The sequence below is a fragment of the Coregonus lavaretus genome (assembly GCF_964263955.1).
Source record: "Coregonus lavaretus genome assembly, chromosome: 29".
NCBI lineage: Eukaryota > Metazoa > Chordata > Actinopteri > Salmoniformes > Salmonidae > Coregonus > Coregonus lavaretus.
In genome coordinates, this window is record NC_140016.1 from 22,310,696 (window position 1) to 22,432,591 (window position 121,896).

The 121,896-nt window shown below is 43.7% G+C and overlaps 2 protein-coding genes and 1 pseudogene across 4 annotated transcripts in view; 2 read left to right on the forward strand and 1 right to left on the reverse strand.

Moving 5' to 3' along the window:
* Positions 1-18,693, forward strand: part of LOC311105075 (disks large homolog 3-like) — a 138,075-nt gene extending 119,382 nt beyond the window's left edge. For both annotated transcript variants that reach the window (XM_084147069.1, XM_084147070.1), the window contains exons 13-24: positions 1,214-1,316; positions 7,173-7,287; positions 9,279-9,455; positions 9,555-9,630; positions 10,564-10,663; positions 12,078-12,119; positions 12,445-12,495; positions 12,627-12,728; positions 12,842-13,014; positions 14,971-15,080; positions 15,191-15,282; positions 15,421-18,693. In XM_084147069.1, coding sequence (XP_084003195.1) covers positions 1,214-1,316; positions 7,173-7,287; positions 9,279-9,455; positions 9,555-9,630; positions 10,564-10,663; positions 12,078-12,119; positions 12,445-12,495; positions 12,627-12,728; positions 12,842-13,014; positions 14,971-15,080; positions 15,191-15,282; positions 15,421-15,527 — 1,248 coding nt within the window. In that variant the 3' untranslated portion in view covers positions 15,528-18,693. The remainder of the gene's footprint in view (positions 1-1,213; positions 1,317-7,172; positions 7,288-9,278; positions 9,456-9,554; positions 9,631-10,563; positions 10,664-12,077; positions 12,120-12,444; positions 12,496-12,626; positions 12,729-12,841; positions 13,015-14,970; positions 15,081-15,190; positions 15,283-15,420) is intronic.
* A 386-nt stretch (positions 18,694-19,079) lies between these two features.
* Positions 19,080-28,301, reverse strand: LOC311104612 (testis-expressed protein 11-like; annotated as a pseudogene). The gene is made up of 7 exons: positions 28,224-28,301; positions 26,768-26,870; positions 26,547-26,672; positions 26,349-26,434; positions 23,777-23,942; positions 19,377-19,527; positions 19,080-19,148 (listed from the first exon to the last, which is right to left on the reverse strand). The product of its transcript is annotated as a testis-expressed protein 11-like (transcript).
* A 5,997-nt stretch (positions 28,302-34,298) lies between these two features.
* Positions 34,299-117,940, forward strand: LOC311105218 (vascular endothelial growth factor receptor kdr-like). Its single transcript, XM_084147287.1, has 30 exons — positions 34,299-34,849; positions 54,890-54,977; positions 56,477-56,679; positions 58,869-58,996; positions 60,253-60,412; positions 60,497-60,633; positions 60,724-60,907; positions 61,385-61,511; positions 61,709-61,878; positions 63,418-63,574; positions 69,062-69,176; positions 75,268-75,376; positions 76,615-76,902; positions 77,174-77,320; positions 77,848-77,976; positions 78,927-79,033; positions 83,431-83,557; positions 84,103-84,207; positions 90,076-90,189; positions 90,351-90,439; positions 90,636-90,789; positions 91,927-92,024; positions 92,609-92,731; positions 93,248-93,359; positions 98,771-98,870; positions 104,497-104,602; positions 106,811-106,932; positions 108,377-108,455; positions 112,714-112,814; positions 115,600-117,940. Exons 1-30 carry the CDS (start codon positions 34,789-34,791, stop codon positions 115,766-115,768), a joined length of 3,909 nt encoding a protein of 1,302 aa, XP_084003413.1. The 5' UTR covers positions 34,299-34,788; the 3' UTR covers positions 115,769-117,940.
* The last annotated feature ends 3,956 nt before the right edge of the window (positions 117,941-121,896 follow it).

The following is a 121,896-nucleotide window of genomic DNA, read 5'->3' on the forward strand; positions in this document are numbered from 1 at the left end:
TCTAGTCACGAAACTGTTCATCATGCCAAGGTCATACCTCCACTGATTGAAAACTAATCATCCAGCTGGTGATCCAAGAGAGGGTAAATAGTCTGAGGCTCTCCTCTACAGTGCTATGAAAAAGTACCAAACCATCACACCACCACCACCATGCTTGACCTTTGGTATGATGTTCTTAATGTGGAATTCAGTGTTTGGTTTTCGCCAGGCATAATGGGACCCATTTCGTCCAAAAAGTTGACTCAAGTTTGCCAAAAAGCACCTGGATGATCATCAAGACACTTGGAAGAACATTCTATGGACAGATTATTCAAAATTATAACTTTTTGGACGACATGGTTCCAGTAATGCCTGGCGAAAACCAACTCTGCATTCCACAGTAAGAACATCATACCAAAGGTCAAGCATGGTGGTGGTGGTGTGATGGTTTGGGGATGCTTTGCTGCCTCAGGACCTGGACGACTTGCCTTAATAGGAACCATGAATTCTTCTCTGTATCAGAGAATTCTACAGGAGAATGTCAGACCATCCGTCTGTGAGCTGAAGCTGAAGCGCAGCTGGGTCATGCAGCAAGACAATGATCCAAAACACACGATCAAGTCTACATGAAAATGGCTAAAAAGCAACAAATTGGAAGTTTTGGAATGGCCTAGTCAAAGTCCAGACCTAATCCCAATTGAGATGTTGTGGCAGGACTTGAAACGAGCAGTTCATGCTTGAAAACCCACACGTCACTGAGTTAAAGCAGTTCTGCATGGAAGAGTGGGCCAAAATTCCTCCACAGCGACGTGAGAGACTGATCAACAACTACAGGAAGCATTTGGTTGGAGTCATTGCAGCTAAAGGTGGCACAGCCAGTTATTGAGTGTAAGGGGGCAATTACTTTTTCACACAGGGGAATTGGGTGTTGCATAACTTTGTTTATGAAATAAATATGTAATTGTTGTGTTATTTGTCCACTTATGTTCCCTTTATCTAATATTAGGTTTTGGTTGAAGATCTGATAACATTCAGTATCACAAATATGCAAAAGTAGAGAAAATTAGAAAGGGGGCAAATACTTTTTCATAGCACTGTACATCCTTATGTCAGAGCCAGGTAGTCTCATTCCTTTGTAGGCTCAATATCTCTGTGAGGAACAGTGTTGGTTGGTCCATTGACATGTCAATCAAGGCTCCATGGTTGAGGTTCTGCCCTCTGCTCTGTGTCTCAGGTGAACGGGGTGAACCTGCGGAACGCCACCCACGAGCAGGCAGCTGCAGCGCTGAAGAGGGCCGGCCAGACCGTCACCATCATCGCCCAGTACCGACCAGAAGGTAGGAGTTTCTCTGCTCTTTCTCCCTCTCTCAACCCACACCTACCTACCCCACATACTTTACATTTTAGTCGCTGTCATCCAAAGCAACTTATGGTCTGTTTGTGTGCAGTAAGGGAGCTGCTGAGCAACTGCACAAACAGCTCATTCTTAGCTTCTACTTTCAAAGTTATTTTGATCTTTATGTTGTGGAACAGATGTGCTGAATAATCATCTCAGTCTTACCGAGGACTGAGCTAAATGAGGGGCATACATGTGATCTAGTTAAGCAAACCTGCTCCTACAGTATTTGTAGTTCTTACTTTGAAGTGTAGACCTACTAATGTAAATATTTACAATACAGTAAAACCAATCTTTCAGAAGCATGTGACATGTAAATGTCCCAAATGTTTAAACTACTGCAGTGGTGTAGGCAGCCCTTGAAAAAGAAAAGGAGAGCCTCTCTCACACTAGGAGCTCAGATGCAATAATTGTATAATAACGTTTCCACATACCAGCTGTCTTCATCAGGGTACAGGCAGCCCTTACCTGGTCTGGCGTAGTTATCTTGAAGATAATCTGGTTTGCAAATGAGGACAGTAGGCTACAGAGCGTTGTGTGATTGGCTCACTGTGCCTGGATTCATGTTCAGGGGCACCGTTTACATTAATACATTCGCTGTACAGCCAGACTGAAGTGTAGAGGCAACTGCAAGGCGGGCAACCGAAGGGCCCTATTTCGGCTGTCACTGTACTAGGGAAGGAAAACGGAAACAAAGCAAACTGGAGAGAGGGCAGGCAGAGGGGCGCGAACATAATTACAGAGCGTGCGCGAGGATATACTAGGGAGACGAAAGGAAAAGGTGGAGGAACTTTTTAACTTCTTCAGCTATACACAAATGTGCATGGGGGATGGGCATGGATTCCCAGTCGGCTGGATGTTAGGATCATCAGATACCACGGGCTGCGAAGTAACACAGCATTGCACTGAACAGAGGTGAGGAAATAAGCAGGAGCAATTATTGTCTCGTGCGCTCCCATTTTCAGGAAAGAGGGTGGAGAGAATACAGTGGAATCAAGAACATTCACTGTAACATTTGTGTCTTTACTTTGTCTGTCGGCATGCAAGCTTTTGGGGTCGGCTAACGAGAGTAACTTGCCATTATAGGGTTATCTGTTGTTGCCCAACCAAGTTACGGGGCAAAGCCGTTGGTTAGTTTATGTTTGCGCCCTTTGGTCAACTCTATTCTTAGGTAAACCCGATGCTAGGATCCGTTTGGAATTAGCTATAATCTAGATGGTATTTGTAGCTAACTAGTTAGCTAGCTACAGTAGCTAGTTATGTGCCCATAGATCGCCAGCTTCCACCAAATGCAGTTAGTTAACGTAGCTAGCTAATTTACCTAACGACGTTAGCTGGGTAGTTAGTCAAATTAATTGAGGAAGTCTAGTTATCTAGCTTGTTAAGGTTAGTATTCAACCTAAATAACATGTCAGAGGTTATCTAAATGTGTATTAGCTAGGTAGTTATAAATGTTGCATTATAGTGAACGAGTTAATAAGTTACTGTCCAAATAGATTGTCAGCACATAGTTAGTGATCTAACGTTACTCTTGTCAGTGTTCTTATTGATTTAGCGATATGAAAGGCCTCATTAGATAACACACAGGTGTACGCTGAGAGGTGTGGTCAGAGTGGAAGGTTTTGACTAGATGTGATGCAGCTAATGTTAGAAGTGACTTTTCGTAACAGGTTAGGAGAATTAGGTTAGGGTTAGCTAAAACGCAAAAATTCTCCCGACGCAACTTTAACATGCAACTTTTGACCTCACTTTGACATCAGCTTCATCTTGGAGCAGGTGCGTGGACGTTTTCTGTCATTTCAGGAAGTGACCTCATCAGGAAACAAAAATGTTCAACCACCTGATTGATATGTCGGGGTGAGGCATGACCATTTACATGTCTCATCCGGTCACGTTGACATAATGTTTACTAAGTTTTCTGCCTAAAGCAATGAACGAGTCAGTAGGATTTGATATTGCCATTTTAGCAGTTCTGATGTCATAGAACAACTCATATTCAGGTAACAAAGATGAACACATAGCCTACTAACAAAAGCCTAAAGGGCAGATCATAGGTAAATATGACATTCTTTAGAAGTAGAATCTAGTATGCATGCACATGCTGTAACAACAATTGAAAGGATATTATGAGCTTTAGGTCTCAGCTCTCCTCTCAGCTTGGACTATGACAGGAATGTAGGAGTCTAAGTTGTAGCTTGTTCTCCCCCATATTCCAGATACCTCCAATAACACATAAAACATAAACCAGGCCAACTAGGCTGATGTGCCTACAAGCACAAGAACAGCAAAGTGCGTCTTTACAGTAGATCATTATTATGATGCCCCCTCTACCATAGTAACTGTTGCCAGTCTGTTAAATATTTGATCTACAGGCGTCAAAAGATATCTTGAAATAACTTTGCATTTGCCATAGTGAACTCTTGTTTTGTAAAATGCCTCAAGTCAATACAATAGTGCCTTTTGTAGTATTGTGCCTCTCTACTGTTGTGTCCTTCAGGACAATGAAGGACACTCAGAGCAGTGTCTGTTAAAGTCTAGCGCTGGCAATACTTAACCAGACCTAGACGGATGAGTCAAGCGTGCTCTAAGATCTGTGGCCAATAACTCAGCTGGCATCCTGAGCTCAGACATGACATGTCCTTAGCCTGGGTCTGTTCAGAGGAGGGACCCGGCCCGCTTTAGAGGACAGTCACTCAGTTAGTCAGGAGTAAGTGGAGTGTGAATGCGGCTTCATGCTGGGCCCACTGCCTGGACTCCTCTCTCAGGGGCAGGAGCCTGGCTGTCCACTCCACAGACCTCTGATGGAAGGCCAGCGATGAAGAATACATTAACTGAACTCACAGCAGAGCGTAGTGACTGCACCCTTTCATACTTACTGGACTGCCACCAAATGTCTCTCTGACTCTCAATCGTAACATTGAGTTCAATGAGTGGAATGGAGGGGTGCGTAGTGCGTAGTGTACTCTCATGCTACCCCCCTCCCTATGTCACTGGGGTAGAATTACAGTAGACCTTATCCCTGCCCCGGCGAGGGGTTTCACAGCAACAGGAGTAGGCTAAATGTCAACCCCAACAACTCATTTTACGGATGAGTGTAGCCCAAGTTTACATGTTCCCGTTACAGCACTGGGGAAAGTAGTCACAACCTAGATGAACCCTGAGAACATAGCAACATAGCACTGTACACTCATATTACAAACACATGCCCAGGCTGTTGCATAACTGGATCAAGAGCGAAGTAGGCAGCCCCCCCGACAAAGAAATAAAAGACAGTACAGCTAATAAGGACAAGCAGTAGGAGATGGCGAGATGCAGAAATGACCCAGTTTCTGTTCTTGTCTCCCTGTACTTCTTCCTCGGGGATCATTCCAAAATGTACTCTCCTATCATACTTATTCCGATAAGAGTTTGTACTTTTTGGTAGTGTAGATATGAAGATTGTCGTTCCTATGTTTTGACTTGGTTATGGACTCTGCTCCGTATCAGGTTGTGGTGCTTCAATCCCCTCTGAAAGCCAGGCTGACTGCAGACTACAGCTGTATCCTCTGTTGTTACATGTGTTCCCTGTGGAGCCTGGCAGCTGGAGGGGGGCTGCAGGGTGGTCCTACCCCTCAACGTCTTTCTCTCTGGTGGTTAGGACTGAAGGGACGACTGACAATGGATACAGTGCTGCTTACAGACCTTTAGGAGTGAGGGCCCCACCCACTCCACTCTCTTCTCCATTGCTCTGCGGAGCGTTGACTAACGATGTGGTATTGTGTTGATATTCTTGGAAATAGGACACTAATGTTTGGCTCTCTCTTAGTCTTTTTTCTTGTCCCTCCCTCTAATATACCTGCTTCCGGCAGTGTTCCTTTCTCTCCCCTCCCTTGTCTGAGAGCCAAGTGGACTAGTCTGCCTGGCTGCTTCCTCATAGGCTGCTCTGTGGCTCCTGATAGTGCCCGGGAGTTGCCCCTGGTTACAGGCAGGTGGTGTCGGGTTACCTCACCTTGCTGTGCCATCCTCCTGTATCGTTAACCCCAGCCAGCCAGAGAGAGGGAGCAGGGTGGAGACTACACAGCAGGCCTCGGGAGTGGTTTCTGTTTGCTTTGAATCCTCTCTACTTCAGGTTTCGGCTTGGGGGGTGGAGTTGAGGCCGGGGACCTACTGCCAGAGAGAATTACCTTGTTTTCACATCTGACAGGGTTTATTTACGGAGAAACTGGAGTAGCCTAAGTCATCGTTGGAGGAAAGGTTGTTTATTTCCGAGGTTAGGCTACCTTTAGAACATTGCAGTACACAATATCTGGACATTGATCTCTGATCATTCTCATGTTGGAAAGTGTTTCCAACCAGCTGACTGATTTCTAAGGTGGGTGAAACCCTTACGGGGATGGGAGTCGGTTTCATTGCACAACAATCTTTTGTTTTAAGCAACTCTGTTTTAAAAGTATAACCTTTTGAAGTTGACACGTACTGAATGTCACTTAGTTTGTCGACAGTGGTGACTTCAGAGGCAATGGTTTGTGGTAGGGTATCACTCAATGGAATGAATGGCACCTTGTCCAGTGTGTTACTAGCAATGTGGAACCTCTGACACAATACTGTTGGAATCAATGTTTTGCCTCCACGTATATTTGCTTTATCTTGCCTTATCTCATGTTTTGGGGACTGCAGATACAAACGTTGGTTGCGGCACTCCACAAACACCATTGTGCTTCTGACGTTTACACTGTTCTCATCACGAGTACTTGTTTTTCTATCAGCGTCTGTTGGTTTTGATCTTGTTGCCTAGTGTGTACACTTCCTATGGGTTGGTTGGTTGGCTTGTTACAGCAGCCTGGACACACACGAACTCCATTGCCCTGCTAGTCTAACGAGTGCATGTTTAATGAGGAGGCTCAGGTGGATTCATATATCAGGAAGCAGGGGATTTATACGCCATGACAAATGGTCATCCATTCAAACGGGTTGGACTGGCTTTCAAACGTGTTGGAGTGGCTAGCTTCTTTAAAAAAAATCATGTTTGAGTTCCTTGTTGAACTTACTTAATTAATCTGCATAATTAATGACCTGACAGGAGATATTAGTGGATGTGTGAGGGAGATACATGATGAAGCTCCATCTGGTGTTGAGGTAATTAATCAGGCTGAAAAGAGCCGCTACTGAACCTGGACTCCACCACTCACACTCTGCTCACCCGAGCGCTGAGCCACACACACACACGCACACACACACACACACACACACTGGCCAGGAGACGCTAGTAGAGGATTGGGGTCACTTCACATTGATGCAGGCTATGTGTTGTTGACCTCAGAACTGGAAGGTGGAGCAATGGTATTTTTAGGTGCTGTGTGTGAGAATGAAATGGGGAGAAACACGGAAATGTGTGTGTGTGTGTTAGGGTTTCAAAACTAACGGTAATTTACAAAAGTTACTGGAATGTTTGGTAATTTTGGTGATGATCAGGTAATCTATGGTAATTTTGTTAATTTATATTTGAATAACTTAAATATTCATATGAAGTATTCACTTCTATATCTGTGTTCATGAGTTTCTAGTGGATAGACCATATGGTTCAAGAGAAATTAGCCAAATCAATGAAAAGAAACATCAATGTTACAGAATTACTTTGAAAGTTACCAGTAATTTACCCTCCCTTTGCAAACCTAATGTGTGTCATTGCGGATATGGACACAGTTTGTCTGTCCCTGCAAGTGCATCAACCGTACATCCGATTGTGTGTGAGAATTAAAGGGGGAGAAACATTGTATGTGACATTGTGACTTGACACCGTTTGTGTGTGTCCCTGCAGAGTACAGCCGGTTTGAGTCGAAGATCCACGACCTGAGGGAACAGATGATGAACAGCAGCATGAGCTCTGGGTCGGGCTCCCTGCGCACCAGTGAGAAACGCTCCCTCTACGTCAGGTACCAGAATACACACACAAACCTCCCTGTGCACCAGTGAGAAACACTCCCTCTACGTCAGGTACCAGAATACACACACAAACCTCCCTGTGCACCAGTGAGAAACACTCCCTCTGTCAGGTACCAGAACACACACACAAACCTCCCTGTGCACCAGTGAGAAACACTCCCTCTGTCAGGTACCAGAACACACACACAAACCTCCCTGCGCACCAGCGAGAAACGCTCCCTCTACATCAGGTACCAGAACACACACACAAACCTCCCTGCGCACCAGCGAGAAACGCTCCCTCTACGTCAGGTACCAGAACACACACACAAACAGTACACACAGCTCCCAAACTCATCACATTTAGCTCACCACTCACAAATACTAAGATTTTTCATCATCACAAAGTAGGTCATTAAACTATCGGATGCCAAATATCTGATTAATTTGATGAGCAAGCTTTTCTGTTGGATGCCACACATGAACTATTTTACATATAGCGCATCCTACGAATGGCGAAAGTTCTGCTGGTATCATAATGTTATCACATTGTGGGCATGAAGCCAAACTGTATGGAACCCCAGCCAGTCAGTCAGGAAGAGTAACAGGTGGCAGGCCTCTCGCTCTCTCTGCTATAATGAGAGCAGCTGCCTGATTCAGGACAGGAAGGGCTCTGGGGGGGGTCATGGTGAAAATGATGAATCTATGATTTAACACTCAGAGAGAGAGACGGAGAGAGCGAGCGAGAGATAGCAAGGAACCATATTTCAAGTTAAGTGCTGTGTAGCAGCTTCACGTGAGCCCAATATTTAGGCTACAACCCCTGCAATAATATGAACCGTTTCAGATCCTATTTGATGGAGATTCTTGACAGAGAAGGAAGCATCTTACTATGAACATAAGCTAGATCAAAATACTTGAAGTGTAATCAGTTCAATGTTCTAAAGCAAAAACGGTCAATGAAAAAAGTAAGATTCTACTGCTCTGTCATTTAACCATTCGTGTTATCTCCCAGCAAGACTCTAGCTCATTGGACCACCTGTAGACTGTGTAAACCAGGATGACTAATGCTCTGTAAGACTCTCCTGTCAACCAGGGAGAGCCATCCTTTCCTTTCATCTGTGTGGGTGACTAAGCATACAGTTATGGAGGAAAAGGCTGTGTCTGTTTTAGCCCACTGCAGCAGCCTCTGGAATGTGAGGAGGCCTCTCCAGTGCTCACACACACTCCAACTACACACACACACACACATACCCAGGGTGTGTCTGAATGCCTGTGTGAGGGGAGGCAGTCATGCAACCTGGCAGTGAGACTCAATACCATTACCTGCAGGGAGCTAGTAGCAGGGCAGTCTGAATACTTCTTCAGACCAGGCAACCAGTAGGGAGAACACACTGGTAAGATCAATTCCACACTGGACCACGTAGTGTCCTGCAGATCCAGGTCAGATTGGTGGCAGCAGTGGAACCTCTAGAGCAGGAATTCCTCCCTGTAAAATAGCAGTGGTTGACCTGTCTGACAGGGAACAGACAGACCCACAGCAGCCTAGCTGTCTTCAATGGAAACTGTGGCAACAAAGAAGCCAGTGTCTGTTTTGCAATAACATTGTCAAATTTCATCGTTTACATTTTAGCAATTTAGCAGATGCTCTTATCCAGAGCGACTTACAGTTAGTGAGTGCATACATTTTTTTATTTATTTTTTCATACTGGCCCCCCGTGGGAAACGAACACACAACCCTGGCGTTGCAAGCGCCATGCTCTACCAACTGAGCTACACGGGGCTACATGAGAAGTAGTGGGTTTTAAACTTCACAACCTGTTACTAGTGTGGTGCAGTAATATGTTGTTGAGTGATTGACACTAACACCTCTCTGTCTCTCTCGCTGTCTCTCTGTGTCTGTCTCTCTCTCTGTGTCTGTCTGTCTCTGTCTGTCTGTGTCTCGTCTGTCTGTCTGTGTCTGTCTGTCTCTCTGTGTGTGTGTGTGTGTGTGTGTGTGTAGAGCTCTGTTTGACTACGACCGGACCAGAGACAGCTGTCTGCCCAGCCAGGGCCTGAGCTTCTCCTATGGGGACATCCTGCATGTCATCAACGCCTCCGATGACGAGTGGTGGCAGGCACGCCTGGTCACGCCCCACGGGGAGAGCGAGCAAATCGGGGTCATTCCAAGCAAGAAGAGGTAACCTCATCACCCCCTTTTACTACCCAAAATGTGCAGCTGTCGTGTGACTTTCAAAAGTGCCTCAGTAAGAGATCTGAAATGTCTTTTTCTATGCAGGGTGGAGAAAAAAGAGCGAGCGAGGTTAAAAACAGTCAAGTTCCACGCCAGGACGGGCATGATCGAGTCCAACAGGGTGAGTCTGGAGGGCTGTGCTCTCTGGTTCTCCTGCCTGGCAGTGGGCACCCAGGGAGCTGACCCACTTCCCCCTCCCTGAGGCAGGCAGTGTGGGAACAGGAGCATGTAGCAGGGACCTAGCTACTCACTGGAGCTAGTGGCGGAAACTAAAGACTCAGAATACATTACATTGCAGACAGGCTACCAAACCGACTCATGCTTAATAATTAAGCAATAAGGCTGAGGGAGTTTGTAGTATATGGCCAGTATACCATGGCTAAGGGCTGTTCTTAAGCACGACACAACGTGGAGTGCCTGGATACAGCCCTTAGCCGTGGTATATTGGTCATATATCACAAACCCCCAAGGTGCCTTATTGCTGTTATAAACTAGTTACCAACGTAATAAGAACCATAAAAAGAAACGTTTCGTCATACCCGTGGTATACCACGGCTCTCAGCCAATCAGCATTCAGGGCTCGAACCACCCAGTTTATAATGCTTAATAAGAACTGTCCTATCTAAGTGCATTAGTGTTTTTTTTATGTGATATAAAATCTGTGTACATCAGGCAATGTATGAAACCCCTGGTTCACAAATCTAGGCTCTCGTTGGTCAATTATTGATTGGCTAAGTGTTATCACATGATGTTCATGTAATATTTTGACCCAATCATTCACACTGTAATGATATAAGAAAGTAATTTCAGCTTCTATATACCGTTTCTATGATCAAAATGGAAGTAGCATATTTTCTTTGCATAAGTGTTCCATTCATTTCACCCTGGTTATCTGCCTTCATTTATTGTTAAATTTTTTATAGATTTTTGTCTGTTTTATTTCATTTTGCATGTGTGTTTGGTGTCCTCGTTGAACAAAAACATTCTGTTCTGTTTGTTGTTTCATTACCCCTCCTATCGCCCCTGTCCCCTCATCATGCACATCTCCAAGCAGTCAATCAAAGTAAAGCGCAAAAAAAGCTTCAACCTCTCACACAAGTTCCCGTTTTACAAGAGCAAGGAGAATATTGTGCAGGAGTTGGTGGAGTCTGAACGTGAGTACCCAACGTGTGTGATACGAGGGGGTTTTACTTTTCACGCTTTCCTTTCATGCTTCATCTCTCCACTCACCTCTGGGAGCAGACCGTGGCTGTCTGTCTGTGGGCAGTGCGGTCTTTCCCCTCTTATTCAATCACCCAGAGAAGACCCACACAGAACCAGGCCTGGGGTTCAGGTGTCGTCCTCTCTCTGGTGTCCGTCTGTCTGTCCTCTAGTGGAGACTCCAGGTGTGTTCTGCTGGCTGCCAGGGAAGGTGTGTGTCTGGCTGCACTAAAACAGTAACCGTGTACTGCTGCTAGAGGCCCTGTTAGATCCCCACTATTCACTGCTGCCCAGTCAATCCTCGACCCACAGATCTAGAATCACATTAACTGGACGGCAGAACTAAAAAGCATTACAATCCCATTCTTAATGGGATTGACTGTGTGTAATTGAAAAACACGTTGGATTTCACTTGGAATAGAGTGGTGTTCCGGGTTTAGGGCGCACAGTGCCTTGTGTTGGTCCCCCCCATCTTTGCCTGCCTCCAGGCGAGCAGCATAGCACACCTCCCTTTCTCTCTCTCGGCCCGTTCCAGCGCTCACTAACCTCTTCTTCTTCTGTCTGCCTCTTCTCTCTGTGTTTCTGCTCTCACCTGTCGGGACACTCAGGACTTCCCAGGGTTAAGCGATGACTTTTATGGATCAAAGAGTTTGAGTAAGTGTGTGGTTGGACTGTCGCGCTGCAGCTGCTGTTCCCTGAGCTCCGAGCTAAACGCCTGTTCAACCCGACTGGCAATGGCTGCAACACACACGCACACGTGCTCACTCTTGTTTACCGATACACACACACACTTACAAACACACACCCCTAGGGTAAGAGTGCAAGCGTTAGACCTCGTCTGACTTGTAGGGATTTTACTATAAAAGTTTAGCAGGGCATTGTCAGAGAGTGATTACTTGGAGGAACCTCGTATCTCCCTTCCCTTCACTGACTGGACAGGGTTTGCTTTTCCTATTCTGTTTTTCCCTGTTAGCCAGCCGCGCTGACTGCCCAGTGCCCATGCATCCTTGTTAACAGGCTAACTTCAACTGTGTTTTCTTTGGCTTGTCCCTGACATTGTATCTGCCGTCACAGATACAGACCCATCCATAGGAAACATAGGCAAGGGACCGCAGGGTCAGTGAAAGGAAACACTTAATTTCCTATTGCTGCCACCTCCAAACACTTCCCCCTATAGAGAGTGGCGTCGCTGGCACTCTGCCTGTTTTTCTTTGGGGTTAAGCAGTGGGACAACGGGGGTTTGTTTTTTCTTCTTGATGCTCTGAGACTGGTGGTGAACATCATTTTTTTCACCAAAATGAATGTGGCTTTACTACTACTTACCAGCTTTAAACTTTCCCCAACATAAACATGTTCCTCTCCTTGCAGAATGCCTGACGTCAAACACCAGCGACAGTGAAAGCAGCTCAAGTAAGCAACCGTCTTTTTTTGTAAGAAAATAAAAATGAATGCCTCGTTTCTAAAATAACCCACCTAAATGAAAAGCACGCCGCACGTCATTACGCCTGTATCCAGAATGTCTTTGAATCCTCGGTGCTGTAGTTCCACTGAGGTAGTATCAGGTCCTTTAGTAGCAAAACCGTCTCTTATATGCTGTTATGGAAAAGGTGACTGCATGAAAAGAGTACTTTAAACATTCCACTACTATCAACCACATCTGGTAATCCATTGTCATGGGATTATAATAAAGACTACTCTCTTAACTCATACCGTTTTCTTTCTTTCTGCTATTCAGAGGGCCAGGAAGACACAATTCTCTCATACGAGCCAGTGATTCGACAGGAGAGTGAGTATAATATACGTATATAAATGATTTGTTCTCCATTTAGAAGAGGGTTGGAGACCATTTAATGCTTGCTGTGTCTTTATTCCAGTGTTTGCAGACATTAGTTCTGACCTGAATCCTCTCGTTTGCAGTTCATTACACGAGGCCTGTGATCATCTTGGGCCCAATGAAAGACCGAGTTAACGATGACCTGATTTCAGAGTTCTCTCACAAGTTTGGCTCCTGTGTTCCCCGTGAGTAGACCACTCAGCAACATGCATCACATTATCACAGCAACTTATGGAAACACTGTGTTTTAGCGACTACTCTCTAACCATCATTTGAACGTGTCCCTCTCTCTGTGCAGACACGACACGTCCTCAGCGGGAGAATGAGATGGACGGACAGGACTACCACTTTGTGGGCTCGCGGGAGCAGATGGAGAAGGACATTCAGGATAATAAGTTCATTGAGGCAGGCCAGTTCAACGAGAACCTCTATGGGACCAGCATCTTGTCTGTCAGAGCAGTGGCTGAGAGGGTAAGGGGCTCACACATACACAACATAAATGTACAGCATACAGAGATGCAAACTCCTCACTTTTCTGCGATATTCGCCGGTTTGTTCTCAAATAGGTAATCCACGTGAATCGTGTAGATCCGTAAAAAAACTAAACGTAAAGCGTGCAGACGCAGTGGATCACCCGTTGAGCTATAAAAGAGGCGCAAACAGATCTTGACTTCTTCTCCCTGTGATCACTAAATAAACAACTTTTTCCCCCCCCTTACTAGCTTTGACTTTGCTGATAGCTACTTTGAGGAAAAATGTACTTGCTATGCCTGTGATAAGTGGTTGTTCCGCCTAGCTATCTTATTTCTTTTTGTACTTTTTTATTCATTTTTTACGCCTTTTTCTCCCCAAATGGTAGTTACAGTCTTGTCCCATCGCTGCAACTCCTATACGGACTTGAGAGAGGCGAAGGTCGAGAGCCATGCGTCCACCGAAACACAACCCTGCCAAGCCTCACTGCTTCTTGACACACTGCTTGCTTAACCCGGAAGCCAGCCGCAATAATGTGTCAGAGGAAACACAGTACAACTGGCGACCGAAGTCAGCTTGCAGGCGCCCGGCCTGCCACAAGGAGTCGCTAGAGCGTCCCGGCTGGCCAAACCCTCCCCTAACCCAGACGACGCTGGGCCAATTGTGCGCCGCCTCATGGGTCTCCCAGTCGCGGCCGGCTACAACACAGCCCGGGATCGAACCCGTGTCTGTAGTGACGCCACTTGGGAGGCCCCGCCTAGCTATCTTAAGATGAATGCACTAACTTTAAGTCGCTCTGGATAAGAGCGTCTGCTAAATGACTAAAATGTAAATGTATGTTTCACATATTGAAGTTAATGACTGAGCACAGAATGCATCTTTACTAATCCTACAAATAGAATATCAAACAAAGTTCAGAGCGTGATGTCATATCAAAATGAATCTCGGTTACCCAGAAGTAAAATTATCTTGCGAACGTTTGGCATTTAATTGGTCTACGAGAGATTATATCAGAATGAGTGCTTCATCCAATATCACCTGTGACGGCTGTGAGCAGCCAGCCACATCCCCTAAAGAGCCATTAGCCTACTCAGCTGCTTCTCTCAGTCCGTTCCTTCTGCGCATCTCCATCGGGTTTAAAATGTTATTTAGCCGTGATGGTGAGCTGGGGTGTGCAGACTGATGAGGCTTCTGTTGTTACATTTGTTTAGGTATTGCAGCGCGAGCGACGTGGATACGTATCTTTAATTTCACCTGTAAGAGCAAGCAGGCCAGTCTGCTAGGCTTTGCTGTCAGGCAGCCATAGAGGAAAAACAGAGCACGGTGACAGTCATGCTTGCGCCTTTACATCACTGGAAACCGTGAGTTTCTAGGCCAAACCACTCAAAAGTTATGCTCCATATTAATGAAGCTACCTTCTCCTCTTTCTACTGCGAATTGGTGCCAGTTTATATAATGAACCATGTCGCAGGCCGTTTTTCAACTCCTGACGAGCTGCAAGTTTTTGGTTTGATAACAAACAACCTTGTTTAGTTAAGTTACCTGGCTAGCTAGCTAACAACATGGTACCATGGCTATGCACAAATATGGATGGCACAGGACAAACAGAAAAGTGATAGCCTACTCAAAGAGATGCTTCAACGGTAGGATGCATATGCCTAATCAATGTAATTCTAAGCTAAATCTGGAATCACAATACTACTTGGTATGGTGATACTTGGCCTGGTATCACATCTTTAGTAAAATGTTGGTATTGTGATAACCCCACTCTGAAAATGGGGATATTCTTGCAGCGTACAGATTTTCTGTTTGTTTTTGTGCTAAAAAATTGTCACCTTTTTGGGTCCTCACAAGTTTGCATCCAGGGTTAATTTCTGATTCATTCTTAATGGATGTAGCCTGATAAAGTATGTGGTATTTTCATACTTAACTGCTCTTTCTTTCCTCTTCCTGCAGGGAAAACACTGTATCCTGGACGTGTCTGGAAATGCTATAAAGCGACTGCAACAAGCACAACTTTATTCGATTGCAATTTTCATCAAACCAAAATCCATTGAAGCTCTTATGTAAGTGTGTGTTCTTGGAACTGATAAACTGTTAACTGCGTTGCACTTTAATGTTAACTCCATACAACAATCACTTCCTGTACTACAACCAATCATGTGTTGTGTTGCAGGGACATGAATAAGAGACAGACTTACGAGCAAGCTAATAAAGTCTTTGATAAGGCAATTAAGCTTGAACAAGAGTTTGGAGAATTTTTCACAGGTAATGCCACTATTTATTTCATTTTTTCACGGATGCTAAATATTTTAGATAAGCTTGAATTGTATTGTAGTATGAGTAGGAATCTTAATGCATCGATGCACTCATGATATTTGTCTCTATCTCTCTATCTATCTGCAGCCATTGTACAGGGTGACTCGCTAGAGGAGATCTACAACAAAATCAAGATGATCATTGAGGAACAGTCGGGCCCCTACATCTGGATACCGTCTTCAGAGAAGCTCTGAGCTCCCAGCTTTACCCCCCTGTCGGCGCAGTGCCCCCCCACCCCTCCCGACACCCTGCCCATCCCCGGAATAGCTCCTCCCTCCCCCTTTTTTGCAGATATGTTTCATATCAAGTTTTAGTGTCATCATTATGTTAATCTCAAATGAAAAGAAGTCTTATCACCATTACTGTGACTGTGCACAACCCTGCATGTGTTTCTCAGCAAATCCATTCAAGACTGGAAATGCCATTCCAAGTGAGTTTGTCATTTAAAACAAAACAAGGGAAAAGAAAAATGAATCGTTCTTTGTGAAATGGGACTGACAGTTGAAGATCAGAATGTTTTACAGACGACGCCGGAGTGAGGAGGAGTTTGGGATTCAGGAGAAGTTGCAGGGGAACGGAGACAAATCATACAAGTTGGAACACTTTGTAAATGTTCATCAAATCACATTTTAAAAAAGACACGCAAGATGAGAAGCAAAGACCACTTAGGTTGTTTTTTTCTACAAGGACTGGATAATATCAAGCCCAGCTGATGGTACTGTTGGAGTTAGCTCTCTTCTTTGTAATTACTGAAGAAGTTGGTGGAGAAGCCTACAGACTGGTGATCGATCACAAACCAGCTTGCTGTTTGATCAGCTGCCAGTTGTTGGTGCTGCAGCAGCTGATACAGACCTCTTGGGAGGCAGAACAAATGGAGGAAATTAGTTATGAATCTCTACATTTATATAATGAAATCACAAGGTCAATTATCAAATCCTACTGCGATTTTACTACATATTAAAAACTACACGTTTTACACTTCACTAGAATTGTCTACTTGGAGGGCTGTTAGATTTCATTTCTTTTGGGTTTTTCCGTGGGATTTTTTGCTTGTGGTTTTTAGCTGCTTTGTGTAAAGGATGGGGGTAGAGAAGTGTAACGGGGCTCTCTGCAAAACACCAAACTGCCTTATATCAAATACAAATTGTTATATTACTACCTGTACTTTGTGATGGAAGCTACAAATAATTGACAAGGAAAAAAGAGGGAACTTTTATTTTTAATTTTCACATTTTCTGCGTTGCCCTCCTGACTTCCAGGAGGCCTAACTTGTGAGTGCAATAGACCGAACGCAGTCTCACCTCTGTGGATTCCTATCTTCCCCCTGTATTTTTTTTTTACCCCTTTCCTGTTGTAATTTAAGAATTTATTGGAATCTAATTTGGGCAGCCATAGCTCCCTCACCCATGTTGAGCAGCAGACCACCCTATTACACTCTCTACCTTCCAAGATGAGTGTCTCTTCTGATTGAATGGTCACATGGTACTGTCCTCTATATGCCATCATGAAGGTGGCCTTAAAAACGGGTAGAACAAGACAATAATTGTATTGGATGTCCTAACAATTAAAGAGTCAATTTAACCTGCTTTTGGATTGTCCCCTTTCCCCCCCACCCAAAAGAACACTAAAGAGGGGTTTAATTAAAACCTATATGCTCTGTGTATCTATAAAGTTTTTAAATCCTTTTTGAATTAGTTCTGGGCATGTGTTGAACCACTGTTATAATAATAATATGCCATTTAGCAGATACTTTTATCCAAAGCGACTTACAGTCATGATCCTAATGGTATGTCTGGGGTGAGCTAGATCAGCTCAGGAATCTAACACATAGATATAATTTCCCCTGTGACTGAAATGCCATGTTTGAAAGGAGACCTGGAGAGTTCAAAGCTGTTAAATGTGAATGAAAGAGTAATTGAATGAACGGTCTGAGCGATTTTAAAGGCATTTGCATTGAACTATTTAATATGCAGATATAATATGTCTATCTTATGATGCGGTGAAGCTTTGTGAAGACCACTTCTGTGGTAAACCCTTGCCTGAGTTGGCTGTATGGATTCAACAGGATTAAAATGACCCGCCACCATCTCCCTTTGCGGATCTTGTCTTGGCACTGTGTTTGTGTACATGTGAGGGGACGTGTCTGACTTGTTGAAGAATAAGGAATGCTGTGGCCCCCTACCTTGTGAACATTTGATTTTCCACCTTTTTTTGGAAGAGGGGAAAGGGTTTTCCTCCGATGCCTGAGAGCCGGACCATCTTCTGTATGCCCACAGGAAGTTGTCACCTAGCCCTCTGGGTCCCCTGCTTCCCCCTAAAGCACCTGTACCTGAAGGCATTTTCTGAACAGGTGTGCCCACCTGCCAGGCACCACTGCTAAACCAGCTGTCATTACCTGTGTCAAAACCAGAGTTCAGGGAATAACCGAAGGGAACAGAGCCATTTATAAACTGCATACAGACTGTTTCAAAGGGTGTGGTAGCTGTCAAATGTAAATATGCCCCCAGCAGATCTCCCTCACCTGTGCTTCATGCATGTGTGAAACAAACTGGGGAAAACACGTTTTATAGATCACAAATGTCAGGTAAGTAAATTGAGCTATTCTGAGATATAATTTCCATACAAATGTGCCGTAATGTTGGTATTTCTCTAGACAAATCTTCAGCTGCCTATTGGGTTTTCTTTTCTTGTCAGTTGGGAATTTAATTCCCTCAAGTAGGGCCTGTCTACATGTTATTTCTTGTGGAAAATGGTGTCTGGGTGTATAGATTAAAACAATTATGTGAACAATTATGAAGATGAGACACCGGCAGCAACCTACAAGGTGATATTCCAGAAACCAGGAGGAGCATTGATCAATATCTCATTTAGAAGTTTTAGAACTGGTCCTCAGCTGTGTTTCAACTAAACACCAGACTGTTAACGTCTGGTATTTATACCTCTCGGTCAGCCATGTCAATAAAGCCCAAAGAACTTGATTTACATTTTATTATTTCCATTGAGGTTGCGGTATAACAAGATTGAACCTGAATGCCTCTGTGTTTGTATAATTGATGAGGGTCTTTGTTCCAGTGACAGGGACATGAGCTCTGGGGGGTCGGTCGGGTTATGGTTTGTCCTTTTGGGTGATGAGTTGTTTGTGACAGCACACCTGTGCAGTAAGTGCTTGCGAACCCTTTGATTGTACAGTAGTTTCCTTCCTGTCACACCGCAGGTGTTCGAGCCTATCAGGACGCTGGGCCAAACGGTCTTCCCTGTCCTAGTCATGAGGGAACACAGTTCTGCAACCTATTTTGTTTGGGATTTTGGACTGGACAAGAGTTTATTTGTTTGAAAATAATAAAATATGTGACTCGGTTACGATTTTGATGTGTTTTATTCGAGTCTACTTGTATTGGCAGTTTCTAAGACGATTATTTATATAAGACAATAAATACAATTTTACATGTAAATTTCATATCAATGTAATATATGCGGGAGGCATAAAATAATTAAAGTACATTCATGTACAGAAGTAGCAAAACATTAACTAGAAATGGTTATCTGAACTCTCCATAGGGAAAGTGAGGGAAATACTGGGGGAGGGCAGGATGCAACTGACATCCTGGACGAGCTGACTAAACTGTAGACCAGTCATACAAGAACCTGTGAGACATCATACAGTAAACCAGCATCCCAGCAACCACATGACTCATATCAGGCACTTGACAGTAAAAGAGCTCTGCAAAGCTCAACCAGCTCTATCACTACTCCATGATGAGGTTCTTCTTGGCTTTGTCCAGCCTGTCCAGGATCTCAGTGTACAGATCTATCATCTGTGGACAGACAAACAATACTGGATATTAGAAATCTAAGAAACAAATGGCTAGGTCTATATCTCTTTTTCGGTTACAGGTATACAGACAAACTTTTATTTAAGACATATAATCAGTATTCCCTGGGCCGAGGCCTCTCATTTGACTCCGGATGACTCAGCCCTGTCACGTTCCACTGCTGTCCCCTCTCCCCCTCCCTCCCTCCTTGCCCCAGTCAGTCAGTAGTACCAGTGTCTGGTAGCTCTCCTGCAGGGCGGAGGAAGCTCATGCCCAGGCCACACCACCTCCCAGGGTACTGGGCCAGGCTGTACAGCAGGATGCCTGTGTTCCAGGCTTGGGTCAGCAGCCACATGATCTCCATCTCAGAGAAGTCCTCAGGCTGGAGGGGAGGCACAGAAGAGACAACGAACACATTCATGCTGCCGCAGTCCACCTGTCTAGGAGCACCTGTGATGATAACTCACCTGGCCTCAGAGTCCAGGTATGCCTATGAATGGGCTTTTAATGTCTATAGTCAGTCTGGGAATGACACCTAGCATCAGAAAATATTGGATTTTATACATGACAACACGTGGTAAAGAGTTGTTGAGGAAGACTCAAATGTGATTGATGTATATTGATTTAAAGGACAAGTTTACCCAAAGGCCAGAAACTCCCAAGTGATTCCATACATTTAAACTAGTTCAGTGTAGTTTCCCCTCTCTCTCTCCCTGTAGTGCTGTGCTGAAACACCGGGGGGGAAACGGGTCACGTGAATCGTTGCTCTGCTCCGATGACAATTAATTAATTATTCTGAAATCCGCGAAGTGTGGACAAATTTGTTGTTTTATTGAAAGCATATGCCCGAATTAACTATTTTTGTCAAAAGTACTACCTGTTTTGAGAAATTAAATGTGTACTAAGAAACGTCACGGCATGCCCTTATATGGAGCTCGACGTCACAGATTCAAGTTCTTTGGGGGGGAGAAGTAGCTGGTGCGAATGTTGATAGGGTTAGGTATATCGCAGGTAAAGTTAGTTACGCAAAGTGGATAAAGAGATGTCAGCAAGAGCAAGCTGGTGTTTGGTCCCTGGCTGCACTTTATACAGGAAATCAAGGGAAAAAGGCACAAAATGTCAGTGTTGTCCGATAAAATATATGGAGAGATGCAGATGGTTAGTAGCCATTCGAAATGGTAAATACGATGTAAATACTCCTGCAGCCAACCTTGCTTCATTGCGTGTATGTAGCAAGCACTTCAGCGACTATGCAGATGAACGAGATATGCTGTCTGAAATTATGGGGACAGAAAACCGAAGCATACTGAAAAATACAGATGTTGCTACTGTATTTCCATGGACTGGATCTGGCGCAGTGCCAAAATATAAAGGCGCGAAGAGAAGAAGAGCGGAGGTATGTAGCCTGATTCTTGAAGTTAGAGGTGTTCTTATCATTTTTATTTAACTAGGCAAGTCAGTTAAGAACAAATTCTTATTTACAATGACGGCCTACACCGGACGACGCTGGCCGGTTGTGATACAGCCTGGAATCGAACCAGGAGGTCTGTAGTGACGCCTGAAGCACTGAGATGCAGTGCCTTAGACCACTGCGCCATTCGGGAGCCCAAGTAAACATAGGTGCGCTATAGGTGCGCTACAGGTTAGCGTATGTGCCCTATGTACAGTGCCTTGCAAAAGTATTCATCCCCCTTGGCGTTTTTCCTATTTTGTTGCATTACAACCTGTAATTTAAATGGATTTTGTTTGGATTTCATGTAATGGACATATACAAAATATTCCAAATTGGTGAGGTGGAATAAAAAATAAAAAAAACTTTTTCAAAAAATTCTAAAAAATAAATAACGGAAAAGTGATGCGTGCATATGTATTCACCCCCTTTGCTATGAAGCCCCTAAATAAGATCTGGTGCAACCAATTAACTTCAGAAGTCACATAATTAGTTAAATAAAGTTCACATTTTAGTCATTTAGCAGACGCTCTTATCCAGAGCAACTTACAGTTAGTGAGTGCATACATTTTTCATACTGGCCCCCCGTGGGAAACGAACCCACAACCCTGGCGTTGTAAGCACCATGCTCTACCAACTGAGCTACATGGGGGGCTATCACCTAAGTGTCACATGATCTGTCACATGATCTCAGTATATATACACCTGTTCTGAAAGGCCCCAGAGTCTGTAACACCACTAAGCAAGGGGCACCACCAAGCAAGCGGCACCATGAAGACCAAGGAGCTCTCCAAACAGGTCAGGGACAAAGTTGTGGAGAAGTACAGATCAGGGTTGGGTTATAAAAAAAGATCAGAAACTTTGACCATCCCAAGGAGCACCATTAAATCCATTATAAAAAAAATGGAAAGAATATGGCACCACAAACCTGCCAAGAGAGGGCCGCCCACCAAAACTCACAGACCAGGCAAGGAGGGCATTAATCAGAGAGGCAACAAAGAGACCAAAGATAACCCTGAAGGAGCTGTAAAGCTCCACAGCGGAGAATGGAGTATCTGTCCATAGGACCACTTTAAGCGTACACTCCACAGAGCTGGGCTTTACGGAAGAGTGGCCAGAAAAAAGCCATTGCTTAAACAAAAAAATAAGCAATCACGTTTGGTGTTCGCCAAATGACATGTGGGACTCCCCAAACGTGGAAGAAGGTACTCTGGTCAGATGAGACTAAAATGGAGCTTTTTGGCCATCAAGGAAACGCTATGTCTGGCGCAAACCCAACACCTCTCATCACCCCGAGAACACCATCCCCACAGTGAAGCATGGTGGTGGCAGCATCATGCTGTGGGGATGTTTTCATCGGCAGGGACTGGGAAACTGGTCAGAATTGAAGGAATGATGGATGGCGCTAAATACAGGGAAATTCTTGAGGGAAACCTGTTTCAGTCTTCCAGAGATTTGAGACTGGGACGGAGGTTCACCTTCCTGTAGGACAATGACCCTAAGCATACTTCTAAAGCAACACTCAAGTGGTTTAAGGGGAAACATTTAAATGTCTTGGAATGGCCTAGTCAAAGCCCAGACCTCAATTCAATTGAGATTCTGTGGTATGACTTAAAGATTGCTGTACACCAGCGGATCCCATCCAACTTGAAGGAGCAGTTTTGCCTTGAAGAATGGGCAAAAATCCCAGTGGCTAGATGTGCCAAGCTTATAGAGACATACCCCAAGAGACTTGCAGCTGTAATTGCTGCAAAAGGTGGCTCTACAAGGTATTGACTTTGGGGGGGGGGTGAATAGTTATGCACGCTCAAGTTATGTTTTTTTGTCTTATTTTGCATCTTCCAAGTGGTAGGCATGTTGTGTAAATCAAATGATACAAACCCCCCAAAAATCAATTTTAATTCCAGATTGTAAGGCAACAAAATAGGAAAAATGGCAAGGGGGGTGAATAATTTCGCAAGCCACTGTATTTATGACGAGGGGAAAAAACAGTGTGATAAATAAACATAGGCTACCAGAAATTAAGAACACCTTCCTAATATTGAGTTGTAGGTGGAAATGTACACATTTTCTGACTCAAAGCTAAAAAATAGCTAATTCGGCTGTACGATAAAATAAAAAAACAAATTTGTCCACACTTCGCATCCAGCAACGTCACGAGTCACGTGACCCGTTTTTGCAACTGTTTCAGTACAGCACTACAGGGAGAGAGAGGGGGAGAGGGCAAACTCCACTGAACTAGTTGAAATGTATGGAATCACTTGGGAGTTTCTGGATTTTGGGTAAACTTGTCCTTTATGGCACTTGTCCATCCATTGTTTTAATGTATCGATTTCAAGGTGGTGTAATGGAAAATCTGCATGGCAGCGCTTCGAGTTGCAACTGCATATGAAAATGTGCCTGTGCACATAAAGCTTGGTAATGCTTCAATAACATTCAATAACGCTCTTAAAGTGATGGCTTGTACAGCACATTACCATTCCAATTGGCAGGAAGGGGATGGTGAATGGAAGCATCTGCTAATTGAAGTGGTGCTGAAAGCCCATTGATAAAAACAAACAGAAGATACTTTCAGGGCAGCAGCAGTGGGCGGAGGGGGGTGAAGGGATGAGGGGGGGGGTAATGACAGTGCGGGGTGGGGGGGGGCGTGATTGGTGCTGACTCACTGCGGCTGTGATGATGGACAGGCCATCCTCATATTAGCCCCATATCCTCCTCCAGCACGCGGGCCTCCACCTTCGACACGCCGCTCGGCAGCTACAGCTGCATCAGGCCGTGCATACGCTGGCTGAGAGGGGAGAGGGGAAGAGAGAGAGAGAGAGCAACCTACGCTCGGACACACTGGAGCTCTCTGTCACAGCTAATATCTGACTGGATCATATACCAGTATCTGTTAGACCCTTTTAGTGGACCAATCGTAAATTGTGAGGCGTTTAATTGTTTTGGGTGTTGGGATGGCAGATGAGATGGACCTGCAACCGGCCAGGTCTGCTTGTGGTCATTTCCTGTACAGAGGCAGAGCAATCCTCAAGGCCTTCTTACACAGCAGAGGGAAGTAGGCAGGAGGCTCCATGACAGAAGAAACTCATCACAACAAACAACACCTCGATGAAGAGAACAAGTTATGTAAGGAGAGGGTCAGCTACGGTGTGTCCTCTTCACCTGCCATGGTTTCCAACACCTTGGTCTCAATGTTATCCAGCTCCAGCACTGACTCCAGCACTGTCTCCATCTTGGGGTCGTTGAGCTTGGCACGAGTCTCAAACTCATACAACAGCAGCAAGATGTCTGTTGGGTCCTTGGACAAGTCCCCTGGAGTGCATGTCGGATGATCTCCGATTATTCTCCTTGCACAAGGTAATCCAACATCATGGCAGAACTGCGCATAGCATGGAATGGAAGAGGAGGGATAATTAGAGGCTTTAAGAGTCTTCCAGACCTCCCAGCAGATCTGAATGTGCTCCAGGGCTTGTGTCAGCTGCTCGGTCTAAACATGAAGACACAGTGACATTGTCATTCAGTATTCATCATCGCCTCCTGGTGGCCGCTACCCATAGCAGCAGGATTTAAAATAACCACCTACGCCAGCACTGAAAACACAGTTAGTCACCTCTCCTCTCCGCTGGCATGGTAAATTTCCATCCATGCGGATGGAGGGAGCTAAATGTGGACAACAGGCAGAGAGAGAGGGAGAGTGGGTGGCACACACACCTGGTCAGAGTGTGGAGACTTCCTACAGAGCTCCAGAGGCAGCAGCAGCTATCAACAGGCACGTCTTCTTGCCCATCAACTCAGCCCGGTCAGGGGGACAGAACAGGGACAGCTAGGGTTACCACACACACACACACATACATACATACATACACATATATATATATATATTAAGAGAACCATAAAGATTAAGGACCACAACACAGAGAGAACGCATTAAAATGGAGTGTGCCTGCATGATAGTCTGTGTCTGTGTGTTTGGGGGTGTGAGGATATAATGACTGACCAAGTTGTTTTGTGCTAAAGCTGCAGGGCTCCAGGGAAGCTGCAGGGCTCCAGGGAAGCTTCAGGGCTCCAGGGAAGCTGCAGGGCTCCATGTTTCTTTATCCACGGCAACACTAATTCCCTGTGGGTTATATTGATCTACAGATGCACAGATACAGACCTATTCTCCCAGCGATGCTAATAAGAGGACTTGTCTGGTAAGAGAACACAAAGAAATCCCTCATCCTGTCAGGGCTGCTCTCACACTGCAGCGCAGAGTTCCAAGCTAAGACACACATGGACACACACAAGCACGTGGGCGCAAACACACACACAGGAATAAAATAGACAAAATGCACAGTGCACTATGCTTTCATGGTGCCACTGTAACTCGTAAAATAGCAAGATGATCCAGATAAATGTACAACAGTGAGATAGATAACAGTACATCTCCAGATAGTATGTAAGTACCAATCTTCCTGAACCAGTTGGCCTCCCTCTGTTTGCTGCTGCTCCACAGCCATGCTAGTGAACCAGTTGGCCTCCTCTGTGCGCTGCTACTCCACAGCCATGCTAGGCCCAGGGCTGAGCTGTGATACTTTCTGAATTTCTGTGCTGGTGACAACAAACACTGGTTGTGGTGAAAACAAAGCAACGCACAGCAGATAAAAATAGAATTGGTGCTAAAGCATTACCTCAGGCTACTCATATATTAAGAGAAAATGTAGGTGGCAGAGCAAACATTGTACAATTTCTCCATCAGGGCCTTCACGGTTTTTTCGACATGGCATCTTGTAGTCTGGTTCTAGATATGCCATTAGGGTATTGAAGCCGACATCCTCTACCATTGACAATGGCTGCATATCAACTGGAATCATTTCTGTAATCAGCACTGTGATTTTCTCACTCCGTCCCTTATCGCACTGATGCCAGCAACGATTTGGGTCTCGCGGTGCCTCCCTTTCAGCATTGTACCTGTACTGCCACTGTAGCTCAATTCCACCTTGCAAAGTTCGCATTTCATCACCTTCTTCTCATTTAACTTCTCAAAGTATTGCCCTACAAAACGTAGCTGCTGTCGCTTCCCTGTCTCACTCTCAGCCATTTTCCCAACTGTTAACGAAGAGCGTGGCGCTTTATATCTTTGGAAAATAATTTGGAAGTTGCATGTCTCCTATTCACAGCATTTTGCCTTTATGATGATGATCGGGAACTGTTCGTGGTAGTTAGATTTTTGGCACTGATTTTCATAATTTTTTGGGGGGGGATTTTGGGTTAGGGATTTTTTCTAAACGTTAACGATCCCAAATTCGTTTAAACGTCACACTCCTGGTAGAAATGAAGCATTTAAACAACATTGTATAATGCATAATGTTTAACAATATCTCATCAATCTCTCCTTGTCTCCACACTGGCTTTTTCTATTGTTGATAGCACCAGTGGAACCAAATGCCTATAAAATACAAAGATGATGAGGACTGGGGACCTAGTTCCTTTCACCTACTAACACTGTACTGAGAGGCACATATTTCACAGGAGAAATTAGAAGATGTAGGTCAGTAGATCTGGGAGACAGTGAAACCTTACACAGCACCATTTGTCATGCTTTCTAATGCATTTATGGTGGGAGACTGGTGACACAAATGGTCATAATCAACTGTCATTGTAGGTTATGTCATGTTTATGATAACATAATGTATGTATTACGATGGACCATTCACATAAAGTGTTCCGATCTTGCTGGACAAGTTCGCTGATGTTGTGTGTTAGTATCTGACCTGAAAGCAGTGACAACCTGAGCTTCATCTTTTGAGTGTTCACACAAACTCTCCAGAGCCTTCATGGCTGTGTCCTGTTGTTCATGATGATGATGGGTATGTTCTCCTTCAAGAATTGTCATCATCATCATTATCATCACCATAATCACCAACATAATCACCATACTTCCCAGAGGTAGGTCAGTAATGGGGACCCACCTCCAGAGCGATCTGGGCAGCCAGACTGATGGAGGTTGGAGTCAGCGTTCTCAGCCACCAGCAGTCTGTCCTCACTGGTCACAGGTCCTTGGGTCAGAGCCCCGATGGCCTTCACTGCCCCTGCAGCTGATAGAAACAAGGTTTCAGACTGAGCAGTACAGAGGGCCTGGATACATGTAGTCAATCCCAAAACTCACCACACTCATGTAATATGCTGTTACCTTCCTCCACATTGTTCTCCAGAACAGCAATCTTGTAAACGCTGAACTGAGTGAAGATGCTGGTTGGATCAAATCTCTCTGCCTCCTTTATTGCTTCTTTGGCCTGACACACACACACACACACACTCAGTAATGCACAAAGTACACACACAAAGATTACTATTAATTACACCATGGCATTGTTGAATGCTTGTTTCTGATTGGCTTGAAGGGCATTCTAGAACGAGCATTATTTCGCTATAATGCATAGTATATTTGCACGGTAGAATTCAATGGCTATAGTTCATTTTTACATGTTCTATGTTTGAGCTGCTTTTGAAAGCAAAAGTCGAATTTAAAACATTATTGGCATTGTTGAATTCGATTCTCATAATGGCAAGCTAGGACTGATGGTTTGGTTAGCTAAACTAGCAAGTCTGTTTGTTTGGTTACCACGGAAACTACTGTAGCTATCTAGTAAACTTGCTAGCTACTTCAGTGGATGTTGAACAGCAAGATTAAATGGTAATGCATTATACAGTACTGTAAACGGAGGACTTGGAGTCCTTAAATTGATGTAAAACTCCCACTCAAGCCACTCAAGGGCAGAAAGAGAGAGAAGCAGGGTAATGTCCTACTCACCAGCTCTTATGTGATCATCCTGAGCCCCACATCTGAATAGAATTGTGATCTTCAGCTAGAGCCCAGAGGGATTCACACTTTCCTGTCAAATTGCAAAGTATTAATAGAAAGCCAAATAATCTTGCTTAATATTAAAAAGTATTAACGGGTGGGGGGTTGAGTGCCTTCTGAAACTGCTGACAGTCCTGCTTTAGATAGTCAGTGGCAAGGAGCCTCAGGACCTTGGCCTAAAGGAGAGGGTTCAGCAACTTACTGTAATTAAGTGCCTGTGGGAATATAAACTATCATAAGCTACCAGTACATCAGTAAATTAAAGCTATATGTCAACATATTTTTTCCCCCTCCTATAGCTGGGTACTACATATTGTCTGCCTCACAGAACTCGAAGCAGGTCCTTCTCCACATCTCCTTTCGATGTGTTGATGTCTGTCCCTCCATCGCTTCGGGATGTTAGTTGGCTGTACAATGTCTCCAAACTCTGGTCAAACAATATTACGGAATATATTATGTGAATTCAGTGCTATGACAGAGTGTTATGACAGAAATTCGAGAAGGTTATCAGCTCTATAATCTACTGTAGTCATCATAGGGTATAGTTTGACATAAGCTTACTTTGACAGCAAGACTTATGAAGTTATCAGCTAGCTGGGGCTTTTTACAGTCTAGCCAGGTTCTTCCTGTTTTGCTGGCCATCTGTAAAGAAAGAAGAATTCAGAGTTTTAGTATAATTACAGTAACAGAGACGTAGGCCTTACAGTACAGTGGTTTATTTCATGTGAGACGATACACTGACAGGATGTTTGCGCATAGCGCCATCTATTGGAAATTGGGCTACTTTGAAAACGATGTCGCGGGCGAAAATGTATTGGTTGCGGGTTTTTGGGCTACTTCTACGTTGCACCGCGCCCGCCATGGCATTTCTAAAAAATATATATATATTTCACTGTGACCTGCTGCTGCTGACAATCAGGCAGTGAGGCAGGCTGTTACTGAGTGAGTGAGTGGTGGGGAGCGCCGGAGGTGTGTGTGTGTGTGTGTGTTGAGAAAGCACTGCAGCATACAGCTTAGTCCACTATTGGACTGAGTCACGTGAGTGAGAGGAGACAGCAGCACGCGGACGTCATGACAATTTTTTGCCAGTTGTAGGTATGCTATTTAACATGTCATTATGCGCGAGTGGAAATTTTAAATTAGAAGTTATGGAACTCCCTAGCGTGCTTCTGTTATGGGGAAAAAGTCCTCAATGAAACTGACATTAAATGTGGAGAATGATACATTTGCATCTGTTGGCCATCAAGTAGTCTATAAATTTATATACCAGTGTAGGCTACTGTAGGCTACAATTTGATACAATAAATATGTTGAAATGACTATATCACTGGAGTCATTGCAAATCAATTTGTGCCACTTGTGTATCCGACCTGGAGCTGGCAAACAGATTTAATAGATAGCCTATTACTTCAGTGTATTGTTGTTGTAGCCTTGTGTTATTATGCAATTATTAATGGCCATGTTTAGTTAATTAAATTGGAAGTTATCAAAGCTCTATCACAATTATGATCAGTTGTTAGAACGCATTTGTATTTGTATTTATAATGGATGTCCATCCCAATGCCTTGGCAGCAGCTACTCTTCCTGGGGTCCAGCAAAATGAAGGCAGTTATACAATACAAATAAGTAAATACAATACATTCACAGATTTCATAACACACAGTGTGCCCTCAGGCCCCTACTCCACCACTACCACATATCTACAATACAAAATCCATGTGTACGTGTGTGTATAGTGCGTATTTTATTGTGTGTGTATGCATGTGTTTGTTCCTATGTTTGTGTTGCTTCACAGTCCCCGCTGTTCCATAAGGTGTATTCTTATCTGTTTTTTAATATCTAATTTTACTGCTTGCTTCAGTTACTTGATGTGGAATAGAGTTCCATGTAGTCATGGCTCTATGTAGTCCTGTGCGCCTCCCATAGTCTGTTCTGGGCTTGGGGTCTGTGAAGAGACCTCTGGTGGCTTGTCTTGTGGGGTATGCATGGGTGTCCGAGCTGTGCGCCAGTAGTTCAAACAGACAGCTCGGTGCATTCAACATGTCAATACCTCTCATAGATACAAGTAGTGATGAAGTCAATCTCTCCTCTACTTTGAGCCAGGAGAGATTGACATGCATATTATTAATGTTAGCTCTCTGTGTACATCCAAGGGCCAGCCGTCTCTTTGTTAAGTGTTGCAGTCATTTCAGTCACTGTAGTAGCTGACGTGTATAGTGAAGAGTCATCCGCATACATAGACACACTGGCTTTACTCAAAGCCAGTGGCATGTCGTTAGTAAAGATTGAAAAAAGTAAGGGGCCTAGACAGCTGCCCTGGGGAATTCCTGATTCTACCTGGATTATGTTGAAGAGGCTTCCATTAAAGAACACCCTCTGTGTTCTGTTAGACAGGTAGCTCTTTAGCCACAATATAGGAGGGGGTGTAAAGCCATAACACATACGTTTTTCCAGCAGCAGACTATGATCGATAATGTCAAAAGCCGCACTGAAGTCTAACAAATGGGCCATTTATAACTGTTTGTAGTCTTAACATCTGGCACATAATAACAGCACAATTGCCAGAAAATAGCCTAACATTTTTCATCACTCAAATCCGACAGGAGAGTTTATCTATAGTTATGCACATGCTCAAAAGGGATTAAATGTACAATTATAAACGGGTTCAGCCCTGAATGCTGATTGGCTGAAAGCTGTGGTATATCAGACCATATACCATGGGTATGACAAAACATTATTTTTATGTTGGTAACCAGTTCATAATAGCAACAAGGCACCCTGGGGGTTTGTGGTATATGGCCAATATATCACGGCTAACAGCTGTATCCAGGCACTCCGCGTTGTGTCTTGCTTAAGAACAGCCCTTAGCTATGGTATATTAGCCATATACCATACCCCCTCGTGCCTTATTGGCTTAATCATAGCAGTCAAACGAGTGAAGTCGACATCCATTGATGGAATATGATCTGGCGGTTTTTAATAAGGGTGAATTATCTTTCCTTTTGCGACATATTCAAATTTGTTTATTAAGTCGTGTCATAGTTCACAATAATTATTATTTAGATGAAATCCGAATTTTGCTTCTAACATAGTTACAAGTTACATTGATATCCCTTATTAATTGGCTCGATAACATGGAAAAAATACTCTCTCTTGCTGTGCAAAGAAATACAAAAATTGGGCTAGTTTTCAGGCCTTTTGGGTAGGTTTTGAGTAGTCATTGATTTATTCATTTTAGCTAGACCTGGCAACCCTGCACATGAGTACAGCAGTCTGATGCCACATGAAGCACTGACGACAGACCGACAAGTAGGGAGGTACACGTCACAGAAGGAAAAAGTCAGTGATGATGACATTGGCATGAATCATGTATTTCACAGCAAAAGTAAAGGTAGCTTTAAATGCTAATTTGCCTGTGCTGGCTACCCAGCTAGATAGGATACAAAGAGTTCGGAGTCAAATGTCGAAAAAAGTAGCTATGAACTCACATTTCACATTTGAAACAGACAGGACAAGGTTTCAGTTGAAGGAAAATGTAAGAAGGCGTTAAAAAGACAAATAATGTAACTAAGTAGCTAACGTAACTATTATCTCGCTAGCCAGCTAGCTAATTTTAACTGCTATCTAGCGCTCCAGTCAGATGTCACATTGACAGCCGTAATCTTGGCGACGAGCGAGCTACTCTCGTTAGGCGATGAAGAATTGCACAGGGATGTGAAGAGCAGCCAAAATGAAGGTGAGCAACCTGCCAGATTGAAATATAGCTTGTCGTTATGGTTGAAGCATCAAATTGTCAGGTAGGCCTAATTCACTTTTTTATAGAAATAGTGTTTATTTTTGGCCAAATTATTTTGTAAATGAAATTGAATGTAAACGTTTTAGAGCTGAAAAAGAAAGTTGACTGTTCTTTCCCACTTCTAATGAAAACTTTTGGTGCGATTCTATTTTACATCCACAAGATGGTGTCTGATACTAGAGCACTGAATAGCCTACAGCAGGCATTAATGTTGCCTATCTATACTCTGATCCAATATACAGTCTGTTGAGCTAGGCCAGGGAATGGCTTTTTGATGGGGGTGGGGGCTACAAAAATTAAGAACTCATGAGGGTCCGCAGTGGCTCGCGGGTCTGCTTACCCACATTAATTCCTAAGCAACATGTTGTTGACTAACAAAATCAATGGGGGCCACCCGGTCGGTAATGATTACTACAAGTTTAGATAACAGACCGCTAGACTAATTTACCAATCTAAAAAATGTTAGCTGACATGGGCTAATTGAGTCAGTGACTGACATAACAAGAATAACTGCTGATGCACAACCAAATTTCGAAATTGCACCTTGTGTATTCTACTATTCTAACTCTCAACAGTAAGTTGAGACCCCAACTGAGTTCCCAACTGAGTTTTCTTTAAAAAAAAAAAAAAAAATGGGGGTGGGGGTGGCCTACAAAAGGGGGGCCGCAGCGACCAGTTGCCTATCCCTGAGCCCTGCTATCCACCATAGCCTTTGTAGGCTAATAAAGATGTAATGAGGATAATAAACTATTAATAAAAACAAATAAAAAAACTTTTTATCAAATGATGTTCATATAAAAGTCTGCAGTGTACTGCATATGTCAAGAGATTTTCCAGCTTCCTTTGCCATAGTATGAGAAAGAGCCCTTTTGAATGAAGGGTATCATTTACATCCTATTTCCATCATGGTCATTTGGTCACCGGCGGTCACGGCCTCACTGTTGAAAGTCTTTGTTGCTGCTTGCGCTCCTTTTACTAAGCCTTTATTGTTGGAACAGAGGAACGACCGCAAGCTGCGTGTGTAATAATAATAAATAATAATAGTAGAGCTGGCCCTCTTATTGTGTTTCCTACAGCAGATCCTAAAATAAAACGTCTTAAAACCCCACTCCTTTCAGCTCCCTGCTTCCAGCAATTGTTCCTGCCTGAGTCTTATCTAGCTGCCCTCCCTTTCCAAGGGGAATGTGCCCTGCTCTCTGAAGACTCCATCATATTAGTGAACACACTGCATAGCAGCTAGAGCCTCACTCTGGGTGGAACATGGTAACCATATGACCGGTCACACACGTTCTCATGTGCTCAGGAACAAAAGGTTTGAAGAAGAAAATAACATTGTTTCATCGTATTATGAAGTCAGTGAGATGTCCCTATTTACTCTTCACTGAATTGATTTCTCAGCCCATAATCATGGCCTCTTTAGAGGATTATGTAGCCCATAATCATGGCCCCTTTAGAGGATTATGTAGCCCATAATAATGGCCTCTTTAGAGGATTATGTAGCCCATAATAATGGCTTCATTAGAGGATTATGTATCCGATAATAATGGCCTCTTTAGAGGATTATGTAGCCCATAATAATGGCCTCTTTAGAGGATTATGTAGCCCATAATAATGGCCTCTTTAGAGGATTATGTAGCCCATAATCATAGCCTCTTTAGAGGATTATGTAGCCCATAATCATGGCCTCTTTAGAGGATTATGTAGCCCATAATCTTGTGGTAATTGATGTAAAATCGAAAAAGTTGACATAAAACATACCTCAGGCCAGGGTATTCATCTTATCAATTCTTGATGTATGATTGACTTCATGTGCATCAGCAAAAGTGATTGATCCTGCATTTCTGGACATATTATTTACCTTCAATAATTCCTACTATCTAGAGAGAGAGTTAAGTCATCATGATGTGTGATGTGCAGAATCACACACACTTGCAGAGAAAATGGCATTACTCCCACTACAAGTCGAGCTTTATCAATTCTTTCCCATGTTCTCATGTACCATATCACAATTTTTCCCACTGCAGGGGAAGGAAGAATGTTGTTCTTCACAGATCACGGGGTAAGTAGTGGGTCTCACCTATCAGTTGTCCAGCGGCCATGAGGGAACACAGCCCAGTTTGGATCTGCGATACTGCACTGCTGCTCAACTCCTCAGAAGGGTAGGTCATGCAGGTCTTGAGTTGTGATGGGCGGAAAGGTGAGGCAGGATGTTCTTATTTACAGTACCTGCCACAGAGAGCTGCCAGAGCCATTTGTTGCAGTGATTGAGGAAAACAGTCTGCTACACATCCACACACCATGGGGTGCTGCTTGGGAACAGAGGTCTCCTGCCATGCACAAAGGGTTACCGGTATTTACATTTGATATAAAAAGCTGCATATCCTGTTTCCAACATTAAAAATAAATCCAGCAAATATTTATTGTAAACATTCAGACAGATACCTTCTATCAGATATGACAATGGTTGTTTACTTTTCCCCTTTTGAAAAAACCCACCTCTGACATGCTGCTGGGTACCCGAGACAAGATAATCTCTACTTTTAACACTAGGATTACTATTTTCAATTGATCAAGGTCAAGGGCAGGCACAAAACCAAAGTAGCCGGCTTTACATTCACTTTATTCAACGTTGTGACTTGTTTTGGGAAATAAAGGGCTGTGTAAGTTGGCGAATTGTGAAACAGTGAATTCAAGAATTTAAATTCAATATAATGATGTTGCACTAAATGGGTCTGTTTTTTATGTCTGACTGGTTCATTTAAGTTCTTTCTCTTCCTGTCAGTGAATTATTTCAAAGGTTTTTAACATCATTCAAAACCAATAAACCAATAAAACTGTTTGTGTAGGATAGAAGGTGAGGCCAATACTGTCGTCAATCAATATAAATATAGGCTATTCACATGTCATATTCAGTGAAATGAAAATGTAGAAAGTGATTCTAGAACGGCACGCTGTCACTGCAGTTTGTCTTTAAACAAGTGACGTTGCGTTCTTCCTTCCTCTGTTTTTCACTATAAAGACTCACGGCGTGGACTGCAAGCAGTGCTGAGTATAGGGGCGGGATATTAATTATCTCGGACAGTTGCGCATTAATTAGTATACACTACCGTTGTTCATGGGATAGATGGTTGATTTAGCTTTGTTTAGTTTAAAATCTGAGGCTTTTGTTTTATTCTACAAAATATTTTAAGAATCACGCACTTGGTGGCAATGCTTGTTTAAATTAATTTCACTCAGTTCGAAAGAGGGGAGGGGAAACGTCGCACGGGTCGCACCTGCCCTCCGGGACTGCACTTATCTGTCTCTTCAGTTGCAAGGACTAGTCGGAGTGGAACCAAAACTGCACAGGGGAGCTGTCCTGCAAAACAAGCTATGGGATACGTGGAAAACTGCTGAGTTTCTTACGTTTTGATCTGAGGATTTTTTGGATTAAAAATTAAAAGGAACTTTTATCACTTATATCACTTTTGGACTGTTACCTGAGACTCCTTATCGCTTTTTATTATCGGCCAACACTTTTGGCTCTTTCTTGTGCTCATCTGTGGTCGACAGAATGGCCCCGCTCAACTGCGCGAAACTCTCAGTACTCTTTCATTTGATCACGTCTATAAGCGGTAAGTATTCCATATGTATCCAGAGATGGTTTCTCCTTTTACTATTTGGCTATTCGAGTTGGACCGCAGAATAATTATGTTCCTTGAAGTCACTTAAAGTTAATGTCCCCACATTTGGTGATTTATTTGCCTGTATGAATAAATTAAGATTGATGTTCACATTTGGTCTATTATTATGCTGGAATGCAGCCTATTAATGAGCAGAAGGCATTTTTCTATTCAATTTGTTTCCAATCAATCAATCAAATGTCATTTATAAAGCCCTTTTTACATCAGCAGATGTCACAAAGTGCTATACAGAAACGCAGCCTAAAACCCAAAACAGCAAGCAATGCAGACGTAGAAGCACGGTGGCTAGGCGAGATGAACTAAGTTTGTTTTGGACTAGTACACTTTTTACAAATATGATGGTGATGCGGCAAGGATAATCCTGTTTAAATCATGACCATATCACACAATCCAACTGAGTTAAAATGTCACTTGTTGCTGAAGTTGAATGCACCTGATGTTTCTTGGAATTGAAATTCCATATAGTTGAAATTAAGTCATTATGATCATTCAAGTTCATTGAAACATCTAACGATCCAAGGTTGAGGGTCGTCTTTTAGGAATCCATACACGTATGGACATTGCAGTTCATCTTGTCACCAGTAGAGGTAGTCACTTTCCATTGAAGTGAGGATGTAATTGAATATAGGCTACTGTGGTGTTTTACCTTGGTGAACTTATTACCTATTTTTATGAGTTTATTACCTATACCGATGAGTTTATTACCTATACCTATGAGTTTATTACCTATACCTATGAATTTATTACCTATACCTACCTATACGTTTATTACCTATACCTACCTATGAGTTTATTACCTATACCTACCTATGAGTTATTACCTATACCAGTGGCGGCTCCTGAAAAAATTCTCAGGGGGGGCAATTTTTCTGATGATTTAGGTGACCTACACACATTTTTAAAAAGATATGTCCAGCAACAACATGAAGACAGGGGCACCATATAAGTCAATACCAGAAGCATTTATTGACTGATCTCAAAAGTGTTGGCTTACAAAATCAAAATAAGTTATCACAGTAAAAATAATCAAGGGTGTTCTTTCACATTCCTCAACACTGCATAAACAATATGCATTTCCATAAACAAATGAAATATCAGCTGAAAATACAGCATCTTGGTATTTGTTCAGATTGCAGGATCAACAAGAGCTTTTACCACATTTTTTGCCTCATGGTTGAATTGGAAATATGTGCACCTGAGCATAATTCACAACAAGCAAGCAGGAGCTTTTGATAGAGGCTACTGAAAACATTGATGCAAGTTATTGGTAATAAGACATTTTTATAGACTTCCATATTCTGCCCTCTTGTATAGATTTGTGAAAATGAACAGTGATAGACATTTTGCCTGAAAACAGAATTTGAAAGTAATTTCTAGAAAAGGTAAACACAGCTATCTGTATGGCTTTGTAAAAATTAACAACCATATTCTGGCCAATTGTATAGATTTGTAAATATGAACAACCATATTCTGGCCAATTGTATAGATTTGTAAAAATGAACATTGAGAAAGATCGAATGATATTGTTTAATCTTACCTTATGGCCTGCACACTGCTTGTGAAGCTGTCGAGGGCACGTTTGATAAAGACAGCATCGATGTCCTTCTTCTGTAGCTTCTGGTACAGAATGTCGACGTGGGGCATGATTTTGTGAAAAAGCCGCAGGAAAAAAATAAAATCTTCATCATGTAGCATCCTCACGTAGCCAGTCAAATGAACCCAATGAACCCGTCCGAATGGCTTCAAAACATTCTATGAGGTCGTCTCGATTCTCGTAGACAGTTTTCACGACTCTGCTTAGTAGAAACCTGTTGAATTATTAAATTTGGTCTGGGAGGTCCTAATTGTTTCGTTGCCAATTTATCTTGATTTGTTCGCCGACAAAAAGGAACTTCTTTCAAAGAGACAATCGCGTTGCACTGAAGGCTAGCCATTTTGACAGTAATAGTGAATTGATTGATGAGGCTACCCGCTCTTTTCTTAGTTACGTTCATGGTTATGTTACGTATGACGAAAGCGCGTAAGTGCAAGCCCTCAGAAACCCATAGAGATTGTATTGAAAGCTCTGATATTTGAAAAAAATTGATTTTACATTAGAGGCTATGAGAGACTTCTGGGCGATTTTCAACCTGACTGAAATCGCCCCAAAACGGGCGGGGACATTTGAAGCACGACTTTAGCCTGATTGGACATTTAGTGGCAGATCAGACGTCTAGATTAGAACACTCATAACTACTGTTGCCGTGATATAATTGATTAGAAAAAAAATCCCTTCCTTTTCCCGTTTGGCAGTGCGTCGCCCATATCGCCCTAATGAACACACCGCCCCTGACCTATACCTATGAGTTTATTGCCTATACCTACCTATGAGTTTATTGCCTATACCTACCTATGATTTTTTAAAACCTATACCTATGAGTTTATTACCTATACCTATGAGTTTATTACCTATACCTATGAGTTTATTACCTACACCTATGAGTTTATTACCTATACCTATTAGTTTATTACCTATACCTACCTATGAGTTTATTTCCTATACCTATGAGTTTATTACCCATACCTATGAGTGTATTCCCTATACTTATGAGTATATTACCTATACCTATGATTTTACTGCCTATACCTATGAGTTTATTGCCTATGCCAATACTTATGAATTTATATCCTATACCTACCTATGAGTTTATTATCTATACCTACCTATGAGTTTATTACCTATACCTACAGTATGAGTTTATTACCTATACCTACCTATGAGTTTATTACATATACCTACCTATGAGTTTATTACCTATACCTATGAGTTTATTACCTATACCTATGAGTTTATTACCTATACCTACCTATGAGTTTATTACCTATACCTACCTATAAGTTAATTACCCATACTTGAAGTGAGGATGTAATTGAATATAGGCTACTGTGGTGTTTTACCTTGGTGAACTTATTACCTATTCTTATGAGTTTATTACCTATACCGATGAGTTTATTACCTATACCTATGAGTTTATTACCTATACCTATGAGTTTATTACCTACACCTATGAGTTTATTACCTATACCTATTAGTTAATTACCTATACCTACCTATGAGTTATTACCTATACCTACCTATGAGTTTATTGCCTATACCTATGAGTTTATTGCCTATACCTACCTATGAGTTTATTGCCTATACCTACCTATGATTTTTCTTAACCTATACCTATGAGTTTATTACCTATACCTATGAGTTTATTACCTATACCTATGAGTTTATTGCCTACACCTATGAGTTTATTGCCTATACCTACCTATGAGTTTATTACCTATACCTACCTATGAGTTTATTACCTATACCTATGAGTTTATTGCCTACACCTATGAGTTTATTACCTACACCTATGAGTTTATTGCCTATACCTATGAGTTTATTACCTATTCTTATGAGTATATTACCTATACCTATGAGTTTATTGTCTATTCCTATGAGTTTATTAGCTATACTATGAGTTTATTGCCTACACCTATGAGTTTATTGTCTATTCCTATGAGTTTATTAGCTATACTATGAGTTTATTGCCTACACCTATGAGTTTATTGCCTATACCTATGAGTTTATTGCCTATACCTATGAGTTTATTACCTATTCTTATGAGTATATTACCTATACCTATGAGTTTATTGTCTATTCCTATGAGTTTATTAGCTATACTATGAGTTTATTGCCTACACCTATGAGTTTATTGCCTATACCTATGAGTTTATTGCCTATACCTATGAGTTTATTACCTATTCTTATGAGTATATTACCTATACCTATGAGTTTATTGTCTATTCCTATGAGTTTATTAGCTATACTATGAGTTTATTGCCTACACCTATGAGTTTATTACCTACACCTATGAGTTTATTGCCTACACCTATGAGTTTATTACCTACACCTATGAGTTTATTGCCTATACCTATGAGTTTATTGCCTATACCTATGAGTTTATTACCTATTCTTATGAGTATATTACCTATACCTATGAGTTTATTGTCTATTCCTATGAGTTTATTAGCTATACTATGAGTTTATTACCTATACCTACCTATAAGTTTATTACCTATCCCTACCTATGAGTTTATTACCTATACCTATGAGTTTATTACCTTTACCTACCAATGAGTTTATTACCTATACCTACCTATGAGTTTATTACATATACCTACCTATGAGTTTATTACCTATACATATGAGTTTATTACCTTTACCTACCTATGAGTGTATTACCTATACCTACCTATGAGTTTATTACCTGTACCTACCTATGAGTTTATTACCTACACCTATGAGTTTATTGCCTATACCTATGAGTTTATTGCCTATACCTATGAGTTTATTACCTATTCTTATGAGTATATTACCTATACCTATGAGTTTATTGTCTATTCCTATGAGTTTATTAGCTATACTATGAGTTTATTACCTTTACCTACCAATGAGGTTATTACCTATACCTACCTATAAGTTTATTACCTATCCCTACCTATGAGTTTATTACCTATACCTATGAGTTTATTACCTTTACCTACCAATGAGTTTATTACCTATACCTACCTATGAGTTTATTACATATACCTACCTATGAGTTTATTACCTATACATATGAGTTTATTACCTTTACCTACCTATGAGTGTATTACCTATACCTACCTATGAGTTTATTACCTGTACCTACCTATGAGTTTATTACCTATACTTATGAGTTTATTACCTAGACTTCTGAGATTATTACCTATTCCTTATTAAGTTAACTGTTCCCAGTTAATCTCAAATATGTTCATTCATATTGGTAATTTTTTGTGTATAATGAATCTGTATTGGATATTGGTGGAGTTATTTATCAGATGTGTTACAGTTAACTATGCCCCTGGAGGAGGTGAAATATATTTGAAAACAGAACCAGTGTTTTCAGTTATGGTGAAAATATTTATTTCAGCATTGTTATCATGTGGAACTCCAGAGTGAAAGGTTGTTCAACATCTTGAGAATAGAATGTGTGTTTCACAAAGCAAGTCACATTGTTATCACTTGGCAGCTCTGGGATCTTGATGCCTCTCCACATAAGGGAGTGAACGTTATTTATAGTAAGGGTTACATGGAGAAAATTGGACCTCTCTGAAATTAAAACGGATGGCCCTCCCTTCAGCAAAATATATTTGACCTAAACCCTCCCTGAACGCTTAAAAAACAAACAAGTGACCCTCCCCTATACCAAAATAATAATTAACACATTAAGTGGATAGCAATGAACATGCCTACCATTTACCCTCACTTCTTGGACAGACCAGAGCCTTAGATATGCAGTTTTAGAAACTGTTTTTTGTCCTGTAAGCATTACATGGCAATGCAGGAATTTTCATAGCGCACAGGGCTGCAGGCCAGAAGGTTGTGGGTTCGCAGACCATTGTGGACAAGATAAGGAGGGGAAGATCTCCTTTATAGTAAATGCATTGATTTAATCTATCCTCTTATTTGCTGGTCTGAGAACAATTGGTCTTTAATAAACATTTCATGCAATTCTACATTATTTGACATATTAGCAGTATCTTTTTAATACCACAAACATTTCCAAAATTACCGGCTAAGAATGGACAGAGAGCTAGGCCTATGTGTTCATCGTATCATATTTCTCCAATGCCAAATCAGTGTGTCTTGTTTGCAACAAAACTGTCCCTGTTTGCAAATAATTAAATCTGAGATGGCATTAGGAATCTGAGCATGGTACTTTCAACAGTTATGCCTACCTTTCCACCCCAGACAGAGTATGCCTACCAACACAGAACATTGTAAGCTTTAACTTCTGGCTACTCTTCTTCCGTTGCTTAACCCAATGAGAGAAGGTCACAAGTGTTTCCCCAAAATGTGTCTGGGTTTAAACATTTTCTATTGTACAGAAAGTGAATAGCTTAATCAATAGATTGTGACAGAATTAGATGACTTCCCAAGCAAAGTCATTTTTTTGTCTCCTCGGCTATAGAAGGTTGTAGCTCAGCCTCTGAATGTCAATGAAATGAAACAATAATATTCCCATATGCATCGGAGTCACGTCTTTCCCGGGTATTTATCAGCTTGTATCTAGAATATAGCATTGGGGACCAAAGCGCTGTTATAGATCGCTTCATATAAACTGATCCGTTTTATTTTCTTACACATTTTAAGCTAGCAAATTATTTTTGCCATTTTCTTTAATAAAAGGTAGGCCTATGGAATACCCTCTCATACCCCCTCAATTCGAGTCTTGGTTTTAACTTAACAGCCCTTAATTGACACAGAGGTATGCTATTTAAAGAGTGCATGGTGGGTGGAGGAATTGACTGACAAATCTATGGATATTGCACCATAGCCTAATTTTGTCTGTCAAACAGGTAGGCCTACCTCTTATTTCTTAAATAGCATTTTTTGGAATAGGCCTAATAAAAATAAAATGAAAACAGAAGAAGCCTTTGACTCTCCTCCTGAACTGCCACCATAGGCCTACACAGCACAGCCATTGGTTAGGCAGCACACACATTTTTTTTTAAATCAGCAAGAGCAGAGCAGGCCGGGCTCAGGGTTGGAATACTCACTGCAGTGTGTAATGCAGACTCATTTTATTTACACCATCCCAGCAGCTATCTTAGAAATGCATGCACTTCGTAGCCTATAGCATATAGGCTATGGATCATTTGATTGAGACCACACTAAATAGCCTATAGGCGCATTTGATATTGCACGCCCAGCGGAAAATCAGAGTTCAGGGGCGGCAGGAGGAACCCTGGAATTGCTCTGGCCAATAGAGGTCACGGAAACGTGACACGCTACGCTCACAGTCAACCACCAATGTATGTCAAGCCCCAATCTCAAGACAATGAGGAGGAGGAAAGGTGGATCATTGTTTCTGCATGGCGGTTGCCTGTATGGTAGAGCCATTAGTAGTAAATTAATCTCAAGACTGAGGCAGATGTGGAGTGGTTTGGTCAGTGGGACAGGTACAGTACAGTACCACAGAGATGGGGGGTGATTTGTCCACTACAAATAAACCCAACTAAGTTGAATAACAGGCATCTATCTATTCCTTGGGTTAAATGCGCAAGACAGATTTTGGTTGAATGCATTCAGTTGTGCAATTGACTAGGTATCCCCTTTCCCCCTTTCCATTATAGTATTGGTGATGCTACTTTGTCTAGCATTGAGATTGTTGGTGGATTTTCTAAGGCAATGCGGGAGATAGGTCAAGTAGGTTATACAGTAGATGCTTGAAATTGGTAAATCCTCTTTCCTATTGCTTTTTCCCCTGACAAGCAAAAAGAGAGCACTCGGGTAGGCTATTTGTTACACAACTCTCTCCAGATCATGGATGACCCCTTACTAGGCCTTATGTCTGTCAAACCCATTGATTGTTGCCTAACATCACATTGATGGGAACAGAACGTTCAGATGGGAACATTCTCAATCACTTTTAGAAAATTATGCTTGAAATTCCCCATCTGCTAGAAAGTCAGACCCAGAGCCCTTTGAAGCTGTTTCTCTGGGTTAAGAAGTTAATTTAAATTGTTTTTTTCTCCCCTCTGTGGGCACTTGTGATGGAGAATGGGAGTGATAGGGAGAGGTCAGACAAGTGCAAAGGGAGCTCATCCCTCTCTGGTGGTATGTCTGTGTCAGTGCAGACTACACACACACATACACACACACACACACCAAGCGTCTCTGTTTCTCTTTGATTGACTAGACTGCTTCCAACATAACCATCAGTGCAGTGTTATATTAACTGAGCTGTTGGTGTTTACAGGTTCCTCAGATCTCTTACCTCTCCTGTGCATGATGTGTGTGTGTAGTTATTGCTGTTATTAACAGGGATGATAACAGCATCCCCCTCTATAAGACTTATCGCTCTCTTGCTGAGCCAGCTGTATATTTAGTTTTAACCCCTGCATGGGATTTCAATTTCAAGAATCCTCCTGGCTTACACAGTGGAAGAGCTCGTAGGAATCTCGTTATACAGGATATTCCTATAGTTAGCCACGTTTAATTCTATATAACCAGAAAAAGCTCACTGGCCAACCACCTTGGCCAGATGTTCCTTTATTCTGCTTTTTTAAAGGGGAGGCTAGGGCATTCTGGCTCCAAACTCCCAAGGCTAATCTACTGGCTATTAAAAAAGTAACTCTCTCTTACTGTTGTCTTAACCATATTGTTGGCAGAGTGCAGTGCTTTCTGAAGGACCCAGTGTGAGAGTGTAGTCACAGTGATTCAGGATTTTCTGCCGGAATCACTGAATCACTGGACCTTAACACCGGATCATTGCAACTAGCTAGCTGCAATCAAATGGATGTTGTTGGCTAATCACCACCTACCCTGAAGCAAGCACCAGTTAGCCTTGAGCTAGCCTCGAGCCAGGCCCATCTCCCGGCTATCTACCTCTCTGTCAACTGGACGGGAACTCCTAGTGTCGACACGGAGCTCCGCCGATCCATCACGACAGGTCTGCCGACGTAAACGTCTGATGTGGTTTCAACAGGCTTCCCGTTGCGACGACCACGAAGATCCATCTGCTAGCCCCGGCCCGCTAGCACACGCAATCAACAGCCGTGCTTCCTGCTCGCCTGTGCTGTAGCAGCCATTTGAACTGCTCCCGGTCTCACCTATTGCTGTTCACTGGACCTTATGATCACTCAGCTGCACAGCTGATGCCTGCTGGACTGTTCCTTTACACGGTACCCTGTCCTGTTTATCTGTTTAGCCTCAGCCCAAACTTTCGTCGCCATTACCAATTGTTGTCTTAGCTCTCTCAAATAACACCTGTGATTGCTTTATGCCTCTCTCCCATGTCAATATGCCTTGCCTATTGCTGTTCCGGTTAGTTCTTATTATACAATTTCACTGTAGAGCCCCCAGTCCCGCTCAACCAGCCTCAGAGAGCTCCTTTGTCCCACCCCCCATACACGCGGAGACCGGCTCAATCGGTGCCTCCAGTGATGTTATCTCTTTCATCGTTACCCAATGGTTAGGTTTACCTCCAATGTCCTTCCATATCCTTGTCTGTACATAATGCCCTGAATCTATTCTACAACGCCCGGAAATCTGCCCCTTTTATTCTCTGTACCCAACGCACTAGAAGACCAGTTCTTAAAGCCTTTAGCTGTATCCTTATTCTACTCCTCCTCTGTTCCTCTGGTGATGTAGAGGTTAACCCAGGCCCTGTAGCCCCCAGTATCACTCCTACTCCCCAGGCGCTATCATTTGTTGACATCTGTAACCGTAAAAGCCTTTTTTTTTGCATGTTAACATCAGAAGCCTCCTCCCTAAGTTTGAGTTACTCACTGCGTTAACACACTCCGCCAACCCTGATGTTCTAGCAGTGTCTGAATCCTGGCTTAGGAAGACCACCAAAAGCTCTGAAATGTCCATCCCCAACTACAACATTTTCAGTCTAGATAGAACTGCCAAAGGGGGCGGAGTTGCAATCTACTGTAGAGATAGCCTGCAGAGCTCTATCATACTATCCAGGTCTGTGCCCAAACAGTTTGAGCTTCTACTTCTAAAAATCCACCTCTCCAGAAATAAGTCTATCACTGTTGCCGCTTGCTACAGCCCCCCCTCAGCCCCCAGCTGTGCCCTGGACACCATATGTGAATTGATTGCCCCCCATCTATCCTCAGAGTTCATACTGCTTGGTGACCTAAACTGGGATATGCTTGACACCCCGGCCGTCCTACAATCTAAACTAGATGACCTCAATCTCACACAAATTATCAAGGAACCTACCATGTACAACCCTAAATCCGTAAACATGGGCACCCTCATAGATATCATCCTGACTAATTTACCCTCTAAATACACCTCCGCTGTCTTCAACCAGGATCTCAGCGATCACTGTCTCATTGCCTGCGTCCGTAATGGGTCCGCGGTCAAACGACCACCCTTCATCACTGTCAAACGCTCCCTAAAACACTTCAGCGAGTAGGCCTTTCTAATTAACCTGGTCCGGGTATCCTGGATGGATATTGACCTCATTCCGTCAGTAGAGGATACCTGGTTGTTCTTTAAAAGTGCTTTCCTCTCCATCTTAAATAAGCATGCCCCATTCAAAAAATTCAGAACTAAGAACAGATATAGCCCCTGGTTCACCCCAGACTTGACTGCCCTTGACCAGCACAAAAACATCCTGTGGCGTACTGCATTAGCATCGAACAGCCCCGCGATATGCAACTTTTCAGGGAAGTCAGGAACCAATATACACAATCAGTTAGGAAAGCAAAGGCTAGCTTTTTCAAACAGAAATTTGCATCCTGTGGCACTAACTCCAAAAAGTTTTGGGACACTGTAAAGTTAATGGAGAATAAGAGCACCTCCTCCCAGCTGCCCACTGCACTGAGGCTAGGAAACACTATCACCACCGATAAATCTACGATAATCAAGAATTTCAATAAGCATTTTGCTACGGCTGGCCATGCTTTCCACCTGGCTACCCCTACCCCGGCCTCCAGATGACACAATTTTGTATACATCTGGCCCTTCATTGGACACTATGTTAACAAACCTCCAAACGAGCTTCAATGCCATACAACACTCCTTCCATAGCCTCCAACTGCTCTTAAACGCTAGTAAAACTAAATGCATGCTCTTAAATCGAACGCTGCTTGCACCCGCCTGCCCGACTAGAATCACTACACTCGGCGGGTCTGACTTAGAATATGTGGACAACTACAAATACCTAGGTGTCTGGTTAGACCGTAAACTCTCCTTCCAGACTCACATTAAGCATCTCCAATCCAAAGTTAAATCTAGAATCGGCTTCCTTTTTCGCAACAAATCCTCCTTCACTCATGCTGCCAAACATGCCCTCGTAAAACTGGCTATCCTACCGATCCTTGACTTCGGCGATGTAATTTACAAAATAGCCTCCAACACTCTACTCAGCAAATTGGATGTAGTCTATCACAGTGCCATCCGTTTTGTCACCAAAGCCCCATATACTACCCACCATTGTGACCTGTACGCTCTCGTTGGCTGGCCCTCACTACATATTTGTCGCCAAACCCACTGGCTCCAGGTCATCTATAAATCACTGCTAGGCAAATCCCTGCCTTATCTTAGCTCATTGGTCACCATAGCAACACCCACCCGTAGTATGCACTCCAGCAGGTATATCTCACTGGTCATCCCCAAAGCCAACACCTCCTTTGGCTGCCATTCCTTCCAGTTCTCTGCTGCTAATGACTGGAACGAACTGCAAAAATCTCTGAAACTGGAGACTCTTATCTCCCTCACTAACTTTAAGCATCAGTTGTCAGAGCAGCTTACCGATCACTGCACCTGTACACAGCCCATCTGTAATTAGCCCACCCAACTACCTCATCCCCATATTGTTATTTATTTTGTTCATTTGCACCCCAGTATCTCTATTTGCACATCTTCTTCTGGACATCTATCACTCCAGTGTTAATACTAAATTGTAATTATTTTGCACTATGGCCTATTTATTGCCTTACCTCCATAACTTACTACATTTGCACACACTGTATATATATTTTCTATTGTGTTATTGACTGTATGTTTTGTTTTATCCCATGTGTAACTCTGTGTTGTTGTTTTTATCGCACTGCTTTGCTTTATCTTGGCCAGGTCGCAGTTGTAAATGAGAACTTGTTCTCACCTGGTTTACCTGGTTAAATAAAGGTGCATTTTTTTTAACAAAAATAAAAAACTGTTAGAAACTCTAACTGCATAGTAAGTAGTAGTAGCAACTTCTTATTTTGGCAGGTGGTCCCCACTCTTGTCGTGGTTTTCAGCTCTCCGTTGTAAATCTGCCACCAGAGCATAAAACATCTTGTGAGTTTATCTTTATGTTTGTCTGTTCTGAAAGACTCAAACTAAAGACAACTCACCGTGAAATACCACTGTCTCAGAACGACATTGCAGTGTGTTGGCTGTATCATCACACCATGAGGCAATGAACTTAAGGAATATAACAGTACAGGACAGGTTAACCCGAATGTAACCTCACATAAATGTAAATGTAAATGTAAAACCATTATAGCCCACCAACTGTGAGCCAGTAAAGCCTGGAAATTAATAATGGACAATTTTAAGTTCCTTGTCTGGGAAATTCACAGCAGCATTAAAGCCAGTTGCTTAACTGAAATATATTGTGAAAAATGTGTGGAAATATTGTAATGTGCCATTGAGGTAAAGATGGTGGCCCTGAGCGCCACAGTGCGATACAGGAAGCCAGTGATCATGTCGGTGGCCACTGACTGACTACCGCTGACTACTGTTGTGCTTCTCTGCTATATCCATGGACACACTGCAGCAAAGATGACTCACAAGCCTCTGACCTTTCTCTTTCATAAAGGAGTGCCCCCCACCATCCTCTCTCTCCCTTTGTTCCCCATGTTGGACATACAAAGAGATGGAGTGGCAAGGTTAAATGAAGGAGTCATAATTCCGCATTGTTGTTTTTGCCTTGAAGACCCCAAAAAAGATCCTTTCCCCCTCACTCCAGAGATGGCGTTACTGGTACATGGTAGGACGGGAAGCACAGGGAGATGTGTACCAGCCGCAGATGAGGGAATTCCGTACATTATACCCTGCACTTTAAGGTATGACTGGGGATTTCCTCCTGAACACAGTGACAGTACAGTCATCTCATACCGTAATAATTGGGTTTTATTACATAGTATCACACATGAGCTGTTGGCCACTAGCCCGGACTGCCTGGAATAGCCACATTCAGACTCCCACTCTTGTTCTCTCACTCGCTTTTGCTTTTGTTCTCTCTCTGTCTCTTTCTCTCTTCCTCTTTAAGCAGAATCACATTGAGTTCAGCTGTTTTTTACCCAAAGATTCAACGTCATGAGATAGTTGTTGTATTACACAAGTGCTTGGCAGCACAGCTGAAACTATTTTTGGGGTTTTCAAGAGCACACTGTTTTCCATGGGGACTAGACACAAAGACAGGGTTTGGATTAGTTTAAAAACGGTCAAATTAGCCATGTTGGAATTGGTCATTGTTTGGAGGACTTGTTAGTTCTGTCAGACTCAATATTTGCTTTCTGTTTGGCTTGACCACAAACACTTCAGAATAGAACTTGGAATCCCATCATTTGGGAGCAAAAGTCCTTCCTGGAAATGTAGCGACCGCAAGTGTTTACACAACACAATGTCCTGTGCTGTTTCCCCAGCTCTAACCTACAGGTGTAGGATCTTAATTTAAGCCAGTTTGCCAAAGCAGGAAAATAATCCTGCAGCAACAGGAAATGTGAATTATTATGTTGATTATAATAAATTGACATTTTTTTGTAGGGGTTGATAAATGTATCATTAGGGCGAATCAAGTCTGACATTTTAAAGTAGGAATTGCAAACTTTAGAAGCCCTTTTAAACCTACACTACAAGTTTGCATTTCCTGCAAATTCTCAGCAACAAAAGAGTGATCAAATTAAGATTCTACATCTGTAACATAGCAGGCGTAAATGAAACGCCTGAGCGGGGTCAAATGACACCGGAAGCATCTTCTCTGCTTTTCCTCTGAAAACCGGATGCTTCCAGTTTCTACCGACCCTGCTCAGGGTGCCCCAGCTCTGCACAGAGGGAGGCTAGGGACTTGGAATGGGGGTCCCAGAGTAACACCGCCAATGTCAACTGTTGTTTGATAACTGGCCCAACACCAGCCAGCAGAGTGAGCTAAATATGGCAACACAGAAAGGCATCAGATAGTGGTCGCTCTCTCTGTCTCTGGTTCCATGTCTGTCCTTTTCTTTAATGTCTCCTAATGAGAACCAGGTCTGGGGCCCTCTGAACTGAACCAGCACAACAAGCACAAATTCTGGCATTTTCAGGCGTTCCACTGGAGGAATGCAGCACACAGCTGTTCGCGGGGGGTTGCGGCAGGGGCCTGCTGAGGTCAGCGCTGGGCAGGCAGGTGGGGGTAGGATGGGATGGGAGGCTGTGGGTGGATAGAGACAGGGAAAGGGCAGGGAGTGGGGGGCTTGATGAGCCTGCCGGGCCCCTGCTGAACCATCCATCTGTAGTTTGTTACAGTGCAGACTGGGGGATACTGTTCTTGGTTCCATAGTTGCTATATTCATTTTTGGACTTCATTTTTGGAATTCATGATATATACCCATTGATTCTTGAAGAATATAACTTAGAAATGCCTCATGAGCTTAGTTCAACTGTTGTACCGGATCAGAACCCCAAATATAAGCTTGTTTTACTCCAATGTTTGTAAACAATGTAAATGTAAACAAACACTGTATAACCTCAAAACATGGTTAAAACTATAATGTTGATATCATGGATGGCCAGTTCTTGCATCCATAGCTCTGTCTATGAATTTGAGAGTGGTTGCATTTCTCTAGGCCCATCCCTTAGCTTTTTACCAAACCTTAGCTTTTTACCAAAACACAGGCGGGGTGGCCGCTTTGTTATTGTTTCAATCAAGGAATCTAGCTTTAAGAGATGAGTTGCCCTCCAGTAAGGTGGAAGGTCAGGTTGTAGTATTTATTGTGTTTGTGTGTGTGAGAGAGACACTTTGTGCCAAAAAGCAAGTGGAACATAGTGTGGAACAAAAGTGGTGGAGTGGAGTTTTTGAATGGCAGTAATCTCAAGAGGCAAGTTCAATTACAACCAAACAGTAATACAGTAATGTAATATCAACAGTAGTGTCCCATGCATGTCTAACCCAAAACATCCTGGAGGCAATTTGTGGACAGTAAATAAGGCTTTTTAGGGATATATACCAGAATGTGCAAAGCTGTCATCAAGGCAAAGGGTGGCTACTTTGAAGAATCTAAAATCTAAAATATATTTTGATTTGTTTAACACTTTTTTGGTTACTACATAATTCCATATGTGTTATTTCATAGTTTTGATGTCTTCACTATTATTCTACAATGTAGAAAATTGTAAAAATAAAGAAAAACCGTTGAATTAGTTGGTGTGTCCAAACTTTTGACTGGTACTGTATATATATATATATTGTGATGTGGTGGTGTTGAAGGAGTCAGGCGCAGGAGGGTAAATCACAGAAAAACAGGCTTTAATCCGCAAAATACAGGTTTACGCAGAACTGCGGCAAACACACTCCAGGGCACAAAACAGGTGCACTGGAAAATAGAAGGCACACGGGAAAATACTCCCGTCAAACAAAATACACGAGCTCCACCGAGCTTCACTAACCTTCACAATAAACAATCACCCACAAGGACAAGGGGGCAGAGGGAACACTTATACAAGGACTAATTATGGGATTAGAACCAGGTGTGTGTGATAACGAGACAAGACAATTGTGATGATGATTGGGGCGGCAGTGGTTAGTACTCCGGTGACGACGAACGCCGAAGCCTGCCCGAACAAGGCAGCCTCGGGGAGGCAGCCTCGGCCGAAGTCGTGATATATATACACCACCGTTCAAAAGTTTGGGCTCACTTGTTTTCGAAAGAAAAGCCATTTTCTTTGTCCATTAAAATAACATCAAATTGATCAGAGATACAGTGTAGACATTGTTAATGTTGTAAATGGCTATTGTAGCTGGAAGGCGACTCCGGGATGCTGACCTAGGCAGTGTTGCAAAGAAAAAGTCCAGTGTCTGTGTTCTTTTGCCCATCTTAATCTTTTCTTTTTATTGGCCAGTCTGAGATATGGCTTTTCCTTTGCAACTCTGCCTAGAAGGTCAGCATCCTGGAGTCGCCTTTTCACTGTTGACGTTGAGACTGGTGTTTTGCGGGTACTATTTAATGAAGCTGCCAGTTGAGGACCTGTGAGGCGTCTGTTTCTCAAACTAGACACTCTAATGTATCTGTTTGCGCTGTTCTGTGAAGGGAGTAGTACACAGCGTTGTACGAGATCTTCAGTTTCTTGGCAATTTCTCGCATGGAATAGCCTTCATTTCTCAGAACAAGAATAGACTGACGAGTTTCAGGAGAAAGTTATTTGTTTCTGGACATTTTGAGCCTGTAATCGAACCCACAATTGCTGATGCTCCAGATACTCAACTAGTCTCAAGAAGGCCAGTTTTATTGCTTCTTTAATCAGCACAACAATTTTCAGCTGTGCTAACAATGGTGGTGGCAGCATCATGCTGTGGGGATGTTTTTCAGCGGCAGGGACTGGGAGACTAGTCAGGATCGAGGGAAAGATGAACGGAGCAAAGTACAGAGAGATCCTTAATGAAAACCTGCTCCAGAGCACTCAGGACCTCAGACTGGGGCGAAGGTTCACCTTCCAACAGGACAACGACCCTAAGCACAAAGCCAAAACAACGCAGGAGTGGCTTCGGGACAAGTCTCTGAATGTCCTTGAGTGGCCCAGCCAGAGCCCGGACTTGAACCCGATCTACCATCTCCGGAGAGACCTGAAAATAGCTGTGCAGTGATGCTCTCCATCCAACCTGACAGATCTTGAGAGAATCTGCAGAGAAAAATGTGAGAAACTCCCCAAATACAGGTGTGCCAATCTTGTAGCATCATACCCAAGAAGACTTGAGGCTGTAATCGCTGCCAAAGGTGCTTCAACAAAGAACTGAGTAAAGGGTCTGAATACTTATGTAAATGTGATATTTCATTTATTTATTTATTTGTAAAAACAATATTTTAAAAAATGGTTTTTGCTTTGTCATTATGGGGTATTGTGTGTAGATTGATGAGGGGAAAAAACAATTTAATCCATTTTAGAATAAGGCTGTAACGTAACAAAATGTGGAAAAAGTCAAGGGATCTGAATACTGTATATAAACATTAATGGACAGTTTTCTAGGAATCTCAGTGTAAATAATTTTTTTTGCACCACCAAATTCTTCAGGCCTTTGTTTATGTACATCAATCTATCCATGTGTAAATACACACGGGCAATAACAACTGAGTAATATCTACAGAGTAATAATAATGTGTTTGTCTGGAGATGCTGATCTCTGATTATGTTTCGCATAAGTAGAAGTATTAAAGACAGTGGTGTAGTATACTTCGACCCTATACTGTAGTACTCTGTCATACTGAGAGGAATGTTTTGAACACTTTTAAAACCTTTACCACATCCCTTCCCCTCCAAATAACCTTGGACTATGAAACAATGATGTTACAACATTTTGGAAGGAAGTTGATATTGAGTGCCAGCATTGGCATGGGCAGTTCATTCTTAGACAACAGCTGTTCAGACCCCCACAATGAAACAAATTGCAACTCTGTGTACTTTTGAGTGTGTATGCGTGTGTGTGTGATTTGTGTGTTCACGTGCATTTGTGTGTGTGAAGGTTTCTGGAGTCCTCCCAGGGAATTAGCCTTGTTGTGTAATTCCATTGTCTTTCTGGATACACTATGATACAAATAAAAGCTTCCCTGCAGACATTTGCGCTTAAAGAGAATACTTTATAAACGTGTTTGCCTGGAAACCACATGTTGACAGTACACAAGCTGCTTGGGGAGTAGAGAGTCAAAAGAAGGAAATCACTTATGAGACCGTCACACCTCACGGACAGCAGGGAGAATGACTGTGCTTCCTATGCTGAGCACCACGAGCAGCACCTATCAACAGCTTTGTCACGCCCTGGCTCTGGGGACTCTAGTATGTTGAGCCAGGGTGTGGGTTTTCATTTGTTTTTCGTTCTAGTTTTGTAGTTCTATGTTGGCCAGTGTGGTTCTCAATCAGAGGCAACGTGTATCAGCTGTTGCTTGTTGTCTCTGATTGGGGTCCATACTTAAGCAGCCAGTTTTCCCACAGTGTTTGTGGGATCTTGTTCCTGTGTAGGTTTGTGTTTTTGCACCTTTGGACGTCACGTATCGATTTGTTGTTTTTGTTAGTGTAATCATTATTTAATAAATATGTTCACCTTCCACGCTGCGCCTTGGTCCTCTGTATCCGACGATCGTGACAGAAGATCCCACCAACACTGGACCAAGCAGCGTGTCCAGGAGCCAGCGCCAGAGGTATCGCTAAAGGACATCAACCTCGACTGGGCCTGGCCCACGGGGAGGAGAGACCCCCAGAACATTTTTAGGGGGGGGCTCACGCCGTGGACGACGGGGCAGCAGGAGGCCGCGATAGAGCGGTCCAGCGGGTTTGCAGAGGAGGCCGCCAGGTTAAGGGGGCCACTGGTCACAGAGGAGAGGGAAAGTGTAGAGGCACGGCGAGAGGTACTGGGGTGTGTTACCAGTCCGGTCCGGCCCGTTCCTGATCCCTGCGTAGGGCCAGTGGTGTGTGTCCCTAGTACGGTCCGGCCTGTTCCTGTTCCTCGCATCGAGCCTGTGGTGCGCGTCGTCAGCCCGGCCCGGCCTGTTCCTGCTCCACGCACCAAGCCTATGGTGCGCATCGTCATCCCGGCCCGGCCTGTTCCTGCTCCACGCACCAAGCCTGTGGTGCGCATCGTCAGCCCGGCGGCCCGGCCTGTTCCTGCTCCACGCACCAAGCCTGTGGTGCGCGTCGTCAGCCCGGCCCGGCCTGTTCCTGCTCCACGCACCAAGCCTATGGTGCGCATCGTCAGCCCGGCCCGGCCTGTTCCTGCTCCACGCACCAAGCCTATGGTGCGCATCGTCAGCCCGGTTCGGCCTGTTCCTGCTCCCCACACCAAGCCAGTGGTGTGCGTCGTCAGTCCGGCACAGCCTGTGCCTGTTCCACCGGTGCCTGTTCCGGCACCGGTCAGCTGCTCCACGCCGGAGCTAGAGCAATCCGCTCCACCGGTGTTCAGTCCAGCTCCGGCCAGCAGGGTCAGACCGGACCAGGGGTACTTTGGGGGGTTGGAGAGGGAGTGGGAATCATGCCCGGAGCCGGATCCGCCGCCAAGGCGGAGTGCCCACCCGGTCCCTCCCCTGTGGTGTTTGGTTGGCGCGGCCGGAGTCCGCGCCTTTGGGGGGGGGGGGGTACTGTCACGCCCTGGCTCTGGGGACTCTAGTATGTTGAGCCAGGGTGTGAGTTTTCATTTGTTTTTCGTTCTAGTTTTGTAGTTCTATGTTGGCCAGTGTGGTTCTCAATCAGAGGCAACGTGTATCAGCTGTTGCTTGTTGTCTCTGATTGGGAACCATACTTAAGCAGCCAGTTTTCCCACAGTGTTTGTGGGATCTTGTTCCTGTGTAGGTTTGTGTTTTTGCACCTTTGGACGTCACGTATCGATTTGTTGTTTTTGTTCGTGTAATCATTATTTAATAAATATGTTCACCTTCCACGCTGCGCCTTGGTCCTCTGTATCCGACGATCGTGACAAGCTTCAGCTGGCCCACCAACAACTGAGATTTTTAATCCACCGTTTCAACTTCCCCTTTTGTCCCTCTTTCCTATAAATGTAATAATAGAATACAGAGTATGCAGCAAGGTCAGAGGTCAATCAAAAAGTCAATCTGCCCATAAACTGTAAGTGTGTGTCAGCATTGTTATATAATGGAGAAAAAGAGGAAGAGAGAGAGTCCCCACCAAACTAGACTGACTGATTGAGCTGGAGGAAGTACTTGTGGCCATGTTGCAGGGCTCATCTGGGTCTGCCCGGTTCTCCCCGGTTCTGACTGGAGTGACCTCTCTGGCTGAGGGGCACAGCTGCTCCCCATGTCCCCCCTCCCCTTCTCATCTGCCTCACACCCACTCCTCTCAAACACACTCACATAACTCATCACTATCAGACCAGACCAGACCAGTATCCTCCTGCACCCTACTCTGCACGGACTGCACCGTAAAGCCCTCCCACCCCTTCACAGCAGAGTAGACCAGCACTAAGTGAATACACATGGGTTGTACTCAGGAGAAAACTCCCAATTCATTTATCACCACTGGTTAGTCAGATTGTAGGCTCCATAGAGAGAGAGGAACTGGTTGACTGTAAATGGAGGCATGGTGTAGTTTGTTGTATGAGTACTATGAAGCGCCACTTTGAAATGTTCAGAGTGTGTTCTTATATCCAATGACTCCGAGTGTTAGCCAATGTCTGAATGTGTGTGTGTGTGTGTGTGTGTGTTTGTGTGTGTTTCTGTGTTGTACAGGTCAGGTCATCCTGCCAGCCCCTCTGCTGCTGCCCTCTGGGGACACACACCTTCTCCACACTGGCAAGTCACTCAACCTCACCTGCAGGTATGATACACACATACACACACACACAGAACCAACAGATTTCAATGTCAAGTTCCCCAACAGAATTTTTTAAAACTTAATCTATAGTGCCCATCACAAGGGTCAAGAGTTGTTCCTGACCACACAAGTTTTTCTTGGTCAGGTCATATAGACAGAAAAAAGGGGGGAATGCCTGTTAAAATGTGGCATTCATTTTGATGATAGAGGTAGAGGAAAGAATCTGAACTCCCTGGCAAGGCTTTCATCAAAAATGCAACAGGTTCATTCCAACCCCCTCCCCTGTTATTCATTAGATCAGGGTCAGTCAGGAGGTGAGCCCTGGTCCTGCTCCAGTTGATGGCTGTTCTCTGGACTATCACTGAAGTAATAAAGGCCCAGGCTCTGATCTGTCCCCGTTAGACAGCTAGGCCAGGATAAAGAGAAGAGAGAGTATATGAAAAGGAAAGGACTGCAGGAGCATCAGACCACAGAGGCAGATAGGCAGTGACTCTCCCAGCCAGGAACCAGTGTGGTCCCCATTTATCAATCTGTTCCAATTTCCTCCGGGGGGCCGGTGGGACCCCTGTTTGTCTGAAGTGCACACATTTGTTAAGCGTTTAGAGAGCCTTGCATCATTTTCTAGGCATGCCAGGAATGCTAACCCCTGTGGCCCTAATGCAACGCTTCCCTACAAGGTCATGTGCTAAAGAGGCCCTGGACGATAACTGTCTATGGTTTCTGGCCTCTGGATGAGAGTTTGAAGTTGCTTGACCCCAGGCAATGTAGGCAGAGGCAGTGGTATGCAGTGAGACATGTTTCAAGTTCCACCGGGATCGCTTTTAATGGGACCTTAAAAACTGACACTGTTTGGAAATCATGTGTTATTTGAACACATCATCCCACAGATCCCAGCCATGTTCCCATGTGAAAGTCCCAGTTATCAAGATGACTCCAGATTATTGGAACAGCCTTCAAACACTTCCAAATAAACATAATTTGAGAGGTCCTGAGGGGAGGGGCTGGCAACCGGAACAAAATGGTGTGACACTGGAAAAATAAATCCCACAGAATAATTACTGCAAACTATTCACCTCTTTCTTCTTCTGAGAATATCCACTATCAACGTCAAGTCAGGTCAAAGCCAGTATTTAAGACTGATTTCAATGTCAATTCTATTTCCAAATAATACTGAGATAGAATCTTGGGAGCTGGTGCCTGTGCCCTATAAATCAGGTGAGAGAATGAAGTTGTTTGACCTGGTGATGACATGCTGACCTGAAGGTGACGACCCAGAGCTCTAGGGGTTGCAGGAGGGTAATACGATATTGATGATGCAGGTGGTCTGGCTGACCCTCTCAGACGGACCCTCTTAACTTTGTCGCTTGACTTAGAGGTTGCCCTTAACCACAGAGCTACAATCAGATGTCCCTATCTTCAATCTAAATCTTAACCATTAGGGATAGGAAATAATATCTCCTCCTGTATCAGTTCTTAGGGCTAACTTCTGCTGTCTTTATCAGAGGTGCGGCCCAGCTGCACTGGAGGCTGCCCTGGCGGGACGTCACCTCGGAGGGGGTGCGTGTGGAGGAGTGTGAGCCCCAGGTGAACGGCCACTGCAGTAAGCTACTGGTGAGAAACCTGAGCCCCAACGACACGGGGTTCTACAGCTGCAGGTACGCCCAGCCCTCCGCCGACATCAGCTCTACCTACGTATACGTCAAAGGTGAGACCCGCTTTATACTGTTCAGACATTGTAACAATGATGGTATAGCATCTTTCATACATACAATACCGTATTTGCAGCCCAAATTGCTTTACATGTGTACGCTGACAGAGTAGATCATCATTGTTGAGTTCTATAATGGCATCCCATGAAGTCCATTGAAATCCAGCGTGTGAAAATGGAAATGAAAAGGATCTCGCTTTGTGATTAAATCAATTGTTGGATTCTGTTAACTTTAACGCCAATATATGAGTATATGTAGAGAGGGGGGGAGTTTAGTCCAAGCCAGGCAGAAGGAGTTGTGCTTCTAACAGAGAGAGCAAGGCTTTCCTCCGCTGCCCGACTCCTTCTGGAACAGGGAAGGAGAGTGTGATTGCATCGGAAGCCCTGGTCATTGACTATTATTTCCTGCTCCCTCCGGCTTCTGTTTTTCCAGTCAGTCTCTCCTGGAGCCTCTCACGATACCAGCTATGGTCTCTCCCATGTTACAGGCCTAGTCCTCCCTTAATAACGTGAATAATTGGCTCTACTCAGTGAGAGCAATGCAGGACAACACTAAATACCTTAAAACATTGTCATAGTTGAGATTGACATCAGTGTCCCTTTAAAAATCTTAGTCTTAGTCTGAGGGACTGTGGTGGGGATACGTCTCATGGAATATCTGGGAAGAGAGAGATAAGAATGCCAAGCCTGATCAATAACCTTTTCTGGAAGAAACAAACAGTGAGGTCCTTTCTATCTCTCCAGGACATATTTCTATCCAGGACATATTTCTGTCCAAGACACATTTCTCTCCAGGACATATTTTTCTCCAGGACATATTTCTGTCCAGGACACATTTCTCTCCAGGACATATTTCTCTCCAGGACATATTTCTCTCCAGGACATATTTCTGTCCAGGACACATTTCTCTCCAGGACATATTTCTGTCCAGGACACATTTCTCTCCAGGACATATTTCTCTCCAGGACATATTTCTCTCCAGGACATATTTCTGTCCAGGACACATTTCTCTCCAGGACATATTTCTCTCCAGGACATATTTCTGTCCAGGACACATTTCTCTCCAGGACATATTTCTCTCCAGGACATATTTCTCTCCAGGACATATTTCTCTCCAGGACATATTTCTGTCCAGGACACATTTCTCTCCAGGACATATTTCTATCCAGGACATATTTCTGTCCAAGACACATTTCTCTCCAGGACATATTTCTCTCCAGGACATATTTTTCTCCAGGACATATTTCTCTCCAGGACATATTTCTGTCCAGGATACATTTTTCTCCAGGACATATTTCTCTCCAGGACATATTTCTGTCCAGGACACATTTCTCTCCAGGACATATTTCTCTCCAGGACATATTTCTGTCCAGGACATATTTCTCTCCAGGACATATTTCTGTCCAGGACACATTTCTCTCCAGGACATATTTCTGTCCAGGACACATTTCTCTCCAGGACATATTTCTCTCCAGGACATATTTCTCTCCAGGACATATTTCTGTCCAGCTCCTGTGATGTGCGTGCACTACTTTTTCTTCATGTCTGGCCTTTGTGGCAAAATTGTGCCGCAGAAAAGCACTGGACTCCTTAGATTGAGTGTGTTCCTACTGAGGTCCTAGCCTGACTCCCTGGCTGTTCTCTCTGCCTCCCCTGGCGATCTGACAGCCTGGTAGCTAAATGTTTAGTCTAACCAGGACTCTTTCAAAGCCCTTCAACTGTTTATTAGATCATTTTCCCTGTTTGTTTTTCAAGTACTTGTCCCTTTATCATGCCTAAACAGCTCAGCCTGGCACAAATCACTCAAGTATTTGTGTAACCACGGAGTTCCCACAGCAGGTCTGCGAAGGAACAGCCAGTCAGAGAGTCATTGGATGCATACCCTGGTGAGAAAGACTGGAGCTGTGATAGCTATGATAGCTCCATCTCCACGCTGTTTCTTTATCCAGAGCTGCATCTAGCAGGAGGAGCAGGAGGGGGTTTGGAGAAGGAGCAGATCTCACTGGTCTGGAAGATTCTATTTGATCTCTGTGTGAGATGGATGGCCTGACAGTACCCTGACTATGAAAATATTCTCCCCTGCTTCACTTTAGGCTGAGGACCACAACAATAATGTTGTTAAATTAAAAGAGATTAAAAAGGTATGACCTTAAATAATAATTGTTATTTTCTGATTTGTTCTACAGATAAAAAACATCCGTTTGTGGAGAACCATTTCCGCAATCCATACACCCTGTTTACCTACAGACATGAGGCCACCCTAGTGATTCCCTGTAGAACAACTTCTCCTGACCAGATCGTCACTCTTGAAGCAGTAAGACTTTTCATGATAATTTATTTATGTATCTTAAAACGTCATTTGAAATGGGCATATCATTCACATTGTCTTTCAAAAGAGAGCAAATGTTAGCATTTATTATGAGACTTATCAATGTTGACCAGTTGTACACGCTTTGAGATAGTATGGGCATGAGATTGATTACTTTACCAGAGTGTACCTTGACATTGTCTGAAAGACGTCACTAAAGTGAAGATCACAAAGAGACATGGTAAACAGGCCCTGTGCACCATGGATGTCTTAGGAGTTCTCACACCCATCAAACGGTAAGCCACTCAAGCATGCGGAAACGGCCGGGAGACAGTGGCCACGGAGAAGGGAGGCTCAGGGGCAGCAGAGGGAGTCATCCTGTCTGCTTCCTGTTAAGAACAGGAAGGTCCTCCAAGACTGTTTTTCCTTAGAATAGAATCTCTCTCTAAATATAGAAGACCTCCTGTTTTAAACATCTTGTCCAGGAAATGCGGATCTAAAAAACAATCCATATCCAATCAGAGGAAACAATAGGCCGATGATGCTCCTGGGGATAGTTAAGTGGTTTTTAATACAATTATATCAGGAGGAAATCTCTCTCTATGTGACCAAGCTCCTTGTCTTATTGCAGTAGCCTTTAACACGAGGCGGCACTTCCTATAAATCATGTGCAACAAAAGAGCCACTCTTTTGCATCATGTAGCAAAAGAGTGGCGCTTTTGCTACATGATGCCACAGCTCAGAGCCGCCATCCTCAACAATAGATGGCTGTGTTTGTATTCACAGGGTTGATATATAGCTGTGTGTTACAATGCCTTGGACATGGACAAACACGTCTTATTCAGAGGGCAAAGATAGTGGGTTGTGTGACCTTGCTACTGGAAGATATATGGCATTTCTCCTTCCTCCCTGCTTCCTTCCTTTCCCTCTCTCTCCTAGCAGCATAACACTTGGCTGGAGAACAAACAACCGCAGGAGTAGGCCTTGGCCACATCCATCCATTTCTTCCTTTGTTCAAAGTCAACAGTGCTCTGCGCATCGCTGCGTGGATAATTGCGATGGTTACACTCCATAAAACTGTAAAAGGGAATTAGACGTCAGTTCTAACGGGCAGGCATCGCCAGCTGAGCTCATTGGAGCGTGGAGTTTCATACCAAACCCAGTTGCCCACATCGTAGTGCTTTTAAAGACTGCAGAACTAGAAGCTCCACTAAACATATAAGCCCCTTCATAAACACCTTTCTACCTGTCTCTTCTTTCAGCAGCCACCCTTATCAGAGAAGATTGAACAAGGGAAGGAATGGGACCCCAAAATGGGCTTCAAGATCCCATATGGCCCTCACGAATACTATAGTCTCCTGACCTGTGTCACCAGCGTCAACGGCCAACGGGTCCAGTCCCACTACATCCCTCTGAGGAAAAGTGAGTCACTTCTCCTTTTCTTATTGAGCTCTAAGAGAGACAAGTTGATTCACTGAGTCTTCCCTTCTAACGCTGATTGCATAGCTATCTACCTGAGGAACGTGAAGATCAACCCAGAACGTATCAAGCTGTTAGTGGGAGATAGCCTGGTCCTCAACTGCTCCGCAGAGACCACCTTCAATGGAAGGATCAACTTGACTTGGGAATACCCAAAGAGGATGGTAAGTTCTAAGTCACTGAACATCATTTAAGATTACTGGTCGATGAATCCGCTGTTTCGGGGTTGTTGATGAGTGCCTTTGCGTCCCCAGGTCAATCGGAACCCCACCGTCAACAAGACCAGAGAGAATCCGGCTTCGGTCACCAGGATGTACAAAGCCATCACCTTGTCCAACATCACCATGGACGACAGGGGCACGTACAGGTGCACGGCTGAGATAGGGAACTCTGAGATGGGGAACAAGAATCATGCCTCAGCGAAGGTCACCATCTATGGTGGGTCAGTGTGTTAGGAACTGGTACTGCGTGAAGGCAAGGTCTCACTGAGCTAAGGCAGAGGCAGACATAACTCCATCGTAAGCTTAATCTTGGGCAACCATTGTGTGATCAAGCATTAAGGCCAGAGAGGGTGTGGTATATGGCCAATATACCATGGCTAAGGGCTGTTCATATGCACAACGCAACGCGGAGTGCCTGGATACAGCCCTTAGCCGTGGTATATTGGCCATATATCACAAACCCCAGAGGTGCCGTATTGCTATTATAAACTGGTTATCAATGTAATTAGAGCGTTCAAAATAAAAAATGTGTCATACCCGTGGTTTACGGTCTGATATACCACGGCTGTCAGTCAATCAGCATTCAGTGCTCAAACCACCCAGTTTATAATCTCATTTATAATACATTTATAGTGTTGTTTTTCAACAGTCGTTTTCATGCTCTCGCCATTGGTCTTCTTCTGTGTGATTTCAGAACATCCATACCTGAATGTGTCCTATAAGAATGAACGGGCCAGGAGAGTGGTCTACACAGAAGGTAGAAGCAAGCTGATGTTTGAACCCAAGGTCAATGCACTGCCACCACCCAACACTATGACATGGTAAGACTGAGTTCAGCTGTTGGGACTAGTCACTGCATGTATTGTCAACCCTTGCTGAATATAATGCACTAAACTGGAGCTTACAAGTGTTTGATTTGGGACGTAGAGTTGCTGATTTATTATCATCACAACTTTCATATCAGTATGTTACGATTTGCTGAACATCTAAAGTAAATGTGGATGTATCCCGTTCCCAGGTATAAGGATGGCGTCCCCATCAACGAGAACTCCACCTGTTACGAGTCTTCAGGCTACAACCTCCTCGTCAAGGACGTGAAGCAGAAGGATGCCGGGGTCTTCACCATCGCCCTGGGCAACAAGGAGAGAGGCCTCTACAGGAATCTCAGCTACACTCTGGTAGTCCGAGGTAAAGCTCATATCCCCATGATATCCCGTCCTATATCCTGTCCTTTATCCCTCCAAATGACTGGCGATCCTGAGGAAATGAAGCAATGCCCTGGACTTTGGGCCTCCGCATTTCGAACAGCCTCAGTACTTTGGGTTGTACCCCCTGGTTGGTGCAGGGCTGCAGGCAGCAGCCCCTCCAGTATGACAGGAATCTGGGGGCTTGTGGGGTTTGTTGTTTCCAGCGGTGGATTGACGTTGCCGGGCCAGCTGGTGTTGATTAGCCAGGCTCTTTTTGAAGGGGCTTCGCGGGTTGTGTAAACGACCCTGTCTCTCCACTCTATCCCCCTCTAGACCTAACCCTTTATTCACATCATGTGAATGTAGCCTACAGCACCGCTCATGGAAACAACAGTGTTCTGTACATGATATAGGGCTTTATGTGTACTCTATATGATTTAGCAACGCATTTGAAACAAATCTAATGTAATGATTGCCATGTAAATAATGATGGTCATTAACACTAGCGGTTATAAACGTGGTCGGTTATGTTATGGGGCTTTGATAGTGTGTTGGATGGAGAGTCGGGGAGTGCAATCTGCTTGCCGTTAAGAACTCTGTTGAGCAACACATGTGCCACTCAGATACTACTCCCAAGTTGTCGATGGGGGCCAAAAGAATGCATCGCAAAGTATTCCATTCCATTCCGTTCCCTGCACATTATCCAAGAATCCCCCTGCTGTGCCAAATTGTAAAGGTCAGCCCCCTTCTCGCCCATATAAATTGTATTTATGGTCCCTCACTTTCCCATTTGCTCCACGCATCATTATTATTGGAATGACAAAAAAAATACACACTCTCACAGACACAAACAATGGAAGGAGAAATCAAGGACATTCCTGGGAACAGTTATGGAACTATTTTAGTCATCGTTCATCAAGCGTTTGAAGTCCAGCTCCAGTGTTCCAGATCTCAAATGGATTCAGCAGCCGGGGCTTGAACTGAGGACATTGCTGAGAGAAACCATGTCACGACTTTGCACACGCACACACACACACACACACACACACACACACACACACACACACACACACACACACACACTGACTGACTGGTGGAGAATGATTAACTGATGTGAGCAGAGCATTCCTCTTGAGGTGGCATCCAGTCAGAAAGTCTGTCAGTCTGGTGTTGATTACTGCTGTGCTCTCCCACACTGCTGATCCACTGACCTGGGACAGGGCATAGGGCCACATCTGGCCCAAAGGCAGCTGGGTAGAGACCGGGCCAGGCTCTGAGACACTGACACCCTGATGTGATGGACAACCCCAGGGTATCAGGGCTATGCAATCACTCAACCCTTTTCAAGCACTTCACAGCCGACTCTCAGAGGTTAGAAGACAACTGGTGTCCATGGGACCTTTTCCATGGTTATTCATCACGATGACAAACCTCTCTCTCATTATAAAGACATTATTACCGCCAATAGCCAGGTGTAACAGTTGATGCAACAGTGTCTGATCTCTTTGTCTGTATGTGTGTGTGTGTGTCTCTCCCACAGTGAGGCCTATGATCTCAGAAGAGGAGGTGGCCTCGGTGGACCTGCAGCCCTACATGTTCGGCAAGCAGCACCAGCTAACCTGCACCGCCTTTGGAGTGCCCATGCCCGTCATCACGTGGCTCTGGCAACCATGCCATCCTGACCCCACCGACAAAGAGTGAGTCACTAACAAAGAGTGAGCCATCCTAGCCTGTTTATCCTGGGCAATCCAAGTGGTTATATTAACTAAGTCGTTAACTAAACTGTGAAGACCATTTAGTTTATGTTCACCTACTGTGTCAGTGCCTTTGAACCTTCCAGTAACTTTCAGAAATTCTGTGTTCTGCACTTCTTGTTTTAAGTTTTCACAATGTTCCTTCATTGGTAATGTACTTCAATTTGTTCTGTTGTTTACTGTAAACCATAAGAATATGTTAGAGCTGCGTAGGATCAATATCCTGCACAACCATAAGGCACCACTTCCAGGAAACAAAGCGTTCAATTCAGAACTGTGATGAAGTCGTATATTTTTTCTCGAACACCCAGTCTATGAATCAAAATGTTCTGAGTCACCAGGACCATCTGACAGAAACTACCGGATCACGGGGAGGGTCATGTGTTCTCTCATCCTGAGGTCATTGCGCAGTTCTAGTTATATCTGTAACATAGAGTGGGTGTTCTGAGTTTATTGGTTTGGTTCTTGGAAGTGCAATACATTCATACTTCTACGTATCTTCCATATGTCCACACAGACCCTGAGATTTATTGTCCTATCTCTGGTCTGTATGAATGGACATGATTGGTGAAGCAGACCAGCATTGTCCCTGCCAGTGCACATCCTGGTTATGTTTTGGATGCGTGTTTAGGTTTGTAAACCCTCTGCGGGGTCGGTACCAAGCGGATGCATCCAGTTTTTAGGTGAAATGGAAAGAGAGCCTTTTACGCGACTTCTGCTAATGGATGTTAACAAGGCGACACTCCATCTTAACTCCTCCTCCACATTTACTGGATTGGTTCAACAGTGCAGAAGAGAACCTCCCCCGGCAGTTTATTTTTTCTCGTCAGGACTTTTACGCCTGCTATGTTACATTCGGGTTTGTTGATGCTGAGCTCAGCTGTCATAGTATTGGAACTGAATCATACACACACACACACGCAGTCTGTGAGTCTGGAGTCCAGAACCACCGGGCTAGCCCGAGGCTCCCTCTCCAAAAACAGGCCTGCATCTATTTAATTGACTCTGTCCCAAAATACAGACATTTATCAAAGAAATGCAGCCCCGGAGAATTCCCCACTCGTTTGTGGCCAGTGGCTCTTTGGGCAGGGAGAGATAATATATTAGTCTCAGACTCCCCAAGCTTTTATAGAGCTGAACGGGACAGAATGTGTGGTATGGGCGTGAATGTCGACCTGCTAGGGAACCTTCATAAACAACATGAACAATTTATAAGACAGTTCGTATTTGATTAATGATGGTCGGCCCCACCTATGTGAAGCTAGCCACGTATGGACATTACGTGACTTCCGTCTCGCTTCCGCATTGTCTCCGTGCTGCTGTGCTGTTTGTTGCTACTTGGCTACCTGCCAAACTATTCACGTTTTACTTTTAATAAACGTTTAATCAATCTCTGTGTTCAACAAATTTACCAACTTTTTAGTTTTGTCCTCACTCATCATTTTTCGTTAAACTTTTTCACCCCGGACGTTTTATCCCGAGACAGAAGAGTCATTTTCCTGTGCGTTTTAGCTGCCAACTTTACTTTACTTTATTTTCCTTTTTTCCATCGCAACTTTTTTCCCTTATTCAACTTTTTCACTCCGGACGCTTTATCTGGACATGGTTCGTCAACATCTTCAACAGCCGAAGCTAAGTAGTACCTGAGCTCTAGGACCATACGTCGGGACTACCGGCCGTGGTGACTCCTTGCTGTCCCCAGTCCGCCTGGCCTTGCTGCTATTCCAGTTTCAACTGTTCTGCCTGCGGTTATGGAACCCCTACCTGTCCCAGACCTGCTGTTTTCAACTCTTAATGATCGGCTATGAAAAGCCAACTGAGATTTATTCCTGATTATTATTTGACCATGCTTGTCACTTATGAACATTTTTGAACATCTTGGCATGGTTCTATTATAATCTTCACCCGGCACAGCCAGAAGAGGACTGGCCACCCCTCATAGCCTGGTTCCTCTCTAGGTTTCTTCCTAGGTTTTCGCCTTTCTAGGGAGTTTTTCCTAGCCACCGTGCTTCTACACCTGCATTACTAGCTGTTTGGGGTTTTAGGCTGGGTTTCTGTACAGCACTTCGAGATATTAGCTGATGTAAGAAGGGCTGTATAAAATAAAATTGATTGATTGATTACCCACAATAGTGGCATTTGCGGTTCGCCTTCAAAGTAAAAGTCCCTCTTTGAAAGTGAAGCGAATGGATACAGATAGTGGAATCATGCCATATTTAGACTAGATAATGCTAAACAAGGTTGGAGTGTTGGTATGTGGAGCAATATAATTGGTTATCAGTCTACTCAGTGACATCCACAGAACACAACTGTGAAGAGTTTGCACAAATATTAGTGTCTTAGCTCTTATTGCGGGACTTTGACTGTGGGAAGTCACCTCTCCAGTCACCCTACTGTGAGTATTGACATTCATTTTGCACTGTACAGTCTTACATAAGGATTGGGGGTCAATGAAATGGGCGCCTGAGTGGCGCAGTGGTCTAAGGCACTGCATCGCAGTGCTAACTGTGCCACTAGAGATCCTGGTTCGAATCCAGGCTCTGTCGCAGCCGGCCGCGACCGGGAGACTCATGGGCGGCGCACAATTGGCCCAGCGTCGTCCAGGGTAGGGGAGGGAATGGCCGGCAGGGATGTAGCTCAGTTGATAGAGCATGGCGTTTGCAACGCCAGGGTTGTGGGTTCGATTCCCACGGGGGAAAAATACAAAAATAAAAATATGTATTCACTAACTGTAAGTCGCTCTGGATAAGAGCGTCTGCTAAATGACTAAAATGTAATGTAAATGGTATTGTCAGTGAAATGGGGTATCAGTCTACTCAGTGCTCCTCCTCAGAGTTCTCAGACTCCAAAACATCCACGTTGTATTGTTTTTCCTCTGGAATAGTGTTCAATACACATAGTAGGTTGACTGGTACAATAAATGTTGGTCATTTCACAGTGGTTTCAGAGTCCTGCAATCAGAGCTACAATGCTAATATTTGTGTAATCTCTTCGCAGTTGTGTTCTGTGGGTATCACTGATGGTACCCCATGTCATTGATCCACAATCCATTGGTAAGGCTGTACAGTGGATTACAATGGCGCCGGAGGGGATGGCTGCCGTTTTATGGGCTCTTAACCAACTGTGCTATTTTGTTTTTGTTTTCGCATTGTTTGTAACTTATTTTGTACATAATGTTGCTGCTACCGTCTCTTATGACCGAAAGAGCTTCTGGACATCAGAATACCTTGAACTGGACTAATAATTTTTCTTTAATGAGTCAGACAAGAGGGATTTTCTCCAGACACCCGACAGGGCCCTCATCCCCGTCATTCGCAGTAGAAAGAGACAGAGATATCGCGGAAGGAGATCGGGGTGCCTGGTAAGGAGCCGGCGACGAGTGGTTAATCTGCCTTTGCCATCAGTACTATTGGCCAACGTACAATCGCTTGCTAATAAAGTGGACAAACTACAAGCACGTATATCCTACCAACGGGACATTAAAAACTGTAATGTTTCACCGAGTCGTGGCTGAACGACGACATGAATAACATACAGCTGGCGGGTTATACACTGTATTGGCAGGATAGAACAGCAGCCTCTGGTAAGACAAGGGGTGGCGGTCTATGTATATTTGTAAACAACAGCTGGTGCACGATATCTAAGGAAGTCTCAAGGTTTTGCTGAGGTAGAGTATCTCATGATAAGCTTTAGACCACACTATCTACCAAGAGAGGTTTCATCTATATTCTTCGTAGCTGTCTATTTACCACCACAAACCGATGCTGGCACTAAGACCACACTCAATGAGCTGTATACGGCCATAAGCATACAGGAAAACGCTCATCCAGAGGCGGTGCTCCTAGTGGCCGGGGACTTTAATGCAGGAAAACTTAAATCAGTTTTACCTCATTTCTACCAGCATGTTAAATTTGCACCCAGAGGGAAAAAAACTCTAGACCACCTTTACTCCACACACAGAGACGCGAACAAAGCTCTCCCTCGCCCTCCATTTGGCAAATCTGACCATAATTCTATCCTCCTGATTCCTGCTTACAAGCAAAAACTAAAGCAGGAAGCACCAGTGACTCGGTCAGTAAAAAAGTGGTCAGATGAAGCAGATGCTAAATATTTATAGAGCTGAACGGGACAGAGCGTGTGGTGGGCGGCTAGTGAACCTTCATAAACAACATGAATATTCCCTGAGAGCCAGAGCTGCCAGACCCCCGTCAGTGACAGCAGGGGTCCTTTCTGAGGCGTAAAATCAGGCAAACAATGGGCCATTACCGCGGGGTTATCAGGACCCAACACTGCTAGAAAAACACGGCTCGGGACAGCCTCACACTGGAGGGCCTAAATTATGTTACACTGCAGGCGCTGTAACTTGACAAAGGTTTCTGTTAATTATCCATCATTATTGGTAAAAAAAAACACTCCTGGTTGCCAAATTTGTGACAGAAATTATGGTGGAGGGTCAAGCTGTGTCAAAGTGCCCCATTTCTGAAGCCCTAAAGATAATCAGCTCTGGCACTGGAAAAAGTGGCTCATAAACGTTTGAAGCTGAAAAGGGCCTGTTTTTTCAACAGCTAATGAGGGAGGTGCATCAAACAGAGATTTCAGGTCAGGCCATCCACAGCCTGGTTGGAGGCAGATTGAGCCAAATGTTTGTTTTATACAGTTCAGAGCCCCTTCAAGGACCTGTCACGGCAAATTGACTACTTACCATTTCAGGATCAGACCTCGTATAAATCACAGTCCCCTTGTGGTTGGGGAAGCGTAACGTCTCAGATAGCAGTTGGGGGCAAAAGAAAAAGGGATGGGAGAGGTGAAGGAGGCAGGAAGGGTTCTTTCGTTATCAGCAGCAGGGTAAGAAGGTATCAGCTGTCCCTTTTTTGACCAACCAAGGTCTGGGGATTAGCCTTATCTCCTCTAGTCAGGGAGTGAGGGGGTTTCCTGTGTGAGGTGACGCATAGCACGGCCCTTCCTGTCACGCTGCTGTTTCCTCCTGCCTCCCAGCCTGCCTGGCCTGGCTGCCTCACTCCTCATCAGCCTGATTGTTCCCCTCAGAAGGCAGGAGGTAAGCGAGGAGAGGAGGAGAGGCTGGCTGGTTTTTGTCTGGTTTAACAAGCCTAGGCAGCCTGGGATATAGCCCGCCCTAAAAGGCCACACAAAAGCTATGATGTTAGTCAGAGCCTCATAAGGCTAAATGCCTGCCCGTTCAGAGCGACACATTGTCAAACTGTTTGGACCGCATTCGCTGGTCCATAGTGTCATTTCTGGTTCCAATTAATGAAATATAGGAAAGGATGACATGTCCACACGGCATTCTGCTCTAGTAGTCTCCTGTTTTGTCCACTGCTCTGTACTAATTTTCTAAACTGACTTTATACGTTAGGTAACCTGCAGCCTTTTCATCTAGTTCAGTAATCACTGGTTTCCTCTTTCCCATAGGTGTACCCTTTACACTGAGCCAATCCTAGTTCCAATGGACGATAAGGGGAACTACTCACACAACTGGATTGAGAGCATAGACAACAAAACTGAACTGGTGAAAGGAAAGAACAAGGTATGCTTATAGTATAGTTTTGTTCTCATTAGATTTGTTATAGACTCAGAGAAACTGACACTTCTTAACGTTGCACAACATAGAACAATGATTCATGCATGTGTTCTTGTCATATATGATGCATGTTTGATACTGAGCAGAAATGTCCATGACAAAAGAGTGCTTTGTGTTGGGCAATACAACAATTACTTCAAGATTTATATGAAAAAGGGATCTAGATTAAATGTCCGGATAGAGAGAGAGAGCACTCTGAGAGATTAACACTGAAGTGGGATTCCCTATGATCGTTCTCTTTGAGACGCCAACATCTGAAAACAATAAATCTACATCTTCATAATCCGCCTTATTATTTCACTGTTTTAGAATGATTAATTCTATCTGCATCAATATAGACTTATGTAACTGTAGCCAAAAGTTAATGAAGGAACATCAATATGCATTTATAATTGTTTTATTTTATTGTAGCCTTTATTTTTAGTCATACTGAGACCAAGGTTTTTTTTTTACAGATGAGCCCTGAATTACATACAGTGCATTCGGAAAGTATTCAGACCCCTTCCCTTTTTCCACATTTTGTTATGTTACAGCCTTATTCTAAAATGGACTAAATAAAAATGTTCCTCATCAATCTACACACAATATCCCATAATGACAAAGCGAAAACTGGTTCTTAGAAATGTTTGCAAATGTATTAAAAATAAAGAAACCGTATTCAGAACCTTTGCTATGAGTCTTGAAATTGAGCTCAGGTGCATCCTGTTTTCATTTATCATTCTTGAGTTGTTTCTACAACTTGATTGGAGTCCACCTATGGTAAATTCAGTTGATTGGAGATGATTTGGAAAGGCAGACACCTGTCTATATAAGGTCGCTCAGTTGACAGTGCATGTCAGAGCAAAAACCAAGCCATGAGGTCAAAGGAATTGTCCGTAGAGCTCCGAGACAGGATTGTGTCGAGGCACATGATCTGGGGAAGGGTACCAAAACATTTATGCACCATTGAAGGTCCGCAAGAACACACTGGCCTCCATCATTCTTAAATGGAAGAAGTTTGGAATCACCAAGACTCCTCCTAGAGCTGGCCGCCTGGCCAAACTGAGTAATTGGGGAGAAGGGCCTTGGTCAGGGAGGTGACCAAGAACCCAATGGTCACTCTGACAGAGCTCCAGAGTTCCTCTGGGGAGATGGGAGAACCTTCCAGAAGAACAACCATCTCTGCAGCACTCCACCAATCAGGCCTTTACGGTAGAGTGGCCAGACAGAAGCCACTCCCCAGTAAAAGGCAAATGACAGCCCGCTTTGAGTTTGACAAAAGGCACCTAAAGGACTCTCAGACCATGAGAAACAAGATTCTCTGGTCTGATGAAACCAAGATTGAACTCTTCACCATCCCTACGGTGAAGCCTGTTGGTGGCAGCATCATGCTGTGGGGATGTTTTTCAGCGGCAGGGACTGGGAGACTAGTCAGGATCGAGGGAAAGATGAACGGAGCAAAGTACAGAGAGATCCTTGATGAAAACCTGCTCCAGAGCACTCAGGACCTCAGAATGGGGCAAAGGTTCACCTTCCAACAGGACAACGACCCTAAGCACACAGCCAAGACAATGCAGGAGTGGCTTCGGGACAAGTCTCTGGATGTCCTTGAGTGGCCCAACCAGAGCCCGGACTTGAACCTGATCAAACATCTCTGGAGAGACCTGAAAATAGCTGTGCAGTGACACTCCCTATCCAACCTGACAGAGCTTGAGAGGATCTGCAGAGAAGAATGGGAGAAACTCCCCAAATACAGGTGTGCCAAGCTTGTAGCGTCATACCCAAGAAGACTTGAGGCTGTAATCGCTGCCAAAGGTGCTTCAACAAAGTACTGAGTAAAGGGTCTGAATATTTTTGTAAATATATATATATAGATATTTTTATAGATTTGCAAAAATGTCTAAAAACCATTTTTTTCTTTGTCATTATGGGGTATTGTGTGTAGATTGATGAGGGGGGGGGGACAATTTAATACATTTTAGATTAAGGCTGTAACATAACAAAATGTGGAAAAAGTCAAGATATCTGAATACTTTCCGAATGCACTGTAAATGACAGCAAATAGACAAATCAATATAAATACAAAATGCAAGCCGAAAGAAAAACACGGTCATAAAAAACAAACACATTCATCAGTAGTAAGGTCCTCAATCAGCTTTCTGAATTGCCCTAGATGCACCAAAACATCAAATGTAAGAATGTTTTGAAGATTGTTCCACAAATAATGTGCAAGAAAACTAAAAGCTGATTTACTTAACACAGTAGAGACCAAAGGAATTTCCAGAGTTAGCCATTGCTGAGACCAGGTGTGGTAACTTGTATGTTTAAAGTTTAGTAATGATGTTAGGTACAGTGGGAGTTTTTGTAAAATGGCTTTATAAATGAAAACATAGAAATGTATCAACCTACGTGACATCAAAGAGGGCCAACCAACTTTCTGGTAGGAACATCGACTGAATAGTCTCCTGAGTGGCGCAGAGGTCTAAGGCACTGCATCGCAGTGCTAACTGTGCCACTAGAGATCCTGGTTCAAATCCAGGCTCTGTCGCAGCCGGCCGTGACCGGGAGACTCATGGGCGGCGCACAATTCGTCCAGCGTAGGGGAGGGAATGGCCGGCAGGGATGTAGCTCAGTTGATAGAGCATGGCATTTGCAATGCCAGGGTTGTGGGTTCGATTCCCACGGGGGGCCAGTATAAAAAAAATATGTATTCACTAACTGTAAGTCGCTCTGGATAAGAGCGTCTGCTAAATGACTTAAATGTAATCTGCTTTCTACTATTTAGCGAGAGGCAGGACCTATTTCTATAGAAGAAGCCAATTTTTATTCTCAACTTCTTAACTAACTCATCAGTCTGCTTTTTAAAAGACAGCTTTTTATTTATCTAGATTCCCAGATATTTGTAAGCACGGACACGATCAATATGGACACCATCCAAAGTGCATATGCTTAAATCATCAGTTATTTTATGCGCACTAGAGAACAACATATACTTAGTTTTATCTGCATTCAATACTAATTTCAGGTCAATAAAGTTTTTCTGTAATACAATGAAGGTAGACTGTAGTTCAAATAGATTCTGGTCAACCGAGGGGGCAATAGCCTACACAACAGTATCATCGGCATACAAGTGCAGGTTACCATTTTTTACTGACAAGTCGATATTGTTAATGTAAACAGTAAAAAGTACAGGACCCAGAATCGACCCCTGCGGGAACACCTTTCGTAATATCCAGGAAACCTAATTTAACACCATCATTAGATACACATTGAATTCTTTCTGTCAAGTAATTTTTAAACCAGTTACATGCAGCCTGGTCTAGGCCAATTAAGGAAAGCCTCTGAATTAGCAGTGAGTGATCAATAGTATCGAAAGCCTTTCAAATGAAATCCAAATAAAATCAGATTTTATTGGTCACATACACATATTTAGCAGATTTTATTGCGGGTGTAGCGAAATGCTTGTGTTCCTAGCTCCAGGTCAATGAAGAGGGCAGCACAATGTTGCCTTTCATCCATACAGTTAACCACATCATTTATAACTAGGGATGCAGCAGAGATATTGCTATGATCTGGTCTAAAACCTGACATGTACATTTAGAATACATTTCAAAGATAAGGATGATCTTAGCGAAGAATTAATCAAGGATTCTAATATTTTAGCTAGGCAAGAAAGTTTAGAAATAGGGCGATAGGGTCAATAGTGAAATAATGACATATAGTACAGTACAGTACATCGTAAATACAGTTAATTTATACATTGTTGTATAAATACAGTATGTACAGGGGGAAAGCAATATATGGTAAAGGACATTTGCTGTATATCAGTAGGCATATTTATGACAAGGAATCCCACTTTATTGTTTATGCTGCCGTAACTGCCAGGTATTTATAAGCAACTCACCAGTCTTTTCATATACAGTCAGCAACAAACAGACTGTCAAATCTGTCATGATTTGCTTTTGATTAAAAGAAGCCCCTTAGCCTTCAATTACAGTCAAAGCAAGTCGAGCGCCAGAACTGCCATGATGAAAAAGCATTTTGGCTTTCTTCAGGGCTGCTCATCGGGAATCGTTCATTCATCTGCCCTTTAACTGACAGACACTGTTCATTTCACCCTGCTGGAGTGAAAAATACCCTCAGACGAAACGCAGGTCCTTGGGTCTAAAGAAGCTAGGCTTGAAGCTCCAGCCAAGGCTCTGCGTGCTCTGCCAGAGAGAAGTGTTTATTCTGACATCACTGGATCATTATCTGTTGGCTCACTGAGGCCTGTGGAGCTCCGTGTAGATAGCACCATACAGCCATACGGCTCGAGCCATGCGTGTGCAGACAGCGGAGATTGGCCTTTTATAGGTTCCCTCCTAACTCCACTGACCTGTGAAGAGATCAGCTGTAACATACTGGAAATATTGAAACGAAGTTTGGAAATTTGAATAATATGTTATTGTCATTGTTTTTGTCATATATCTGTATTATTACGGTATAACTAAAAATGGCCCACATCTTGGCATGCATTCCCAAAGCTGAACATTGCAGCACATGTCCTAGGGGAGCTTGTTACCAAAACCATTCACCCCAAACGTAATTAGGTGCAGGCCTCAACTGCTTTCCCCAAAAGCCTATCGGATTAGTTGAAAGACAGCCGTTCCAACACACTGGGTCAAATTGGGGCATAAATCCAGCCAGCATATAAATATTTCAACAGCACAAGCAAGCCAACCAGTGAAGAAAATACTGGTAATTAGTCGTTACCCCAACACATATGCTGGTGTAGTAAACTTTTATTAAATGGTATTTCTCCTGCTTTCCCCTAAAGGGAGATTTATGAAGGCGTTTCCCCCCTCTGATGATGCATGGTTGATGGCATTTAGAATCATACTAATAGTATACATACACACGTAGTAATAGAGAGCTTAGGCCTCATTCACTTCCAACACTACCAATCTCTGATTGACATAAATAGGGAGGCAGTCCTTATTTACAAGCGCTTGCGGCCCAAACACTGGTGCTTTATAGGGGTGAGGACTAAGGGTCAGTGATAACAAGCGGCGGTTTAAAAGAGAGGGATTTGTTGGGAGTGAATTCCTCTCTGTCACCCCGCATAAATCTCTGTGCCCCGTGAACGAGAGGAAAGTGTTGGTCAGGGCTGCAGGGCTGCAGGGCTGCAGGGCTGGCCTCAGAGGGTCACAGTGCATCTGGTCAAGTCACCACTTAGGGACAGAGTGCACTTGCTGAAACAACTGTTTTCCAGCTCAAGTTACATCATCATTAGTAATGGCCGTAACGCAACACCACACAACAACTCCATCAAAACACCTGACTAATGTCATAGCAACTCAGGGTAGACAACGTAACACAACTTTTAACAACTTTAGCTAGCTTTTCCATCCAAACATGTTTACACAGTGCACAATATGAGCTGGAACATTAAAAACGTATTGAAATGTGTCACAAACAGTCCAGTCTCATGACCAAAGCCCTGTTTCTGAGTGTCAGAGGACAATGCCGCTAGAAACCCAGGAAGTTGACACCACCTAGACAATACAGCCACAGCATTCAGCACCTTTGATGTAGCTGCTCTGAAAACAGATGTCGTTCTGAACACAAAACAGAACCCCATGCGATCTGGCCCCTTGCCCAAATCTTACTCACTATTATGTCTACTAAGCCGTTAAATGGGTTCCACTCCAATGGTGATAGAATCTAGTGTGGCATTGTAAATGCTCTTCAGGAAATGACATGGAGGGCCAGGCGCTCCTTCTGTGGACCGGTGCTGCTAGGAGAGACGCGGCGGTTTTGAAAAAGTCCAGATGTATCCTTACGTTAATGTGAACCACTCGAGAGAATGAAATGGGCAAATAACCACACAGGTGTTGATGGAAAGTCTTCTGAGGTATAATGAAGCCAACCAGAACATTTTTCATTAACCCTTATTTATACAGGTTAGTCTCATTGAGATCAAATCTATTTAGCAGGAAATACATGTACACCAGATAGGTACAACATTCGCTGGCAGTACTGTAGATCTAATGATTGGCTTATTCTCTCTCCTCCATAGACTGTGAGTACGCTAGTGGTGGGGGCAGCTAACGTCTCGGGGATCTACTCCTGCGCGGCCCAGAACGAACTTGGCACCCGCACACTGAGAACCCTTTTCTATGTGGATGGTAAGTGGGTCAACCTAATACTACACAACGTCCCCCACGTTGGTTGAAAGAACAACATTGGAGATTTTTTATACAGCATAAGGCAAAATGCTCAGATGGTTTTTATTTTTACAGGCCAGGCATACAGTATAACTGTAACATACATGACATTTTGTTTCCAATGACTTACACATATGCACTGTAATGAATCGCGAGGCAATCGCTAGAATGCACAGATTGTATTGTGCATTAAAGAGAGCTGCTCTGGTGGACATTAATTGAAACCATCTTCCTCTGGAGCAGGCAGGCTTCAGCACCGAGCTGAAGAGGCAAACATGTCCTGAGCCAAATGGTACAGTCTAACAGCGCCAGTTTAAAACCAGCTCTCAGCGCACACTGTAGCGCCGGCAGGTCATTCTTCTTCTTCTAGGAGCCTGCTGCTGCGTGAATCACTTTTTATATGCATCTGAACAGTTCCAAATGTTCATGAAATGAAAATTCCATCTAGTCCAGTTGTCTCATGACAAGAGAAATCAGCAGCAGTCATCACCTTTTTTCCCTCAAAAATTAAAAACGATTTGAAGTTGAAAGCTGATTGATGATAGTTTGGAATTGGGAATGGTGGTGACGCTGTGATTGGGGACACTGCTGATGATGCCAAACTCTGAGGATCCGGATGAGAATAAGATCATTTCCAGGAAGAAGCGCTGCAATGCACCACCATTCCTGAGGTGGAGGTGACTGAGAGTGCTGGATTGCTGCTGAAAAAGAGGACGGCGGAATTGTAATAACAGCTGTCTTCTTTTATGGAACACAGAATGCATTCCAGCGCCGTCTGGCTCCCCTGAGGCCCGGCCCCCGGCCTGATTCCTAATGGACAGCTGTAGGCCGCCCATCAGCGTTGCTCGCCGCACACTGCCAACGTGCTTCCAATTAACAAAGTGATGAAACAGTAAATAACTGCAAATTTGAAATTCCTGGCATGGTGATGTGCAGCTTGATGTTTTAGAGATGTTCTTTCCCAGAATAGGACAGCTTCAATCAGCTGGCTATCTCATGCTACGTGTCTTATCTCCCTGAGTGAGAGGAGAGGGTTGCTGTAACATAGATGCTCTTGTAACCCACCTACATACTGGACAATGTGTTCATGTATTGTATACTCTAACCAATACTTATGCATGATAGTTTTACTAGGTACCCAAATGGGGTGTTCCCCCCAAAAAGATGACCTGATGTGTTTTTCCCCTCTCCCCCACCAGATCACCCTCAGCACCTGTCCATCGAGCCCCAGACTGCCATCGAGGGTGATGACGTCACTCTGACTTGCCGCGGCACTCGGTACCTGTACACAGACCTGCAGTGGTACAACCCTCAAAACTACACCGTCACCACCGCCAACGTCACGGCCCTGCAGCTCAGCCCCTACTCTATCTCTCGCTCCCTCTCCCTGCACAACGTATCCAGGAGTCACACAGCAGGCTACCAGTGCTGGGCGCGTAACCTCCACAGCAAGACAGTCATAGTCCAGACTGTGCTGACTGTGGATGGTGAGTAGGAGACAGGAGGAGCATTGCCTGCTGGGTGATCAATGAGGTCTATCAGAACAGTAATTGCTGCACCACTGTCATGTCATACGGGTGTTGCCCAACTCTTTCTAAGAATAATATGGTTGTATTACATTGCATTTCGGTAAAAGGTGCCTGTTCCTGGATATAATCACACTCAAGATTATGCAACCCAGTCGAGAGATGAGTTTGTCTGAGAAAGTCTTGAAAAGCAGAGTGATCTAATTCAGACATGTTTTTGTGGTTGACGCAGAGAGGAAGAGGCCGTGGCTGAGACAGAACCTGACCAATCAGGATGTAAACAGCAGCAGTACTCTGACTATGGCCTGCTACGCCCTGGGAGTGCCGCCACCCTACATCACCTGGTACAAAGACAACCTACCAGTACAAGAGGGTCCAGGTGAGAACTGCTGGAAATGACTCGTGATTAGGGGCCCTGAGGTTTCCATGGTCAGGCCCTACTGTATTTTTCAAACATATTAGTAATTTTCTCCAAAACTCTGCAAATAGCACTGCTGGGTGATCTGAAAAATCATAGTCAATCGATCAACAATATAATAATACTCTTAGCAAATTTACAATCTGAAGAAACTATGAGAATAGAAAGGTTCAGAACTTTTGTGAAACATCCCAGCACAGTTATAAATCAATTATAAATCAAAACTGGATGGTCTTCAGAGATAGATGGGAGGGGTTGTCCATTAGTTTACTCCAGTTAGGGGAGGAGGGGTGGTAGGGTTAGGAAAATATAATAGAGAAGGAAAATATTATTTTAAATAACATATATATTTATAATATATTTATATATATATATATGGGGGATTAGAAATGATGCAGACAATTACATTGATAGAAGCCACAATCTATCTGCAAAATTAAAGCTGATCTCCATAGAATCTGAGCTGTAGACTTCATGCTATGTTCCAGGTATTACTCTGGGGGACGATGGGGTGCTGACGATCGAGAGAGTGAAGAAAGATGATGAGGGCTTGTACGAGTGTCTGGCCAGCAACAATGAGGGGAGTGTGAAAGCCAGCGCTGTCGTCACTGTCGTGGGTGAGTCACTTACCTCTTTATTTCCGTCATAATGCTCTTCATGATAATCCATGTCATGCTGGTAGCGAAACACAATGAATCTAACTACAGTACATTAACCACAACAGTGACCAAACACACCATGAACTCAACCAGCACAGCCACAGCCGGACCACTTCTTTACTGCATGACCAATCACAGCTCTTGGCCAAACTGGGCTATGTTTTCTTGTCACCAGTACAAATAGCTCTGGCCAGACTTCAATATGAAAACTCTCCACGGAGAGAGAAGCCAAGAGGCTGCCAAGAATACCCAGCGAATTCCTCCGCTGGGTTTTATGACGGGGGCTCATGGAGCTCTGAGGTCCCCACCCATGGGACGTGACCTGCAAGGAGTGTGTGAAGAGTTCCCACTAATGACTGTGGGCATGGCCAGGAGAGAAGTCCTCTCGTTAAAGAACCATGGGACTGGAAACATGATGACACAGACTGGGAGGGAGGGGGGAGGAGGAGAGGGGGGGGGGGGGGGGGGGGACAAGGTCATGCGACGGTATTCTGACAACTAGCCCTGGCACCAGACATGAATTCCTGTTCCCCTAAAAAATGTCAAATTTCCCTCAACGTCCAACCCCAGTGTCAGCACAATCCATTACATTACTAGAAGAAAATGTCCAAAATTAGGCATTACTCTATCAAAACTATTTGACAAATTCCTAAAGCTTTATGAACGTGAGCTGGCTAGGACAGTGAATGTTGAGATGGATAGTTAAGAAAAGAGCTTAATGTGCAACAACGTGGGATGCATAGCCCGAACAAACTAGGAATAAACAATGGAGTGTTTACCATTTGTCTGTTGTGTATATCCCTCATTATATTTGTTGTCAGTTATCATTTCTTATTCATTTGTCAAGAAGCATATAAAACACCCAAGGCAACAACAGTTAACAAACGGTTCCTGTGGTCTCCTTCCAGGTGATGAGGGGAAGGCCAACATTGAGGTGATCGTCCTGGTGTGTACAGGAGCTGCTGCCACCTTCCTCTGGCTCATGCTCATCCTCTTCATCCGCAAGCTGAGGAAGGTAACGAGATCTCCCTGCAATCACAGCTAGTTCTCTAGTGTCTCTCACACTTCTTGACTGTGAAGACATTAGAGAGTGTAAACTGTTAGGATACTGCACTGAGCACTTTGCTCACCATTATTCTTTTGTTACTTAGTTAATTGTACAATAGAACCACAGTGTGATGGATGATTTGAAGGAGTCAGGCGCAGGAGGGTAAATCATCAGAAAAACAGGATTTATTCCGGAATACAGAGTTACGCAGTAAAGCGTCAAAACAGACCAGGCGCACTGGAACCAACAAAGCACACAGGGAAAATAACCCGGCGATACAAAATAAAGGAGCTCCACCGAGCTTCACTATCCTCACAATAAACAATCACACACAAAGACAAGGAGGCAGAGGGAACACTTATACAGGTACTGATGAGGGGATGTGAACCAGGTGTGTGTAATAAACAAGACAAAACCAATGGAATGATGAGATGAGGAGCGGTAGTGACTAGAAGGCCGGTGACGATGAACGCCGAAGCCTGCCCGAACAAGGAGAGGAGGCCATTTAAAAATATATTTTTTGTAACAATGTGCAGACAGCATGCTCTTCTCAAGACCTATTCAAACACCCATGTTACATTTTTTTAGGTTTTTGTATGTGAGTTTCAGGAGTAAAAAGCAATCTCGTTATACAAATTCCACGAACTGCCATCACTGAGTCATGTCTCTTGCGAAATGCAGTTGACTTTATATTATTTTTTTCCACATTTCCTGACATTGGAGAAGTGCTGAGCTCATGCTTGTGTGTGTACTGTATGTCGAGAAAGAATAGGTTCAGAGACAGCTTCTATTTCCAAGCAAGAAGACTACTGAATAGCTCATTAATGGCTACCTACCAACGGACTATCTGCACTGACTCTATCCACACACTCACACACACTTACACTGTCACTCTCGCACACACACACACACACAAACACATACACACACACACACACATACACACACACACATACTGACGCCACAGACACTCACACTTTCACACACACAAGTACAAACAGTCCAGTTATGCCCTCAGTAAGGCAATCAAACAGGCAAAACGTCAGTACAGAGACAAAGTGGAGTCACAATTCAACGGCTCAGACATGAGACGTATGTGGCAGGGTCTACAGACAATCACGGATTATAAAGGGAAAGCTAGCCACATCGCGGACACCGATGCCTCGCTCCCGGACAAGCTAAACACCTTCTTCGCCCGCTTCGAGGAAAAACTTGATTTGATTTTGATTTGACTAAATGACTATTGCCCATAGCACTCACTTTTGTCATCATGAAGTGCTTTGAGAGGCTAGTTAAGGATCATATCACCTCTGCCTTACCTACACTCTAGATCCACTACAATTTGCAGGAATACCTATGTAAGAATGCTGTTCATCGACTACAGCTCAGCCTCAACCCCATTGTGTCCTCCAAGCTCATCATTAACCTCTGGGTCTGAACCCCTCCCTGTGCAACTGGGTCCTGGATTTCCTGATTGGCCGACTGCAGGCGGTGAAGGTAGGCAACACCACCTCCGCTACGCTGATCCTCAACACGGGGGCCCCACAGGGGTGCGTGCTCAGCCCCCTCCTGTACTCCCTGTTTACTCATGATTGCGTGGCCACGCACGTCTCCAACTCAATGATCAAGTTTGCAGACAACACAACAGTGGTAGGCCTAATTACCAACAACAACGAGACCCTGGCGGAGTGGTGCCAGGAAAATAACCGCTCCTTCAACGTCAACAAAACGAAGGAGCTAATCGTGGACTTCAGGAGAAAGAAGAAGGAGCACACCCTCATCCACATCGACGGGGCCGCAGTGGAAAGTGTGAAAAGTTCCTCGGCATGCATATCACTGACAACCTGAAATGGTCCACCCACACAGACAGTGTGGTGAAGAAGGCGCAATAGCGCCTCTTCAACCTCAGGTAACTGAATACATTTGGTTTGGCCCCTAAGACCCTCACAAACTTCTACAGATGCACCATTGAGAGCATCCTGCCAGGCTGTATCACTGCCTGGTATGGCAACTGCACTGTCCGCAACCGCAGTGCTCTCCAGAGGGTGGTGCGGTCTGTCCAATTCATCACCAGGGCACACTGCCTGCCCTCCAGGACATCTACAGCACCCGTTTTCACAGTAAGGCCAAAAAGATCAAGGACCTCAGCCACCCAAACCACGGCCTATTCACCTGTGGTCCTCTGTAGCTCAGCTGGTAGAGCATGGCGCTTGTAACGCCAAGGTAGTGGGTTCGATCCCCGGGACCACCCATACACAAAAATGTATGCACGCATGACTGTAAGTCGCTTTGGATAAAAGCGTCTGCTAAATGGCATATTATATTATATATTATATATCTAGAAGGCGGAGACAGTACAGGTGTATCACAGCTGGGACCGAGAGACTGAAAAACAGCTTTTATCTCCAGGCCATCAGACTGTTAAATAGTCACCACTAGCCAGCTTCCGCCCAGTACCCTGCCCTGAACTCACTAGCCGGCTACCACCCGGTACTCTACCCTGCACCTTAGAGGCTGCTGCCCTATGTACATAGTCACTGAACACTGGTCAATTTAATAATGTTTACATACTGTTTTACCCACTTTATATGTAAATACTGTATTCTAGTAAAGGTTCATCCTATATAACTACTATATAACTACTGCTGTACCCACCTTTTCTATTCATATACTGTCCATACTGTCTATACACACCATCCTATACATACAGTACCAGTCAAAAGTTTGGACACACCTACTCATTCAAGGGTTTTTCTTTATTTTTACTATTTTCTACATTGTAGAATAATAGTGAAGACATAAAAACTATGAAATAACACATATGGAATCATGTAGTAACCAAAAAAGTGTTAAACAAATCAAAATGGTATATTCTTCAATGTAGACACCCTTTGCCTTGATGACAGCTTTGCACACTCTTGGCATTCTCTCAACCAGCTTCACCTGGAATGCTTTTCCAACAGTCTTGAAGGAGTTCCCACATATGCTGAGCACTTGTTGGCTGCTTTTCCTTCACTCTGCAGTCCAACTCATCCAAAACCATCTCAATTGGGTTGAGGTTGGGTGATTGTGGAGGCCAGGTCATCTGATGCAGCAGTCCATCAATCTCCTTCTTGGTCAAATAGCCCTTACACAGCCTGGAGGTGTGTTGGGTCATTATCCTGTTGAAAAACGAATGATAGTCCCACTAAGCTCAAACCAGATGAGATGGCGTATCGCTGCAGAATGCTGTGGTAGCCATGCTGGTTAAGTGTGCCTTGAATTCTAAATAAATCACCATCAGTGTCACCAGCAAAGCACCCCCACACCATCACACCTCCTCCTCCATGCTTCACGGTGGGAACCACACATGCGGAGATCATCCGTTCACCTACTCTGCGTCTCACAAAGACATGGCAGTTGGAACCAAAAATCTCAAATTTGGACTCATCAGACCAAAGGACAGATTTTCACTGGTCTAATGCCCATTGCTCGTGTTTCTTGGCCCAAGCAAGTCTCTTCTTATTATTGGTGTCCTTTTAGTAGTGGTTTCTTTGCAGCAATTCGACCATGAAGGCCTGATTCACGCAGTCTCCTCTGAACAGTTGATGTTGAGATGTGTCTGTTACTTGAACTCTGAAGCATTTATTTGGGCTGCAATCTGAGGTGCAGTTAACTCTAACTGTCCCTGTAGCTCAGTTGGTAGAGCATGGCGCTTGCAACGCCAGGGTTGTGGGTTCGTTTCCCACGGGGGGCCAGTATGAAAATGTATGCACTCACTAACTGTAAGTCACTCTGGATAAGAGCGTCTGCTAAATGACTAAAATCTACTGCCCTGTTGGAGCTAGAAACATAAGCATTTTGCTGCACCTGCAAAATATGTGTACGCGACCAATGCAATTTGATTTGACACACATGCACACAAATATTCACCATATAATGTTTGTGCTACTATTTATTATTATTTATCCTGCTGGAACTATGTACCCCTACTTACATGTACATAATACCTCAACTACCACCATGTCCCTGCACATTGATATGGAACTGGCCTTGTACTGTATAAAGCTTACATTCTTGTGTGTTTTTTTTTTTTTTTTTATCTTACCTAGTGCTGATTCCGTGCTTTTTTAAAAGATCCTATTTTGGAATAAAACATTTTGGGGAAGCATTTCGCTGAATGGTTTACACATGTTGTATTCTGTGCATGTGACAAATAAACGTTGATTTGATTTGAATAGTGTCCGTAATAGTATATTGATGTTACAGTGATAGTAGAGCATGTGCTCTTGTCCTTTAGTTAACATACTTACTGCACATGCGCTCCATCACCATTATATTATATAACATTACATTATATTCTATTCTCCCCCCTCCCCTTCCAGCCTGCAGACTACAAGATGGGTCCATCCATCATCATCGACCCAGACGAGTGTCCTCTGGACGAGCAGTGTGAACGCCTGCAGTATGACAGCAGCAAGTGGGAGTTTCCCCGAGACCGCCTCAGACTGGGTGAGTTCCTTACTTCACCATACAACACTAGTACAGTCTAAGAAGTCACTCACCATGACGACGCTGTGACTCAATGGCCTATACGCACCATGAAGGGGCACCTACTGTAAGTGCATTTACTTGTCCACCCTACACTTCACATCCACAGGTTTTCATTTTGATGACTGTGTGACCCTGTTTGCCCATTACATAGAAATATAGTGCCAGAGAGGATGGTATGTGGCAGAGGTATCACCTCCCTGTAAAGAGGGTGTAGCGTCGTTACTCATCAGCGACCCTCCGCTGTCGCCTGGTCTTAACGGCACTATAAATCCCCTGGAGGAGCGCTTCAAGGGCCCAGTGTTCAGAACCTCAGCAGGTTGTTTTAATTACCCATAATTCCCCTGATAGAGAACCCAACCGGATTTACTACTCCCCATTGGCCAGCCACTCTCATGTAGACCTATTGAAACCCACTGGCCCCGCTCTCTCTCTCTCTCTCTCTCTCTCTCTCTCTCTCTCTCTCTCGCTCTCGCTCTCGCTCTCGCTCTCGCTCTCTGTTCCAGGCAAAACTCTGGGCCATGGAGCCTTCGGGAAAGTGGTAGAGGCCTCTGCTTTTGGGATTGACAAGCTCTCGACCTGCAAGACTGTGGCCGTCAAAATGCTGAAAGGTATGGAAGAAACATTATTATCAAGACTTTAATATGAGCATTTTATATATGCTAATTTGCAGTACTCTCATGTGCACTTCTGTTAAAAAACCATGTTGAAAAGTCATACAGGTTGTTTTCCCCATAGCTTCCTTTCGCTCACACCTAGTGGAAATGGTACTGATAAAGGTGCTCCTCGCCAAATACAGATATAAACACAATATCCGTTGTTCTGGGTGTAACAGATGTAAAACAGCCATCTGTCATTTCAGCAGATGATTTGGTTTCTCGTGCATGATATGAATTCAAAAGCCGTGCTAGCACATGTGCATGTAATTAACAGTTGCGCACAGGGTATTGGTTCAAAGTAGACATGCGATGGCTGCTTCTCACACAGACTGTTTGGCTTGAGCGAGACTAAAACCTTGGTGTCCCTGATGAGGATGACAGTCTGCAGATATGACAGGAATCAGGATAGCATTCCACCTGGTGTTAGAGATTGAAAAGTTTAAAAGTGTACAAAAAATAAAAGACTAAGAAAAAAGTTGTAAAATAAAGGTTAGAAAAATAAAAAGGCTTATTAATAATTGTAACCCAGATGCTTTTGAGAGACACAAACAATTGGAAACAATGACGTGGTCAAACTAACTTTCCTCCTGGTTCTGTTGTGATATTCAACTCTAACTCCATGGATGGATGCTGATGGTGTTTACATTTACATTTAAGTCATTTAGCAGACCCTCCTATCCAGAGCGACTTACAAATTGGTGCATTCAACTTAGGATAGCCATTGGGGCAACCACCTTTTTTTATTTATTTTTTATGGGGGGTGGGGGAAGAAGGATTACTTTATACTATTCCAGGTATTCCTTAAAGAGGTAGGGTTTCAAGTGTCTCCGGAAGGTGGTCAGTGACTCCGCTGTCCTGGCGTCGTGGGGGAGCTTGTTCCACCATTTGGGTGCCAGAGCAGCGAATAGCTTTGACTGGACTGAGCGGGAACTGTGCTTCCGTAGAGGTAGGGGAGCTAGCAGGCCAGAGGTGGATGAACGTAGTGCCCTTGTTTGGGTGTAGGGTCTGATCAGAGCCTGAAGGTAAGGAGGTGCTGTTCCCCTCACAGCTGCGTAGGCAAGCACCATGGTCTTGTAGTAGATGCGAGCCTAAACTGGAAGCCAGTGGAGTGGGCTGAGGAGCGGGGTGACATGAGAGAACTTGGGAAGGTTGAACACCAGACGCGCTGCAGCGTTCTGGATAAGTTGTAGGGGTTTAATGGCACAGGCAGAGAGCCCAGCCAACAGCGAGTTGCAGTAATCCAGACGGGAGATGACAAGTGCCTGGATTAGGACCTGTGCCGCCTTCTGTGTAAGGTAGGGTCGTACTCTGCGAATGTTGTAGAGCATGAACCTGCAGGATCGGGTCACCGCTTTGATGTTAGCGGAGAACGACAGGGTGTTGTCCAGGGTCACGCCAAGGTTCTTTGCACTCTGGGAGGAGGACACAATGGAGTTGTCAACCGTGATGGCGAGATCATGGAGCGGGCAGTCCTTCCCCGGGAGGAAGAGCAGCTCCATCTTGCCGAGGTTCAGCTTGAGGTGGTGATCCGACATCCACACTAATATGTCTGTCAGACATGCAGAGATGCGATTCGCAACCTGGTTATCAGAAGGGGGAAAGGAGAAAATGAATTGTGTGTCGTCTGTGTAGCAATGATAGGAGAGACCATGTGGGGATATGACAGAGCCAAGTGACTTGGTGTATAGAGAGAATAGGAGAGGGCCTAGAACTGAGCCCTGGGGGACACCAGTGGTGAGAGCACGTGGTGCGAAGACAGATTCTCGCCATGCCACCTGGTAGGAGCGACCTGTCAGGTAGGACGCAATCCAAGAGTGAGCAGCGCCGGAGATGCCCAACTCGGAGAGGGTGGAGAGGAGGATCTGATGGTTCACAGTATCAATGGCAGCAGATAGGTCTAGAAGGATAAGAGCAGAGGAGAGAGAGTTAGCTTTAGCAGTGCGGAGAGCCTCCGTGACACAGAGAAGAGCAGTCTCAGTTGAATGACCAGTCTTGAAACCTGACTGGTTTGGATCAAGAAGGTAATTCTGAGAGAGATAGCAGGAGAGTTGGCTAGAGACGGCACGCTCAAGAGTTTTGGAGAGAAAAGAAAGAAGGGATACTGGTCTGTAGTTGTTGACATCGGAGGGATCGAGTGTAGGTTTTTTGAGGAGAGGTGCAACTCTCGCTCTCTTGAAGACGGAAGGGACATAGCCAGCGGTCAAGGATGAGTTGATGAGCGAGGTGAGGTAAGGGAGAAGGTCTCCGGAAATGGTCTGGAGAAGAGAGGAGGGGATAGGGTCAAGCGGGCAGGTTGTTGGGCGCCCGGCCGTCACAAGGTGCAAGATTTCATCTGGAGAGAGAGGGGAGAAAGAAGTCAAAGCATAGGGTAGGGCAGTGTGAGCAGGACCAGCGGTGTCATTTGACTTAATAAATGAGGATCGGATGTCATCAACCTTCTTTTCAAAATGGCTGACGAAGTCATCCACAGAGAGGGAGGAGGGAGGGGGAGGAGGAGGAGGTTTCAGCAGGGAGGAGAAGGTGACAAAGAGCTTCCTAGGGTTAGAGGCAGAGGCTTGAAAATTAGAGTGGTAGAAATTGGCTTTAGCAGCAGAAACAGAGGAAGAAAATGTAGAGAGGAGGGAGTGAAAAGATGACAGGTCTGCAGGGAGTCTAGTTTTCCTCCATTTCCGCTCGGCTGCCCGGAGCCCTGTACTGTCAGCTCGCAATGAGTCGTCAAGCCACGGAACAGGAGGGGAGGACCGAGCCGGCCGGGAGGATAGGGGACATAGAGAGTCAAAAGATGCAGAAAGGGAGGAGAGGAGGGTTGAGAAGGCAGAATCAGGAGATCGGAGGGAGAAGGATTTAGCAGAGGGAAGAGATGATAAGATGGAAGAGGAGAGAGAGCCAAGGTTGCGACGGCACGTTACCATCTGAGTAGGGGCAGATTGAATGGTGTTGGAGGAGAGCGAGAGAGAAAAGGATACAAAGTAGTGGTCGGAGACTTGGAGGGGAGTTGCAGTGAGATTAGTAGAAGAACAGCATCTAGTAAAGATGAGGTCAAGCGTATTGCCTGCCTTGTGAGTAGGGGAGGACGGTGAGAGGATGAGGTCAAAAGAGGAAAGGAGTGGAAAGAAGGAGGCAGAGAGAAATGAGTCAAAGGCAGACGTAGGGAGGTTAAAGTCACCCAGAACTGTGAGGGGTGAGCCATCCTCAGAAAAGGAACTTATCAAGGCGTCATGCTCATTGATGAACTCTCCAAGGGAACCTGGAGGGCGATAAATGATAAGGATGTTAAGCTTGAATGGGCTAGTGACTGTGACAGCATGGAATTCAAATGAGGAGATAGACAGATGGGTCAGGGGGAAAAGAGAGAATGTCCACTTGGGAGAGATGAGGATTCCTGTGCCACCGCCACGCTGACCAGATGCTCTCGGGGTATGCGAGAACACATGATCAGACGAGGAAAGAGCAGTAGGAGTAGCAATGTTTTCTGTGGTAATCCATGTTTCCGTCAGCGCCAAGAAATCGAGGGACTGGTGGGTAGCATAGGCTGAGATGAACTCTGCCTTATTGGCCGCAGAACGGCAGTTCCAGAGGCTGCCGGAGACCTGGAACTCCACGTGGGTCGTGCGCGCAGGGACCACCAGATTAGAGTGGCAGCAGCCACGCGGTGTGAAGCGTTTGTATGGCCTGTGCAGAGAGGAGAGAACAGGGATAGACAGACACATAGTTGACAGGCTACAGAAAAGGCTACAATAATGCAAAAGAGATCTGAATAAAATTAACTAAACATCTGGGGAAGCGAGAGAGCGGGGCCTCCCTCACTTACCTTTCACTGAAACACTCAAATATAACTCTCCCAACTTCCACTTTAGAAATTATAATTGTTGTAAACTACAGTGGTTCAGTGTTTCCTAGGAATAGACTCTAACTTAGTTTAGTCAGCTAGCTAACTTGGTACAGTATTTTTCTGTGAAAACCGCCCAGGGCACCGTATCCTATGACGCCATAGCTAACTAGCATGCTAGCATCCAATAACACATGGTTTAGCACCAATACTTTGTTGCAACAAACTACCAATAGTGTGTTAACACACTAAACAGATAATTAATGTCTGTGTCTAGTTCCTTTCATAACGCAGAATAGATAGATCTAGCTACATGGGGATGATAAATCAGGCCATTTGTTAGATATTTCCGTCAGTGTCACCGCATTAATCATCCCTTTCCATTAATCATAGAGGAACCAAGCTCACCAGGTTGGCTGCTGCTCCGCTGCTCTACTGCTCTACTCCAGGCCCCCCAGGTCAAACATAATGAAAAGCAGCTGACTTCCCTAAACTGACCCTCTGTGCAGTGTGGTTTGAGACTCACTGTCAGTCAGCTCCAGCTTCCAGAGCAGGCTGGGACCACTGTGATGAGCCAACATAAGACAGAGCAGAAGTACAGTCCCACAATTCAGCTCCCAAGTTCTCCATTCATTATTTAAATGCAAGTAATTGATTCATTGTTTAAAACCTTTTACTGCAGTGGGCTAAATCAGGGTCACACAGAGGGTTTCTTGGTAGTCTTAAACAAATAAAGTAAACACCTCACACACATGGTTATGGGCTTAAAAAAAGAAGACACCTGTACCATGTCAGATATAGCGTTGAAATGTATTCAATTTTGAGTTTGCATTCCAATATTACACTTTATATACATCACAAAAGACTGAAATATAACAAAACCGTTTGACATAGAAACACCGGATTTTCTGCGTTTTTTGTTAAGTAATGTTTATTAATTATGAAATTATGAAAAATATTAATAACATTCCACCCATGAGGCCACTAGAGGGCGAGTTGGTCTTTTTTTTTGTTGCCATTTGGTTATCGGAAGTTCTCCATTCATTTTTTAATTCAAGTCATTGATTCATTATTTAAATCGACCAAAATCCTTGTTAGAGTAAAGCACATCCAGGGAGTCAGTGATGGCTAAGAGCAAGATTATTTTGTTCAGTCAATGTTTTCATTCTGTTTATCAGTTAGGGACATTATTGTTACCATTGCTAACTCCAACCACCTGTGTCCAGATAAGCTTTTCAGATAATGAAAGAGAGAGACATTACCCAGGCACATTGGACGCATTAGGCTGCCACCCAACATTGACTAGTTGATATTCCACAGTCTTTGAGACCCCCCCCCCCCCAAATGGATGAGTCACTTTGATGGTGTTTAGTTTACGTGGTTAAGAAAAACCCTCCCTCTGACCTCATAGTGTTCCTGACCCAGATATCTATCTGCCTCTTATATGATGTGTAGATTAGCTATACAACTGAGAAACAAAACAGCATTTTCTATTCTGGGAAATAATAATGTTACTGTCATATTTACTCTCCATGTGTGCTGCAGTGTTTATTGTGATGTAATGTATGGCTGTGCTTTGGGTTGTGCCCTCGTGTATGCGAGAATCTAATTTAATGTGAGAGAAGGCTGTTGTTTATGTTTTAAGTTATATATATTCCCATGTTGACTTAATTTATTTCCCGCTGTCCATCTTTGCATACCATCTTAACCTTGCACATTGAATGTTCTCATGTAGATTATCTTATTCTTGCCCATCTAAAATCTCCTCCACATGCGTAAATATCTGTTCTTTATTTTACATCTATACTGTTTGGTTTCCAGATGTCCATGAACATACATCAGTTGGAGTAATCGTAAACAAAGATAAAGAACTTATATGACATTTTAATTTAAAGTCAAAAATACATCCACGCTTTTGTGGAGTTGTATGAAACAGGATCCCCGCAATAGGACATGTATATTTAATAGTCTGTGTGTTTGTGTTGAAACAGGAGGAGCTACGACAAATGAGCGCAAGGCTCTGATGTCGGAGCTGAAGATCCTGATCCACATTGGTCATCATCTGAACGTGGTCAACCTGCTGGGAGCCTGCACCAAGCCTGGAGGTGAGAGAGGGAGGACATTGTTAACTCTATGGTTAAACCTAGTCTCACTGTATGACTTCTATACAATTTGTGAAGTAAATTTATAAATTGATGGAATCTCAGAGAAAATCCTGTTTTTACTGTTTGAGTCATTACTTGTTTGGAATTTTCTTTCTTCTCAGGTCCATTGATGATGATAGTGGAGTACTGCAAATATGGAAACTTGTCAAACTACTTGAGAAGCAAGAGGGCTGATTTCATCGTTTATAAGGTAAATCAGCAGCTTTCAGAAATCCTGCATCAAATCAAAAGACTTCATTATTTAGTCTACTTAGCCATCAAACCTTCATGATTCAGTACATTTCTCAACCTAATAGGAAAACCCCAGATTGTCAGAAGAACCGTTTTCTAACTTGACTCAAGGTTTGCATCTGTATTTTTGATCTGATGTGTGTCTCGTATGTCAGAGCCAGGACGGTAAGGTGGTGACGTCGGGGTCAGGCTGTGACCTGAGCGAGCTCATCAAGCGGCGCCTGGAGAGCGTGGCCAGCACCGGAAGCTCGGCCAGCTCCGGCTTCGTGGAAGATAAGAGCTACTGCGACTCAGAGGAAGAGGAGGAAGGTAAACTAAAGGAGCCAACAGCGTCTTACTTCCCCTCCCACCTCCACCCACCACTCCCTCTCCCCTCTTCCCTCCCACCTCCACCCACCACTCCCTCTCCCCTCTTCCCTCCCACCTCCACCCACTCTCCCCTCCCCCCTGATTGTTTTCTTCCCTGGGCCTGATGGGACATTTCCTCCTCCTGTTCATTAATTCAATCGATAGGACAGGAACCCCAGGCTGACACCCACTGGGCCTGAAGGAGAAGGAGGAGTGGAGGAGGAGGCCTCTGTTGACATCCTCCTCTGTCCTGACTGTTTGCCTGCTGCTGGCCCGTCGGCCATTTTAAATATAATCTATATATAACCATATAAATTAATGGTAAATAATGTATTGTGTCATTTTGGAGTCACTTTTGTTGTAAATAAGAATAGAATATGTTTCTAAACACTTCTACATTAATGTAAATGCGACCATGATTACGGATAGTCCTGAATGAATCGTGAATAATGGTGAGTGAGAAAGTTACAGACGCACAAATATCAGACCCCCAAGACATGCTAACCTCTCACCATTACAATAACAGGGGAGGTTAGCATTTTTGGGGGGGTATGATATTTATGCCTCTGTAATTTTCTCACTCACCATTATTCACGATTCATTCAGGATTATCCGTAATAATGGTAGTATCCACATTAATGTAGAAGTGTTTAGAAACATAGTATATTCTTATTTACAACAAAAGTGACTCCAAAATGACACCATACATTATTTACCATGAATTTCAATTGGGCACAAAATAATCTGAAACACAACCAAAACAAACTGCAAATGCATAAAAAATGGTAAAGTCACAAGCTTGATGTAATAATTGCGTGCTAGGAATATGGAACCAAATGTTTAACTTTACTTTAATACACATATAGGTGGATTTGTCCCAATACCTTTGATCCCTTAAAATGGGAGGACTATGTACAAAAAGTGCTGTAATTTCTAAACGGTTCACCCAATATGGATAAAAAATACCATCAAATAAAAGCTGACAGTCTGCACTTCAACCTCACATTTGGAGCTCACTGTACGTGTTACACCGTACTGAATCATGTTTATGAAAATAGTTAATATTCATTACCACTTTATGTTCCGTTTTACCCTCAGAGCCAGAGGATCTGTACAAGAGAGTGCTGACAATGGAAGATTTGATTTGCTACAGTTTCCAAGTTGCAAAAGGCATGGAGTTCCTGGCTTCACGCAAGGTATGCACCTCCTCCAGGCAAATGACTGTTTCAAAATCAATTTGTTTGCAAAGGTAGTCTGGTGACACACATCTTGGGTCTTAAACTAATACCAGTTTATAAAACTTTATTCAGTCCAGTTGACTTTAGATTTAATAAAAGGCTGTCGTTTTTTGACAGCTGGGGAAGTTGTTTTGTTCACATTTTTTATTCATAGAACACAATGTTCCTTGCGAGTCTATTGGCTATAATCAGTCTAAAACTCATTCAGATTTAAAGGTCCGTCACAAGCTCTGAGAGAGTGGATGGTACTAATTAGTGAACCCATTGTTGTAAATATTAGAGAGAAGGCCTTAACCTGGATATGAAACACTTAGCATCAGAATACCATTGATGACTGTTCCATATGGTTGTCTTAGCTGACATGCACGGGGCCATGAGAGTTTCCTTAAAGGTCACATGGTCAGGAAATAGTCCTAGCCATGCTTTATCACATTAGGCTGAATCGTAACTTGAGATATGTCCACATAACTCAAGCTTTCATGTAAAGTCATGCATAGATGTCAAGCCTAATCATATTGTATGTTTTTTCTTCTTTTCATTAGTGTATTCATCGTGATCTGGCTGCAAGAAACATCCTACTTTCTGAGAATAATGTTGTGAAGATATGCGATTTTGGACTGGCCAGAGACATCTACAAAGACCCAGACTACGTTCGCAAAGGAGATGTAAGTATAAACAGCAATCTGATATTGTTTACAATGCTATACTGTACTACTATTAATCTGACATAATAAGTACATGATATGTGATGAAACGCACCAATGACTTGATGTAGATTACCACCTGTTGTGTGAGAGAGACATTCAAAAACACTCAGCTTGATGGAAAAGGACCATAACAGTGTTCTGTTATTACCGACTTGGCAAAAACAGAAGAGAGATTGAATAAATGCAGTAGTTCTGGGAAATGCCAGATATTGTGGGCAGATTTCAGTGTTTGTCTGAATATTGAATAAACGTGTCTGTCTGCATAGACTAGAGGATGTTTGGTTGTTGAGGATGTTTGGTAGAGCTACGCCACGAGGGCATGTATGCTACTTTACTCAACAAGCCCTTCTGCTTCTCCTCAGATGGGACAGGTTGGTTATTAATGGTATTGATGAGACAGCCAGTCACACAGGTGAGATGAGATACCGATTTAAAAGAGCTTTCGTCTCTTATCTCCATCTCTCCCCCTCACAGGCCAGACTGCCCCTCAAGTGGATGGCGCCAGAGGCCATTTTTGACAAGGTCTACACCACTCAGAGCGATGTGTGGTCCTTTGGAGTCCTGATGTGGGAGATCTTCTCTCTGGGTAAATATACATACCTTTAGTCCTAACCAGGAAGTGCCTTGTAGTCCCTCAGACACATGCATACAAACACACAATAACATACGCACTATACACACACGTACACATAGATTTTGTGTTGTAGATATGTGGTAGTAGAGTAGGGGCCTGTGGGAACACACTTAATGTGTTGTGAAATCTGTTGTGAATGTATTGTAATGTTTTTTTAAATTGTATAACTGCGTTAATTATGCTGGATCCCAGGAAGAGTAGCTGCTGCCTAGGCAGGAACTAATGGTGATCCATAATAAATACAAATACCTAACCTGACCTTCCCATTAGCAGAATGAATTAGCAGAAATTAACAAACATCTGTGCACATTTCAGAACGCAGCCATTTGGAACAATACAGACTTATTCAATGCAGATTTCTTCTGTTGTGTAGGTCCTGAATCTCATTACATTTGACATTTTAGTCATTTAGCAGACGCTCTTATCCAGAGCGATCTCATCTACAAGGACTATTGTTTTAGGATTGTTAATGAAAGTACAAACATGGACTGCTTTGAGGCTCACTGCCCTTTTCCGCCCTGTAATGGATTTCTATCAGAGAATTCTTATTATGCTAATTATGTTTTAGTTATTTCTCAGTAAACATTTTACTGCTTATAAATAGTTTTGATCAAATAGTAACAAAATAGTTTGAAAAAACGATTGTCTGTATAATTATTTGCACACATAATCGTACAATTTTGCACACAGCGTGCAGTATTCCTTCCAAATGAGGGAGAGGTTTCTTTCTGTCATCAGCCAGCGATGTTCAGTGAGGAGACTAGTCTCCTGTCAGCTAGCCAGGCGAGGCAAGGTGCCCCCAGCCATGCAGCTCCTCCAGATGCACTGGGTCATAACTGTCTTCTGCTACTGTGTAATTGTGCCTCTGGGACAAAACGGGGCTGCATTGTCAGCTTGAGAAAACTATTTTCATGCTGCTCCTGCAAAAACATTTGTGAACTTCGACTGTGAATTTTATCACAGGCAAGGGCCATTAAAAAGAAAGAATACCTCCCATTTAAACCGGCCGTTGCCTTCCCAGCTGGCAATGCAAACGCTGTGTAACCAAGCAGCCGATCAATGTAAATGTTTGCCCCTGCTGTGAAACCACTGCAACCTTTAAGACACCATTGTACGTACATGACTGTCTATGCACCGTGCACCACATCCGACTGTTCTATAGCAAGACTCCACATGACATATTGTATGGTCAAATGTCACCATAGGTAACAAGGACAACATTCAGAGTAAATGTTACGAAAGTGTAAGGAAAGAACAGTACATCGATTCATGGCTTTAGGTTTCATTGGGCATCTACACTTCAACCTCTGCCATGAAGCCAATCATCCAGGAGGACTACAAAAAAAGTGTGTGAATTTTCATATATCTCTCTCCCATAATCTTTCTCTTTCAGAACCACACACACAGAACCACAGACACTGATACATACAGTTTGGAGAACAAGTATTTGATACACTGCCGATTTTGCAGGTTTTCCTACTTACAAAGCATGTAGAGGTCTGTAATTTTTATCATAGGTACACTTCAACTGTGAGAGACGGAATCTAAAACAAAAATCCAGAAAATCACATTGTATGATTTTTATGTAATTCATTTGCATTTTATTGCATGACATAAGTATTTGATACATCAGAAAAGCAGAACTTAATATTTTGTACAGAAACCTTTGTTTGCAATTACAGAGATCATACGTTTCCTGTAGATCTTGACCAGGTTTGCACACACTGCAGCAGGGATTTTGGCCCACTCCTCCATACAGACCTTCTCCAGATCCTTCAGGTTTCGGGGCTGTCGCTGGGCAATACGGACTTTCAGCTCCCTCCAAAGATTTTCTATTGGGTTCAGGTCTGGAGACTGGCTAGGCCACTCCAGGACCTTGAGATGCTTCTTACGGAGCCACTCCTTAGTTGCCCTGGCTGTGTGTTTCGGGTCGTTGTCATGCTGGAAGACCCAGCCACGACCCATCTTCAATGCTCTTACTGAGGGAAGGAGGTTGTTGGCCAAGATCTCGCGATACATGGCCCCATCCATCCTCCCCTCAATACGGTGCAGTCGTCCTGTCCCCTTTGCAGAAAAGCATCCCCAAAGAATGATGTTTCCACCTCCATGCTTCACGGTTGGGATGGTGTTCTTGGGGTTGTACTCATCCTTCTTCTTCCTCCAAACACGGCGAGTGGAGTTTAGACCAAAAAGCTATATTTTTGTCTCATCAGACCACAAGACCTTCTCCCATTCCTCCTCTGGATCATCCAGATGGTCATTGGCAAACTTCAGACGGGCATGGACATGTGCTGGCTTGAGCAGGGGGACCTTGCTTGCGCTGCAGGATTTTAATCCATGACGGCGTAGTGTGTTACTAATGGTTTTCTTTGAGACTGTGGTCCCAGCTCTCTTCAGGTCATTGACCAGGTCCTGCCGTGTAGTTCTAGGCTGATCCCTCACCTTCCTCATGATCATTGATGCCCCACGAGGTGCGATCTTGCATGGAGCCCCAGACCGAGGGTGATTGACCGTCATCTTGAACTTCTTCAATTTTCTAATAATTGCGCCAACAGTTGTTGCCTTCTCATCAAGCTGCTTGCCTATTGTCCTGTAGCCCATCCCAGCCTTGTGCAGGTCTACAATTTTATCCCTGATGTCCTTACACAGCTCTCTGGTCTTGGCCATTGTGGAGAGGTTGGAGTCTGTTTGATTGAGTGTGTGGACAGGTGTCTTTTATACAGGTATCGAGTTCAAACAGGTGCAGTTAATACAGGTAATGAGTGGAGAACAGGAGGGCTTCTTAAAGAAAAACTAACAGGTCTATGAGAGACGGAATTCTTACTGGTTGGTAGGTGATCAAATACTTATGTCATGCAATAAAATGCAAATGAATTACTTAAAAATCATACAGTGTGATTTTCTGGATTTTTGTTTTAGATTCCGTCTCTCACAGTTGAAGTGTACCTATGATAAAAATTACAGACCTCTACATGCTTTGTAAGTAGGAAAACCTGCAAAATCGGCAGTGTATCAAATACTTGTTCTCCCCACTGTATACCTTCAAAGAATCACTCACTCACACATCTGGGGGGTGTTAACATGGTCTCAGAAAGATCAATTAGGACACGGAAATGACTGCAGAAAAATGACAAACACTCAAGTCTGGCAATCTGATAGGAGTTTAGAGGTCAAAAGTTTGCTCCAGTCCCAAGGTGCTGGAATATGCATATCGCAACGTGACCCGCAGTCTAGCAGCTTGAGTTTTGTCTTGTGTTTTTGGATTTCACCGTCTTGTTAGTTTAGGTGCCAAACCTTCTACTACACCCCGGTTTCTGTGTTAGACATGAGTTACGCGGTAATCAGCCTATTTGCTTACCATGATCGGTTGATGTGATGGAGAGAAAATATAAAATGGCGTTCTAGGAGATATACAGTGCCTTCGGAAAGTATTCAGACCCCTTGACTTTTTTCACATTTTGTTAGCTTACAGCCTTATTCTAAAATTGATTAAATAGTTTTTTTCCTCATCAATCTACACACAATAACCCATAATGACAAAGCAAAAACTGATTTGTATACATTTCTGCTAATAAATATCACATTTATATAAGTATTCAGACCCTTTACTCAGTACTTTGTTGAAGCACCTTTGGCAACGATTACAGCCTCGAGTTTTCTTGGGTATGACGCTACAAGCTTGGCACACCTGTATTTGGGGAGTTTATCCCATTCTTCTCTGCAGATCCTCTCAAGCTCTGTCAGGTTGGATGGGGAGTGTTGCTGCACAGCTATTTTCAGGTCTTTCCAGAGATGTTCGATCGGGTTCAAGTCCGGGCTCTGGCTGGGCCACTCAAGGACATTCAGAGACTTGTCCTGAAGCCACTCCTGCGTTGTCTTGGCTGTGTGCTTAGGGTCGTTGTCCTGTTGGAAGGGGAACCTTCGCCCCAGTCCCTGCCGCTGAAAAACATCATCACAGCATGATGCTGCCACCACCATGCTTCACCTTAGGAATGGTGCCAGGTTTCCTCCAGACGGGACGCTTGGCATTCAGGCCAAAGAGTTCAATCTTGGTTTCATCAGACCAGAGAATCTTGTTTCTCATGGTCTGAGAGTCTTTAGGTGCCTTTTGGCAAACTCCAAGCGGACTGTCATGTGCCTTTTACTGAGGAGTGGCTTCCGTCTGGCCACTCTACCATAAAGGCCTAACTGGTGGAGTGCTGCAGAGATGGTTGTCCTTCTGGAAGGTTCTCCCATCTCCACAGAGGAACTCTGGAGCTCTGTCAGAGTGACCATCGGGTTCTTGGTCACCTCCCTGATCAAGGACCTTCTCCCCCGATTGCTCAGTTTGGCCGGGCGGCCAGCTCTAGGAAGAGCCTTGGTGGATCCAAACTTATTCCATTTAAGAATGATGGAGGCCACTGTGTTCTTGGGGACCTTCAATGCTGCAGAACATTTTTGGTACTCTTCCCCAGATCTGTGCCTCGACACAATCCTGTCTCTGAGCTCTACGGACAATTCCTTCGAACTCATGGCTTGGTTTTTGCTCTGACATGCACTGTCAACCATGGGACCTTAGATAGACAGATGTGTGCCTTTCCAAATCATGTCCAATCAATTTAATTTACCACAGGTGGACTCCAATCAAGTTGTAGAAACATCTCAAGGATGATCAGTGGAAACAGGATGCACCTGAGCTCAATTTCTCATAGTAAAGGGTCTGAATACTTATGTAAATAAGGTATTTCTGTTTTTTGTTTTTAATAACTTTACAAAAAAATCTAAAAACCTGTTTTCGCTTTGTCATTATGGGGTATTGTGTGTAGATTGATTAGGAAATTGTTTTAATTAATCCATTTTTGGAGAAGGCTGTAACGTAACAAAATGTGGAAAAAGTCAAGGGGTCTGAATACTTTCCGAAGGCGCTGTAGTGCCCTGGAGCCTTCGATGCTATCTGATATTGTGTCAGGGATATTGGTCGGGTACATGAAAATATTGGTTCATGAGTCTGGACATTTTTATGGATTACATGGCATGGGCAATATTTTCCAAAACCCCAACTGGATTGGATATTTGATATAAGTTGGCTTAGTCGTGTATTATTGTTTTTATTTCGGCTGAGCCAAGCATAAATTCAAATTATTCTAGAAAGAGTCTTACCTCAGCCCCAATAGTCAAATTTAATCATCTTTCTAGCACTATCTCTAGATGTTATTCAATGTATAAGATCATTGTCCATGTGCAAGGTCAATCAGTTGATGTTTAAACAGTCTTAACTGACTGTTTATGAAGCTTTCTTCTCTAATCTGTGTAAAGTATCCAACCCTCTCTGTGTGGGAGATTGAAGTGTCTGATAACCCCCCACCTCTCCCCCCACCCCCCAGGTGCCTCTCCGTATCCCGGCTTACACATCGACGAGGACTTCTGCTGCCGACTGAAGGAAGGGACCAGGATGAGAGCTCCAGAATACTCCTCCTCTGAAATGTAAGGATCAAGCGATCCATTACATAACATACAAACCCCAATCTCATCATCTAACTCAGGCCAAAAAAGGAATGCACTTGCAGTTTGAAGAGTGGCCCATGTCAGAAAGCTCTCTCACCTCTTGGCAGTGCATAATGCATCAAGCTCCCTTGGCTCATGAAACTTGTAAAGACCACGAAGCATGCCTCTAGTCCTCTCAACGTATCCCCCATGAGGGTAATTAGCCACCAGGAACTCTTACTCAGTGCAACACATTAGAGGGCAGTAAAGGAAAGCCTCACATATCGATGTACAGCAGTTGAAAAGAGGCCTTGTATCTGCTCCTTCATTTGTCTGAATGAGCGACAGGGCTTGATAGGCATCATGGGTAATCCAGCTCTGAATGTGGAGGGGAGACGGGAGCTGCTGATTGGCAGTTAACCGAGGGGTGCGGCGGGCGGCGAGGTGCGGATCTGTTTTCGGACTGACATCGATGCGGCCGTAATTGAGCCCCACATTAAAGGCTGGGGGAGTGGGGAGCGGCCAGGGGGCAGCCGGACACAGGGTAATGAGAGCAAGGGGCGGGAGACTCCCCTCACTTGTCCACACAAGGGGGATCTGAAGCAGGGCAGATGTGGACAGTGCTGCTGAAACAGAATATCTTTGGGGGAGTCTATGGGGGTTTCTCCTGGCCCTGTGGTGTCAGTGCTGTTAGTCTAGCAGTGAGGTGGACTGAACAGGAGGAGCTGGGGTTGTTGCCTTTATGAGGTGACTGGGTGGCTTCTCAGCAGGGAGGACTAAGTGCTGGGGCTCTCTCTCACTCACTGTGCCAGGCTATGGCACACGTCTGAGTTTACAGGGTTGGGGAGTAATGGATTACATGTAACTGGTTATTTAAAAACTGTAGCTGTAATCTGTTACGTTACCAGCACAAATATTGTAATCAGATTACAGATACTTTTGAAAAACTAGATGATTACTTCTAGAATTACTTTTAAATTCAGAAAGGAACCTATGACGCCTTTCTGTTTTCTCAATGACGTTCAAATCAACATTGAAAAAAGGCAAAAATTGGCCTCCCGAGTGGCGCAGCGGTCTAAGGCACTGCATCGCAGTGCTTGAGGCATCACCACAGACCCGGGGTCGATCCCAGGCTGTGTCACAACCGGCCGTGACCGGGGGTCCCGTAGGGCGGTGCACAATTGGCCCAGCATCGTCCGGGTGAGGGGAGGGTTTGGCCGGGGGGGGCACATTGGTGCAGCTGGCTTCCGGGTTAAGTGGGTGGGTGGGTGTTAAGGAGCGCGGTTTGGCGGGTCATGTTTGGGAGGACGCATGACTCGACCTTCGCCTCTCCCGAGCCCGTTGGGGAGTTGCAGCGATGAGACAAGATCGTAATAGAAAAAGGGGATATTCTTTTTTTTTTTTTTTTTACAAAAAATAATAGTTTGTTCCGCCTGAGCGAGTGTGACCACAAGTCAGAGACCACTATGATGACACACAAAATGCGTTTGATGCATTGCGAGAAAAGAGCAGGAATAGGCTAATGTCTTCCAATGGTGCGACTGCTGTCGGCATCCAAAGATTATACATCCACTTTATACAACGCTTGGAGGTAAGGACGGCAGCAGTGGTGTACACTCTTAGGAAAAAAACGTGCTAACTAGAACCAAAAAGGGTTCTTCGGCTGTCCCCACAGGAGAACCCTTTGAAGAACCCCTTTTGGTTCTAGGTAGAACTATTTTGGGTTCCATGTAGAACCCTTTCCACAGAATGTTCTACATGAGACCCAAAAGAGTTCTACCTGGAACCAAAAAGGGTTCTCCTATGGGGAGAGCCGCAGAACCCTTTTGGAACCCTTTTTTCTAAGAGTGTAGCCGATACAGATATCACTTATTATTGATACAGTATCTACATAGCACAACGATGTGGATCACTCTGCTGCTCTCTCATTTAGCTATTATTTGCGCCTTGCGAATTGTGGTTGTTGTGGATGGCTGTTCACAAATGTATATGTGTATTTTAACCCAATAATGGTTGAATTGAAGAAGTTTAAGCTGCCTATCAATCATTGTTTTTGCAACCAGTGCACTGACAGACAGTTAAAAATGCGCTTTTGCAACAGCTGCATAGTGCAAATCCCAGCCTATGGAATAAAAGTTTGAGGGAGTTCCTCCCTTCTAAACTCCTCTGTGGTATTGTGCTCCACACTGTCAACAACAAGTTTAATTTAAGAAAACCACGAGTGGGGCTTTTATTGCTCAATCTAATTCTTGATGATCAATTTTTTTATATCCAGAGGCCTAATGGACAAATGCTCAAACTCACACACTTTTGATAGTCTTAAACAGCTGCAAATTATTGAGATATCAAAGTGTCACCAACAAAAACGGAAACAATAGTAGGATGCAAATGCAGAATATGGTATTCATTTTTCACATGCAAATAGCATTTTTCGGTACTGCTCAAAGCATGCCACTCCATGAGAGCAGCATTTATTTTTCAACTTGAAGCAATGAGCCCAATCATTCCTCCATGACAACAAAATAATAAACAACGGAGTAGTATAATTAATCCTTAGTTTTTGGGTTATGCTCCGGTAAAACAATTAGGCTAATCTATATTTCCAGGTAGTGGCAGTTAGCCTAGCGGTTAGAACGTTGGGCTAGTAACTGGTCGGACCGCTAGTTCGAATCCCCAAGCCGACAAGGTGAAAATAGGTCTATGTGCCTTTGAGCAAGGCACTTAACCTTACTTGCTCCAGGGTTGCCGTTGATAATGGCAGACCCTGGTTGTGACCCCACTCTCTGAGGGTGTCTCAGGGAGAGTGGGATATGCAAAAAATACATTTCCAATTCACACGTTCATTAATACACACTCGTACGTGTGTGAAATAGGAGAAATATAAGCACCCACCAAATTATTTTATTTATTATTTTATTTCCAATTCGTATTCTTGAAGATCAAGGTGTGTTAAATTAATTGGAATGACTGGAAATCTGACAGACTTTGGTTTTTAATGTAAAGATATAGCCTAATTGTATTATTATCTGTAGTAGAAAGCAATGGGTTAGAAGAAGCCTACAGAACCAACCCATAAAGTAAAATGCAACATCCATTTAAGGCCTGCTATGTGAACTCTTAACATTGATTTATCCTGCAATAGATGTCGTTCAATTAGTAATATTCATTTTTGTCTTCTTCTAAAGCCTCTTAAGGGGAAAGTAATCTAAAAGTAACTGAAAGTAATCAGATTACGTTACGGAGTTTTGGTCATCCACAAATTACGTTTCTGATGACAATTTTGAATAGGTAACTAGCAACTGTAACAGATTTAGAAAGTAACCTACCCAACCCTGCGAGTTTACAACCTACTCCCAACGGACCCTTCGCTCACACATCCTGCTCTCAATCTATCTCATATTCAGCTATGTGTGTGGGTTTGTGTGTGCGTAGCGTTTGGTTTTCATTTGTGACAGAGCATGGTGGAGTCAAACTCCCTCTGTCTTATTCATTTGGAAGTGATCAATCCTGTACTTATATTTTATAACTCTTTACCACCAAGATGTCCAGAATGTTTAAAACATCTTGTGCCAACTGGAGCCAATTGAATGGATGTATCACGGAGACATGGGAGATGGTGATTGGAGTTGACCTGCGAAAATATGATCCAGACTGGAGTCTTAGAGCGCAGGGACTGGGAATATAACTAAATAGCAGCTCTGTAGATCCAGAGTCAGACCCACTGGTGCCAAGTTCCCCTCTCTAAGATCCCTCTCTAAGAAACGTTCCATTCTGGTTCAAAGCAAAGCGCTCCATTGACCGAATGAAGATATAGAGAGCAGATAACACTCTGCTAAGCTCATGCCAAGGAACCATGAAGTACAACCTGTCTCTTGTCTGAGATAAAAACAAAACCTGCTGATATCAGTTTAAATGGGAAGCAGAGGAGCGGTACGCACTCTAGTCTACAGGGGTAATACCCCCTGGCTCCCACACTTCTCCTCAGAGCCTCCCATGCCTGATGTTGATCATGTGTGTGGGAGCCTGGGATCCAGCCCCTGACCTTGACCTTGACTCCAACCCCCGTTATATGGATGATGAAAGGGGCCGGTGGGCCGGTGGGCCGGTGGGCCGGGCGATATGGGGCGGTAAATCTACCCTGCTGCTGCTGCACTGGCTCACCAGGAATGTGACCCTCCGTTTAGAAGATTGGAAGTTCCACTTCCTCCATCAGCCTAACGGCACTCCAATCTGGTGCATCCTTATCAGAATGTGGAAGACGCTTCTCAAGACGCAGGAATAGAGAAAAACGGATGTCCACCTCCCAACATCCCACAGCTGTCTTGCCGGGAAGAGAGAAGTGGACTTAAGAATTCGTACCACCACAATGGCCCCCCACGGCAGCGTATTCCCTAAAGAGACAGAAGAGGGGGAACCATTTTTTTCCCATTACGAAGCAGACAGGAAGCAGGCTTGAAATTGTGCGGCCATACAATGCTGTCTACATCCCCTCCTCTTGATTTGTGGGCCATGTGGGCCATGGTGGTCTACTCTGGGCTTCCATCCTGTCACTGTGAGGATGTTAGGAGTCCCTCCACCTGGCCAAGGACACTGATGAACATGGGAATCACAGCCCAGCCGCTTCCTCCAGCCAATCTCCACCGCACCGAGGGGAGAGGAGACGTCTTGCCAAGCCAAGGTCTAGGTGTCCTGAATACAAACACAGATGGAGAGGGCAAAGGGTGGGGGGTGGGGGAGGACGGAGGGCGTAATGGACCATCTGCTTTTTACTGTAATTTTCTCCAAACTCCAAATTGACTCAATCTGGTGCCAATCAGGGGAACATAATAGAGCTAATGGGCACCTGGCTGTGTTTACGTAAGGGCCTCTGTGTTTGAGGGCCGCGCTCCGTAGTATGAAGCGAGCTAGGGATCCATCATCACCCCGGCCGGGCTCGTTCACCAGGCTGACTATGGGGTTTGATTTAAACAGCAGCGGCGGCCGGTGCTCCGTCTCTGAATTCCTCCACGGCCGAGTCCGGCCATTATTACAGGCCACTGCTGGAAACACATAACGGCCCTGAGTCTTCCCACATGGGCAGAGACAGCTCGTCAAAAATCTGGGGGGGGGGGGGGGGGTTCCTAATGTTCACACCGAGACCTAGAGGGAACGAGATACAGCCCCAGAGACCAGATGATCGTTGGAAAATGAAATATTTGGTATTTGAGTATTGTACATGACAGTTGATTTGGGTGAATGGCAGCTACAGGTCATCTCTCGTGTCAGTCAGCCTCCACACACACAGGGCCTGTCTGGTGGAGGAGGAGAGCATTGGGTCCCTCTGAATGTCAAAACCATCCTGGTTGTAAAAGATTGAGTATCGTTTGCCTTATGGTTAAATTTCTCAATGCACAGCAGAGCGAAGCATGCCTAGCAATGCGTGGCCATATGCATGGTGCTAAATTCATCACCATCAGGCAGGGGTCATTACCAACCCATATGGATGTGAATACTTGCGATTATCATATTATTACCAATTATTACAATTTATTTGCATATAGCTCAACAGTATAGCTATACAGTGTGTCTGTGTTATTAATGTGCGTTTGCGAGCCAGCATGATGACATGATGTGTATTTCTCCTCAGATACCAGACCATGTTGGACTGCTGGCAGGCCGAGCCAGGAGACAGGCCAACCTTCACTGAGCTGGTGGAGAGACTAGGAGACCTGCTACAGGCCAGCGTACAGCAGGTAAGATCCCCATGGCTTTGTTCTATCATTCCTTGCTCCCGTGAGGTTATCACTAATCTAAAATGAGTAAATAGGTGAATGTGGTTGAACCCATGAAGGGTTACAGTGTGTCACATGATGAAGACCAGGTTCAAGGTGACCTGGAGATCAGAGGTCAGCAGAGTTGTGGATAGGGCCTTGTCTCAGGCTTGTGAGACGTACTGTTTTGCTTCTGACCAGTAATTATCTGTAGCTGAGGCAAGAGCCAAAACAGTGTGGAGGAGAACATTTGTGGATGACGTATGCTCCTCATGGAGTAAAAGGGTTTAAGAAAATCAAGTTTAGGCAAATAGCTCAAAACCAATTCCATGTAAGGGAAGCTAAAATAATGGAGAACTTGAACACAACGGCCATTTATGACAATGGAAACATCCCAAACCCAGCAGGGAATGAGGAGGTTCACTTCTTATCATAAACACTGACAGATCATCCTCAAAGGTCTGGATGATTACAGATGTGATCAATCAGCAGCGTCTGACACTCACTAAATCCCCTTTCACATTACAATCACTCCTCATCACCAGCCCCAACCACCAGCTGAAAGACGACCAGATTGAACACATCTAAATGATTTAGGCCATGAAACCATGACACATAAACATACTCCTGGACTATACTTTCCTACATTGTCAATAAAGAGAGGGCTGCTTTTGTGGTAATGGAATGACAGGGAGATATTGATAAAGAGGAATGGAATCAAGAGAGGGAGAAAGAAAGCAGCGATTGTGACTGCTGATGGAAAATTGGCTGTTTCCCCAGCGAGGACAAAACAATAGGTTCCCATCAAGTCCTTATAATGCCCAAAACTCAAGAGTTTAAAAGACAGTCTAAAGCACAGTCACTGACAGAATGGAAGAGACTTCCTCAGATATCTACAGCCATGCTCCCAGTTTCACCTCTCTCCCAGACCAGGACCCGGTTGTATAAAACACCCTAAGTTAGCTTTAATTTTAACTTAAAGTTTCCTTAACTTTAAGTCAGTTGCACAAAATATTTTAAGGTGAATTTCCCCCTTAAATTAAGTTAAAAAGTTAAGGGTGCTTCATTCAGTATGGATATCAATGTAAACAGCATTTGTGGAGGTGAATGTTGCTTTCCTCTGCCCTGGTTTCAAAAGGAAAACATCAACCAGCTAGTTAGGTAGCTAACAGTTAGCTACTTAGCTAAACAATGGAAGGTGCACAATCCATGGCTACAAAACTAGCTGGGTAGATTAGCTAGCTACTCTGTAAATTAGCTTGACGTGCTAGAAAGTAATAGAAACAAGTTGAGAAAAAATTCCCTACAAGAAACATAGTTTATTATCTTCTGAATCAATTTGGTTATCCTGTCTTGATTGTAGAAGTTCTATTTTGCCATCTCACAAAATACATGAGATCTCAGGCCGTCTCCATGGTAACCGGATACTCTTTCTGCCTTACATGCCTTGAAACTACCGTAAAACCCCTTAAGTATGCCCTTACCTAAGGAAATATTTGAGGGGCTCTATGCAACGTCATTAAACAATTCCCTTAGGTAATACTTAAGATGTTTTATGTAACCGGGCCCAGGTCCAGATAGTTCATTAACTGCAGACAGACCCAGACACACACAGACAGCTCCTAGGACTAAAATGAGACCAGACAGTGGTGGGGATAGTAAAGAGAAATGAGATGATAGCAGGCCAGACATCACATCACATGAAACCACAGTATAAAAACACTTTATAACATAACAGATCACTCTCGCTGAAAACCAACCGCAAGAGAACCCATCCTGACAGGACAGAAAAGAGCTGAACAGGGAGGATTTCAACCCTTCCATTAATATAGGTCTGTTACATACAGAGAGACTCATTCTTTTACAGGCCAGTCAGCGATGTTGTCTCCACCAGCATCATCACCCCCTCAGACATTCCACATTGGATTTATTAGGCATGACCTTGGTTTCTTTGGCAACATTCCCTGCTAGTCCTGGATGGATGTTTGTGAAGCAAACGGACAGTATCACGCTCAAATCTCCCTAAGCTTCACACGCTTATCACACACATGTGCTTTCCGTCATGCTATGATAGCAGTTAGCTAGGCCTCTGGTCTATGATAGCTGCTAGCTAGGCCTCTGGTCTATGATAGCTGCTAACTAGGCCTCTGGTCTGACATGTTGTGTTCTCTCCTCTTTCTGTCCATTCAGGAGGGCAAGCATTACATCCCTATAGCAGCCCTGCTGTCCAAGGAGGGTGACCCCTCCAACACGGCCCTGTCAGAAGAGACCAACACCAGGCCACTCTCTTACCGCGACTCAGGGAGCACCTGGTAAGAAGGAGGAGTCTGTGAGCTGGCCAGTCGCTACACTACATTACCCAGCTATATTACCCTCAACCTAACAGGGAGATATTACCCTGATTACCCTCAACCTAACAGAGAGATATTACCTGCAACCTAACAGAGAGATATTACCCTCAACCTAACAGGGAGAAATATTACCCTCAACCTAACACAGAAATGTTACCCTCAACCTAACACAGAGATATTACCCTCAACCTAACACAGAGATATTACCCTCAACCTAACAGAGAAATATTACCCTCAACCTAACACAGAGATATTACCCTCAACCTAACAGAGAAATATTACCCTCAACCTAACACTGAGATATTACCCTCAACCTAACACAGAGATAGTATTACCCTGAACCTAACACAGAGATATTACCCTCACCCTAACACAGAGATATTACCCTCAACCTAACACCGAGATCACACTCACACCTGTGGCTCACATCAAGGTTCTCACATTTTATTGTATTGCAGTTTAGGGCTCTATTCAATCTGTATTGCAGAAGTTCAGCATTACAGCGTGATTGAAATGTAATGGCAATGTTCCCGCATTAGCGGAAACTGCATTCATGGTAAACCCTGCATAGGTCAGCTCAATGGGAAATTATCTTTACATTTCTATCACGCAATCTGTAATGCTTCAGCGATATACACATTGAAGAGCGCTTAGTTAAAGAATTCTGCCATAAGTCTATGTACATTATATAACATTTAATAGAGACATTTCAACATTGAAATGTAATGTCTCCATGGGCGTCTTGGCTTAATGGTAACGTTAAAATCTCTTTAAATCTGTGTTATTTTAATTGAACTGAGTGTTAAGATAACAACCAATCATTTCCCCACTCTTTATTCAGTACATTGTCCAAAGCACACTCCATTTTCTTTACATATGCTTTGCTTGGTGGGTTGGGTACTTATTCTTAAAGAAGTGCATGTAGATCTGCTTGAGGACAGTGAAAGACCTGATAAAGGTTGTGATGAGAACTATATACACTGGCAGTCTGATGGTGAGGGAGCCCAAAGCATTGTGTTCCCTTCAAAGATTTTCCTCCCAAACCACAGACCCTGCTCCAGGATTTATGTCCACTTAAAATAATATTTTTCAAGCCCTCATATTTTCACAGGTCCTACCAGTGGGTTTATTGAGAATGTATTGAAATGCTTTAATGACAGTTATCCCTTAAGCTGAACTGAATTAAGCAGTCATTTGATTCTCTCTCTGTGTTGGAAAGCCCAAGAAATAGGGTTGATTTTTAAAGATCAATTCCACCGACATTATGTAATTGTTGACTAAATTGATTATGTTCATGCTTATTGTGTTTTTTAGACGCTTTTTGGCGCCTGTGTAATCTTGGAATTCCCTGACTGGGACATTTTTCCTATGTTGGGATCTGACTTTGGAAATCTTATCCCTTCAGGAACATTAAGATCCGTCCAGCAAGTGTGAAGACCTTTGATGAGGTTACCATGGAGAACGGCTCTAACGACAACCATGAGGTGAATTAACCCACCACTCCTATCCCTCTCTCACACACTGAATACTAAGTGACTCAAACCTCCCAGCAAACCGGGAACATTCCCAGAACATTAGCTAAGATTCCCATTAAGTTCTACTTAGGGTTTTATCTCAAATTAGCATGATAACAACCCCAAAACATTCAAAGAATGTTTTTCATTAATAAAATGTACTTTTTTGTTATGTTTTAAATTAATATCCTTCACTAAAATGTTGTGCACAACATCTGTAACAATTACCACAGAACATTCCCCAAAAGTTCTCATTAGGTTTCCAGGTAATGTAATAACACAATGTACCAGTAATGCTTTCCCAGCAAACCAAAATTGGTTCTGTGAAAGTTCCCAGAACATTCGTTAGGTTGCGGTAAATGTTCTCGTAACATAAAAACTGTCAAGTTGTGTTGATTATTATACAATGTTTGTATAAAACATTTGCCTGATGTTGCAAGAACGTTCCCAGAACACATTTTATCTGTTCTTTCAAGGTTTCCAGAATGTTTAATTAGGTTGTGGGAACAGTGTGGGTACATTACAACAGATATGTTTCCAAATCATAAAATATGCTCTGTTGTGATAATAATAATAATAATAATAATAATATGCCATTTAGCAGACGCTTTTATCCAAAGCGACTTACAGTCATGTGTGCATAAATTTTTACGTATGACATTCATACAATGTTTAAGTTAGGTTGCACAGGACATTCCCTTAATGTTGTAAGAATTAAGGTTCCCAAATTATGGGAGTTGTCTGGGATGTTGCAAGAATATACTTGTGATATTCACGAAGGTTGCATAGAACATTCCCACAATGTTGCACAATGTTCCAGAGACTATGGTGGTCTGCTTGAAACATGTTGGTATTACAGACAGTTGGTATTATTAGGGACATGTTGAAAATGTCAGTGAAGACACTTGCCAGTTGGTCAGCGCATGCTTGGAGTACACGTCCTGGTAATCCGTCTGGCCCTGCGGTCTTGTGAATGTTGACCTGCTTAAAAGTCTTACTCACATCGGCTACGGAGAGCGTGATCACATAGTCATCCGGAACAGCTGATGCTCTCATGCATGCTTCAGTGTTGCTTGCCTCGAAGCGAGCATAGAAGTGATTTAACTCGTCTTGTAGGCTTGTGTCACTGTGCAGCTTGCGGCTGTGCTTCCCTTTGTAGTCTGTAATAGTTTTCAAGCCCTTCCACATCCGACGAGCGTCAGAGGCGGTGTAGTACGATTCAATCTTAGTCCTGTTTTGACTCTTTGCCTGTTTGATGGTTCGTCGGAGGGCATAGCGGGATTTCTTATAAGCGTCCAGATTAGAGTCCCGCTCCTTGAAAGCAGCACTACCGTTTAGCTCAGTGCGGATGTTGCCTGTAATCCATGGCTTCTGGTTGGGGTATGTACGTACGGTCACTGTGGGGATGACGTCATCGATGCACTTATTGATGAAGCCAGTGACTGATGTGGTGTACTCCTCAATGCTATCGGAAGAATCCCGGAACATATTCCAGTCTGTGCTAGCAAAACAGTCCTGTAGCTTAGCATCTGCGTCATCTGACCACTTCCTTATTAACCGAGTCACTGGTGCTTCCTGCTTTCGTTTTTGCTTATAAGCAGGAAACAGGAGGATAGAGTTGTGGTCAGATTTGCCAAATGGAGGGTGAGGGAGAGCTTTGTATGCGTTTCTGTGTGTGGAGTAAAGGTGGTCTAGAGTTTGTTTTCCTCTGGTTGCACATGTGACATGCTGGTAGAAATTAGGTAGAACGGATTTAAGTTTCCCTGCAGTAAAGTCCCCGGCCACTAGGAGCGCTGCCTCTGGATGAGCGTTTTCCTGTTTACTTATGGCCTTATACAGCTCATTGAGTGCAATCTTACTGCCAGCATCGGTTTGTGGTGGTAAATAGACAGCTACGAAAAATATAGATGAAAACTCTCTTGGTAAATAGTGTGGTCTACAGCTTATCATGAGATACTCTACCTCAGGCGAGCAAAACCTCAAGACCTCCTTAGTATTAGATTTTATGCACCAGCTGTTGTTTACAAATATACACAGAACGCCACCCCTTGTCTTACCGGAGTCAGCCCTTCTATCCTGCCTATGTAGAGTATATCCGGCCAGCTGAATGTTATCCATGTCGTCGTTCAGCCACGACTCGGTGAAACATAAGATATTACAGTTTTTAATGTCCCGTTGGTAGGATAACCTTAATCTTAGGTCGTCCAATTTATTTTCAAATGATTGAACATCGGCTAATATGATTGATGGAAGAGGCAGTTTGCTCGCCGTCGGATCCTTACAAGGCACCCCGACCTATGTCCACGATATCTCTGTCTCTTTCTCATGCGAATGACGGGGATTTGGGCCTTGTAATAAACTCATAGGTACGGTACCAGTTAAAAGTTTGGACACACCTACTCATTCAAGGGTTTTTCTTTATTTTTACTATTTTCTACATTGTAGAATAATAGTGAAGACATCAAAACTATGAAATAACACATATGGAATCATGTAGTAACCAAGAAAGTGTTAAACAAATCAAAATATATTTTATATTTGAGATTCTTCAAATAGCCACCCTTTGCAAATAGACAGCTTTGCACACTCTTGGCATTCTCTCAACCAGCTTCACCTGGAATGCTTTTCCAACAGCCTTGAAGGAGTTACCACATATGCTGAGCACTTGTTGGCTGCTATTCCTTCACTCTGCGGTCTGACTCATCCCAAACCATCTCAATTTGGTTGAGGTCGGGGGAGGCCAGGTCATCTGACGCAGCACTCCATCACTCTCCTTCTTGGTAAAATAGCCCTTACACAGCCTGGAGGTGTGTTGGGTCATTGTCCTGTTGAAAAACAAAGGATAGTCCCACTAAGCCCAAACCAGATGGGATGGCGTATCGCTGCAGAATGCTGTGGTAGCCATGCTGGTTAAATTTGGACTCCAGACCAAAGGACAACTTTGCACCAGTCTAATGTCCATTGCTCGTGTTTCTTGGCCAAAGCAAGTCTCTTCTTATTATTGGTGTCCTTTAGTAGTGGTTTCTTTGCAGCAATTTTTACATGAAGGCCTGATTCACACAGTCTCCTCTGAACAGTTGATGTTGAGATGTGTCTGTTACTTGAACTCTGTGAAGCATTTATTTGGGCTGCAATTTCTGAGGCTGATAACTCAAATTAACTTATCCTCTGTAGCAGAGGTAACTCTGGGTCTTCCATTCCTGTGACGGTCCTCATGAGAGCCAGTTTCATCATAGCGCTTGATGGTTTTTGCGACTGCACTTGAAGAAACTTTCAAAGTTCTTGACATTTTCCGTATTGACTGACCTTCATGTCTTAAAGTAATGACGGACTGTCGTTTCTCTTTGCTTATTTGAGCTGTTCTTGCCATAAAATGGACTTGGTATTTTACCAAATAAGACTATCTTCTGTATACCTTTTACCTTTTCACAACACAACTGATTGGCTCAAACGCATTAAGAAGGAAAGAAATTCCACAAATTAACTTTTAACAAGGCACACCTGTTAATTGAAATGCATTCCAGGTGACTACCTCATGAACCTGGTTGAGAGAATGACACGAGTGTGCAAAGCTGTCATCAAGGCAAAGGGTGGTTATTTGAAGATTCTCAAATATAAAATATATTTTGATTTGTTTAACACTTTTTTGGTTACTACATGATTCCATATGTGTTATTTCATAGTTTTGATGTCTTCACTATTATTCTACAATGTAGAAAATAGTAAAATAATAAAGAAAAACCCTTCAATGAGTAGGTGTTCTAAAACGTTTGACCGGTAGTGTATATTTTGTGATGTTCCCACCAGACTGTTCCCACAACCTAATGAAACATTATGGGAACCTTTAAAGAACAAATGTTTTTCTACGAACGTTCTTGCAACATCAGGCGATGTTTTATACAAACATTCTATAATCATCAGCATGACTGGACAGTTTTTGCCTTATGAGAACATTTGCTGCGACCTAATGAATGTTCTGGGAATTTTCAAAGAACCAATTTTGGTTTGCTGGGCTAACATGATGATTTCTCTAAACCACACCTACAGAGCTGCCCCGTTAATAGGGTGTAAAACATCTGGCCTATAAGAATAGACATATGTGAGACCATTTTGGTGGACGCTGACACTTACTCTTTCTCTCTCTCATCCTTGTTTCTCTCTCTATCTCTCTCTCACTCTCTCTCAATCCCTCTCTTTCCCATTTCCCTCCCTCACTCTGCACGTGCAGAGGGGCCAGTCGGACAGTGGAATGGGCCTGTCGTCTGATGATATGAACACGCTGAAGCGCCTGGAGTCCTTGGCCCGACCTCTCAGCATCATGGCCCTGGCGTGAGTACACCTAATCCACATAATCCCTGTCACTGACAGCATCCAGAGACACAGGCTGAGGCAGAAGAGGCAGGGGGGCCACATGCAGAGGCACTGGAGGCAGGGAGGGGTAGAGAGGCAGGATAGAGAGTTAGGGGAGGCAGAAAGAGCCAGGGGGAAAAGGAGAGGAAGGCCGCTGGCCCTGCCCTGGAAACCCACCTGCTGGCCTGGAATGTAGACGTTGGGATTGTCACACACACTCATACACACACACACATGGCCCCTCTCACCCCCTTAACCTCAATGACTGGTTTTCCCTTTTGTCAAAAGAGACCATGCTATAGCCCCAGTGAGACAAAGGACTCGGGGGGGGGGGAGGGATATTGCCCCAAGGTGACAACCCAAACGACAGGGAACAAAAGCCCAGTGGAAGTGTGACTCGGGGCCTGGGTGGTTTAAGAGCACGCACTAAAACTTGCTTTGGCGTTCGCCAAAAGGCTGCTTGGCCTGATTGAGACGTCCTCTGACAGCTTACTTATCAAGGTTCAATGTAGAGGCAGTGTTTCATACATCAATCAACTGCCATAGTTTGAGATGACATAAGAGGTTTGTGATACAGACTCCAGAGTCAATCTAACAGATGTTATCAGAACAACACTGTCATTGCTGAGGAACAGTTGTGGACACAGATGTCTTATCGCCCTGGATGTTATCTGGTCTAGTATAACCAGACTGTGGTGTCTGAGGAAATGTCTAACATTGCCCTGCGTATTTGAGAACGAAGGCTCCAATATGCAATGACCTGAGAGCTGATGTTCAGATAGAGAAAACATTCAATTATATATGTACAGTCCACCCACTGTCCCAGATAAGCCTGTACATTGTGTGGATGATTTAGGTCTGAGAGATTGTTTATGATTTTGAACGTCGGCCAATAGCAGGGTTAATCTAGCAGGTCACACCCCTGGGCTCTCTCCTTACACTCTGGACCTCAACATGCTCAGAAAACTAGCAACGTTCAAGCTGAGTAAACAAGGGGATGCATTCGGGTTATAGAGAGTTTACTCTCATGATACAGCTAGCAACCACCTACTTTTAGAGTTACTACCACTCCTTGTCATAACCTGTCGTACCTGTAGAATAGATAGAAACCAGGGCTGAGGACAGGGTTTAGAAGGTTAGGCTTCAAAACCTCTCCCAGCTATAAATGACACATTATCCATTGTGTACTTCAAAGAGCAGAATTGGATGAAAAATAGATATATAGATGGATTCTGTCTTTTAAATGCCCAGCTCACAAACAACTCTTCACTGGACAAAAAAGATTAGGACTAATACATATTCAAATAAGCAAGAACAGCTAACAAAGGAATGTTTTTAAAAATGCAAAAATCATAAACTGACAGAAAGGGAACATGAAATAAAAAAGGCGAGGGGAGTTTGATATCATTTTTATGGGGCCGGCCAGTGTCTCTCACCATGATTAATGACACTCTTCCAAACCCCCAATGAACAGACCGCAAGGTGTTGGTTTGATTAAAAACATTCTGGATCCTCTCCCTCAGCAACCATTGTACCCTCCCTGCCCCAATCCACCCCCACACCCCCATCAACCCATGTACAGTGCTTCCCTCATCTCTGTGCCCCTATGTGAGGTACAACGCTAGGCAGAGAGAGACTAGACCACTACATTTACATTTTTACATTTTAGTCATTTAGCAGACGCTCTTATCCAGAGCGACTTACAGTTAGTGAGTGCATACATTATTTTTATTTATTTTTGTTCTACCATGGGAGAATCAGTCACCAGAGGTATGCAGAGAATGATCTATTTATTGAGGGGAGAGAACCCTCACTGGGTCGCCGCTCGATCACTCTCACCTTTGACCTTCTGGAGGTTTACAAGGGAGGGCTGTAGTAGTCCTCTAGCTCTCTCTCTCGTTCTCTCTATAGCTCTCACTATAGCTCTCTCTCTCGCTCTTTCTATCTCTCTCTGGCTCTCTCTCTATAGCTCTCTATAGCTTTCTCTCTCGCTCTCTCTGAAGCTCTCTCGCTCTCTCTCTATAGCTCTCTCTCTCTATAGCTCTCTCTCTCTATAGCTCTCACTATAGCTCTCTCTCTCTCTATCTCTCTCTCTCTCTCTATAGCTCTCTCTCTCGCTATAGCTCTATCTCTCTCTCTAGCTCTCTCTCTCTTTGTAGATGTGTGGAAATGCTTGGGATATTATTGTTGTCAGTACTCGACTCACCAATCTAAAATGTACTGATCCATTATAGAATATAATCATTGTAATACACCACCCTGTCATTTCCCCAGTCTCATAGTCAATGCAGCCAGTCAGTCATGCGATTTACCCCACTGAGAGCCGACTTTGGCCCCTGTGAGAGAAGTTCTGGAAACTCCTAGCAACCAGAAGACAATAGTAGTCAATTACTCATATTTGGAGCGGGAGAAGAAGAAGTCAACATCTGTGAGAGAGGCCAGAGAACATGATTGATGATATCCTTTATGAACAATTATCATGGACATTTATTGTTGTTATGTTTTTGTATTTTATTACGGATCCCCATTAGTTCCTGCCAAGGCAGCAGCTAAGGCAATTATATTTTACTTAGTCTGTTATTAACATGTATTCTCTCTCTCTCTCTCTCTCTCTCTCTCTCTCTCTCTCTCTCTCTCTCTCTCTCTCTCTCTCTCTCTCTCTCTCTCTCTCTCTCTCTCTCTCTCTCTCTCTCTCTCTCTCTCTCTCTCTCTCTCTCTCTCTCTCTCTCTCTCTCTCTCTCTCTCTCTCTCTCTCTCTCTCTAGGATGAAGGCGGTGAGTAGGAGTAAGGAGTCGGTGCTGACTGAAGGAGAGAAGGACAAGTACCCTCAGCCTGTCCCCTCTCTGGACTTCTCCCTGGAGCCCGGTCTGGAGTGCCACAGCCCGCCCCCTGACTACAACTATGTGGTGCGCTACTCCACCCCACCTGTGTAGCCCCACCCCATCGCCGTGGGAGACGCGCCAAAGCCTGCTACCCAATCTCCTACCCTCCGCCCCAGGGAGAATCTATCTGACTGAATGCCTCGAGGCCTCTCCTTTGTTCACCTCTGTTCTGACTCTGTCTCTGGACTTCACAGCGCACCGTAAAACGCCTGCTGCCTCCCTCCTTTTACCTTCTTCCATTTCTCCTCCTCCCCGAGGCTTAAGAGAGAGACAAGTTTGAGACGCTTTGTTACAACGTGGGAGATTGTGAGACACCTTACTGAACGTCTGCACTTAGCCTGCCTGCTTCCCATCAGCCCACTCTGCAGGAAGGAGGAAGAAGAGGCTGCCCTCTTCTGTAATGGTCTCAGCTTGACCCAGAGGTCAGCCTATGTACTGCTGGTCTTCTCCATAGCCCACTCAGATATCCACACATACAGCTAGCTATAGATAGATACCTATAGACTTATGTAGACTTATATACAGCCTCAGGTATTCCTATAATCTACTGTGAACAACACCAAGAAGCACAACCGATTCCAGACTTGTAACGAATGACAGTACTATGAAATGTATTATTGGCAGTTTATACTGTAGGATAAATGAAGAATGTGTTACCATGGGGATACAAAATGTAGAGGAGAAAGCAGATGAGAGAATTGGGGTGTTTTTATTGATAGTATTTTATTTCTGTACAAATATTTTATAGAATTGAAAACTGGAAAGTAATGTGCTATTTTATTTTATTATGTAATGATTATTGATATAAGGTTGACGAAATATTTGTGTCACAAAGTTGATATTTTCAAGCATATTCCTCAGCTTGACTTTAGCTAAAGCACCCTTTTTTTTTTTGCGCGTGTCAGACAGATTATAGGAACGGTTCGTGAATAATTGAATGTGCCCGTCTGAAAAGATTTCTCACTTGAGGACTCCAATCCCCAGTATTCCCAGTGAACATGTTTTTGTATTTGGAATATTTTTTCCCTTCAACTCAGATGGAGAGACAAATGGGTTGAGACTGTTGTCTACAGTAGATGGATATGGGTCATTGTCCCTTCGGGTCAGTCTGAGTAGTACTAGTTTAAACAGCCCATAGAATCCCAGCTCCCAACGTCTCTGAATGGGGTTAAGGCATGGAGGGTACAGGGCAGGGCAGAACACAGCGTAAGACCACACTGCTTTGGATGTAACACGACATCTCTACCGTGAAGCCATTTTAAATGAAAAGTTATGTTTGGATTCCTTCCCCTATCCCGATATGGGACTAACTCTGTGTATTATTGTTATGGCCGAGTGGAAAAAGGGAAATTGGATGATATGAGAGAGACTGGTTTATTTGTATGTGTACAAAGTTAGTTAAAAACATGAGCTTGGATTACAATTTCATCTGAAGAGTGTCTAGGAAAGCTCTAGTGAAATAAACAATGCATATTTATTTAGGTTTATATTCTACAATGTCACTTATTAATTTCACACTGAAGATTTAACCAAAGGAATAGTACCCGCTGCCACCTTGACAAGATATGTAACATTCCGGTATTTAATTCTAGATTTATATTCCATTTGCACTGCTGAATACACTATCATTACATTAGCAAAGATGAAGGAATTTACTGTTTGTAAGCAGGAATGTTTGTAATGGAAATCTTCTGTTACTGATCCATTATGTTGTGCTAAAAGTGTTACTAAAGCTTGCAGGGCAGGCTACAGGAATCCTACATGTTATCACCAGGCTGGTCACTACACTGGTGACTACTTTAGCACGTTTAGCCTAGATAATTACCTTTAAAAACAAGGCTGAAAAATTATCAGGATGAATAGTCTAAATGTTTAGTTAATTCCAAATGTTTGGTTAAATTAAAATTCCAGTCACACCAGCTAGTGTTTCCTTACACATAGGAGAGAGTGAATAGCTTGAGTGTGTAAACCACTAGATAATATGTGCCCATACAATAGGTTATTCATTAAGGTTTATTAGGAATGCTGTCTCTAAACCCTTAAATACTGCCAAATGATGTTTGTATTGTTAATGTGGACTGATTGGGTCTTGTGTCCATTGTGGAGGAAAAAAGTGTATGCACTGATTTTGTTTTCTATCAAATATAGTTTTTGTACTCTAAATGTATTTTTATTATTAACCAAGCATAAGAAGTGAATAAAGATCGATATATTTCTGCATTACTTCCAGTCCAGAGATCTGTTTTGCTAGTTGCTGAAGTTGCTTACATTGTTTTAATATATCAACCCTCAGCTTTCTTTAGGACATTCTACTCTTGTTTATCATTTGAAGTCCTGGCACCAGGTCATCAATACCATTTGAGCACCTATCATAAAGTTAGACTCAAAAAATGTGTGTAGCACAACTTGTCTCTGGCTGGGAATGTGGGGATGGGTGAGGCGTGTGTCCACCGTTGGTGTGTGTCGTCACTAGGCTACTCTCCCCTCGTCCTGCTCCTTGGCCAGCGAGACACACTTCCTGAGCAGGGCAAAATCTGCCTGTCACCGGGACAATGCTCCTCCGAGCGGGAAAGGAAGGGGCCCTTAATCATTCTGGTTATGACCATGGGACATCATCACGCAGAGGGCTCCCCCCCGACACCTGTTACTGGCACAGGGTGTGCCCACTGGGAACGCCACACAGAACAGGTTGGGCTCTCCACTGTCTCCGCTCATTCACTGTGTTTACAGATAGGTGAACGAGAATGCTTAACAAAAACACTCCTGATATACAAAAGCAACGCAGTGAATTATTGAAATCTCAAGCCAGGCAGGTCAGCTCCGATGTAAACTGATTCCGGAATATGGAGTGTAAACAAACATGAGAAGCATGTCAGGGGTTAGGGACCATAGCACAACAGGGCTTGCGTATTTACGCACACTTCTAGTAGAGATGTAGGATCTTAATTTGATCACTCTTTTGTTGCTGATGATTTTCCTGCACAGTTGGAAATGCAAACTTGTAGTGTATTTGAGTGTTAAAAAGGTTTCTAAAGTTAGTAATTTCCACTTTGAATTTTGAGACTGTATCAACCCCAACAAAAATGTCCATTAATTATAATTTACATAATAGTTCAAATGTCCTGTTACTGCGTGATTATTTTCTGCTGTAGCAAACTGGCTCAAATTAAGATCCTACATCTGTAGTTTTCCACGGTCAGACACAAGCAGGAAAACCTCCCTGGCCCTTTCTTCAGGGCTGGTCACCGGACAGACAATGCCTCTTTTGTGAGTACTAAGCAGTCATAACTTCTGAATAAGGTCAAGTAGGAATCTTCTAAGACAAATGACAGTACAAAAACTGCATTGGAAGCTAATAATGTGCAGAATATTGATCAAATATTATCATAATGTGTACTGTACAGTATGGATATAGAAGCTGTATTGCGTTAATTCAAAATATACGACAATCCAATTCCCTTAACGTATATACAGTTGAAGTCGGAAGTTTACATACACTTAGGTTGGAGTCATTAAAACTAGTTTTTCAACCACTCCACAAATTTCTTGTTAACAAACTATAGTTTTGGCAAGTCGGTTAGGACATCTACTTTGTGCATGACACAAGTAATTTTTCCAACAATTGTTTACAGACAGATTATTTCACGTATAATTCACTGTATCACAATTCCAGTGGGTCAGAAGTTTACTGTGCCTTTAAACATCTTGGAAAATTCCAGAAAATGATGTCATGGCTTTAAAAGCTTCTGATAGGCTAATTGACATAATTTGAGTCAATTGGAGGTGTACCTGTGGATGTATTTCAAGGCCTACCTTCAAACTCAGTGCCTCTGTGCTTGACATCATGGGAAAATCAAAAGAAATCAGCCAAGACCTCAGAAAAAGAATTGTAGACCTCCACAAGGCTGGTTCATCCTTGGGAGCAATTTCCAAATGCCTGAAGGTACCACGTTCATCTGTACAAACAATAGTACGCAAGTATAAACACCATGGGACCACGCAGCCGTCATACTGCTCAGGAAGGAGACGCGTTCTGTCTCCTAGAGATGAACATACTTTGGTGCGAAAAGTGCAAATCAATCCCAGAACAACAGCAAAGGACCTTGTGAAGATGCTGGAGGAAACGGGTACAAAAGTATCTATATCCACAGTAAAACGAGTCCTACAGTGGGGAAAAAAAGTATTTAGTCAGCCACCAATTGTGCAAGTTCTCCCACTTAAAAAGATGAGAGAGGCCTGTAATTTTCATCATAGGTACACGTCAACTATGACAGACAAATTGAGAAGAAAAAAATCCAGAAAATCACCTTGTAGGATTTTTTATGAATTTATTTGCAAATTATGGTGGAAAATAAGTATTTGGTCACCTACAAACAAGCAAGATTTCTGGCTCTCACAGACCTGTAACTTCTTCTTTAGGAGGCTCCTCTGTCCTCCACTCGTTACCTGTATTAATGGCACCTGTTTGAACTTGTTATCAGTATAAAAGACACCTGTCCACAACCTCAAACAGTCACACTCCAAACTCCACTATGGCCAAGACCAAAGAGCTGTCAAAGGACACCAGAAACAAAATTGTAGACCTGCACCAGGCTGGGAAGACTGAATCTGCAATAGGTAAGCAGCTTGGTTTGAAGAAATCAACTGTGGGAGCAATTATTAGGAAATGGAAGACATACAAGACCACTGATAATCTCCCTCGATCTGGGGCTCCACGCAAGATCTCACCCCGTGGGGTCAAAATGATCACAAGAACGGTGAGCAAAAATCCCAGAACCACACGGGGGGACCTAGTGAATGACCTGCAGAGAGCTGGGACCAAAGTAACAAAGCCTACCATCAGTAACACACTACGCCGCCAGGGACTCAAATCCTGCAGTGCCAGACGTGTCCCCCTGCTTAAGCCAGTACATGTCCAGGCCCATCTGAAGTTTGCTAGAGTGCATTTGGATGATCCAGAAGAGGATTGGGAGAATGTCATATGGTCAGATGAAACCAAAATAGAACTTTTTGGTAAAAACTCAACTCGTCGTGTTTGGAGGACAAAGAATGCTGAGTTGCATCCAAAGAACACCATACCTACTGTGAAGCATGGGGGTGGAAACATCATGCTTTGGGGCTGTTTTTCTGCAATGGGACCAGGACAACTGATCCGTGTAAAGGAAAGAATGAATGGGGCCATGTATCGTGAGATTTTGAGTGAAAACCTCCTTCCATCAGCAAGGGCATTGAAGATGAAACGTGGCTGGGTCTTTCAGCATGACAATGATCCCAAACACACCGCCCGGGCAACGAAGGAGTGGCTTCGTAAGAAGCATTTCAAGGTCCTGTAATGGCCTAGCCAGTCTCCAGATCTCAACCCCATAGAAAATCTTTGGAGGGAGTTGAAAGTCCGTGTTGCCCAGCGACAGCCCCAAAACATCACTGCTCTAGAGGAGATCTGCATGGAGGAATGGGCCAAAATACCAGCAACAGTGTGTGAAAACCTTGTGAAGACTTACAGAAAACGTTTGACCTGTGTCATTGCCAACAAAGGGTATATAACAAAGTATTGAGAAACTTTTGTTATTGACCAAATACTTATTTTCCACCATAATTTGCAAATAAATTCATTAAAAATCCTACGTGATTTTCTGGATTTTTTTTTCTCATTTTGTCTGTCATAGTTGACGTGTACCTATGATGAAAATTACAGGCCTCTCTCATCTTTTTAAGTGGGACAACTTGCACAATTGGTGGCTGACTAAATACTTTTTTCCCCCACTGTATATCGACATAACCTGAAAGGTCGCTCAGCAAGGAAGAAGCCACTGCTTCAAAACCGCCATAAAAAAGCCAGACTACGGTTTGCAACTGCACATGGGGACAAAGATCGTACTTTTTGGAGAAATGTCCTCTGGTCTGATGAAACAAAAATAGAACTGTTTGGCCATAATGACCATTGTTATGTTTGGAGGAAAAAAGGGGTGGCTTGCAAGCCGAAGAACACCATCCCAACCGTGAAGCACGGGGGTGGCAGCATCATACTGTGGGGGTGCTTTGCTGCGGGAGGGACTGGTGCACTTCACAAAACAGATGGCATCATGAGGAAGGAAAATTATGTGGATATATTGAAACAACATCTTAAGACATCAGTCAGGAAGTTAAAGCTTGGTCGCAAATGGGTCTTCCAAATGGAC

What these genes read in the sequence shown, in the direction of transcription:
- LOC311105218 (XM_084147287.1), top strand. Translation starts at nt 34,789, where the DNA reads ATGGCCCCGCTCAACTGCGCGAAACTCTCAGTACTCTTTCATTTGATC. An exon ending in GGCCGTCAAAATGCTGAAAG is followed by an intron (nt 84,208 to 90,075) that starts GTATGGAAGAAA and finishes GTGTTGAAACAG; the next exon opens with GAGGAGCTACGACAAATGAG. An exon ending in AGCCTGCACCAAGCCTGGAG is followed by an intron (nt 90,190 to 90,350) that starts GTGAGAGAGGGA and finishes CTTTCTTCTCAG; the next exon opens with GTCCATTGATGATGATAGTG.